Below are 142272 nucleotides of genomic sequence, written 5' to 3'. Positions count from 1 at the left end.
CTGCTTCCCTGTATTGTGTGTTCCCCTCTGACCCCTGCTTCCATACTGGAAGCGAGGCTTGCCCACCCCAGAGCTGATCTGACAACACTTGCTCACTGCCAGCAGGATGCTCCCTTCATTGGGGCTGGTGGAACATTTGCGGTTGTAAATGTCCCCTTTCAAGAGGATTTGTCAGCCTTTTGCAAATGCGTTGTTAAGAAGCCTCTGAGAATTTGAGTGTGGTTTGTTCTGGGATTCTGCAAACAAATCAATCCACAAGCGTTTGGTACCAGCCCTGTGAATGGTTTGAAGTTCTCTGGTTCTGCGGTGGTGGGCGAGAGGGGCCATGGGCTGGGACTGGGCACCTGCCAGCCCCAAGAAAGGCTGTAAAATAAAGCTGCTTATTTTCTAACTGCGATGGTCTGACAATATTCATTTCAGCAGCCCAGAGTTAAAGCATTAAGTGCCAAATCTGCCATTTAAAACGATCTATTATGGTTTATTTGCCAGCTCCACAAAAAAAATACCATGGAGGGAGCTACGCCTTATTTCCAGCTGGTTCCATATAAATTAATGCATATTACAGAGAAGATGGAATAGAAGAGCATTCTGATCACTTCGCAAAAAGTGACTTTTCCTGGCCCTTACAGAATTCTGACAGAGATCACTATTATCTTACATGCAACTTCAAGGGTTTGTTACTCTGTTTAAAAACCCAAACCCACCAGAACACATCCAGCAGGGAGCCCAAACAAATCCAGTGTGTGTGGCAGAAGAACGATCTGCTCCCACACATAACTGATTCCTTCTTAAAACAATAGAAAAGCGCAGCCATGGTTGCCTTCAATACCATGGTAACTGCAGTTTTCTTTCCATTCCTTAACGACAAGATGACTGGAGCGCTGTGCTTTGCCGCCAGGGTTTGTAATCCCTGCCCCTCCTGCCACAGCAGAAAGAATGAGCCGCAACTGCTGGGGAGCAGGTGGAAAACCCTGCTGTAGCTCCTCGAGGAGGGTGGTCAGTGTCCCCTGGCCCAGCGAGAGGGACACTGGCCTCAGCACGTGCTCTTCCCGTTGCTCTGCTCATGTAATGTGGAGAGAAAACCAAGCCGGTTCGAGCCCAGCTGAGCTGGACACGTTTTCTGATGTGTGAGAGGGACAGCACATCCCACATCCCTACACTTTGAATTCAGACTCTTCATTGGAGCATGAGCTCCCAAACCCAAGACAATCACAGATATTTTTTCTTAAACTACAAACCAAAAGTCTTTTGGAGCTCTTCATTTTTCCACCAGGCTTTTTAAAGGAGCAGGCACGCGTGGTAGGCAGACACCTGCCTGCCTGACCTAGCAGGGCATGGGGCTGGCATATCTGTTTTTTTGGTTTTTTCTGTTTCTTTCTCCTTGTGTTTTTAATGTGTGGTTATAGCCCTAAAATGGAAGACGCATCATCTGATTGCAGTGCATTAGAGACATTACAGAGCACAGAGTGACTTCTGTTCAAGCAGACTGACTCTGTATAGATTGTCGATAGGTGTGTCACAATCCTCTAGCTCTGTGAATCAATAACTGGATGTATCGGCTTACCCAGAAACTAGGGGGTTCCTCAGAGTTATATAATCGCCCTGCAGTCCTTCCTGAAGGGTCACAATGTCAGGATATTTGCCCTGTGAACAAACAGGTTCCAAAGGGTGCAAATTAGGTCAGAAAGATCACAGCAGCCAAGGCGGTTTCTAGCCCATGCTTTCCACCGCAGTGGGGTTCAGTTCACTGCCACGTTTAGCCCACGCTTCTAATAGTTAAGAGTAATGATACCAATGTTTTCAATTCTGAGGTGCCACTCGAGTTGTGACTGTTCGGGGATTTTAGTGCCATTTATGTGCTCTCAAGGGATACATAGATGCGTCACTTCAGACAGGCCAGGATCGCACACCTGTACAGAGGCCGTAGAAGCCCTTACACAGGAAATCATGAAAGAGTATTTTTTAGTCGTGTTATGTTTGTTTGTTTGATCCAAGGCCGCTTCGCAGGAACAACCCAGTCCCCCTATCAGCACTGTCTGCTGCTGCCTTTGAGACGGGGTCACCGAGGTCCTTACAGCACTTCGAAGGCACAAAGAAACACAGGCAGTGAGATACAGATAAACCCCCTGTGACCAGAACATGACAGGACAACAGAAAATGATAAACCAGAAACAACCACTACCTACTCTCAACTGTCCCTGTTACTGGGCATGAGAGCCACTTCCAGTCACTCTGCTGCACAAAGCCTGAGCCTCATCCCATCACTGACTGCTGGCGTTTCGCAGCCTCCGGCGCTAGTCCTCAACTACCCAGCACACAACCTTTGCTCTAACTGTGGTAAATCATGTGACAGAACAGCACAGTCGCCGTGTGGAAGGCGAGCGGGTGCTCGGAGTATGAGGAGCTGTGTACACATCAAAACACCGGGAAAGAACACAATTCCTGACCCTGCAGGGACGTGTGATTGCAGAAGAGGATGGAACCCAGATGCTGCCTATTGGCGTGAGAACTGTGATGCTGTAATTGCTCGTACTGCCTTACATACGGCATACAAAGCTGTACTCCGCAAACTGCAGTTTGTAAGGTGTGAAAAACCTGTCAGCCTAAATTGCTGTGTGGTGCTCAGCGGGCATGCGGCACGTCCTGCAGAAAGAAACCTGGGGAGTGCAGCTTTGAAAAGCACACAGGAGAAGGAGTTGGGTTTTATAGGGCTGCTCCTCATCTGGCAGCCTGAGATTGCGGCCAGATGTGACCTTGCTCCAGTTTAGGAATTTATGACAGACTGAAGGGGGGGTGCAGAATGCCAAATGATATCAAACACTTGGAATTTGCTAGTGCTAATTTCTATGAAGTCCTCAGTGCTGTATTTCTCATGGGGAAGCAGACCAGGATCTGTCCTGGGAACAAAGACACACGAGGGACCACAAAATGCCTGGCAGTTACAACACGAAAACGTGGCTGATCACAGGCCACTACGGAACGATGCCCATCCGATGGGCCAGGTCTTTGATATTCCTTACATGCCTTCATGCGCCTGGTATCTTGGGGCTCAGGGAATCCAGCTTCTCTACAGCTCCAGGCAGCAAACTCCAGGCATTCAGATCAGCCTGCAGCTGGGGAACCCCGGTGCCTCTCTCACAGGAGCTCCTGAGTTTAAAACAGCTGAACACTGACTCATGTTTTATCCTCATCTGCCCATACTGGGAATCACAAAGGAAAACGATGAGAAGCACTAGACAAGCGCTCCAGTTCTCAAAGCCCTGCAGAACGTGCCAAGGACTTGTTTAAGAACCCCTGTGCAGCCACAGCCAACTCCTTCATGGGGCTCGTGGGGGTATTTCATGTGGGACAGAAAGCGGTGGTATCTCTAGGAGGCCTCCAAGGCTGTGATTCTCTCCTGTCTGAAAGCTCCCTCTTACCTGGTAGCAGCCGCTTTGCTGGGTTCTGTGCAGAGGAAGCAGCTTTTCTGTGCCTTAAGTAGAGGCTGAGTTTGGCGATTCATCTGAACGCAGAGAGAATCTGATCTGGTGTGAAATTCACAGGACTGGGATGAAAGCCACCTTCTTAGCAGGAAAGGCCACATCTTAGCAATCCACAAAACACACAAACACCTACCTCTCCCTTCAGGCAGATCGGACATGGGAGCTGAAGCCCTGACAGCCCCGGACGCGGGCTGCCCCTCTCCCCTCAGGTGGCTCCTTGGATCAACCGTGGGGAAAAGGTGGGAGGCAAAGCTACGGCACCCGGGGTCAAGAGAGAACTGACAATTCAGGGTAATGGGTGGTCCTGACACTGGAAGGTCCCTCAGGAACATTGGTAACTCCTGCGGGACCTCGTGAAGTCGCTGGGTGCCTCAGACGCCACGTCCAGCAGCACGATGCCAGATGGGAAGGATCAGCCACAGCTGCACTAAGCACAAACTGACTTTAATCAAGAAATATCTTTCCTCAGATGACTTTTAAATGTCAGTTTATGATTAAAACCAAAAGCTCATGCTATTATTACTTCTGGATGGAAATGGGTTTTCCAGCTCCTTTAGGAGTCCAAACAGGATATCTTAGGGGAACTAGAACAGAACTGGTCTCAAATCACACAGGAAGAGCATCACGATGGCATGCACAGTCTTCCCGTTCTCCCACGACCGATCTTACGCGCACACACACACACAGAGTGCTGTCTGAATGAACACACTCGTAGTGTCTATTTTTACACAAATACCTTCTTCTTCAGCTGTTCCGCATTGCAGAGCAGCATCCTGCAGGCTACAGCTCTTGCAAGGAACGTGGTTTCAGTCACTCAGCCTCAGAGCCACAACCTGGAATGCAGAGCCAAACAGGCAAGGCAGGGGCAATGCTAAAAGCAGACAAACTTGCTTCTAAGCCACGTACAAGAAAACATGCTGCTCCCCTCCCAGAGGAACAGCAGCTCCCACTGGACACCAACCCTGCCCTCGCCGGTCCTTCAGGAAGACGCGATACAATGCGCACTGCGCCAGCTGCGCTGCCAGGAGCCGCTCTACAGCAGGGAACAGCTGCTACATTTGCCACAGCTGCTCCACAGAGGCTCTGGTTTGGGGTGATTTATGGTTGTGCTCTGCTTAGCTCAGGCTGTGCTGTCACCCACTGGAGCCCTACACACAATGGGAGCACCAAGGCCTTAAATAACAACATCAACCTAACTTCAGGAATTCAAATACAAATTAGCTGCAGAAATGATGACAATTTGTGATGCAGTAGTACACCAGCAATAACACGAGTAAGCTCCAAGAGGCATTAAACAATCAGCATAATCCTCAACAATCTCCAACATAAGAAGGATATGGAACCATCGGAGGAGTCCAGAGGAGGCCATGGAGATGATCTGAGGGCTGAAGCACCTCTGCTATGAGGACAGGCTGAGAGAGTTGGGGTAGTTCAGCCTGGAGAAGAGAAGGCTCCGTTACAACCTTAGAGCAGCTTTCAGTGCTGAAAGGGGCTCCAGGAAAGCTGGGGAGGGGCTTTTTCCAAGGGCATGGAGTGATAGGAGAAGGCGGAATGGCTTTAAATTGGAGGGAGGAAGATTTAGATTAGATATGAGGAAGAAATTCTTCACAATGAGGGTGGGGAGGCCCTGGCCCAGGTTGCCCAGAGCAGTGGTGGCTGCCCCATCCCTGGAGGGGTTCCAGGCCAGGTTGGATGGGGCTCAGAGCCCCTGATCCAGGGGGAGGTGTCGCTGCCCATAGCAGGGGGTGGAACTGGATGGGCTTTGAGGTCCCTTCCAACCCAACCCAATCCATGATTCTATGATTTATGAGAACTGGTCTTGCAATTTATGTGTCCTTAATGCACATTGCTAAAATGCAGTGCTGACTTCTCCAAGAATTTCCTCTGATTTTTCCAAAGTGTCTGTTGCACAGGTGAGAGAGACTTATAAAATATCTAAATCCAATGAACCTGGAACACAACAGAACTGACTTGGAGAGAACTACTCACAACTTACTCTCATGTGACTCACCTCAGAATCTAACCAAGTATGTTTGTCTTACAGGCTGAAATGTTTAAAGCTTTGTTTCCTCAGCAGCTTAATACTAGAAACAAAAGTCACTTGGAGCTACTGGGGCTTTGTAAGGCTTAAACACTTACATTTTGAAGGAAAAACCACTGTATCTCATGCCACATACAAAGTATTCTTTATATGCCAGTTCATATTCTGTTTGTTATATTCCACTGGAAAAACCTTCCTCCCTTCCTCGTGTTATCCCAGACCTGCATTTGGGAAATGGTGTATCGGTTACATCACATTTCTGCTTTCAAGTCTGGGAGCCTATGGGACAAGAATTAGAAGATGCAGCGAATCCTCAATCTGCTTTTCCCTCGTACAGCCACTTCCTGTAGGCACGTACATGTACGAGTTACAGCTGTAAACTTTGCATACAGGTTGGGTTTATCGAAATCGATGCCACTGCAGCAGCAGCAGAACACACAGAGTTACAGCAGTACCGCCTGCTGACACCGCGAGCAATGGTGCGGCTCTTCCCTGCCTCGCAGCAGCACACGACTGAGAGCTCACTGAAAACCAGCAGTGTTTGTATTTTAGTTTCTGGAGCAAGGAAGTTTATCAGCACCCAGTTCTGGCAGTATCTCGTTACAGTGCACTGGCACCCCATGTCCCACTCGGTCTTTGATCTGTCTCTGTTCAGCATAGGAGTTTGTGATGGACTTCATAGAATTATAGAATTGTTTAGGTTGGAAAAGCCTTTTAAGACGATCTGAACCCAAGAGAAAGCCTAACGCTGCCAACTCCACCACTAAAGCACGGCCCCAAGCGCCGCAAAACTGCAATTAGATTAAGAAATGCCATACAGAATTGCTGAGGCAGCGCTCTACAAATACTTTGGATAGCTAGGTTCGAGAAAAAATCTTTCACTCTAATTTCTCTTTACACTAAACTGTATGGAGCATTAGAAACACTGAAGGTACCACAAATGCTTCTGTATTTCTCAAACAGCAGCTAGCACTACACAAACCCCACTTGATCAACGGCACTCTGGGGTAGCCTCACAGAACTCCACAGGACCTGAATCTCCATGGGTTGCCTCTCCCACAGAGATCCGGTCACACTGAAAATGTTAAACAACTAGTAACAATGTACAAATCCTATTTGCATTTATACCTGTCTTTAAAGCATGGCTGAGCCTCACAGCCATTGGATCACCAACAGCGATGTTTTGGGGCTGCATGTTCTTAAAGAATATTTTCCTATGGGCCATTTGGTCCCAATGAGATTCAGGCTTGAGTAACGAACATGGAAACATGAGCAAAACCTGGCCTCAACACAGCTCCGCTTGAGCAGGCTTCACTGTTTTTTAGAACTAACCCCAAATACCCATGCTAGGAATGGAGTTCTGTGCCCAGAACCCCGCGCTGGAGGGGCAGGATGCGCAAGGAGAGTGCCCTGTTAGCTTCTGCATCCCCACTTCACGTGGCTTTGCGAGGACACATTAGAGGTTAACTTCCATCAGATAGTTATCTCATGCTTTGGAAGATGGCAGCACACTTTTCTATTCTGAGAAACATAAATATCAGCTTAAAGCAACTGGGATATGTAATAAATTAGAGCTGTGAAAAGAAGCTGTTGTATCTATTATTGCATGAGAAACACTGACAAAACCTGGTTTGAAACAATAAAGTATGAATTATAGAATTATAAAAGAGAAATAGTGTATAAAAGTGTTCTTGCGAGTTATACTTTAATGTCTAGACTGAAAACTGCTTAAATTGCTTCAAATCTTTGAGCAAAGACCGGCACATGGAAAGGTCAAAGCACAATGGATGCCGAAAGTCACCATGAGGTTTCTCATTCTGTGCAATTAGGGGAAGTGAAACCAAGAACAGACAATGCTCCTTCCTCCTTCAACTAAATTACACAGCAGAAAAACACTGTATTCGAAATGGGATTTATGAAGCCTCACCACGCATAATTACCTCTCAGAATAAACCCATCTTCCACCTTCCCCTCTGAGCAAACATGTCACTGGAGGAACGCAGTCCTGCTGGGGTCTGTGTTATGTGAATCCCACCAGACTCCACGGGCCTGCAGAACCACATTCACCAAAAGAAGCATGCAATAAGAAAGCAGAGTTGTCTACACAGCAGTTGTACAATGTCTTATGCCCTGCTCTGTTCCCGTTTCTCAAAATTAAAGGCACAAGTGAGATACCAACTATACTGTTTCTATAGCAAACAGGCACTCTGGAAATGAGGATACCCTTCTCCAGAGGAGAAGGCTTGCAGGCTGCTGGCGCTGCCTCCAGAAACTTCACCTCTCCCCATGGGACACTGCACCAGCCTTGGGCTCCAGAGTCATCTCCACCTTCTACAGCTGCTCTCTTGGGCACAGACCTGAAGGTCAGAGTGGCCATGGGCAAGAGGGTAGAAAGGATATTGCTCCGAACAAGGGTAATTCTGACTCAAATATTTGTACACTGCCAAGTACAGAAGAATTCCGGGCACTGAATTCCTCGGTGCATCCATTAGGAGCATTGACATGCAGTTGCCAAGCAAAGCCATCTTCCTGTGCCCCACCTTGTTCGCTTTCAAAGGCCAAAGCTGCAGGCATCAGGAACCTTCTGGGATGTGCTGTGTAAATATTTGGTTCATTGCTAGGTGCTGCTACAACACAAAGCAGTAACAGCAGCACTGACGCCAGCTGCTGGGGGAATCCACGCACTGTCAGTGCAACACCCAGGTGGCTTTTATTTGAATTTAACCACTTGGCCCATTGCAAACAGCTGCTGGGAACAACAGATTTTGTGTCCAGTTGAAAGAAGATTAGCTACTATTGCAGCAGAGCTTTACTGATGGGAGGAAAAAAAAGAAGGAATTAAAATAGGGAGAGAAAGGTGGCAAGAGGAGCACAAGTGAGCAAAGAGAAGGATCAGAAAGTTTGGAAGTGATGGACAGATGAGTAAAGACAGTTCAAGAAAAAGGCAATTAAAGCAACAAACAAAAAAAAAGATTTTGCATTCGCAGCATTTAAACATGTAGTTATCCTCAGCTCCTACATAAAGACGAGGATGTGACTCTCAACAGGTCCATTCCCAGCCCCAAGCTGAGTCACAGCAGGGACTGTCCAGGCACACATATACTTCAGGCGTTAGGCAGGAAAAGTGAGAAGAAAGTCAAGCACTCTAATGTTATTTAAAAAGTAGTTCTGAATTACTTCAGTATTCATTTTTTCCCCTGAAGAAAGACCTCTGGATGACTCTTCCCAAACACCCTGCGTGCTAACACTTGAGGCCTTCAGCATGTTCTCCATCTCTGGCTTTTCTGTTTTTCCCCTCATTAGCGTCCACTTGCCGCTGCCCCTGCCAGCAGAAGACGCGCTGTCTAGACTGCGTACAAGCTTATTCCTCTCAAAAATAACCCAAGTGCCAGCTCTTACAACCCCAGAAATCCCACTGCTCATTTCTAACGTATCCTGTTGCCCTATGGATTTAGAACTACTCTCTCTCCAACAGTTCAATCCTTGTTAGCTCCTAGGAGCTTTCCTGCAAATTTCTACGAGGCAAGGATGTTGTGACATCCAATGACCAAAGCCCTCCCTGGAATGTACTCTATAAAAACAATTAAAACATTTAATGAAATGAAATTAAAGCATATCAGACACTGAGGCAGTTAAAACGGCACGAGTTACCTTGCAGCCTATGTGCTTGTAAATGGATTATGTACAAAGCAATACAGAAGCACAAAAAGGTTTAAAGTAGAAAATGAACAACTAGTAAAGAGGAAATACAAGTTAATCAATCACACTCAGAGATGCTGCAAACATCTCGGGGCGTACCTAAATCTGCCACTGAAATAATACAGAAATGTCACTGCAAACAACCATTATGCATATGTGTGTTACTCCCTAAATACGGTGTGTGTCATCGCCAATTCTTGTTATTCGACTTCTACATCCTAGCATTTTCTTACTCGACAAGTAACAAACTTCAGCACGACCTCGCCCAGCTTTCAGTGGAACAGCTGCAGAGCACGGCGTTTACCAGTGCCTCACTCCCCAAGCTCATTTCTGACATCCGTCCTTTCTGCCCACTTCACTCATTCCAGCAGGCCTTATGGATGCTCAGCTGCAAGATGTGGGAGCTGCTCTTCTGAACTGACTCTGTGCTGAAAATGTTGGGTGAAAACCAGTGGACATAAGACTGCCCCAGTAATGGGTTTTCTTTTGTTCTCAAATCATTTGCCCCACCAGCACTAGGTCCATCAACAACTGCAGACGAACCAGCCTTTGTGGAGCCAAGGCGGTGGTGATGCTGCAGCAGCGCACTCTCCCTCCCAGCCTGCTCCCTGCATAGCTCAGTGGGCTGTAGTGGTCCCCACTGAGGTTCCAGCTCCCGGCTGGAGTGAACACAGACGCGTCAGCGTGCTCTGCAGTGACATCTCTGCATCTTCTGCACAGCCACAACCGTAAACTCAGTTTGATGCCATTTAAGCGAAGCTCACACAATAGAAATATTTTCATGAGAAACTGCAAAATCATTTTCCTTTCATGCAATCATCCCAAAAGGCAGGAATGCCACACTCTCCACATCTACACATGACTTTTATCAAAAAACCAAAAATGCCAGAACCCGGACCCAATCTGAAACTAAACTGGCCAGGTTCAAATGCATCTAAACAAAGGGGTACCAGAAAGATCCCTAATCTCACTGACAAAAATCACATAGAATTTCTGAGTGTTACTCTGAACTGTTGCCTTAAAATGATGGTAAATCCCTTTACACATCACTCTTTCCACTGAAATAAAACTGCGGACTCATTAAAAGCTATTTCATAGCACACAGGGCAATTCAAACCAAATTCCCTTCAGCTGCACCTGGAGACGGTATCCCATTGCCTGGTTAGGGTGAAAGGCAGCAGCCCATTTCAGCTGGTTTCTGGCAGAACAGAGAACTCCCTCTCAGATTATTTCCATATGGGAATGCACTGTTTTGAAATAGGTTTTCATAAAACAAGCATCCAGGGATAGTACAGCTATTCCCACTCTCCCTAAGCTCCTCTGCTTTCCTCATCCCTGCCAGCAGAACCTCTTGGGTGGCCGTGCCTGTGTCCAGACAGAGAGTAAAGCCTAGGAAATATCGGCATTAGCTCTCTCAAAATGACTAATAGCCTTGCCACACGACCAGTAGCCGGAAAGGGCCTGGAGACAGTGCTCCGGCTGGAATGACTAATGCTGCCGCTGCAGATCCCATCTCCTCCAACTGCTTTGGCTGTTTCCCTTCGACGGCTGAAGTGCCAAAAGGCAAAATACCTTTATGAAGAAAGGAGCGCTGGACAAGAACAGCTCTTGTCTGAGCCTCCACCGAGACACGGTGAGCTTTGGATACGACATTAACACAGAGCTTGTTGTGTTCCTGCTACTGCAATTAAACAGCATCCCAGTTCTGAAGGGGGTGATTTTAACCAAACTGCCGTTGCCCAAAAGAAATAACTGTTGATTTTGAAACAGGACAGTGCAGGAGCTGAACTCCTTCTCATCCTGCATGACACGAGGAGAGAAAAGAGACATGAGAACAATGAGAGAACCTGGTGCTTCAGAAAGAACTCTACTTGTTCTTCAGCCACTCGATGAGTCCTGCAGCAGGCAAAGGAATGGGAACGCAAAGGATTTACTGCGGAGAACAGGTAGAAATTACAGTACGAAGTAAAACTCAACCACCACTGATGTTCTCCTTGGACGAGATGTGGTTATACACACACAGACACAGGGTCCCAGGACAACACAGCCGGTTGAGATGGATGCTTTGTTGTTCTCAGCATTGCCCTCTCCCAGATGGCACAGGGGAAATGGTGCTGGGGTTTCAGGAGATAGCAACTCCCGTTCGGCACAAGTGCTGGTCAGATCGTGAAGGAAGCCTAACAGTCACTTTGTAAGGTGTTTGCAGCTTGTACTCAATCCTGACCTTTGTGCACGCTGGAAATATAAACCTCTAGAAATGTCATAATCATAAAAATATCCATTATTAAGAATTCAACTTGGACACCGGATAGGTGCACACGTCTCCCTGCCATTTCCTTACATTCCCTGTGGTAGCACACTGTAGAGTTGCTGAACAAGTCCTTTTTGCTGTAGTCCACCAAATCACCCAAACAAACTATCTGGTGCCACTGTTTGCAACGGGGAAAGCAGTAACCAGCAGGCAAAGACAAATGATTTTTAGCTTGAAAAGGAAACAGGAAGCAAACTTTGCTATTTCCCTCAAAGTGTCTTCTTGCACCAGCTGCCAACAAATCCTTCTTCTTGACTAAAGAGCTTCAAAATATTTGTGTCCTCTGTTTATATCCCCTTCCTGAGACACTCTCCCACTGCAGAGGCATCTCGTCACTACTTTCTACCTCATGTTAAACCAACAAATGTGAAAACCTTGCAGGCCACAAACAGAAGAGATACAGAGCAGCCACAGGAACCCACTGACGTCTGCCAGATGAAACCTCAAACCAACATTTTTATCTGTAAGATCAAGTATTAATTTTCTTATTTCACTTCTGGTAGAACTGAAGATGACAACAGCACACAAAAGAGGTTTATTAAAAATGGTACTAACTTCTTAGAGAGACTACAGGGTAGGCTGTCTGTACAGACACTTTTTTGCCATTTTGCCTACAAATAGAAAGAGCAATCAAGCACAAGCACATGCATGGAAGGAACTCATTGCTTTGAAAGGGCAAACAAATAGGCAAAAACCATTAGAATAATGATCTATTCTTATTTCTAATGAATTCTAAACAATCTATGCTTACAAGCATAGATCTAAACAATCTGTGCTTACCCCCAGATAAATTCACACTAATTTTCTATATTTAAAATACAGATTTTTTTTCTACAGCTTCATTTTAGTCCTCTCTTCTTTATTTAAGTGGTTTAAGAGAACCACTGTCTCTCTGCTCTGGGTACAACATTGGTGCCTACTGAAGAAAATGGAACTGCTTGTAAGGAGCAGTGGCCCATGCTGAATGAAAGCTGACAGCAGGTTTATGCCTGCACAAGTACTCAATGCTTTTTGCAATGTATTGTTAATATTTTTAAATAGGTGAGGAAAACCTGTGTTTATTTCCTCTTAAGGTTTCCCAGCAACATTTTTTCCTTATCCTTAAGGAAAAAAACTTAAGTGACTGCTGATTACACAAAGGAATGCAGTAACTGCTATAGGGTTCTGAAATGCAGGGTGCTGTCAACCCCAAATTCCCCATCTTGTGTTTTGTCTGACTTAAACAGTTGTAAATTTATTTTTTTCCAACAATAAACTTTACTTAATTAAAAAAAACACATCAGTAATTCCAAAATTTGGGATTCCATCTTCGCCTCTGATCAAAAACAGATCAAAAAAAGCTTCACCAAGACATCTAAGAGTAAAGTAACTTAAAAAATTCATTATAGTCTTCTATTTCATAGAAAAGTTAAAAAAACCGCTGGGGTAATTTTAGGGACTGTGCCATTTTTTTCGGAATTCCTAAACAAAACAGAGCACTTTCCATTCCTGAACACACATGTGATTTTTGACTCACAGAAAGAATATTTTCACTAGTGTTTGAGGAATGAATTAAATAATGAATCAAACTTCAACACAGCCTCTCCTTTAAATAACACAAAACTGAAGACATAAGGCAATGTGTGTTAACGATAATGTGAGAAAAAGCTATGAAGGATATGGAAGGCTGTTTCAGCTGCAGAACAGCCTCTTCCCTTGGCCCAGGTCAGACGTGCTAACAGGCGATAGTGCACGGGGTCCCTGAGGTAATGGGACGCTGAGATGTGCGCGTATGGCTGCTGCTCACCTGAGGCACCATTTGGAGGAGAACAGGATGGATTTCAGGAGGCCAGAAGTAATAAAGGAGAGTACAGTGTATGCAGGTGGCCCACCCTGACCTGGGGTGCCACTGATCGGACTGGAAGATGAAAAGGCAGGATATGGCAGAACTACGAAGGGAGAGTAGTGCCAAGTGTTCCCTGGATGCTCAAGGGAAAAATGACAGGACAACCAGGTTATGATAACCAAACAAGGGAATAAAGTCTGCACATCCGGATCAGTAGGGAAGATGTAAACCTTGGCAGGCCGTGTATTTTGAAGGGGCTGAGAAAAGAACCTGTGAGGGGAAAAGAGGTGGAAAGGAAATAAAGGAATATAAGGCAAAGCAAATAACTTGATCGATGCTGTTCGGGGGCACCCTAGGACACAGCCCAGCCCAGGGAAGGGGACTAAATCTGTCTGTGTTCTGATCATTCTGCCTGGCTGCACTGCGGACAGAACAGACTGGGGTGCTCTCTCTAGCAGTGAGGAACTACAGGAACAGGTGGACTGGGTATCCTCAAATCATAACACTGTCTAAAGGTGGAGGACATAGAGATGAAACACGGCATGCAGATCATCTTAGATTTGAGTGTCTAAACGTGCCATAATAATGCTTTCAGTTTTGCTTTCTAGTGTTTTCCTAGCAATTACTGATGCTGTATTCGCTGCTGGTGCTGAGCACTGAGTTGGTGTTTTCATTTGCAAGCCCCGTTTGAAGACCATGGTGGAAGACAGTACTACCTAGGCAGTCACATCAGCTTTGGAGGTGCTTCACATGACACCCTGGCAGTGACAGCAAGGAGAGGATTTTCTAAGGCTGAAAGGACCAGGGCCGCTTGCCTTATACTTTAATGTCACTGTGTGTAACAGGAATGCGAGAGGGCACCATGTACTGTCGGCCTGTCAACAAATACAGAGATGACATAGAATAAAGAGCCCAGCAGGAGGATTTCCTAGAATTCAGCAATCAGAGGCATCACATCCAAGGCAGATGCGTTAACCCCGAGCTTTACATGAGTTGAAGGCTGGCCAGATCCGCTGTATCAGCAGGCAATCTCACGTCCCGGCAGGGCAGGCTTCTGGAGATGCGCGTGCCTGAGCACTAACAGAAGACGAGCCTGAGACGGCAATCGAAGCTTAAGTAGCCACATTTAAAGAGATAATAAAGTGAACGCTGTTGCTTTTGTCTCTAATAAATACACCATCATTTAACACCTAAAGACTTTTAGCTGACATGCATAACCATTAGAAGATCCAGTTTGCTCTTCTTCTCTGCCCTTGTGCTGGTGGAACAACTGCTGTCGTATTGCCCCACTCACTCTTTGCAAACCAAGGCTCTTGGCACAGGGACTGAGCCGTGCTCTCTCCACTCAGACTCTAGCTCCATGTGTTGACTATCTCTGTTACTCAAGTGTGATATTTCTTCTACTCTCGACTTCACAAAGAAAAGCACAGCAGAAACTGAACAACTATGTTAGGAGACAAAGTGTTTCCCAGTATCTCTCCACCACACACCAGTTAACAATTATGGTTAACTCAATGGTTATACCATTCCACGACTTTCTGTCTAAGCATTCCTCAGAGTATGAACTCAAGCAACCAACACATTTTTAATGTCTGAAGAACTCAGACAACTCCATCTACCAGGTAACCCTGTAGCTTCGGAAGCTTAGCAGACTCATCCTCTCACCAAACACTGGCAGCAGCTCCACCTGGGGAAGGAGGAGAAGGCTCTGCGGGCACACAGACGACTTGTGGTAAGGTACCATCCTTCCCTCCCTCCCCCCACACTCAGTTCTGTTTGGATTTTGAACTTCCCTGCAGCTTAGCCGAGCTGTGCCTCAGGATCATGTTTCAGGATGTAATTAGCCTTCCAAAAAAGTGAAGGGAAAATGCTTCAGTGATTTTATTTTCCATTCTTAAGCTTATGGTGAAATCCTTGCTATAAGTGGACAAAATTAAAATTTTCCATGCCAAGACAGAGACAAAGAGGTTTGCTGCCTATAGACTGGAGGCTATGCAGGAGGGGAGGAAGAAAACATGATCCAAAGAAAGAAGTTCTAATTTTCATATATGTTTTTAAGTTAAGGTTACACTTGCAAAAATGTGCTATGTCTGTAAAATAAGAAATCTACATTAAAATCATGCCACTTGGAAACTGAATTTCTGAATACAGAAAGAATTGAGTAAAACACACAATTTTGTGTCTTTTGAACCCCCTCCATTTTCCTGTTTCTTGTGCAGCTCTAAGTGCCGTGAGTTTCCAGCTGTGCCTTGTCAGCCTCCGGACCGAATACTTTGTGCTGCTCCTCATTTTCTTTGAGAGAGCGTTGAGTTCTCCAAGAACAGAGCCGAGCCTGTTGCTCGAGACGAGCATAGTGCTCTGTCCCCAGGGAAAGGAGATGTTGCAGCCTAAGGAACCGGCTAACGTGTTTCAGCAATCTCCTCGTACCTCTGGTAGGTGTAAGATAGCATCTGATTTTGTTTCAGTTGCAACTGGGGACTAAATGACACCAAGCAGAGCTGCTGTTAGGTTAGATTGCAAGGTAAAATTATTTCCATTTTCAATTACTACTTAAAGCATGACATTGAATGGCTTAAACTACATATTAACTTTGCAAGTATGTGTCAATTAAAGTGAGCTGTATTTAGCAGAACTGAACATGAATGCATTTCTAAAGTATGCGATGCCAGCTGCTCTGCTTTTTGTTTGGGCGAGTGTTTGCATGCACTTTGAGCTCTCACTGACTGGAAGTGCAATTAATTTTGCTGCTGTGGCTCAACGTAAGTAATTTCTGTGCAATGAATGTAAAGAAGAGTACGTGAAAAACTTTTGTTATCACATTACCACCTGTCTATCATGAGAAATAACCATGACAGCTTAGAAACATGTTTGAATTTAGACCGAATAGCTAAAGAGAGTACTGAATCAATTCTGATGCTCTGGTGCTTCTAGGGGTTCACTATAAAAATTAACTATTGCCATCAATGTAATAGTGAAACGACCCATGCTGCGCTTAGTGAAGATCAGCATTTTGAAAGCTACAAACTACTGAAAACGTTACATGTTAAAAATACGGGTAATAAATATGTTTACACATCCTATGCACTCTCTAAACATTTATGGGTAAAGATATGGCCATGACAACAAGCCAAGACCATGACAACGCATTAATAACGCTGGATGTGCACAGACTGATTTCCACACTAGTATAGCCATTGCTTGGTCTGCTCTCCATGCACGCTGCAAACTGCTCAGTTTCGGAATGCCACCTGTTGGTGACAGCAAACAGTACTTTTCTGTCCCAAGCATAAGAAGCCTCAAGAAATACATAGTTGTTTTGAATTGCTGAGAATGTAAAAGCTGAACACAAGACGTTATAGACTGAAATTTTTAGCCTACCTATGCTTAATAAAACCTTTGCCTAGAAAAGCAGATGCACAACTAATTTGGATTGGAAAAGATACTTCCAAACACGGTTTGCTTCTTTCAGTGCTCAGCAGATACAATAAACTACCCTTCTATCCAGCAGAGTATTTGAACGTGGCTGCTGCCCGCAAGGGCAGGCACCCACAACATAAAATTTAATTTAAAGGGGCAATTTCCTCCCAGGAGGACGCTTGGTTCCATTGAGCTGCTGTACAACAGTCCACCTGCTTTGAAAAGCACACCATTTGACTGAAACAATCCTAAAAGCTCTCTAGGTACCTAAATCTCTTTTTTTTTTTTTTTTTTTCCCCCCCATTCCAGGGCACTTTGAGACACAGAAAATGATGCAGGCAACATCATTAGTCTCCTGTTTCCTGCTTGTCTCTCTGTGCATTGAGTTCTCCCACAGTGACACCGTCGCCCTTCTCGGGAGGCAGAGGAGAAGGATGCGCTCCAGAGGGCTGCCAAGGAGCTCCTCAGCAGGGCACAGGGCCCCAGCCCAGCCAGGGATGGAGCTGCCAGCTCCCATCGTGGCCGCGGCCAGCGTACTGCTCATTAACATTGAGGACGGGGTGATGGGAATCTTTGACTCTCTTATAGGTTTGGCTGGACAGGAATCCAGTTACAACGTCTTGCCAGGTAAGGGCAAAGCCCCTCTGCTACTCAGAGCTGAGCCTTTTCTCTTGACTGCAAATGAAATATAGAAACTCAGGACAGCTTTATTGCAGCTCCACTATCAACACAGATGGAAAGAAACCCCAATCACCTTTTTGCTACCCTACTTTTGTTGCCTTTCATAGCAGTGTTGTGGTAGCATAGGAAGCATTTTAATTGTCCGAGCTTAAGCCGTATGGACAATCCAGCCTTGCTGGGTAACAGAAGTATTTTCTGCAATTTCTCCACATTCTCAAATTGAATAAAAACGCTGTTGGGAGATGTAACTTCAAACACGTACCAAGTTTGAAGGCCATTCTGAGGCATTTCCTGCCCAATAGATCTCCTAGTGACCTAAGGTTTTGCTGAGGCAATAACAGCAATAGCACCAGTGTAATTTAAAATGGATTTAAGTTCTCATTTTTGTTTATATTTCTTAAAAAGCATGTACATGCAATATTTGGGGGAAAATACTTTATTTTGTAAATAAATTGGTAACACAGTAATAGCTGCAACACGAAACTTGCATTACAAGCAAAATCCCTAAGATGGAAAAGAAAACTGAAGGAGAGGGAAAAAAAAAAAGACACATTCAACACAAGATCCCGCTGTTCTCCATCTGTATTGACAACCTGGAGACGGTTAAAAGAAGTTCAATAGTATGATTTATATAAAACTCCCTTGCCAGGTGCTCTAGAGGTTTCCATGTTGCTGTGCTGATATATTTTATGGTTTCTGGAGGAGACTTGGGGAAGACGACTGGATGTATTAAGAGATACAAACAAAGAAAGCATAATTGCACTGACCTTGACTGAAATCTGTTTTGGTAGTGGGAGCAAGCTCTGCAGCCTTCCCAAAGAGCGCAAGTCTGGGCAGAGGCTGAACCAAGCATTAAGGCTCTCTTTGGTCCTTAGTGCCATAAAGGAAGAGAGAGCTCTTGCTTTAGGATGCTTGGGAGTTTCTGATCAGCCTCGCAAACGGGAAATAATGACCCACAAACCAGGAAATTTAGATTCACAGGGGTCTAAAAACCAGGGTCATTCTCAAGATGAGAACTTCTGAATACCACTGTCTTTGCTTTTCAACTACAAAACCCTAGTTATTGACCAATTACAACACTTCATTGCTTTTCATAGAAAGAGGAGTAAAGCTCTGTTGTGAAGAACCAGCACAGGGTCATATTCACGCTACAGCTAATAAATACAAAGACATTGACACTTCCATTCCAGCATGAAGAGATCACACACGGAGGAAATCATCCTACGAATTTCATGAGTTTTATGAGAAAAGTAAGAAGGCCCCGATTACGACTGCTCTTAATGATAATACAAGGATACAATGATAATATTCTGTGTTTGTAAGCAAGGAGTTAAGCCTTGTAGTGTGTCACACAGGAGGCACAACCACTGGCTTAACAGGTCTCCACTTAAAGGGCAAAACGTATTTCAGCCAAATTTTCCTAACGTTAGTGTTTGTAGGCAGCCCTTACTTACAAAAAGGCTGAACCACTTCAAATCAAATGTATTTAAGTAAGGAGTTTCTAATCGGAAAGCTAGCAAAACTCTTGACTGCAGCACTTCTAGTATGCAATGCAGGATTACCCTTGTAATAGATGCTACCGATGTCAAACCTTTAATTTAAAAATACTTGTTAAATTAAAGAGCGGAAAATACCACATAACTAGCACATGCTTCATGTAAGATATTCCAGCCTCACTGTCAGAGGCCATCGCTCACGCTGAAATAATACAGTATCCTTCCCCACTCCCCACCCTGTTTGCTTCTATCTGAGCTTGCATCCAAAAGCTGAGCTAAAGCCACTGAACTCATTTCATTTGGAACTCCATGCTGAATTTACACCATATTTCCAAAGGTTAAACGTCCCGTGCTCCTCTGCCAAAGGCTTCAGCCACAAGGTATTTTTTAGTCTAGCTTTTAAAGTTCAAAATTTTTTCAAGTTAATGTCAGACTTGGAAAAAACAGTCTATTAAATAATAGAACACTACTATTAATCATACTCCAGAACAGAAGAAAATCAACCAAAACTTGACTTTCATTTTCCTTGCTACTTATTTTGCTCTTAGTAGCCTAAAGAATGGTTTACAGGTGTCATGTGTATGGTGAAGAATAACAGTTTAAATAGACATGTAATGGTAACCAGATATGTCTTCTTCCTCCATATAAAAAACATGTGAACCATTTAAATTAACTGAAATAGTTGAGCATAATGTAAGAGAACTTGCAGTTGTCCTTTACAGACTCACATCAGCCCATGGGTGGTATAGAACCACTGGAGTACTTCTAGCTCTCAGTCTTTGCTTCCCCCTGTGACACCAGCATGCTGAGGTTCCCCAGCGGACAGAAGGGTAGGGAGCATGTGAGCACACTCCTTGGTCGTGAGCTCCAGCAGAATGCTGAACAATGGCTCTGCCAGGCGATAAAAGGCACATCTCTGCCTTTAAGTATACACAATGGCCCCAGCTTTTTAAGGAACGCTCGTGCACGAGATCACTCATTAGAGTCTGCAGGGGCCACCCCAGCCCAACTACCCATCTCATTCCGCTTGTTCCCACACCAACTGCAGATGCAGCCTAGTAGCTCAAACAAAACAAAGAATTTAAGGAAGCATGGAAGAATTTCCATCACAAGCCAGATATGTTCCTCTGGCACCACTGACGTTTTATTGTTTAACATGAGAAAGTGCACTGTTCCCTTTGTGTTTCCTTTGGAGATTACTTAAAAGAAATATTGTGTCTTCCTGGCATGCACATAAAAACCCAAAGTCAGCATCCAGCAAACAGCTGGATCACAGACACCTGGGAGGAATGAGAAGGGATCCGCAGCCAGCGAATGCTTGGCCTGGGCCAGCTGCTCTCCTCCTTCTGTTAAGATGGCTTGAGTTGATTAGAGCACAACTTCGCCCAGCTGCAATTATGCACACATATACTGGATCTTGGAAAAAACCAAGAGTCAACCGTTCAAAAATTTCATTTCTCCCTCTTTCCATCCCCAGTGTAAGTTAAATCAAAAGGATAACTTTTAAAATACAAGGAATATAGAGAAACATCCAAACAGGATGATTCTGATAATTAAATTTTATGCTAGAAAACAGGTTCTTATCCAATGGCCTTAATGCAGAGGGGCAAAGGAGCTGCGAGGCCATGAGCAGTGATGGCTCAAACATGTGAATTGTGTGCCCACCCCTCAGCTGCCTGCACGGCTGAGTGGCCAAGACCAAACATGGATGAAGACTGCTAATAAGCTGAAGAAAATACAGCCACAAAAAATAAGGAATAAGGATAAGATACTTAGAATAGGGTGTATTTGACATGGTTTCAAAATGAGGACAAAATGGTTGTGCATCTTTCCAAAATCTGAAATGAACACTGGGTGGTTTATTTCCATTTAAGTCATTTCACTCCAATTTTCTTTTCCTTGGAAAGCAGGGACACTGCACAGCCAGCAGGATGATTCTGTACGACAAAGCTGTCGGGTCTCCCAAGCCCTGCGTTACCTCTCTGTGTTCGAAAGAAGTGATCTGTGACACAGCCGTGTGCCACCCTCTACGATGTCCCAGCACTATCCTACCCGCAGGAGAATGCTGCCCGATCTGCTCTGATGCTGGTACTGTATACCACCACACTGGTACTGTTTTAAACCTACCTCATGCAAAACCTAACATAGATGCCATATTTAATGATATCGAGGAGCACAAGGTACATGTTATCTTTCTACAGAGAAAACAAGTCCCGAATTTCATGATAAGAACAGGGCTTCATAATTTCTATTCAGGCTGAGTTCAGTTCCATAGAGTACAGTGGCTATTAGAGGAGTCTGACAGAAGAGTTCAAGGTGTTAAACATGCAATAAAAGGATAATTATATCACTTTGTTTAGTTCCCCTTTTCTGCTTCTGCCCTCCTACCTTTACAAAAGTAAGAGCCATACAGAATAAATATACAGCTTACAGGCTGGTAAATCTCTGCTACGGGTGTTAGACATGCAGCGGTTTGATAGAGATCAAGAGAAGGAAGTTAACTCATGCAAGGAAGACCAGAACTACAAGCTTGCTGCTTCTTCATAGAAACGTAAGCAAAATCAGTATCTTTAAAAAGAAAAGGAATGCAGGACATAAAGATGCAATGTGATTTCCTTCACTCATTCCCAATGCCCTGTCTGCAAAGTGCTGAACTTAACCTCTTACTGTAAAACTAGCACCTTGCCTCCCGTATGCGCACACGTAGCAAAGAGAAACGCTCTGAGACAGCAAAGAAATTAACTGTAGAGTTCAACGTCACGTTGGTAGAAATGACCGAGTTCCTTTGATTTGAATTGCCCTGATACACAAGTAAAAACTGCACTTTGGTGAAGGAGTTGACGCAGACCCCTGGTGCACTCCCCGCCTGCAGCCAGCTCTACATCTGACAGCCCTTGTGTTGGAGAGCAAGTCCTAACCTTTGTGAATTGGATTCAGATTACCTTCCTCCTTTCTCATTTGTGGCCCTTTTCCTCTTCAGACACCCCCAACAACACAAAAACCTAATTAAAACAGTAGTTTGAAAATTATGAAGGCTATATTAATTTCCCTGTCTTCCGGAGGTGCAATGAATTATACACGTCTCCGCCCTGCTCTGTAGGCTTGGCTTAGTTCTTTCTCAGCCCAAGTACGCCTCTGCTGTCAAGTAGGAATGTAAGACCATATTTTCATCCTTTGAAATCATATTCTAAGGGGAATACTAGTCTTCTCTAGTTACCATATTTTTACTATACAAGGGGAACAATGCTTACTGAAACCTTAGTTTCATATCCTCTTATCAGACAACTGTTGTGTTATTCTTGCTGACCCTGGTTAGCCTCCCCTTCTGACTCAAGCATCATTTCACTGGATGACACGAGTGAATTGTCTGGTGATGTTCCAGAACCCACTGAGCTGGACAATGCCAATGTGTTGCCATCAGAGCGTTCTCACACTGAAGAGGATGAACTGCTCAGGACAGAAGTGGTAGAGTTTAAAGAGAAAGAAGGTCATAAGAAGGATGAAAAGAAAAAGAAAAGGTACAAAACATCGCCAGAAGCATAAAGCCCACCGCAGAGAAAAGCAGCCTATCGCAAGACAGGGACCTGCAGAAGAAGAGACACCATATGACATCCATGAAGATGATGGTACTTTAAGAATGCCACCTCATTCCCCAATTCCTGTTCCACCCATAGAAGCTCCTCCTTTGCCAGCTGGATGCTCCACCTTGGACACCACAGTAAGCTGCATTAATGCCAAACTGACACAAATACCACCCATCTCAGACCCAGATCTGACAAGTCCGGACCTTACAGGTAATAAACGGATCTGCTTTGCACGGCTTTTCTCATGAAAGTAGCATTATCCATTCTCAATGCACTCGACAGTAGCATTAACATTTTGTCATTCCTTGTCATAGAAATGTGTTTGAATGAATTTCACAGCTATACCTCCAAGACAGTAAATTAAATATGTTAGATTTGCTGAATAGTGTTTAAATACCACACGAATCTATCTACACACAATTACTGTAGGTAATACAGCTATTTTTGTAATATATTTTTTTTGTGTACAATGCTACACAGCTCAAACACACACTGTAATCCATAACTGAAACTATTGTCTGGAATTCCATCCTAGGCAACGGTATCTACGCTATCTCAGATGAAGCATTCAACGGGATACCTAACTTGGAGTGGATTGATCTGAGTAAAAACAATATTACCTCTCCTGGCATAGGTCCAAGCGCATTCAAAGTAAGAGAGCCTAACTTTACTACAGGCAGTAATTAAAGTGTGGAAGTAAGGCATCAAGGTCTCTCTCCGTCAGGCAAGATGAATACAAAAAGCACATGAATAACAAACTGACTTATCCCAGTATGCTTTAATTCTGTTTCCTGCCATATGTAGTCAGGCTTCTTGCAGGACTCCCTGTACACCACCTCCCTCCATGACATGAACAGCTTCAGTTCCCACAGCTCCTATGAGATCAAAGCAGACGGAAAAGACAGGGAGGTGCTTCCATTGTGAAATAAATTTTGGTGAGGCTTACATTGCACCAGGCAGTTGAGACAAAACCAGAGGAAAGAAGGATTCAGTGGAACCACTGCTACAACTCCGCCTGTTTAAGAAATGCTAACTTCTGCACGGTGACTGATGTGCACTGACCAAAATCAAGCAATAATAATTTTCATACCAATTTTCAAGCCGACTGAAGTAATAAAACCCCTCAGTCACAGAAAAAGTTACTGTTGTTACGCTTGAGTAAAGTTAAATTTGCTGACCCACAGAAACCTGCCCATTAGCTCACACCCAAAGAGCATGAACACATAGTCTACAGATGTCCATCCTGTGACCTCCTAAACACTGCAGCAGTTCTGTAAGGCAACACCTACACGACTCAGACAGCAGTGATAGAACAGCTATGGCTGAGAGCTGCAGGGCGGCCACGGGAAAAGCTGATGTGCTCAGTCAAGCTCTCCTGGTTACGTTACATTAACTGGCACCTTTGTTAGCAGCTAGCACAAAGAAAACAATTATCTAGACCAACGGGAGAAAAACACCTTTTATTCAAAACACTTGACACTGGCACTGCTGCTGAAAATCTTCAAAACACGGAGGTTTAAGAAAATGTTTGCTGTGATCACATTGTATGCTTAACCATATAGTTTACACCTATATGTTCTCTTCTTTATTCCTGTGATTAAGGTCCTGAAAAAGCTGAAAAGTTTGTATTTGGATGGGAATCTGCTGGTACATGTTCCCTCTGAATTGCCATCAACTTTGGAAGAAATAAAAATAAATGATAACCACCTCCGTGCCATTGATGAAGACGGCTTAAAAGGCATGTGGAAAATTAGTATCAATCACACGAAGAGATCACAATAAATTTGAAAAGCAGAATGTTAAGCCAAACTCATCGGGCTTGCTACAACCAGTAAGATAATCACTAGCTTCTGAGGGCCACGTTTGCTAAAGGCACCAAAAGGGGAAAGACTTGCACAGAGATTTTTTAAAATTACACGTTCTCTTCTTATGCAACTGCTCCTCTTCCAGAGCAGCTGATCCCTAAGGTTACATGCTGAGCTGGATTTGAAGTGTGCTGGAGATGCCTACTGCACTGACCCCTAACCTGATTCCTTTATGAGTGGTGAAACTCTGAATGTCTTACACACTTAATACCTTTCCACAACCAAACCATTAATGCCCTCATGTCAATCTCCTCCTCTTGCCTAGCTCTGCGCCCTACGCTGCCCCACGTAAGGCAAGCTGCGAGATACAACCGGGTTTTGATGTGATGTTTCAAAGCAAGTTGTATTCTCACAAATCAATTGCTTTGAAAAAATGCATTTCTGAAGGCGACGCTGCAGCTACAAACAGACTCCAGTTCCCACTGATATTTCTCTATCCAGAAAGACACAGAATCTTTCCCTGTAGCAGACAGGGAACAGTGAGGGCGGGTAACAGCTACACTTTGAATTCGCAATGGGAAAGAGCAGCGTATTTTGTTCTCACAAGGTTTCTTTCCAAATGCACCTACAGGAGTTAAAACTTGAGAATAATCAAATTGAAGAAGTGTCAGAAATTTGCTTTAACCACACAAGAAACATAAATATCATTGTGCTAAAGCACAACAAATTAGAAGAGCACAGAATAGCACTTTTGGCTTGGATAAATCAAGGGTAAATATGAATCATTTAAAATATAATTATTTTCTTTGTCATGAGTCAGATGAAATATTCATTATGTTTCACTGTAAATTGGAGTGCTCTCTTGATTTGCTAGTTTTCCTTACCTCATTTGTCTTAATTTACTCTGCTTAAATGGTATGACCTACAAAGGGTTCGGAAACAACTTTAAAACAAAAAGGTCTTGTACTTCAAACCTGGGTCATATTAACGTTAAAGTGTCCATGTTTCTTCTGACCATCCAATCAAAAAAATGAACATTAATTATCAATACATTTATATGATAATTTGGTATTAACAGATGCTTACCACACTGTTGGTCTCTGGATTTGCGAACTGCTGAGTCTGAAATCACCACGCTGTTCCTAGCAGCTCCCTCAGCTCGGGAAGCAAGGCACAGGGTGATTCTAAAGGAGCCCCTCACAAACCAGATCCCTTTTAAATGGGCTCTAGAATGAAAGTTAAAAATCCAAGGCAGTGGAATAACCACTGAGTCCCCAGGTTATCATCTATTTTCTGGTGTGACTCACTATTGCAGTTCAGCCACACTGATCAATCACTAATGAGTCCCTGGGCTTTCCTCTACCCAGCCTCCTCTCTGCTCATTCCTGGAGACTCCTTCCCATCAGAATCACTGTGCTTGATTGATAATTGGTGACTTTCATTCATCCTGTTCCCAGAGTGATCATGCACGACCATGTTCCATCAAAAGCATTCTGTTCCAACAACAGTAACAGCTTTCCCTTTGTGATGTGGTTTCCCTGTAATCCCATTAAGACTGATTTGTACAGAACGTAGCATTAACAATGCTGCATGCTGTAACGTTTCCATCCAATTTATTTTTTCTCTTTCAATGCAGGAACTTGGAGTCAATCGATCTCTCTTATAACAAGTTATATCATGTTCCTTCCTACCTGCCAAAATCTTTACTACAGCTGGTACTCATCGGCAATCAGATTGACAGGATTCCAGGGTATGTCTTTGGTCACATGAAGCCAGGGATGGAGTACCTGTACCTGTCCTTTAACAAACTGACTGATGATGGAATCGACCTGGTGTCGTTTTTTTGGAGCATATCACTCTCTGAGAGAGCTGTTTTTGGATCACAATGAATTGAAGTCTGTGCCATTCGGAATTGATGAGATGAGAAAATTACGTTTTCTAAAACTGAACAACAATAAAATAAGGTAATTTCTCCACTCTTTGCTACGTTACTGCCATTCCAATAGCCAATGCGAGACAGCCTTTAAAGACTTCTAACTTTTAGGTAAATCTTTTAAGTAGATTCTGCAGGAGACACAAACTCCTGTGTTCCCCACTGCAGTGTTTCTGCACATAAGAGAAAAGCGAGACCTCATCCCTCCTCATAGCTCTCAAAGATGCTGACAGAGGTGCTGAGCACCAGTTCTCTCCAGGAACCAAACCTTCGGCACTGCCAGGGCCACATGTCTGCAGGGCAGCTCGGGAGGTAGGGCACAGCATCTGCCTCTCCTGCTCCTGGGCCACAGCCCAGGCTGGCTATGCAGGAATGGAACAGAGTCCTCGGCTGCTGCTGACTGCAGAAAGTGGCCTCTGGCAGTGTTCAGCCAGCCCCGGTGCTGCCTTAGGTGCTCTCTGGTTCCTTTGCACAAAACAAAGGAATGACATATGAGGATCTTAGTGCAACACACAGAAAGCTTTCCCTCAGCCGCCCTCAGCAACACTTCCCTCAGGAAGACTGAGATTATGACACACATGGGAAAACAATGCAAACAGAACCCTAAAAAGAATGACTGGTGAAGGTCTTCAATCCATACTGTTGAGGAAATTTAATGTACTGATTAACATTTCCAAAGCTCTAAATGAACATAATTGATGAAATTATGAGTGATCTTGACTAATTAAAATGTCATTCTGTCCCCAATGTCACAGGACGGTCCCTCCGGAATGCATCTGCAGGACTCAGTTTGGTGACGATGACGTTCGCGAGAGCAGTGAAGAGGAGGAGACTGTAGAGTCGCGTTCGGAACACGTTCACCTTGAGCACAACTATATCAACACCAGACAGCTATCGCCGCGTGCCTTTTCATGCAGACGGTCCTACTGCAGCGTTGTTCTTAAACCACAGAAGATCAAATGAGCATCCAGCTCTTGTGCTGCAATCCCAGTTTCTAGGAACACAGCTTTATTTATTCTCTGCTACTAACAGGTCTGCTTACTTCTGATTTAATCCCTTCTTTTTTATCTTCAATATGCATTTTTCTGTTTTTAAGATACCATAAAAGTGAATTTTATGCAAGTCATTTGGCTAAGATTTTACCAAAAACTTCCTGGACTTGGGACACAACAGTAGCAGAGGCCAAAGACCAAGAAGGAGAAAGAAGCCAAGGGATGAAGATTATGCAACGAGCGGGTGCTTACTCACTTAAGGAATACGTGGGCAATTAGACTTGGGTAACATTTCCATATGGCAAATGTAAACAGTGCAATTCTTCTGTTCGCTCTTCAAAATTACCAACTACATTGGAGGTAAAATGGGCTTTATTATAGAAAACCCCCACTACCATTTAACAATGAGCCTCAAAGACTTTGTGAACAAAGTAGATGGGATTATCACCATTTTACAGCTTCTGACAGTGAGATACAGTGAAGTGAGCTGATTGTTCCTGGTCAAAAAATATATGGGAACAAATTCAGAATTTTTGGTGACTAGCAGGACAAACCGAGGCAAGAACAGCTCAACACACCCCCCGCCCCAACTTGTTTACTCTCAAAATTATATTTGAGCAAATGATTAGTTTTTGCAGGCTTGCACTGGAAATGAACATACTCCAAGAGGGCAGTTAGCTGGAGAACGGAATATAGATCTGCTAAAGAACTATCAGACCCACAAGTCTCATTCAGTAGCACAGCCCACACCCTGTATCAGCTAGGAGATGTTTTGTGGATCCAAAACAACTTGCCTGGACCTCAGACATACCAGTCCTCTGAAAATTTCCCAAGTCTGACAAAAGCAGGCACCGCGTGAACTTTTAGTCTGGGCAGAAGCTCACTTGAGATCCTCTGGGAGGGTCTTCATGTTATTCTGAGATGGCTGGAAGAATGACTGCCTGCAGAAAGTCCTCGTTCACACACAGGCAAGTCCCTGACGAGAACGTGCTTTGAGGAAGAAAGCTGCTAAGCCCATCTTGGAAAAATTTTGAGAGTGGGATTTGGGTAGATGCACAGAATACTCTTGTTTTTCCTGCTCTCCACAAGCAGATGAAGCTGTGATTCGTATTCACAGAAATTCAAGAGAGAACAAGTTGCTAAGGCTGCAGAGAAGTCCTATCAGAATTTTGTAACCATTTCAAAGAGGAAACTACTCAGAGTAAGGCAAAAATCTGAATACGATGTTTTTAGTAACCCAGCCAGTGATTGACTTTAACACTGGGTTTGCATGCAGGAAGCATTTAAAGATCTCGTGGGCCAGAACTGGCAGCCAACTGTGTAACCTATACTTGTCGGGAAGAAGCCCTGCACAGCAGGCTCACTGTCTTCTTGAGAAGTGAAAAAGGCAAAAGCATCCACCTAAAAATACCAGTTCATAAAACATTTGACTTGTCCAGTAGACAGATTCCTGTTTCCCAAAGAACGAAACGGAGAGATCTCTGCTGCTGTTGCTTATTCAGTAATATTAGCTTTGGTTACTGCCAGTCACCATGAAATCCCAAACTCTCCATTTCAGGGGGAAAGGCTTTAGTTTTACTTCTCTTGGCACACTGAAAACCACTTTAAATGGGGGGAAAAAACAGTGGGCATGTGAAATAAGAGCTCCTATTGAATGTTGTCAACAACTTCTGTACAGTCACAAGGCCCAAAATCTTGTGGAAAAATGTTGGAACACTTTTTCCATCTAAAAGTAGGGAATACGTCACTCACAAAACTCTAAAATGTATTAAACAGATCTCCTTTTCCACATTAAGAAATGGTCACATGACCAAATTGAGTTTAGCCTTTTATTTTCCTAAGAAATTAACATCTTACTCAGAAGTTTTATCCCGACTTGGCCATTGAGCAGCTATACCCAAATGCTAGCAAGCACAACTTTAACAATTTTGTAATGACTGCTGCAATGAAATTCAGTGGAAGTGCATGGCTTTACTATTCCCAAGAGACACGGCCTTGTTCCACATGTAATGCTCCTTCCTTACGGCCACCGTGTGCCATAGTAAAATCTCATCAGGATAGAGCCATAAAGACTTAGCACTGTTTTCTCCTCTTCAGTTTAAGAAGCAAACAGAGAATATCAAACAGAAGTTTTCATAAACACCTTCCATCATATGTGATCCAAGATGAATGAGCTGCAGCAGTTACCTCACTGTGAAATTTCCTCTGGGAAACATCCGGGCACCGCTGTGCACCCGTGCAAGAGCATACACAGTCCAATACTGCAGAAAACGTTTTTGATCACACCAAAACTCAGTTCATGATAAATTACCATCCATTTTATCCTACTGAAATGCTCCAGTCACTAAAGCAAAACTAAAACAACAGATTTGCTAGCAATGTGGTGTCAGCTTTTCCCAGACTCTGCTGGGTGTGAGGACCGAGGCAGTGGAAGCAATGACTGAACATTGCTTATTTACTCATCACAGGGCCCAGTAACTGCTGGGCTGGGCTGAGAAAACGAGCTGATGTTTGTGAGCTGTGAGGGCATGGCTGCTTGCTCCTCTTGGTAAAGCTACAAGCCAGTGATGTTCTTGACCAGTGCTTCAAATCCAGCCTACAAGCGGACCAGCCACCACGGAAGCCATAAAGGACACAAACACTCTCCGTCCTCTCTACAAGTGAGCAAACACTCACTTGTGAATCTGAGTGAATTCCCCAGAAAAAAACTCCTTCAGTCCTCTTGAGCCATCCGGACTCTATTCATTAAATGAATGGAGAATTTAAGAATTAAATTAAGTAAATTAAAGCATTAGCAGTTGCAGTATTTAAAATGTTTATCTTAAAAATATTGACTTTCTAATTTCTTCTTGAGTAGTCTGTCATGTAAAGAATTTCTACAGCTGCTGAGTAAATGATTGGTGTGGTCTGGTAGAGCTCCCAGATGGTTTGTGTTTCATCCTTTGCATAGCACACAGATTCTCCAGTTCTTGAATGCAAACATTCGTGTAATTCATAGCTTCTGGTTTTGGCTGTTGTTTACACTAACAGAGCCCTGATAGAGTTAGGAATACCAGCTACCAATGCGCTGTTTTCTACAAAGCCCTTTGAAGCAGTTCTCTTAATTCCAAGAAAAGACCTGCCATTCCAAGTGTGAGTATTGTGAGCCCATGTACAGAAACCTGCAGGCTTTGCATGCAGCACTGACCAAACAAATTTGTTGCTCTGTGGGAACTTCTCATATGACAGCAGTTCCTAGGAAAATTATATAAAAGCTGACTTATTTTTTCTACATACAGTTCATTTTCTCAAAGGAGTAATACTGAACACAGCTTTGGAAATACTGGGTATTCAACAACACTCTTACCCAGGGCAAGAATCTTCCGAGTGGATTGTGTGATGGTATTTTTAAAGGATTAAAATTAGGAAAAAGGATTAACATGGACTATATTTTTTCTCACAGCAGCTTCTCCAAAATCCTGAAGGCTGTCTACCCCTTTACATTTTACCCTCTGGCCTCTGTTCCTTAAAAACCTTCACAGTTAGGGAATGGCTGTCCTCATGAATATTTCATGGTTCATGTCCCCTTTTAAATGGCTGTTCCTTAGAAATCTATAGGACTTACTTTCTTCTAATGGCACCTGGTTCTGAATTTCAGCAGAACTTTCTCACCACCATCCTTCCAGGGAAAACTCTTCTTCCATTTTTCTAGCACAGTTTGGCTCTTGTAACAAGGAACTTGGGAAACAAGACTTTTCCTCTTTCAATTAGACCAATTACTCTTTGGGTGTATATAAAACATTAAAGTCTATGATACGTCTAGCACATTTCCACAGCTGAACTACAAATGTTCCATGAATGTATCCTTTTGGTTTGAACCCTCCACTCACTCATTTCCTTTGTGTTAACCCAGTTTTTGCATTGGAAAAGGCAAAACAATTATTCTCTCTTTCTCCCATGATGCCATAGGGTTTCAAACAGATTTCCATTACCTACATTATGTATTTATTTTGAAGGATATTTTGAAAGCCTCTGGTAAAATCTTAAGTGAAATAAGCATTGGTTAGTTCTCTGGTTAACTGAAGTAAATTTCTGTCCGACCTCCTGAGCAAAGAGCAGCGCATGGTCTCATGTGAGGAGACATACATAGAAATTACCCTGAAACAAAACCCTCTTTGCAGTACGACTCTGATGTGACAAATTACAAAGACGTCATTTGCTTGTTTAAAAAAGAAAAGCTATATGTTGGCTGGGCAGGCTTCCTTTGTGCAGTCAGAGCTACTTCGCTCAGCTGCGGGCAAGCCAAGTGGAAATTGCCCTTTGTGGGATAGTGTAGACAACGCACAAAAGGAAACTCATTCAGGCAGTCTTGGTAGGACCATAAAGAGGATCTATATTGTGGAAGAATGGCTCATGATTTAATAGCAGTGAACAATCCAGGGTTTGCTGTCTGTAGCTAGTGTCACGGTCCACTCGTAAGTAGACGCGTGCTGGTTCTTTTTAGCTATGATCTCGGAGTGCAAAAAGAAAGCAAAGCAACAATTCAAGGGAGTTAAATTCCAATCCAAACAGGAACTTTATTATTTGTGCCCGTGAAGCGGCTTGCGATAAAAGAGAGTAAGAGAAAGGATGGAGAGGAAAAGAAGAAAGAAAAAAAGGAAGGAAAAAGGGGGTTATAGCTACCACCACGGGTCCACAGACGTCCGGCGTCTTGGGGGTCCCGGTCCAGAAGAGGTTCCTCTGCTTCTGTCTTCGATCGATGTGATCTCACGGTGGGGAAGATCTTCCAAGTTCAGCTGCTCCGGAGCTGTCTTTTATGCTAGTTCGTACACCTGATTACTCCTGATGACCCGCCTTTGTCCCACCAAACTCCACCTGGCAGGCCACACGTGCCAGGATAGGAGTGTCTGAGGCGTGGTCAGTGTTGAAGGCAGGTATTCTCCCCTTGCACATGCGCTTCTCCTGGCGGCGGTGGTCGTTTTTGGGGTCCCCGATGAAGGCTAGTAGTCATCTTCACCTTGCACTTTAAATGAACTCGTCCTTACGCATGTTATGTTGGGGTATAAGTCTGTGGTAAGTTCCAGCGTTAATTTTCTTGCTTCGCTTCGTGGATCTTTCACAATAGTAGTTAATGAGGAGTCTTTGGGTCTGTAGCTTGCCTTGCTTCATGGATCTTTTACAATAGTAAGTTTTAGGGACAGGTACAAAGCATTTGTCCTGTACTAATCTTGATAGGTACAAGGCATACCAGCTTCGGCTATTACTGCAAGGCCTGTGCCTGTGGTTTAGCACTTGATGAGAAATGTTGAGACAAAAATTGATCCTTTGATCGACCCTCACACCACCCGGTGGCTCAACATTTGTCCTCAGGATTAGTTATCTTCGGGACCGCAAGGTGGTAGCACCAAGAGAGAGAGAGAAGAGGGAAAAAAGGGGGAGAAAGAGGGAGGACAGGGAAGGAAAGATTTTTTTTACATTACTTTTTGCCACACGGCCTGCTCAATATCAATAGATTTTGGAATGTCAATATTGGATATGACATTCAAGGATTTGCGAGTATTGAGTGTCGATGACAAAATTCTCATTCGTTTTATCATTCGCCAATTAAAAATATACAATGTTACAGATAGAATGATACTGACTAGGGAGAGGATTAGGAGAACAACAATAGGGTGACACAGCTTATTTAGGATGCCTGTAGCAGTAGGCGACCACCCAAAAAGCGTATCCCACCAATTATGTTCTCCATCACTCTTCACCTTTTTCATGATTCGTTGTAATTTGTCCACACTATGGTGAACGGTTATCAGAGTTTTCTGTCCATTTTTCTTAATTTCCTCTAATATTTGAATATAATCTTGATGTTGTACTAATTCCTTAGTATGATTTGTGTTCATTCCAATAGATACAGGTATTATCTCATGAATCAATGTGAGGTTAGATTTCAAAATTTGGTGGGAAGTGACTGGAGCTGAGTAAGAGAAGTCACATCCGATGATTTCAGTAAAATTACAAACACAAAAATTCGTGTGATTATTAGTATAAACTATTACATTTCCTACTGTGATATTATTGCAAATAGTTCTCAAGCATACACAACCATTGCCAATATAGATTATTACAGTTCTAGTGTTAGCCTCGGGGCGAACTTCAAAATGGCAAACCTTTTGGTCGGTATCTAGGCAAAAATCTTGTGTTCGGATGGCATTATTTTCGCAGATAACTCCTAGTTGTTCCCGCACAATGCAAGATTCCAGGTCTACTGTCTGCCATTTATCATTCACCCTTTGAGCCCATGCTCTATGCTCGAAAGGATAAAGTATAGTTCCATTATGATTTAAGCCTAATGCATAAACAGGATAAATCAAAAATACAGAAGCATTGTGAATGGTTAGTACATAGGCCGTTACAACATTGTTAACAGGATCATAGGTAAAATTTACCAATTTCCACCAAGACTGGAGGTTTTGTTCAAAATTGTTGGCATTGTCCCAAATTATTTTCCGGATTTCTGTAGGAAAAATGCCTTCTTCACCTTCTCTAATGATTGATGCTGCCACTGTTTGCATCCACAATTGAGCCTGGATGCAACTGAGAGCCAAAGAGATATTGCTTTGGGCTACACCGAGTGTGTCTAGAATTAGTTTGTGATCTTTTACATTCATCTTTTCCCATTTTGGTAATATATTGGATAAGAGCCACTGATGCGTTCCCAAAGCCAAAAGGGAAGATCGTAAAGGCTGTTGCATTTTTGCCAAATCATAAGTTGTGGTAGCCAATTTGTTCATTAATACCTCTGAATCAATGCTATTCAGAACCCCCAATCTGGTTCCTAAAACACCAGTCAGGTCTCTCGTTATTCGTCTCTGAGAAGACCTACGCAACCATGTAGTCCATCCCTCATAAGAAGTGTGTAAAAAGGGAGTACAGGCAGGTTGAATTTCTGAGACATTATTTTGCATCAGCAGTTCAACCCGTTTGAGAGACCATTCTGGTTTAAATAGCATTTGTTGTTGACCGGTATTTCCAACTACAAATGGTCCAATCTCATAAATCTTTGGTTGAAGTGTGACTTTGGGAGGAGTTGTGGGTGTTAAAACTTTTATTATTAACTCACCCCAATGTCTAGTGTTATTTTTTCCACACACAACCTTGTAAGAAGTTTTTACTGCGGTGAAATTTAACCAACAGTTCATACCTTGGGTTCTACATGATAAAATAAAGTCACGCGGTCCAATACCATAGCTGTTTACTGGCTCAACTAGTGATTCAGCCATCAACTGACATCTTACAGAAATGTCCTCACCTGGGGCAACAGTGAAGAAAGAGATTGCTTCCTTACTGTTTAAAACAAAGGAAATATCTCTGTCTTGGTGTATGAGTATTGCAACGAGTTTTGGTTTAGTTACAGCAACCACTCTGAATTTCTGAGTTAGACCTAATAGTGTTGGTCGAGTTTTTGGGTCGGGTTTCCAATTACACACCACAGAGATAGGATTGACCATAGTGAAGTTGAGCCAGCAATCGCCTTGTTCTTTTTTACAAGATTTAGTAACCTCCACATTAATGTCATTCGGGTCCCAAGAAGTGTTGTTGCCAGTAAATTTCTGGCGACAACATAAGATAAAAGTATCTTGTCTGGTACATTTCCAGTCCTCAGTGGGGCACAATTTTTCTGAAATGCCGGGGTGGATTTTGGATGTTATATTAAGATTTAAAAAATTACCACGAACCGAAATAGAAGAGGCTCTCTCATTTTGAAAACCAGATTCTACTTTTCTGCATCCCACCTGGATTTTTTCATCAATGATTCCGGATAGGGTTCTGATCCGCTCAGTCCCATCCCAAACCCACTCAGGCGCAAGGTAAGCTTCATCGTCATGCATTACGATTACGGCCAAATTTGGATGTCTATCTTTGGGATAGTTTCCAAGAAAGCTGGAATGTTCTATGAAAGCTTGAGACCAAGGCCATCCTGTATTATGTTGGTTACAGGTAGGAGGTGTAATGCAGAAAAGTAAGAATGACCCAATCAAAATTTTGTGAGCCATTTTCAGGTTTAGGTCTTCAATTTTTATTCATGTTCCTTCTATGGAAATTCTTAAAGTCCCACGGGGTTCTTCTGCAAAACAAAAAATAAAAACTTGCCCTTTTCAGGCAAATAGGAATTAAAATGATGGAACGATCCAGCGGGTATTGATCCTATGTTCCTTTCCCAGGGCATTTGTAGCTATCCATGTAAATTTATTTAAAGGAGTCTTCAGCACCAATGGTACACTCCCCACAGTAGGGAGCTCTACCAGAACTGGTTGTCCTGAGAAATAGGATGCTTCCTTAGTATCACTAGGCTCTTTCACAGAAGGTGTTAGGATGGGAGCCTTTGGGCAAAAAGCAGTGATTTTTGGGCATCCATTTACCCCCCAGCGGTCGTTCACACCTTTGACAGCTTCCCACAGTCGGGCATCCCAATTTCCCTCATGAGGTTTTAGGAGTCGTTTTAAAAGACCATTGGTCCTCTCTACTATTCCATTGGCTTGAGGGTAATAGGGGGTATGGAAAACCCACTTAATCCCTTCAGCCTTTGCCCATTCTTGCACTACTTTAGCAGAGAAGTGAGAGCCGTTGTCAGACTGTATCTCTTGAGGTTTTGGAAACGTCCCAAACCATTCCTTCAGTGCTTTCACCGTGTTGTCTCCTGTAGCCCTCTTAAAAGCTTCAGCCTGTACTAAACCTGATGTTATTTCTACGCCAACTAGCACAAAGTGCTTCCCCCCTGATCTTTTAAGGGGGCCTATATAATCCACCTGCCAAGCATCCCATAAGCCTTTACCCTCTCTCAGATGTAAAGGATCGTCTTCTAGAGGGTGTCTTTCGAGCCGTATACGACATTGTTCGCAGGCTGATATACAGGTCTTACACATCTCTCGGGTAACAGGCCAGCCACGAGCGAGGGCTTCTCGATATAGGTCTTTAGCACCGGTGTGCTTACGCTTGACATGCAACCACTCGAGCAAGCGTTCCCAATTCTCTGAAGTTTGATCCTTTTGTATAGGAGCAAGCCTAGCCAGTTCGTCAGCTCTATTATTCCACTCCCCTGCTGTGCCCCCATCTGTCTGGTGTGAAGCGACCCATCCCACAGCAAAGTTGCCTTGGCGTGCAATTTTCAAAATCTCTTGCCATTTTTCCTTTTGCCATACTGGTACTCTATTTACTTCCCATTCATTTTGCTCCCAGAAAGGGAGCCATTCTGTACATCCTTTAAACACAGCATAGGAGTCTGTATATATATGAACGGGAGAAGTAGTTTGGGCTTCCCGTTGGAAAACACTCCACACTGCAATTAATTCACCTACTTGTGCACTGCCCAATCCTTCGGTGATAATCTGTTCGTCAGAGGAAGTGTGAAGAGCAGCTGCTCGATATTTCCACACCTTCCCTTCTCTTTTGGCAGAAGCGTCAGTGAACCAAGCATTAACTGTCTGGTCTTGGGAGAAAGGAGGGGCCACCCGGATGACTGAGGCAGGTTTATCTGGGCTATTTTCCAAACTCTCTGTTTCTTGGATAGAAAGGTTCTTTGATGCTCCTTCTGTTACAGAAAAAACATTACAATAATGTTCAATTTGTGCATACCATTTTCGTACGGAGGCTTTCTGTGCAACTCCATCAGGGGGAGGAGTCCCAGCAGTGATGGGTCTTATTACTTTGAATGGGCCTCTTAACACAATTGATTGATTACGTGTTATTTTTTCTACTTCAATGAGGGCCAGGCTTACCACAAACAAACCCTTCTCCCAAGCAGTATACCTTTTCTCAGCATCCTTAAAGCTGCGAGAATAAAATCCCACAGGTCGGGTTGGACCATCGGGACCCCGTTGCCACAAGTGTACCGACAACCCTGACGAGGAAAAACCCCATTCCACCTGGAAAGGGTCCGTGGGATGAATGGGACCTAAGGCCTGATGTGCAGTAGCTTCAAAAACCAACAATTGTAGTGCTTCATCTTGGACAGAGGTCCATTCCCATTTGGCACCTTTCCTGAGCAAATCATAAAGAGGTCTAGCGACTATGGAGAAGTCCGGTATGTGTTTCCTCCAAAACACCAAGAGACCTAAAGCGTGTTGTAATTCTTTTTTAGACTCTGGCATTTTAATTTGATCTAAGGAGGTGAGAGTGTCAGGTGGGATACAGGTCATTCCTCCTTTCCACCATATACCCAGAAACTTTACCTCTTGGGAGGGTTTTTGGACCTTTTCTGGGGGAATTTGCAAACCCAGATTTTCTAAATGGGAAATTATATTTTGCTGGACTTCCCCCACTCTTTCTATCTGCTCTCCCCCCTACCAATATATCGTCAATGTACTGGTAGATAGTGATATCCTCTGGTTTTGGTATCTGCTCTAGCTCCAAGGCTAAAGCATGATGGGCCAATGTAGGGGAATGTTTATATCCCTGGGGGAGTCGTGTGAAAGTGTATTGTTGTCCTTCCCAGGTAAAAGCAAAACGCTCTCTATCTTCTGGTCGCAATGGTACCATAAAAAACATGTCTTTGACATCTATTGTTGCCATAATTGGATGAGCCTTTTCTTGAATAGATGTTACTAGTTCTGCTATATTTGGGACTGCAGCAGTCAAAGGGTCAGTATTAGCATTTAGCCTTCGAAAATCAACGGTAAGTCGCCACTTTCCGTTAGGCTTTTTTACTGGCCACACAGGGGAGTTGAAAGGAGAATGAGTATTTATCACAACTCCCTGTTCTTTCATTTCCTGCATAACTGGTTTAATACCCTCCTTAGCTCCCAAAGGAAGGGGATACTGCTTGACATTAGTGACCTTGCTAAATGGTAGCGGTGGAGCTTCTTGCAACAATCTGATGTGTAATTGGGGTACCCCGAAAGACCAGAGTAGTCCTTCAGTATCCTCCCACTGTTTTCCCTTGAGGACATCTATCCCTAACAAGTTAAAAGGAATATCACCAATCACCATTATTATAGTAATCGAATTGTCTTCTCCTGGTAGAGTTAATTTTACTGGAGCGACGTTCATAATTTCTGTCGATCCTAAAGCATTTAGAACGGATAGTTTTCGCTTTAAGGGAGAAATCCCACACCTCTTAGCATCCTCCTTAGTCAAGGCAGAAATCTGTGCACCGGTATCAATTAAAAAAGTCACTGGTGCACGCTTAGGTCCCACAAAAGCTGTGATTAACATATCTCCCTTTTCTGTTTTAGTGAGCTGCCGAATATAAATCCATTCTCCATTTCCCCGCTCACTACAAGGAAATGGAGATTCTAGTTTCCCTGCTCTGGGGAGAAAGTTTGCCTTAATGCCTTATCTGTACTGTCAGCAATGGGGGGGGCTGAAGCCATGACGGGTGCATTTTCTTTCACAGAAGGAAAGGAATGTGGTCTCGACACACGCCATTGGGTTACCAGTGAGCTCAATTTTTCTAATGGTAAACCATTCATCAAATCCTTGGGAATTCCCTTTTTAAGGCCCAATCGCCACCAATGAAGTCGGGCTGAAACGGGTTTAGACTGTGACTGATCAACATCTGTGATTTTGCTGGGATGAGGGAATGCATTTTTAACTCCTACATTTCGAATGCCCTTTGGCCTCTCTTCCAAAGGCTTCACAAGACAGTATTTTCTACTGTAATCAATTAACTCTTGTGCTACCTCCCCCCATGTCCAGACTTTAGGTCTAGAGTGTAGTCTGTTCCCTAAAGGGCCTGGTGCTGGTGTCGAAAAGTCGGAGGAGTTTGCGTAAGAGTCTGTAATGGTACTGCCTGTGTTTCTGCTATTATCACCTCTGCGCATAAACCCTTCCAACCTCTCCACAGGACCCATCGATGCTATGGTCCTCTGGAGACTTATCCCTGTGGACTTAAGTGTCTCAGGAAGTCCTCTTATCAATGGAGTCATAATTTCAGGATTAACAGGCAACATCATTGGTGATTCACATCCAGGAATCAATTTTCTCTCATGTATCATTTGTAGGCAAGCAGCTTTGTGTACGCTTTCCAGTAGTTGGTCAGCTGTGCCAATTATTGCCAAGGGGTCTCCCCTGTCCAGAGGGTTTAAGCCTCCAGCCCAGTAAGCAGCACGCTGAGTTAGAGACCATGGGGCCCGGCGATCGCCTGTTGTTAAGAAAACTCCGTGGCCCCAATAACCCTCAGCTTCCTTTTCACTTAATTGAATTTGGTCACCCCCAGTTAAAGACACACGCCACACATATTCTGTTTCAGATTCTTTGATAAGGCGCCCATATTCCTTTTTCAACTTTGCCAGTTCAGTGGCAGAATAGGGCGTTTCCTTGGTTGTTATATGTGGGTCTGTATCTTCATCATTAAGATAAGAATATTCAGTTTTGATTAAGGGTCTTAAGTGTGGGGGATTTTTATCAAGTTTTCCCATTTCTTCCAATTCCTTTTGTGGGTATATTGGGCTAGTTTGATGGATAACTTTTTCCTCAGATCCCGATGATATCGTATCCTTTGAGTTACTGCTCTGTAAATTAGTGACACCAATAGCACGATTTATTTCAAGGGCAACCCTTAATGAATGGTTTTCCCTTTCCTGGCGTTCTAATTCCCTTTCTAAATTGGAAATTGTTATTTGGTGACAATGTACCAAGGCTTCTAAGGATTCTATGATTTGTTCATCCTCATTACGCTGTCTAAGACAATCTCCAATGGCTGCGACCAAGCTGGCACCCAAACCAGAGCAGACTATCGCCCTGTTTTTAGCTGGTAGAAAAAACTTAACCTTTGTCTCATTCTGCAATAAAGAGATTCGGTCCATTATGCTCTGCAAATTTTTCCAGTTTTCTCGAGCCCAATCTTCCCCTATAGGAGATGGTCTAGCGCCAAATTTGGCCAAAAATGCAAAAAATGAGTCTTTATCACAAATCAGTGGAGAGTCTCTATTCTCCTGTTCCTCAGTCATCATTTATCCTATCTTGACTAAGCAACAAAACAATCTCAGGAACAACAACAAAAAACACCTCAAATCCACTTGAGAAAGTTAGATACTTGCCAACTCTTCTCAACTGTCACAAAAATAAAAATTCAACTCCCCTTTTTTGCACTCCAAGTTCTGATAGCCGTAATCCCAACAGAGTCCTCTAAAAATTAAGTTTGGAGGGCTTTCAACCACTCTGACTCTAACAGGATCCTGTCCGTGACGCCAAATATGTCACGGTCCACTCGTAAGTAGACGCGTGCTGGTTCTTTTTAGCTATGATCTCGGAGTGCAAAAAGAAAGCAAAGCAACAATTCAAGGGAGTTAAATTCCAATCCAAACAGGAACTTTATTATTTGTGCCCGTGAAGCGGCTTGTGATAAAAGAGAGTAAGAGAAAGGATGGAGAGGAAAAGAAGAAAGAAAAAAAGGAAGGAAAAAGGGGGTTATAGCTACCACCACGGGTCCACAGACGTCCGGCGTCTTGGGGGTCCCGGTCCAGAAGAGGTTCCTCTGCTTCTGTCTTCGATCGATGTGATCTCACGGTGGGGAAGATCTTCCAAGTTCAGCTGCTCCGGAGCTGTCTTTTATGCTAGTTCGTACACCTGATTACTCCTGATGACCCGCCTTTGTCCCACCAAACTCCACCTGGCAGGCCACACGTGCCAGGATAGGAGTGTCTGAGGCGTGGTCAGTGTTGAAGGCAGGTATTCTCCCCTTGCACATGCGCTTCTCCTGGCGGCGGTGGTCGTTTTTGGGGTCCCCGATGAAGGCTAGTAGTCATCTTCACCTTGCACTTTAAATGAACTCGTCCTTACGCATGTTATGTTGGGGTATAAGTCTGTGGTAAGTTCCAGCGTTAATTTTCTTGCTTCGCTTCGTGGATCTTTCACAATAGTAGTTAATGAGGAGTCTTTGGGTCTGTAGCTTGCCTTGCTTCATGGATCTTTTACAATAGTAAGTTTTAGGGACAGGTACAAAGCATTTGTCCTGTACTAATCTTGATAAGTACAAGGCATACCAGCTTCGGCTATTACTGCAAGGCCTGTGCCTGTGGTTTAGCACTTGATGAGAAATGTTGAGACAAAAATTGATCCTTTGATCGACCCTCACACCTAGGCCTTGAGATAAGATAAAAGGGAGCAGAATACAAGAATGTGGAATCCAGCGCGGGAAAGTCCCAATGAGAACTTTGTATCTGCCCCTTTCGCGTGCTCAAGAGCGTCTGGCCAGTTGCGTGACAGCATAAGGCACGTGAACAGCGGGACATAACCAATTAGGATTTTGTTTTGTTAGCGCGTGCATTATTAGGATAAGTATATAAGAAGTGTAAGGTGTATGAATAAATGAGAACAATCATACTCATATTGAGACTCCATCATTACTCCGGGTCCACCTCCCACTCCGACACTATATCACCTTAATCTTTAAGAACAGAAAACATCTCCAAATGAGGCATTTTTCAGTCTCATACAGAATGATAGGTAACTTGGCTGCAGGGTCGATTTCCTGGGTTTTGAGGAGTGTAAGAAAATCTCTTTACTCTTGGAGTTTGAGAAACAAGGAGATAGGTTGGCTGCTGTCCCAGTGGCTCCGGCTGCCTGAGGTTTACGGTGTACACTTCCAAATTGTTTTGTGGAACTTTGAAAATGAAATTGGCCTAATTTAAAGTGGAGAAATGGATATTAAGAGAGAAGTTTTTTGCCTTCCTGCTGTTTGGCTGTCTCAAGTAACCTCTAGCAATGCTAGCACTAACCATGTCCCTTTTTCTTGTTTGTAGCTGTTGTGACCACCACTACTTCCACGACAGTGGTCATGCTCCCTATTCCCAACCTCAGGGAAGTGCCGTCCAACTAGCCGGTAGCCCCGTATCAAGGATATGAGGCTGTGGCTATCAGCCACAACCGGGAATGCCGGTAGCACACCTACCCTGTACAGTATCCTCCCCATTACCCCATGCAGGCCATCGGACCCCAAGCTTACCATGAACCATGGCAGGTAAGATGGTGCCTGGAATGTGTTCTTCATCTCCTAAATAGCCAAAGAGTAGCATTGGAGCCAATTTTGTCATTTACATTTATCCTTTTCTATGACAATATAATGTAAGTGTAAACGATGCAAAACTTGAGTGACAGTGGATGCTGTGATTCACCTTGCTGAAGTTTCCTGTCACCATTTCTGTTAAGCATTGCGAGAGAATGCAGCCGGAGCTTGTACGGGCAAAGTCTGGTGGTATGGGGGCGCGCCAGCGTGGATCAGTAGAATGTTTTACTAATTCAATTGAAATTGCACAATTAAAATTCCAGTCCGTTAACATATTTATAGTAGCTGGGGTGTTTCTACATACTCTTTCTAAACTCATATTTGCTAGGTGTTTATATCGTACACAGATGGACTTTTTTCCGGTGGTTCCTTGCTGTGTTTATGGAGCAACAAGTTTCTGTTGAACTTCAGACAAGTGCCAGTGAGTAGCAGTTAGAATTAATAGCCTCAAGGGGCACAGGGGAGATTTAGATAGGATATTGGGAGGAATTTCTTTACTGAAGGGTTGTCAAGCGAGTCGCCATCCCTGGAGGTATTTAAAAGATGAGTAGATGTTGTACTTGGGACACGGTCTGGTGGTGGACTTAGCAGGGCTGGATCACTGGTTGGACTCGACGATCTTAAAGGTCTTTTCCAACCAAAACCATTAATGATTCTGAGAATACAAGAACCACTTGTCTTCTGCCTTCCTTCTTTCACCAAGCTGTTTCACACAGCTCTGTCATTGCCATTACTGATTCCCTCTTCTGCTGTAATGTCTGTTCTCTAACAATTGGCTCCCGGCTGTTCAGAGAGATCAGAACTAGGCTGTTGTCTGTCCCAGGTATACTACAAACCCTCCTACAAACCCACGGTGTTCCTCCTTCTAAGTAACAAGTACAGTCCTGAACAGTAGATAGTGCCCTTAGAAAGTAGCTCTTCCAGGATGATATCAAAGATAAAATGTTTACTGGTCTGAAGAGTTTGCAAAACAGTTAGCAATTGTACATTAACAGCATGCGACCAGCCCCACATTGTGAAACCACTGACCTGGCAGGCTGTTGACTTCATCTTTCTGTTGGAAACAATGAAGAAGCTGCAGGTTTTATGGGATTACCCCCAGGTGCCTTGCCTTCATCTTTATCATGCAAGGGAGCAATAAACCTGGTGGTTTGCTTCTCTTTACTCTCTGCTTATGCATTAGCACAAACTGTTCTGAAGTCCAGCTCAGATGGTGGATGAGCCAAACCTCTTAACTGTGTGCTTGAACAGAAGTTGCTGTTATGGATGTGGAAACTTGGAATGTTTACGGGTCTGTTTTTTCTTGTGCTTTCCTTTTGCAGCTGCGTCTTACTCCATCAGCCAGCTTCCCTACAACCCCCTGCCTACATGTACCCTCAGAAGCCCACCTATTGAAGAGAATCTTCTACTACATGTCTGCAGACAGAACTGTTTACAGTATTGCTTGTGGCTGTCACACCATGCAGCTGCAGTATATTTTTCTGGAAGACTGCAATCCTTTGTCTAAGTAAAGTGGAAGTTAATCCAATATCTTTTTTTTTTTTTTTTTTTTTTTAAATGCTTCAAGAGGAAGGGTTATTTTTGTTTTTTTTTAGAAGTTGTGAATTTATACCTCATACAAAGAGATGTTGTTCTGTCTACAGTGTGAAAAGCATGACAAAGGAATACTTCAGAAATAAGAACCACAATAATGTTTGCTGGCAATACTTTTGCAGAGGCATGGTCCAATGCAAGCATTCAGCAAACACCCCAAGCAGTATCCATCTTTTTCACAGTGCTGAAACATAAAAACTTAACCTCTAAGGAACTACCTGATATATGTTACGTACGTTCTTCCTGGTTTGAAGCTACTATTGTTAGGTAAGCTACAACAGAATAGTTCATTTACCATTGAAAAGGAATTTTCCTTTTTTTAAACACATTTGTTTTCAGTTGGGTAGCAAACCATGTGTAATTGTCTGTGGACTCGTTGCATTTTTCTGTGCCTAAATACAATGAGCTGATAATTTCCTTGTATTCCTTCCCAGTTTTAAGGCTTAAAACCTGTGCCTTCATTGGGTGTCTCCTCAGGCTGTTTTAATTTAGAGCTAGAAATCAATTACCAAACCAAACTCCATCACTTAGTAGAACAAGTAGATCAAAAGCTGAAAACCTGAGAATTCTCCATATGAAACTATTGGACAAGTATCTGTGGTCCAAAAATTATTGGATAGGGCTTGTTGAGGTCAGATATTGTTGATGAGTTTTGGAAGGAGAATTGTCACCATAATCATAGCCACACAGAAGTACCTGCCAGTGTGCAGTTCCTGCTTCTTCATAGGGGAGGAGTTCATTTTACAGGGAGATGGGACGTCAGCGTAGCTTGGGATTTTGAAATGCTGTGGGTTGTCACTGTCTGTAGTGGGAACTGCATAGAGCAGGAAACCTAGGAACGATAGATTCTTACAGACTCAGTCTGCAATTTGAATAATTGTATGCAGGGAGGATAAGAAATCGCAGTGCAGCACACCAGAGAGATTAAACGTCCCTCTTGTCTTCAGCATTCTTGTGATGCTGAGCAGAGAATGGGAAGTCAGTGAAAGGAAAAGTGCAGGATTTGGTCACAGTGACCAAATGTCAGGGCTGTAGGGCTTGGAGTCATGAAATGTCTTGAGAATCGTCGTGACTTTTACCAGTGTCTGCAAGGCTTTTTGCTCTGCACACCCTGTATTGATCAAACAAATCAGGAATTTTGTAGTGTCCTCTAACAATTCTGCCTTTTCTAACACTGAAATACCGTTTGTTATTGCACAGTAGAGCGATTTAATCTGTATGTATCACTGTGACATAATTGGAGAAAGAATTTTGGCATATCTTATACACTGATTTCACTTTCTTAGAGGCCACCAAAGACATTTGTCCAGTGATTGTATGTTAGGGGTACATTACTGTTTGAAAAAATGCTGGTGGTGGTGTTTTACCTCACGGTGAGTGGAAAGTGCTGCCGGTCAAAGGCAGCCTTGTTTTCTCTTTCTGATTTCTCAGTCTATTTCTAGGTTATCCAGTTCTTTTTTCAAGAAAGTCTTCAGGGCATTTCAGAAGAAACTCATGAGAAGTTTTTAGCATTGGGATTCATGACAACCTCTGCCTCTGTTACAGCTCTAAAGGCACTGAAGTTAATAGTGTGAAATGGGGCCAAGAGGCACTCAGAGCACACGCATGCCCTGATCCACAGATCCTCCTGTTTCCTACCTTGTAAGCTGAGAAATTGGTCCATGCTTCATTTCACTTAAGGACAGAAATTGGAAGAAATGGCCAGTCTCCTTCATCATCCGTAGTGTTTCCTAGAAATCTGGATTTGTAATGTGTGGGAGGGCACTGGATAACTGCAGAGATGATGCCCCTCACTGTAGATCTCTACCCCTGTGTGTTTACTTATGCAGAAGGAGAGTGGACACTATGGCAGCATCTCGTTAGGCAGCTGCCTGTATGGAGTCTGGCCAGCGAGATGCAAGCCAATGAGCACAGCTGCCGTGCAGCACTTGGAGCACGGGTTGTGGTGCTAGGCTTCATGAGGTGTAGGTTACTCTGCACGTCTCTGTTTCCTCCCTCTCATGTGATCAAGTGTACAGTTTTGTGGCAGTGTTAGCAGGGTTTGTGTTTTTGGTTTGAAAGGAAAATCTGCAGTTCCATGAGGAGTCAACTCAATCATACTGCTGTCATCCCCGAGGAAAAGATAGAAAGCAAAGTGTCAACAACAGAGGTCACCGAGTCTGAAGTATTTGTTTGCAGATGTTTTTTCAGGGCAGTTTGGTCTGTACAGCACTGTGTGTGCTGCAGTACTAGGGGACAAGGGAGAGTGTTAATTTATACCCTTTCCTTCAGTGAACTTTTGTGCTGATGCAACACAAGTGAAGAGACAAATTGCTAATATACAAGGACTGCATTGGTGGTAGTGTTAGTTGCTTCAGTGACAAACCGCCACTTCCCCTCACTTTCTAATTGGAGTGCCCGAGACCAGAACCTTCCTCATTTTTTAACTGTTTAACGATGGTAAATGCACTACGGAACAGGACCAGATTTGTTCAGTTGTTGCCATCTCAGCCCATTGAGACTTGTTTGTGTATAGTTAAGAGAAGGAATGGTTATGGAAAAGGTGGAGGAGTTGACTCTAAACTTTCACGCCCTACTGACCTGTTGGTCCAACCCACTCTTGCCTTCACATCGAACTAGTACCTACAATGCACAGGGAGGGTAGTTTGCCATTTTAAATGCTGAAAGAGAGTATGTTCATTTGCTAATTCTGTAAGTGCCTTGTTTCAGAAACATTTTGTGAGATTGCATAACAGTAGAACTGTTGAATTTACTAGATAATCATTGATTTTATTACATCTCTGTAACCGAGCTTTGATGTTGTTTGTAGTTTAAATGTAAGTATTCAAAGAAATGGCATAAACTCTATGCACCTTTGTGATAAATTGCAGTGTTTGAAGTATCTTCTATCAATTTAGTATTCTTAGCCTCACTTTGAATTTTATTTAGGAGCATACCTGCAAATGCTGTAATGGATGTGCTGTTGTAAAATCATTTCCTTAGGTTTGAGACCCAACTGACTGCAGCTGTCAGTGCTGGATGGTGAGGAGGCTCTGCCTGGCGCAGCAGGAACAGACCCTCATTGTTTGACCTTCTCTCTGTACGTAGCTTTAGTAGAAATAAACCAGTGTTATTTGTGTACCTTGGGTCCTGGATCACCACAGGAAGGTGCTTAGCAGCGCTAAGCTAACTCCTGCGGCTGCTCAAGTAGTGTCACCAGATCTGTCAAGTAGCAAGGCTGTTGTCCTCCTTGATGCATAAAGTTGCCCCGAGTGCTGGGTAAGTGAGTATAGGCGCTGTGTTTCATCCTGCCCAGCTTTAGCCCTGCCTGCTCAGTACAGTTCACCAGGGAGGAAGAAGCTGGCTCTACTTCACTCAGCATTCAGCAAAAGGGGGGCTCGAGTTGCCATCCCCACAGCAAGGAGGCCGCTTGGGCACCTGAGGAACGTGATAAACACATATAGGAGCATGACTCGTGGGTTTTGTTGTTGCTCAATACTTTGTTGCTCAGTCCTGTGACTATGTGCGATGTCAGAGTAAATTCCCTCTCTTGGTTTAGCAGAGGCACAGCTCATCGATAACATGTTGGGAGAACACACACTGGCTTTGGAAAAATCTGCTGTGCTGTGTGTTCTTCAGAAGTGTCTGCTGAGAGCAGGCTGCCTTCTGGTGTTCATAGCGCTGGGAGAAGTAAACCAGTAGTCCCATTAACCTGTACAAAAAGCTTCAAGTGTTTTCAAGGGATGCTCAGCTCTTGCAGATGTGATCGGATCTTTTTAATCCCAAGAGTGTAAAAAAGGGAAGAATTACTGAAGGCCAGTACAGCCCTGTAATCATCCTGACCAGACTGGCCCCTATGAATTACTCAATAATGATTGTGCAGTTCTGTACATCCCCCTCTGTCTGCTTTTTTCCCCAGGAGTGCAGCCTCATTTTCCCTTGGGTAGTGTGGACTCTTCAGTTACAAGAAAATGCCTTTATTTTTAAAAGCTATGATTTGATTCATACTACCATGATGTTTGGATTGCTTTACTGGTGAGGGACAGGGTTTGGGTTGGTTTGATTGTAAATAGCCTGGGCTTACAGTACTTAGAAGTCACAAAGTGGGAAGAAATCAGAGCGTAGAGTACCCATTAGGGCGGTGTCTGTTAGAGGGGGTGGATGGGAGGGATCGAGGCCAGAAGGAACGGTTTGCGGATTTCTTGGCAGATTTTTTCCACAGATACCACTTCTTTTTACAGAAAATTCAGCACTAATGTGCTTCTCCCTCCTCCCAAAGCTGCCATACACGCGCCCTTCAGCTGAGGCCAGGAATTTTTTAGACCCATTTATATAACTATGGATTGCCTCAACAACTTGGGATTCCTTAAGTAGTTTTTTTGCCCAGGCTCAATAGTTCATTTGGTTGATTACAAAGAAGGGGTTTAAATGCATCTTATCTCTCTAAGCTCAAATTGATTGGAGAAACGAGGTGGCAAGAACACCACAAAGCAATGGAAAAACAGTGCCAGGCCCCTGCATTTTGGGATATCACAGACCCTGCCATCTTTAGGCCAGCCCTGTTTGCCACTCACAGCAGGGCTGATGCCGGGTGCTGCTTTACTGCTGTTCATAGGGCTATTTTTATAAGACTTAACTTCATGCCTTATTTGGTTTTGAGTAAAGATGGCGCTTTTAAGTGACATTCTTGAGTTCTTAGGGCCAGGAAGTGCAGCGGTAGGGGGTTTGTGTCTGGTTTTTATTTTTGCTTTTATTTGTTTTTCAAGTGGCTAAGTCAAGCAGTTCCATCACGTCATCTCTGCCTGGTGTGGCTTTGGAAGGAGCTACCACACAAGCACGGGTGGCTTTGCTGTGCCCGTGCCTCCTTCCTTGCTGCAAACAAGCAGGAACAGGGCAGTTGTCCAGATGCTACAGGGGACTTGAAACCCATTCCTGAGGGGAGTAGGTGGCAGCTTGTGCTGTCACAGGACGATCAGACCGTGCCTGGTGGAGCTCTGCTGGCTGCTGCTCAGAGGAGGATGATCCCTATGCTGTGGGAGGAAGATGTGAAGTTTTGCATCTAGGAGCTTTGGCCCTAGGGAGACGCTGGGTTGACACTAGTTATTCCTACAGAGCAGTTTCTGGGAAAGCTCTCTTCAGAAGTGAAAGCCAAGTCAAGAGCTTGCCTATGACCAGAGCGGGGCTCTTTGCCACAGCACACCAGGGCAGGACACGGCCACTTTGGGTCATGACCAGAAGAACTGGATGTTTCCCAATTTTCTAAGGGCTTCCTTCCCACTGCAGTACTGTATCCTCGTGCTCCCTGGAGCCAGGCATGTTCTGGATTGAGTATCTGTCGCAGTTGGAAAAGCTTTCCAAATTATTTAAAGTATACAAACCTGTAGGCCCACTTGCAGCAGCACTCATCGCTTCCCTTTCTCAGGGTCCAAGGCCGAGCTGACACCTGCAGCGAGCGTGGCAGCTGATAATTGTACAGCAACAGTTCTTCCTCCTCATCAGTGCTGCGTCCAGTAAACGAGACACTCACTCATCTTCAGTGCAACACCTATCCGGGTACTGCACCCGGAACACCAGTCGTTCTGTGCACAGGCCAGTACCGTGCTCTGCCCAGGTAAGAACAGAAAGCTCTCTCCCACATCACCACCTTATTTGTGTAAGGTCACTTTTTAAACAAGAAGCTGTAGCATTTTGGTTTGGCATCTCAGGGAGTTCATAGATTCATAGATAGTTTGGGTTGGAAGGGACCTTAAACATCATCCAGTTCCAATCCCCTGCCATGGGCAGGGACAACCCACTGGATCAGGCTGCCCAGGTTCACTTCCAGAAGATTCATGACAGAGAAAAACGAGTGAACTGTGATCATTACAGGACGTGAATTTCTTGCTCGGAACTGAACCCCCAACTGCAAGTTATTTCTAGAAAGGCTTTTAAAGTCACAGGAAACTCTTTAGTAGTAGAACATGAAAAATTTGGAAGTCAAGCAAGAAAAGTGTTACAGCTGCAAAAGACCACAAATATAAAAGATTTTCCTATCACGCAGTGATCCAAACACCTCAGCACATTCAGCATCAACTCAGCTGCAGTCACAGCTAATAGTGACATTTTCACATTTCATTCAAAGCAGTTTCACAGAGGATGAAATTCATGAAACTGAACCAGTCACAAGCCACTGAGTGGTTTTGCACAGCAAAACAGTACCTTGCAGGATCATTCTTACATCAAAATATCTTGCTTTCAGCCACACTTAGACAGCACCTAAACCACCACAAAGGAATGTGAATTAGTTATGCTGCATCCGAGTGCAACCTTTACACTATCGATTAATATTAGACCATTTAGATCTCAGATTTACACTGACAGTAATTCTTATGATTGAGAGGAGGAAAGGACAGAGATCTTTGCTGGATGTTAGCTAGCTGGAGTCCATTTCTTGCTCTTCTGCCTCGGGAGGATACAATTCATCCAAAATCATCTCTGGAACAAGAAGAAAATCTTATTTCAGAGGGTCACTTTCTAATTGATAGAGTAGAGTTATAGCTGGTGTCTTTGCATTGTGAAACATGACTGTGGAAGGCTACGGCAAACAGCCTTTGTCAAGGTTCAGTGGCAAACAGGCCTTTAGAGATGAGTTTTGTCATACAAGCTTCTCCCTCTCTTCTTGAAAGCCTTTTCTTTTTAGGCACTGAAGGAGAGGATGATGTCAGACAGTCAGTTAATTTAGCTATTAATGGAAAAACAGTAGAAAGCACTTTGTTCTTTTCCAGCTGGTTCTGACTAACGGCATCAAGGGACAAGGAGGAGAGGCAATTCCTTGAGATCTGTGCTCTCTAGGAAACAGGATGCTGAAAGCACAGGGCAAGGCCTGACAGACATAGGCTGGAGGAGCTTTTGGGGTAATGGAGGAAGGTTGGGGGAAAAGAGGATGTAAAAAGATGTTAAGGAGGCAACAGGGAAAACAACTGCAGAAAGCAGGCTTAATGCTAGCTGGAGACCTGGTATAATGAGGGAGCTTTTAAATGTGGTCACATATAGTGCAGATTGTTCTGCTGCAGAGAGGTAGAGATCTTGTCTGATCAGATAATAGAGATGTTTTTAGGGGGAGAAGACAAGGTAAAAACTATTAAAGAAGAAAAGTACAGGAGTGAATCAGTCTAATGAAGCCTGAGAAAGTGTAGTATAGACTGTCATCTTCAGAGGGGTCAGCAACAACCATCCACGGCTTTTGGTATGTGGTACTTGTTAAATGAGATAAATTTCTATTTCCACAAAATGGAAAAAAAACCAACATCATCTAACTGGTTTTACCTTCACAGGCATTCAGCTTTTGAGTCTTCCTGAGAATGACCCTTATGCTCGGCATGGCTTGCTCGTACTGATGGAGAACCCCCAAACGGTGTTCGTGAAACAGTTTATCTTTCTGAGACAGGCTGTGCAAGAGGAGAACTGCATCCCATAAGAACTGAATGATCTTGTTCCTTGTGTGCACACACACTGTTCTCAGAGATCTTCTGATCTTCATCCACTGCCTGTGTAACATTATATCAGTGCCTTAACCACCTGCAGGAGGAGGAAAAAAGGCACCTCAAATGCACTAAGTAAAATTACAGTGGTGGAAAACTTATTTCATTCTGAACTTTCCTGATTAATCTCCTCAAACGTCCTGATTTCAGAATATTTTCTAGCAAGCAACAGCCAGCTTCCTAGAAAGTGGCATCCTTGGAAGTAGCAGAACACTTCTGTTTCCTTGCAGCTAAAAAAAAAAGGCGTAAAAAGCTATTTTGGCATTGTTAGGGGTACCTTGAATTTCTCAGCTGATTAAGCTCAGATGCTGCAGCGACATACCTCGAAGCTACACTGGCAGTCCGTGCCAGGTAACAAAGCTGCAGGACCGGAACACCATGTGTACTCTTGTCAGGAGTCGAACTGTCTATGGCAAAGACACAGACTGCCTTATCAGGGGAACTAGGGCTCGGCAGAACTATCAGACAATCCAGCTGCAAATAAAGGAGGGTAGAATTGATATTTCATTACTCGTTCCACCACATTACTGGTTTTTTTCTTGAGTTGATCATTTTACCCCCAAAAACTGTTAACAGTTTTCCCATATGTGGAATTTGCCTGGCACAGAAACCTTTTCAGCTGTCTGATGGGAAAGGCTAGCGAGCGGCAGTGGCCATAAGTCACTGCCTACAAATAATACCATTTACACTTAATATCACAAGTGTAGGTAGGGCGATAGTGAAATGGTTCAGAATTCTTTCAAATGAGAGCAGACGTGGAGCAAGTGGTAGAGCCTTGAATGAGTTGCCTCTGTCAGTACAAACAATAGCAATTAAATGAAAAGCTGTTCTTTATAGATCTGATTACTACTCTAGTGCAGCAAGCTAGACCGAATACCACAGATATGACCCTACACTGCTACAGACTGCCTTGCCATTTACATGTAAAAACTCGTACGAATTCAGCTCAGAAGTTACCAATACAATCAAGCAAATCGTGGAGTTCGCTTCTTTTACTCACTCTTTGATCTAAAGCCTAGTGTCAAACATTTACAGCCATCCTAGGACCCTTCCTGCTCTTCAAGCAAGACTGATGTCATCTTTAAGACCAGACACTGATTCAAGGCAGCTGCTCTTCAAAATCATCACAAGCCCTTCCTTGGCAGTGCTCTCTTTCAGCTGAGGGAAGAACTTGCTAGTCAGACAGTTTGGGCTTGGCTCTGCTCCTCCCAACTCCCCCAACTGGAAGCGGCAGGAAAAAGACATGTGAACAAACAGCTGGGTTACCTCTTGCTCCAGCTGCAGCCAAAGCATTTCAGATGCCGATTTATCTGAGCCTCGATGTGATGTACACTGTACAGTGCTAGGAGAGGCAGGGTCTGAAACAGAGAAAGCTTTGGTCTTCTGCCACCTAGTCAGTTGTTTAGGACAAAAATTAACTGTCACACACAAAGGCATTTCAGAAAGTATGTAATGTGCTATCCCGGGACTCAGGCTGAACTTTTTGCTTCATTCAGACACCTTAAGCAGGTGCTGAAGAAAACTGACCTGTCCCTTAAACTTTATAGGGGCATTTGTGGCGAACGCTGTCCTTCTCCATTCCTAAGGAACTGGACATAGACTATATTTGTCACACAGAGCACTGGAATCCCTAAACTCAGTGTCATGAGTGCTGATAATTTACACTTCTAAAGTCTTCAAAAGTATGGATAAGGCTCTGAGCAGCCTGCTCAAGGGAAGGTGTCCCTGGCAGGGGATTGGAATTGGATGAGCTTTAAGGTCGCTTCCAACACAAACCCTTCTATGATTCGATTAATCTGGAAAGCAGTTGTAAAAATCCACACGGATACCAAGAGTGCTGCATGTAGACAGCACCACAGACAAAATACTCCTCAAACAATACCTGACACTGCACCAGAAAACAAGTTTTCAGGTAACACATTTTTGCTTTTTGGGGATTTAACATCTCGGAGCAAGGCCTGTTTGTGTTACTGTTGGTCTTGCTAACTGACATTCAGCCAATAACCGTTCTGTGTTATGCAGTCGTCTTACCTGAACGAGAACAAAGCTGAGCGACCAGCATGTGGTGCTGAGCAAGAACGGAGAGCAGCCTCACGGTCAGAAGGGCAGCGGGCAGAGGGGTCTCGGGACACAGGCACCGGAGCAGTGTCTGACTGCTCAGGAAGTGCTGAAAACTTGAAGAGACAACTCACACTTAGAAACGGGAAATGTACTGACAAGTTGAAAATACACTATTTCTTGTACACGGCATTGTAATTTATGCCTTTTTAGCCATTCAGAACATACTCGATCTCAACTTTTGGGTTATAAATAAAAAGTACGCTGAAAGATGTACTGTTACGCTTGCAGTCAGTCTGCAATTCATCCTATCGTGTCTATTCAAACATGAGCAGGTGAAACATCTCACTTTGAAGGGAGCCTGTTTACCCACCAGGATGAGAATCTGTGCTTTCGCTCCACAAAACCCCCCAACGTGAACATTAGACACTGTGAGCAACTGCATATGGCCTCAAGAAATTGTCTCACTTCCAAGTGACAGCGATGCAATGAGGGAACAACATCTGCTTTGTTTAAACACTGTAACATCTCATTACTGATTGGGGGCAATTATCATACTCAGTATCAGCACAGGCAACAGAAAGATTCTCAACTGCTTCTCAGCAGCGATCTGAGCAATGGGATATTCTCCCACGTGTCAACACTCCTACTGCCACCTGCACAAACAATTCCAGAGAACGGAAACTGCTAAACAACAGAGCCTCAAATAATCCCAAAGCTGTTACCAACTTACTTTATTAGCAACTCCAGTGTTGTATTTTCAGCTAGTTTCACCAGAGCCTTGAGGCTTTGGTTCAATACGCTACAGGTCTGGGAGCCTCTGGCAGCAGCAAAATCTACAACCTGCAGCAGCTTCTTAAACAAAGAATGCTGAGCTCGATCGTTACTAGAGCATCCTTCGGAACGACAGGCAGCCCTCCTTGCATCCTGGTATCTTCTTTAGTATCACACTGATCATCACACAGCATATTCTTCTCTGTCTTGGAAACCTGTTCATCTCCAGCAGCAGAAATTTTTTCTACTCCAGTGGACAGCAACGCGTTGACAACATCACAGCTATAAAATGCCAAATAATAAAGAATACCCAGTGACAGAACTGTAGTTTCTTCAAGAGACAGCTTCAAGTCCTCCTTATTTGACACCACATTTGTGTTGGTTCTGGAAGAAACAGCTGAATGGTTTCCACAAGAACTATTTATGGACTTGTCCACCGACTGTACCGCTTGACAGTACACGCTGATGTGGTGTTCGACCAAGGGCAAGAGATGCACAGCACCTCGGATCTTGCAGCGTGCGAGGGCAAGAACTCTCTCTGGCTTTCTGCTGGGCTTCCTTCAGATAATCCTTCGTCCATTGCAATCAAGTTCAAGCCTGTTATTGCAAGTTTCTGAGCTTCTCGCAGGGATACAGGAGAAGCAATTTCTTCTCGAGTTGTCCTGCTGCTGGGCAGTTACGTGGACTTCCTGTCCAAAGAAAATTAAAAGAAGGGAAATACTTCAAAAGAAAAGGCAGAGAATATGGTGGAAATGTGAGTTATCCATATTCTGAATCAAATAACGGAAAGCCTAGAGTACGAAGAGATGTCCGTTTCCAAAATAAAATATAGATTGGGGAAAACCAGAAAGCCCTACTCCTTGATTCCTATATGGAGGGAGCAATTTCAAAGCTTTCCTAGGTCTTGCAAAAGTATTCAGAGCTTACAGCTGAGTAACTTCAACAGCTCACTATAAGCCGTTATCTGAAACTGCATTTCAAGCACTGGCTTCACAGTTTAAAGCTTTTAATTAATGATCAAAGATGCAGAATGACGTTCCAAGTTTTGTATTAAATGACCCAAGCAAAACAGCACTGAACAGCCAGAATGAGCCATCCTATGTGAGCAAGCATTCCTTAGCGTGGAGAATGCCACTGCTCTAAGAACACATCAGAGACAGTTTAAGAAAATTTACAATAGATCTTACATATCAAAATAGTTTGGCTGCAGGACAGCTCCCAGGAGAGGCTCGGTGTTACTGCTGAGAAGGTGGCAGAGTCCTAGTGACAACCCCGGGACAATGGGCTGCTTCATCAGGCATTCAGCAAGAGAGAACCTAGAAGGGTACAGAAAAAAATTAATTTAAAACATGATTTAAACATTAACCAAATTCTATTTAGTGATTTTTGAATTACAATCTGATACTAGCAAAGTCTCTTGAGCCAAGTGATCACACATCCCAACCATCCTGATGACTTGCCCTCCATGTTCCAGTCCAGACTTTAAATTATGTGATGCCATTCTATTCTGAATTGAGTTTTTAAGTCGTCCTGGTGTTGGCTGTTGCAAATGCGGGTCTATTGGGTTTTATCTTCATTTACACTAAAGTACATTTTCCCTGGTTTTATATGTTTAGAATAAAAAACATAAAACTTGTTGATACTGGGAGAGCCAGACTTGTAGCAAGATGCCTTTTGATCCTTAACATTCCATAAAGCAAAAACACAGGCAAACTATTTTCTTAAACAGAACAACAAAGAATGTTGTTAGGATACAAGACAATGAATAGAATCTGAAATGTTTTACTGCAAAAATCAATATTCAAAGCCAAGAGCAACCAGAGCTGTTCTGCGCCGCAGCACTGTTCAAACAGGCTGCCCAGCAGGACACTGCTTGGCAACGGCATTGTGCTGCTCCATGGAAACACTCACTGTCACCACATGGACAGAATTCAGTTACCTTGGGTGTTTCGTCTATGTGCAGAGTTGTAGGAACCATTTTTTCCCATTGCTACCTGCTTCACAGACGACACTTCAGGATGGGCGACCTTAGTGTCTAGACCAAACAGTGTAATTGTGATTCTAATACAGAACTGCATCATTCATGTATGTTCCACAGGTTTCTCAATGCTATTACTCTCTACTTTTCTTTTAGAAACAACCTCAATGCCTAATGCTGAATTCCCACCCTGGCAGATTTATGTGACTGTGTCAGGTAAAACTCATCGTACAATTCCAAAAAACATGGAGCGTGTCAGAATCCTCCCATCAGCGACACACACCACAGTTCCTGACCAAATGGAAGCCAAGAGCCTTGCAGGTTCAGCAGGCAAACTACCAAGTGTGTTGACAAGCCAACAGTCATATCGAGTGTGGTTACCAACACTGACAGAGGCTGGAGAAATAGCAATGCTTAAAGGCTCCTGGATTTTTCTTTTGGATGGTGTTCCTACTGCCCAGACAGTTTCAGACCGAATGCTGTAACTGGCAGGAACAGCTCAGAATTTTCATGACTTCATGTAAGGATTAGTTGATGATATCTAAACTTCTTCCAGGTTCTCGCCATGGAAACATGGCAGTCGGCTGCTATAAAAACCCCACTGTTTTGTTTTGTGTTACAGTAATCTTTAAATCCATGCATGTATTCTTTCCCTAAGCCCAACTCAATGAATTTCAAGATACAATTATGTCAGGATTACTGCTCTGTGTATGAAAGAGGAAATGATTAAACTGTTTCAGTTGTTTCTTTCAATGTGGCTAAATATGTACCATTTATAATAAGATCTCCAAAAGGTCAGCTTTAAAGCCAAAGCCACTAGAACATAAAAAACACATTGGCTGACCACAGACTGAATTAATAAATGGTCAAACAATTTCCTGTTCTTCTTCCTTCCATAAGAAAGGTAGAGAACAATTTGGATATTTTAGTTCATCACATAATAAATTATAGTTTTTCATTCCGCCAACAGCCACTTCATCATTGACACCCTGGCATCTGGCAAACGGGCATTACCACAGCGTAAATTAACGTGACCTTGATGTAAATGTCAGTCCTGGCTGTTTAACACAAATCACTATAAAATAGCAAGAAATTTAAGCAAAAGATGAAACACACACTTGTTTTTTCTCTGCAGTGAACCTGCTGACACTGTTTAGTCACATCATACAAAAATCCTTATTCAAGGTAGAATGCTCGTTCGCTTGTACTCTAAAAATGCTGCCAGTTAGAGATGGCTTTACCTTCTTTGATCAAAGTAGTTACTGAAGAAGACGATGGTCTAGTGGACATTTCAGCACTAAAGGATTCCTTTGTAGGAAAGGCTATTCTTCCAGGCTGTGGAGAACACCCTTCTGATTCCCCTTGTATTGCAAAGTTCTTTTTAGGGCTAAAATAAGAATCAAACACTTAGATTAATCAAGGTTTCTTTTGTCTTTGTTTTATTAAACAAGGATCTATTTGAAAGCTTTTGTGATAGTTATGTTCTAAAGGAACATCACCATAAAACACATTTCTGTCACAGAGAAAAAGAAGGCTCCTGTTGAGCCAATTCCACAGAGGCCAGCAGACTTTCTTTGGATCTATATTTTCAAGAAAACAGAGCTCAGAGTTCTACAAAGAAAACCTCCTCGATCATTTAAGCACACACATTGTAACTCAGATTCCTTTTTCAAACCTCATACCTGGGCGTTAAAACTGTCTGAGGAACACGTTTATTTCTTTCACAGTTCTGAATTCACGTTCTTAATTCATTCATTTCCGCATCTTTGAACTGCAACTCGGACCGCAAGGACAGTAACTGAAAGAGGAATTAAAAAGACAGTTTTGCTGTTACCAGAGAACTTAGCGGTTACAACTGCAGAGCCACTGGAATTGCCACAGGACTTCCAGGTGACCACCTACTGACTGTGACCTCTGCCTGAGGTCCCAGTTTTCATGCACACCAGTCCGTTAACACTACCTTAGAAGCACATGCCACAAGTTCTGGCCAGAAGCTCAGGGCTCCTCACGACAGAGCAAGTGTCCCGCAGAACACGAGCACAGGGAGGCTGCAAACAGCAGAGTCAGCAGCGCAAAGGCAGCCTCTGCCCTAGGAGTTTTGGAAGGGGACTGCAACAGGAGCAGCAAGCTGCTCAGGATTGTAAAGCACCTTTGGTCCCATTTGCCCACTTTAAAATACATTCCAATGTTCATTTCTGGACACTGCTTAAAAAAAATAGCAACAAGTGAACAGAAACCTCAATGCTTTGAATTTTACTCTTTTCTTTTGGCAGAATAAAACTGAGCGAGTTCTTACAAATGCTTTATTCGAAGTAAGAGAATAAAAGCACACACCGTTTGGAAATTTCACACGTTCTCCATAGGCTAAATGGTTTGTGACATCATTAAGCCATAAAATTGGCTTCTGCATGGAACAGGTAACGGATGTAGTTACAAACCTTTTTGGAGAACTCTTTTTCACTTAAGGTCTGAGCTTTCTGCCATTCTAACAGCATATATGATCTCTTCTGCTCATCCATCACTTGCTCCATCTGCTGCATTGAGTCACGCAGAATTTTAATCTCGTCCATTTTCAATAAGATTTCATCTTGCATTTCCTTCAGCTGCAAACAGATGAATTCTATTATATGGACGTACATAAACCAACACTATGTATTTACACCATTAGTGGTTGAAAATCAGGTAGATCTGTACAATCTAGGGAGAAAAATGCTCCTGTAACTCAGTTCAAAAATCTGTAACATTGCTTCTAATCTTTTTCTGATTACATCAGGCTCAGCTACTGCTTCCTCTAACAGATCTGTAAAATGGCAGCAAAGGCACATTTTCACATACCGCCCCGGTATCTGCCAGAGACCATTCTCCTCCTTCCCCTGCCCTGTGATCATGTTCATTCTTTGAAAAGTATTCTGGTCACAAACATCAATAATTCATCCATTGTTTGGATGATAACAATGATCATTTAATTAAAAACACTCATCAGAATCACCAGCCAACAGGCACGCTGCCCTATGGCAAGCTACGCCCCCACACAGCATCTTCTTGTCTCTAGCATTCTGAACAGCCACCACCACTGGGACGAGGCTGCTGAGAGAGGATGGAACAGGTTATTCAGAACAGCGTGGAGGAAAAAGCAGACACCTCTGTATCACTATTTAAAATTATCTTCTACCCTGAAGTCGAACATGGTGCACAGGCAGGAGCTTCCCCAATATAGAAAGATATAACAGGGCTGGGAAGGATTCAGAGAGCAGAGGTAATGGTGACAAGAGGAAGGAAAATGGAGCAGGTCCCTTCCATCCAGGTGGAAGCACAACAATGGGGAGACCAAGGTCTACAGAGGCGCGAGGGTTGTGCATGAGTTATTCCTTGTTTACTGCCTCTCATACAGCCACGATCCATCCTGAGAACACATTGTTATGCTGCAGATCTCTTCCACACTAACAGGTATCCAACTCCCCCGCAGCATCTTCAAACACACTACAGAACACTGAATACAGGGATCATATTTCTGGATTACGAAGGACCAATGTGAAATTTCACCAGAGGTCAAAGGACTATTCTGGTTACACATCACCATAAACCTGCTTGGCTCTCATCCTTCCCAAGCTGTCTGCAAAGAACAGGCAGCCCTGGTACCGGCATTCCCACCTCCTCACTTTTCCACACCTATTTCTTTCCATAAAGGATCATTAGAAGGTAAAGTAACACAACACAACTTAAGAGTGACTTTCTCAAACGTTTATGTTGCACAAACTCACTCTTCCTAAAGGATAGAGAAGGGACTTGTTAGGAAACAAGGAAAACTGACAAACTAGCATTTGCTAATCTGGAATGACCAGGAAATAAGATTGCTCTTGCTCTTAACACTACTAGAGCTTCTTTCTACTATGCCGCTTTTAATAGATCCATGGATTTCAAAGATTGCTAATCAACTAGATTGGAATGAAATGCTTGGAATGGAACTCATTCCACCTTTCAATTAACTCTACTGAAAAACTAGACATTACAGGGAAGGGGAGGACATCACTAACCTTCTGTTTGATTTCTTCGTGCTGTGTTTGCAGGACTTCAAACTGGAACACATCCCGCAGACTATCTGCTGCACCGCTTCCTGCTGCGGAAAGGAGCCGAGAGCTGTTCTGAAGCACGTGTGATGCATATGCATCACTGATAACATCAAGACTTCGACGCCATGAAATACATCTGAATATCTCAATATTTCTATCATTGCTGCGAGCAGGTACACTGCGCACAGCTCACCACCGCTGTCAAATTTTTAGAGCTTGTCCAAGCTTAAAACAGAGAAGAAACCCTCCCCTCAAGTGCTTGTACCTCAAACAGCGAGATGACCCACAGTAAGCACAAGCACTGCCCTCCCAGGTAACTTTAGTTTACAGACCCTGCACAGATAAGGGTGTAACAACGCCTGACCTGGAGGATTACAGATGTTAGCATGGCTGAACCACACAGCCCTCCGTGCTTCATTAGGAACAAAACCCTGTACCCTACATGCTCTTCAATGTAAAGCTGACAACCGACTGCTAACAGAAGACATGTTATGCAGGTTGATGGTCTGTGAGCATTATGCTAAAAATGAGACTTAAGCACACTGGAAGTTCATGAAACCTAGTTGGTGCATTTTAGCAGGTTGGATACAAAACCGGCTTGGTTGATTTGGCAGGTGAACACCACTGTGCCAGGACAAGAGCTGTGCTCTGGGCCCCTAACACTGTCAGTTTGATGCCTGCATGTCATTTCTTTGATCCTTAGGAGCTCCCTGGCCAGCGGGGATGGCCAGAACAATTCCTAAATGGAGGAACTACCCTCTCCCCAGGCTGGTTAACAGCACAGACGGGTGCAGGACCTCAGGGGCAGAAAAACTGGCACAGCCTTTGACCCACACAGGCCGTGTCAGCACACAGGGGGAGAGGGAAGTCTGTTACCCCTTACCCCAACCCTTGTACGGCCCACCTGGGCACACTGACCTCCCGCTGCGGTTTCCCCAGCCTCCCTGCCACACTGAACCCTCCCTCCAGTTCCCTCTGCACCGCCGGTGCTACACCGACTCTGTTCAACAGCCCCCTCGGCGGCTTGTCCCGGTTTCTACGAAGCACACCAACATTCTTCCCTCCGTCCTCCCAGCCCTGGCAATGTCAAAGCCCACCTGTGCAGCAAGGATGAGTAGGGGAGAATGAGCCATTCTGTCTCTGCCACTCGTTTGCCTATCAGGATGACTAAACTGGCACCTGGCCACCCCCTCCCTTATCAGATTTACACCACAGATTTCAGAACAAAGACTCAGAGGTGATCCTCAAAACAAAAGGATTCATAAGACTTGTGAATAGGAATCTACATATGTTGCACTTGGGTGATTTAGACTATGAGTTTTTGTGACGGAAACATCCTGATCTACGACCCTGGATTTTCGGGATTCCTACACGTTGGTGGAGATTGCACTGGCAGAAAGCAATCCCCTGTGTCCCATACCATCGGGCGCCACTGACCAAAGTAAAGGAGATGGGCCGAGTGGTACCGGAGATGTTATCACACCAGAAGGGACTATAAGAGAATGAGAGGAGCAAGCCTTAATCAGAGCTCCCTCTCTGCTGGTCTGAGATCCCCCACCGATGTCAACAATCTACGAACACTAAACACCGGTCTCCCCCTGGTCGGTCACTCCGGTGTCCCTCCGGTCGGTCACTCCAGTCTCCCTCCTGGTCAGTCACTCCGGTCCCTACTCCGGTCGGTCACTCCCGTCTCCCCCCTGGTCAGTCACTCCGGTCCCTACTCCGGTCGGTCACTCCGGTCTCCCCCTGGTCGGTCACTCCTGTCTCCTCCCCGGATATTCACTCTGGCCTCCCCCCGGTCGGTCACACCGGTCTTCCCCTGGTCGGTCACTCCGGTCCCCCCCCCAGTTGGTCACTCCAGTTTCCCTCCCGGTCCCTGCTCCGGTCGGTCACTCTGGTCCCCCCCCGGTCTATCACTCCAGTCTCCCTTCCAGTCCGTCACTCCGGTCCCCGCTCCAGTCGGTCACTCTGGTCCCGCCCCGGTCTATCACTCCGGTCTCCCTCCCGGTCCATCACTCCGGTCCCCGCTCCGGTTGGTCACTCTGGTCCCCGCCGCGTTCGGTCACTCCGGTCTCCCCTTGGTCCGTCACTCGGGTCCCGGCTCCGGTCGGTCACTCCCCGGGGTCCCCCCCCGGGTGCTTGTGTGAATATCTGGAATTTAGGTATTTTGAAGTATTTGATAGCTGTGGCAGGGAACATAAATTTATCAGTGTATCTCAATTTATCAGTGCGTGTATGACAGGAACTCCTCCTCAGTCCTTCTGCGCCGTCAGACACTTACACCGTTTGGTGTTTCGTGCTATATGCTGAAACGTAACGTGTGACGCCTTGATATGAATTTGTAATTTCTGTTCTGGAGACTTTGTACTCTGTGAACTAAAAGTTTTAACAGGAAAAGTCCCGAGGTTTTTCCAGAAGTGCCTTGCCAAACGATGGCAGTTTAGCTGAAGGCTAGGTGACTGGACCTGTTCTCTTCCCTCTTTACAGATGGTCACACAGCGCCTGTGCCAGAAAGCTGTTTAGGACGTGTCCTCCTTTACCCATTAACAGCTCCAAGGACCAGACACCACGTTAGGGTATGTCTGTGATCCCGGACAATACGGTGTTTTCCCAGGGCCGGTTGTGTGTCGCAGGACGGTGTTTGACTGTGGACAAACAGCATAACGTTAACAGCAAAGGATCTGCAGTAAAGCGTTAGCCTGTCCTGAGAACATGGAAAGTATCACGTCTGTGTAACTCCTGCCCAGGCTGCTGAGTCTGCTCTGTCGGCCTGCTTTCACCTCTTGAAGCAAAGAGCTTTTTGTTTTCCAGTCATTGGAATGTCACTCAATACAAGGCAACCAAAAAGCTCTTCATCCCTGCATCTTTCCTTCCTTGCCCACAGGATTAAAGGCTGTAAGAACAGGCTTCAAGGAGGAGTTTAGAGGGCTCGGTCTTGTTCCATTCTTTTTTAGTACCTTCTTAAAGCTATTAGGATTTCACCATCATGTTCTGCTTTTAAGACCTCCAGCAATTTCTAACGACGTCTTCTTTTCCATATTTATTCTCTTATTGATCCCGATAATTCATCACCACGCTGGGGTTGCTCGGCTGGGTTTTGGCTTGCACCCCATCCCCCCCCGATAATTCTTCGTACTTTTCCCCTCCATAGATATTCAGGACTCCTGTGCGTGGAAAGCCAGTATTTAATGCTCTTGTTGATGTGCAAAAAATATTGTTTGTCTTGGCAGTTCCTTGGAGTTACGTATGCTGCGCAGTGAAGTTATTTATGCTCTGTGCCTGTAACATCTGTTCTGTTTACTCCATGGCCTCTTCAGGACTCGCTCCAACGGCTCCATGTCCTTCCTGTGCTGAGGACTCCAGAACTGGATGCAGGGCTCCAGGTGAGGTCTCACCAGAGCGGAGCAGAGGGGCAGAATCCCCTCCCTCACCCTGCCGGTCCCACTGCCTTGGATCCAGCCCAGGACACGGTTGGCTTTCTGGGCGGCAAGAGCACATTGCCAGCTCCTGTCCAGCTTCTCGTCCATCAGCACCCCAAGTCCTTCTCCACAGGGCTGCTCTCTATCCGTCCTCCACCCAGCCTGTACCGAAACCACGGATTGCCCTTCAGGAGTGTCAACTGCACCGCTCAGCTTGGTGTCATCTGCAAACTTGCTGAGGGTGCACTCGATCTCGCTGCCTCTATCGCTGATGAATAAAACGGCACTGGTCCCAGTAGGGACTCCTAAAGGGGCACCACTTGTCACGAGCCGCCACTTGGAATCTGAGCTGTTGAGCACTACCATTTGCATGCAACCATTCAACCCATTCCTTATCCACCAAAGAGTCCACCCATCAAATCCACCTCTCTCCGATTTAGAGAGTAGTCAAAGACTGTGTCAGAGGCTGTACAGACATGCAGGTAGGTTATATCCAGTGCTTTCCCCTTGTCCGCTGATAGGTCACTCCGACATAGAAAGCCAGCGGGTTGGTCAGGGAGGACTTGCCCTTGGTGTAAAGCCGTGTTGGCCATCTCGAATCAGCACCTTGCCCCCCTCGTTCTTTAGCAGAGCTTCTAGGAGGATCTGTTCCATGGTCTTTGTAGGTCAGCAGTTCCTAGAGTCCTCCTTGCTACCCCTTCTAAAGTCGGGCACAATGTTCCCCTTCTTCCAGCCACCAGGGACTTCCCCTGACTGTAGCTGAGGGCTTTTTAGCCTGGAGGAGGCTGAGGGGAGACCTCATCCCTCTCCGCAGCTCCTGGAAAGGAGGCTGGAACCAGGTGGGCACTGGGCTCTTCTCCCAGGTAACAAGTGACAGGACGAGAGGAAATGGCCTCGAGTTGCACTGGGGGGGTTCAGATTGGATGTTAGGAAAAAATTCTTTACTTGAAGAGTGGTGAAGCCCTGGCAGAGGCTGCCCAGGGCAGAGGTGGAGTCTCCCTCCATGGAGGGGTTCACAAACCGTGTGGCCATGGCACTTGGGGACTTGGTGAGCGGGCGCGGTGGGACTGGGCTGACGGTTGCACTGGATGAGCCGAGAGGGCTTTTCCAGCCTCAGTGATTCTGTGATTCTATGACGCCAATGCTGCCCGGCTGCTGGTGTTGGGGCTCCTGGTCTCCACTACCCTTGAGCAATTGTGCGGCTCCAGCGCTGCCTGGCTGGCGATGCTGCTCTCAGCACTCGGTGCTGGCACCCGGCTGCTCTGACACCACCTCCTTGTCCGGGTGTAGGGAGTCTGGGCCCGACGTCGCATCCGGGTGTGCTCTCGCAGGCGGTCGGGCCCAGAGGGACTGGAGCAGCTGCTGCCTTCAAGCGCTGGGGAGCCACGGGACAGCCCTGATCCCTCAGTGTTGGCACTGCTGGTCTGCGGTGCCAGGGAGCCGTGGGATGGTCCTGAAGCTGCGTGGCTTTCGGTGCCAGAGTTGCTGGTCTCCAGTGTTGGTGTGGGGGACTGTCCTGATGCCTCCTCGCTTTCTGTCCTGGGGTTGGTGGTCTCTGGTAGCTGTGGAGCTGTTGGGCGGCCCCAGCGCTGCCTGGCTGGAGGTGCTGCTCTCGGCGCTCGGTGCTGGCACCCGGCTGCTCTCCCGGCATCTTCTTGTCCGGGTGTAGGGTGTCTGGGCCCGACGTCGCATGCGGGTGCGCTCTCGCAGGCGGTCGGGCCCAGAGGGGCCGGAGCGGTTGCTGCCCTCAAGTAATGGGGAGCCATGGGACAGCCCCGTACCCTCAGTGCCGGGGCTGTAGGTCTGCGGTGCCAGGGGACCGTGGGATGGTCCCGATGCCTCCTGGTTTTCGGTGCCGGTCTGAGGTGCCGGAGAGCCATGGGAAGGCCCCAATCCCGCCTGGCTGTCAGTCCTGGCGCCCGTGATCTCCGAGCTGGCGCTGGAGGCTGTTTGTGGAAGCAGGACGGTGAAGGACGCAGCCCCCCAGGCCCGGGGCAGGTTAGGCCAGAGCGGTGCCCCAGCCCTTCTGGAGCTGAGAGGCTCTGTCGTGGCCACCCTGGGCACCCGCCGCCAGCCCTTGCCTGCCCGCCGGCTTGGGGACAACCGGGTGCTTGGTCTCTTACCAGTGCCCAGGCCTGCACAGCCGTCGCACTCCCAGTGGGTCGTGGTGTTCCGCAAGAAGGAGCAGCGCCGGTGGGTGCCCTCAGCAGCACAGGAGCTGCACAGGAGCAGCTCCCAGGGCCTGTGGAAGCAAATGGGTTCATGGCTCTGGGAACAAAGTGACCGCGGCATGGGATTGTCTGAGAGCTTTGTTCTTAGTCCTTCTGCCTCGAGGTCTTGGCAAGAGAGAGATCCCGTGCAGACCCCGGGGTGCAGCATTGGCCACTTACCCCTCTTCCTCCACCTGCTCCCTGCCTTCTGGAAAAAGGCACTCCCTGGCATCACAGCGGCTGTGCCTCTCATATAACTGCTCATAGTTATCGTCATCCTCCCATGATGGACCTCTTTTGGCAAAGGAAGGGAATATTGATGAGCCCCTGCTGCCTTGGCATGAGGCAGATGCAGGGCGTCCCCTCTCTTCCCACCCTGCGCCGTTTCCACCTCCTCCGTGAAGCTGAAGCCCAGACCCACGGGACAGCAGAGCACCAGGGCAGCTGGGGCAGGCCCTGGCACAGCACAGGGCTTGCAGCTTCCTGTCTTGTGAGTTGGGAAACTAAAAAAACCAACCTCTTGGGGATTTGGATCCCCATGGTCAGCATTTCCATCCGAAATCGATATTCATTGCGGCACTGTGGGCAGCAGAAGCCGTGGGTGCCAGCGTGGATAGCATGCTTCTGGATGCAGCCCCGGTGGAACCAGGCGTGTTTGCATGCTGGGCACACCATGGTCATGTACGACTTTGTGTCCTCCACGGGGTCCAGGCAGATGACGCAGGTGGTGTTCTTCTCCGGGGCCACCTTCACTAACTGTTCTGGCCGATGCTCCCAGCAGAAGGACCTGGGGGAAGAGGAAAGGGATGGGCGAGGTGACAAGTGCCGGATCCTTCCCTGGTGGCAGTGAGGAGGGCAGAGGTGTGGCCGTCTCAGGTTGGACTCGATGACCTCGAAGGTCTATTTCAACTTAAATGATTCTGTGTGAAGGAGCCCCAGACCCTGCCTGGCTCTCACTCTCCCTCTGACGGGCTGCTAGGAGGTGTCACTAGGGCTCCTTTCTTATTTGACTGATACCGGTAGGAAGGGGACTCAAGGTGAGGGACCTCCCCCAGGGGAGCCAGCTGCTCTTACCTGTAGAGCCCAAAGAACTGGCTGACACATCCACCCTCCATGGCACAGGGGAGATGGAAGCTGCGGTCACAGTCTGGCTCTCGGCAGGTGATGGTGGCCCCGTTCTCACCACAGACGAAGCAGCTCTGGAAAGAGCAGAGCAGCCCTTTCAGCAGCAGCCTCGGGGCCTCCACAGGCAGCCCCACGGCCCCAGGCAGGACGCAGGATGTGGCTGCTGTTGGGTCACAGCCTCAAGATCCACCTGGCAGAAGAGGCTCCGGTGCCGGCGCCCCTGTGGAGCTGCTGGGCCCAAGGCTTTTGTCTCAGAGCTGCTTGGAAAGGCCGGCATTTCTTTCCAGGGATCTGGGCTAATCTACTGCCAGCCTCTCCTGGCAAAAATCTCCCTGTTCTTGTCAGGTCCTCACCTTCTTTGCTGCCCGCTTGATCGTGTGTCGAATATCCTTAAGGGGAACCCCATCCCTGGACCCTTGATGAAAGAGCCCGTTGGCAAAAAACTGCAGGAGAGACAAGAGGAGGAGCTGGTGAGGAGAGCGTGGCAGGGACTGCCTGTTGGAACTATGGAAAGATCTGCCGAGGAACTCACCAGGCAAAAGACGTGGGCACAGAGCCCTTCTTTCTCCACTTTGCGCCCGCAGATATCCGGGTCAGCCTCTACCCGGCGACACAGCATGCAGGCTGAAGGAGAGAGAGCAAATGGCAGTGGGAACGAGCACCTCCGCGGGGCCGGGGAAAACGTCCCTGAAGGGAACAGCCCAGCCTGGGCCCCGGTCCGGGGCGCTTGGGGAGCTCGTGGCTCCTCCTGCCACCGCTCCAGGCCCCACCCTGACGGCCCAGACAACCCCTCTGCAAGGTGTGGGACGAGGATGTTGCTCTCACCCTTCTCCATCAAGCTAGACTCCTTCTTCTTCCTTGCAAACATGGCCGACGCCAGAGGTGAGCCTATGGAGAGTCCCTGTCCCAGCGGCGCTGGGCTGTCTCCTCCAAACGATCCTCCGCGACTCTGAGGGAGTAACAGGAGGCGGGTGAGGGAGAAACGAGATGAGGGTGAGCTTGCAGCACCGTCCCACAGCCCCGAGGCCTGGGCCCCCTACTCCCTTGGCAGCCCCTCACGAGCCCCGTCCCTCCCGTGCTCTCTCCTCACCTCACCAGGTCGCACTGATGCACGGCCTCTGCCCGGCGTTGAAGTACCTTGGCTTGGCCTCGCGGGTCACAATGGCCGTGGCGACACCAGCACTGCTGGCCACTGTGACATCAGCACTGCTGCCCGTGTCTAGGGAGCACGTAGGCCAGTGGTGCCCAGGCCTCGGGGCTCTGAGACGGTGCTGCAAGCTCACCCTCATCTCGTTTCTCCCTCACCCACCTCCTGTTACTCCCTCAGAGTCGCAGAGGAGCGTTTGGAGGAGACAGCCCAGCGCCGCTGGGACAGGGACTCTCCATAGGCTCACCGCTGGCGTCGGCCATGTCTGCAACGAACGAGGAGGGCTCCAGCTCAATGGAGCAGGGTGAGCGCAAAGTCCTTGTCCCTCACCTGGTAGAGGGGTTGTCGGGGCTGTCAGGGTGGGGCCCGGAGCGGTGGCAGGGGGAGCCATGAGTACTCCAAGCACCCCAGGGCAGGGCCCAGGCTGGGCAGTCCCCCTCAGAGATGCTTAACCCCGGCCCCGCAGAGGTGCTCATTCCCACTGGCATTTGCTCTCTCCCCTCCAGCCTGCGTGCTGTGTCGCTGGGCAGAGGCTGACCCAGATATCTGCGGGCCCAAAGAGGAGAAGGAAGGGTTCTGTGCCCATGTCTTTTGCCTGGTGAGTTCCTCGGCACCTCCCTCCAGCTTTCTAACAGGCGGTCCCTGCCACGCTCTCCTCACCCGCTTTTCCTCTTGTCTCTCCTGCAGCATTTTGCCAATGACCTCTTTATCCATGAGACCAACCAAAGGGCATTACTGGCGGGATATCTCCCTCAGGATATTCTACGTACAGTCGAGCGGGCAGCAGGGCAGGTGAGGGCCTGACAGGAACAGGGAGATGTGTGCAGCGGCCACATCCTGCGCCCTGCCTGGGGCTGTGGGACTGCCTGTGGAGGCCCTGAGGCTGCCGCTGAAGGGGTTACTCTGCTCTTTCCAGAGATGCTTTGTCTGTAGCGAGAGCAGGGCCGCCATCACCTGCCAAGAGCCAGGCTGTGATTTGCAGCTTCCATCTCCCCTGTGCCATGGAGGGTGGATGCATCAACCAGTACCCTCCTGAGTACAGGTATTTCCTCTCCCTCCCTCCTCACTGCCACCAGGGAAGGACCCAGCACTTGTCACTTCACCCACCCTTTCCTCTTCCCCCAGGTCCTTCTGCTGGGAGCATTGCCAGAACAGTTAGCGAGGGTGGCTCCGGAGAAGAACACCACCTGCGTCATCTGCCTGGACCCCATGGAGGGACACAATGTCCTACATGACCATGGTGCCCAGCATGCAAACACGCCTGGTTCCACCAGGGCTGCATCCAGGTACGAGCTGTTCTTTCGCTCTCAGGGCATGACAGTTGCTCAGCGCCACCGCGGCCTCACTCATGCTCCTTACGATTCTCCTGCAGGGACAGGCTGTGTGGGATGACACTTACTCTTCTGCTGCCCCCTGTGTAGAGACAAGGAGTCATTTCTCGCTGAAATGCTCGTCATGGGGATCTGAGTCCCTTGAGGTTGGTTGTCCTTCTGTCCGGCTGACAGGACAGGAGACAGCAAGTGCTGTTCCGTGGGTCTGGGCTTCTTCTTCACAGAGGAGGTGGAAACGGTGCAGGGCAGGAGGAGCAGGGACGCCCTGCATCTGCCTCATGCCAGGGCAGCGGGGGCTCATCGATTTTCCTTTCTCCATCAGGCGTCCATCAGCAGAGAGCAGCGAGGAAATCAAGGCTCTAATTGCGAGGCACAGCCGCTGTGATGCCAGGGAGTGCCTTTGTCCAGGAGGCAGGGAACAGGCGGCGGAACACGGGTAAGTGGCCAAAGCTGCATGCCGGAGGTCTGCACAGGATCTCTCTCTCGCCAAGATCTTGAGGCAGAAGGACTAAGAACAAAGCTCTGTCAGACAATCCCATGCCGCAGTCACTTTGTTCCCAGAGGCATGAACCCATTTGCTTCCACAGGCCCTGGGAGCTGCTCCTGTGCAGCTCCTGTGCTGCTGAGGGCACCCACTGACGCTGCTCCTTCTTGCCACACAGCAGAACCCACTGGGAATGCGACGACTGTGCAGGCCTGGGCACTGGTGAGAGACCAAGCACCCGGTTGTCCCCAGGCCGGCGGGCAGGCAAGGGCTGGCGGCGGGTGCCCAGGGTGGCCACGGCAGAGCCTCTCAGCTCCAGAAGGGCTGGGGGCACCTCTCCGGCCTAACCTGCCCCAGGCCTGGGGGGCCGCACCCTTGACAGCCCTGCTTCCACAAACAGCCTCCAGCACCAGCTTGGAGATCACGGGCGCCAGGACTGACAGCCAGGCGGGATTGGGGCCTTCCCATGGCTCTCCGGCACCCGAGACCAGCACCGAAAGCCAGGAGGCATCGGGATCATCCCACTGACCCCTGGCACTGCAGACTGACAGCCCCAGCACTGAGGGTACAGGGCTGTCCCATGGCTCCCCATTACTTGAGGGCAGCAACCGCTCCGGACCCCCTGGGCCCGACCGCCTGCGAGAGCACACCCGCATGCGACGTCAGGCCCAGACACCCTACACCCAGACAAGAAGATGCCGGGAGAGCAGCCGGGTGCCAGCACCGAGTGCTGAGAGCAGCACCTCCAGCCAGGCAGCGCTGGGGCCATCCAACAGCTCCACAGTACCAGAGACGACCAACCCCAGGACTGAAAGCCAGGAAGTATCGGGACAGTCTCCGACATCACCAGTGGAGACCAGCAACCCCAGCACCAAAAGCCAGGAGGCATCGGGACCATCCCAGGGCTCCCAGGCACCGCAGACCAGCAGTGCCAACACTGAGGGATCAGGGCTGTCCCGTGGCTCCCCAGCGCTTGAGGGCAGCAGCCGTTCCAGCCCCTCTGGGCCCAACTGCCTGCGAGAGCGCACCCGGATGCGACGTCAGGCCCAGACACCCTACACCCAGACAAGGAAGTGCCGGGAGAGCAGCCGGGTGCCAGCACCGAGTGCTGAGAGCAGCACCGCCAGCCAGGCAGCGCTGGAGCCGCCCAACTCTTCCACAGCACCAGACACCACCAACCCCAGGACGGAAAGCCAGTAAGTATCGGGACAGTCTCCAACATCACCACTGGAGACCAGCAACCCCAGCACCGAAAGCCAGGAGGCATCGGGACCATCTCAGGGCTCCCAGGATCCGCAGACCAGCAGTTCCAAGACTGGGGGATCAGGGCTGTCTCCCTCTGGGCCCGACCGCCTGCGAGAGCGCACCCGCAGGCGACGTCGTGCCCAGACTCCCTACACTCAGACGAGGAGGTGATGTGAGAGCAGCCAGGTGCCAGCACCAAGTGCTGAGAGCAGCACCACCAGCCAGGCAGCGCTGGGGCCATCCCACACTTCTGCAGCACCAGAAACCAGTGGTGTTTTATTCATCAGTGATAGAGCCAGCAAGATTGAGTGCACCCACAGCAAGTTTGCAGATGACACCAAGCTGAGTGGTGCAGTTGACACTCCTGAAGGAGGGGATGTCATTCATAGGGACCTGGACAAGTTGGAGAAGTGGGCCCACACAAACTTCATGAGGTTCAACAAGGCCAAGAGCAAGATCCTACACCCGGGTCAGGGCAATTCGCAGTTTCGGTACAGGCTGGGTGGAGGACGGATTGAGAGCCCTGTGGAGAAGGACTTGGGGTGCTGATGGACGAGAAGCTGGACAGGAGCTGGCAATGTGCTCTTGCCGCCCAGAAAGCCAACCATGTCCTGGGCTGGATCCAAGGCAGTGGGACCAGCAGGGTGAGGGAGGGGATTCTGCCCCTCTGCTCCACTCTGGTGAGACCTCACCTGGAGCCCTGCATCCAGTTGTGGAGTCCTCAGCACAGGAAGGACATGGAGCTGTTGGAGCGCGTCCTGAAGAGGCCACGGAGTAAACAGAACCGACAGCAACACTGAGCCCCGGGGAACATCGCTTGTGACCGGCTGCTAGCTGGAGTCCTCCTGTGGCTGCCCAGCGCTCGAGAGCAGCAGAAGCTCCAGCCCCCCTGGGCCTGTGCGGATGCAAGATGCCTGCTTGCAACATGGAGCCACAAATCCCTACAGCTGGCCTGGGCGCCAACGTGGCACCAGCCGTGCCCTCGTCCCCCACCGGTGCCCCCATCACCCTGCAGCCGCACAATAAAGCTGTCCGCTCTTCTCTGCCCCAGAAGGTTCCATGCTGGTTTGTCAGCTCCATCCTCATCTCCCGGACGTGGGGTCGGACACGGCATGAGCGGGCAACGCTCTTCGGTGCGACTGCTGCCTGAGCTCCCAGGCGCTGCCGAGCTACAGCGCTGGGCTGGAGCTAGCCGAGGAGCCTGGCTCTGAACCGCAGCGCTCGGTCCCCGGCACCGTTCCCCTCTGCCAGCACCCGGCTAACAGAGCCGTGCCGGGCCCTGGCGCTGGAAAGCCGTGAGAAATCTCGGGGTGCCCAGTGAGAAGGAGACCCTGAGCACAAGAGTCGGGCCAGGAAGGCGGCTGGTAGCAGAGAGTGGCTGGGGGCACTCCAAACACAGGAGCTGGAGCCTAAACTCCCTCCAGCCAGCACAGACGTGGATGCGGGGCCGGCCACGCACCCGTCCACAGCTGCTGGCCTGGCACATGGGGGGCTCTGCCCCGGCGCACCTCTCCCTGGTCACACTGATCTTTCCCCGCTGCCCGGTCACTCCGATCTGCTCCTACTCCCCAGTCACACCGATCATCTCTCCCCAGTCACACCGATTTCCCCCCGCTGCCCGGTGACATATCCCTCCCTGTCTTGGAGCTGCTGTAGAGGGCTGCTGTCTTTTCGAGTCAAGGGGTGGGGAGGGGCCAGATAGAGGTCTGGTGGCCACTCCACATCAGCGTCCATATCAAAGCCCACCTGTGCAGCAAGGATGAGTAGGGGAGAATGAGCCATTCTGTCTCTGCCACTCGTTTGCCTATCAGGATGACTAAACTGGCACCTGGCCACCGCCTCCCTTATCAGATTTACACCACAGATTTCAGAACAAAGACTCAGAGGTGATCCTCAAAACAAAAGGATTAATAAGTTTTGTGAATAGAAATCTACATATGTTGCACTTGGGTGATTTAGACTATGAGTTTTGGTGACGGAAACATCCTGATCTACGACCCTGGATTTTCTGGATTCCTACACGTTGCTGGGGATTGCACTGACAGGAAGCAATCCCCTGTGTCCCATACCATCGGGCGCCACTGACCAAAGTAAAGGAGATGGGCCGAGTGGTACTGGAGATGTTATCACACCAGAAGGGACTATAAGAGAATGAGAGGAGCAAGCCTTAATCAGAGCTCCCTCTCCGCTGGTCTGAGACCCCCCACCGACTTCAACAATCTACGAACACTAAACACCGGTTCCCCCTTGGTCGATCACTCTGGTCCCCCGCCCCGGTCGGTCACTCCCGTTCCCCCCCGGTCGGTCACTCTGGTCCCCACCCCGGTTGGCCACTACAGTCTCCCTCCCGGTCAGTCACTCCGGTCCCCGCTCTGGTCGGTCACTCCGGTCTCCCCCCTGTTGGTAACTCTGGTCTTCCCCGGGTCGGTCACTCCAGTCTCCCCCCTGGTCGGTCACTCCGGTCCCCCCTCGGTCAGTCACTCCTCTCCCCGTCCCGGTCGGTCACTCCGGTGTCCTCCCAGTCGGTCACTACGGTGTCCCCCCCCAGTCGGTCACTCCTGTCTCCCCCCCGTCAGTCACTCTGTTTCCCCCCTGGTCGGTCACTCCGGTCCCCTGCCTCGGGTTCTTGTGCTTGTGTGAATATCAGGAATTTAGGTATTTTGAAGTATTTGATAGCCATGGCAGGGAACATAAATCTGAATTTATCAGTGCGTGTATGACAGGAACTCCTCCTCAGTCCTTCTGCGCCGTCAGACACTTACACCGTTTGATGTTTCGTGCTATATACTGAAACATAACGTGTGATGCATTGAAGTGAATTTGTAATTTCTGTTCTGGAGACTTTGTGAACTAAAAGTTTTAACAGGAAAAGTCCCGAGGTTTTTCCAGAAGTGCCTTGCCAAACGATGGCAGTTTAGCTGAAGGCTAGGTGACTAGACCTGTTCTCTTCCCTCTTTACAGATGGTCACACAGCGCCTGTGCCAGAAAGCTGTTTAGGACGTGTCCTCCTTTACCCATTAACAGCTCCAAGGACCAGACACCACGTTAGGGTATGTCTGTGATCCCAGACAATATGGTGTTTTCCCAGGGCCGGTTGTGTGTCGCAGGACGGTGTTTGACTGTGGACAAACAGCATAACGTTAACAGCAAAGGATCTGCAGTAAAGCGTTAGCCTGTCCTGAGAACACAGAAAGTATCACGTTTGTGTAACTCCTGCCTAGGCTGCTGAGTCTGCTCTGTCCGCCTGCTTTCACCTCTTGAAGCAAAGAGCTTTTTGTTTTCCAGTCATTGGAATGTCACTCAATACAAGGCAACCAAAAAGCTCTTCATCCCTGCATCTTTCCTTCCTTGCCCACAGGATTAAAGGCTGTAAGAACAGGTTTCAAGGAGGAGTTTAGAGGGCTCGGTCTTGTTCCATTCCTTTTTAATACCTTCTTAAAGCTATTAGGATTTCACCATCATGTTCTGCTTTTAAGACCTCCAGCAATTTCTAACGACGTCTTCTTTTCCATATTTATTCTCTTATTGATCCCAATAATTCATCACCATGCTGGTGTTGCTCGGCTGGGTTTTGACTTGCACCCCATCCCCCCCGATAATTCTTTGTACTTTCCCCGTCCATAGATATTCCGGACTCCTGTGCGTTGAATCACAGAATCACAGAATCACAAGGTTGGAAAGGACCCATTGGATCATCGAGTCCAACCATTCCTAACACTCCCTAAACCATGTCCCTAAGTACTTCATCCACCCGTTCCTTAAACACCTCCAGGGAAGGCGACTCGACCACCTCCCTGGGCAGCTGTTCCAGTACCCAATGACTCTTACTGTGAAGAATTTTTTTCTGATATCCAGTATTTAATGCTCTTGTTGATGTGCAAAAAATATTGTTTGTTTTGGCAGTTCCTTGGACTTACATATGCTGCGCAGTGAAGTTATTTATGCTCTGTGCCTGTAACATCTGTTCTGTTTACTCCGTGGCCTCTTCAGGACTCGCTCCAACAGCTCCATGTCCTTCCTGTGCTGAGGACTCCAGAACTGGACGCAGGGCTCCAGCGGAGGTCTCACCAGGGCGGAGCAGAGGGGCATCAACAATTTGACTGTTATACATACACAGTTTCTTTACTCAAGCTTATTCTTTACTGCTTATTTGTAGCGACAGTTTTTTCCACTGGTCAGGTTTCATACTATGAGCTCTCTCTCTGGCATCCCCTGCTACTCCAGCCTAGAAAAATACATTTCACCAAAAGCTCTGCTTTCGGAGTAAAATTAATGCTTTCAATGTAACTGAACACAATCCACAACACAAACAGTGAGTGAAAACAGATACAAGGGAGTAATTTCCAGCCCCTACCTCCTCCCTCCACCACCAAGTACAGCTAATGTAAGCTGGTTTCTATCTGCAAAATCTTGCAGACTAACCCATAGCTGCACATCTGGGTGCCTTCACGCGTTTCAGCCTTCTAGTTCTGTAAATATAACTTCGTTAAATTATTGGTTAGAATGAACAACAAAGATTGATTCACATGCTGGGTCTAACAACGTCAACAGCAAAACTGCCACAAACTTTCACTGAAAATTCTGAGGGTTCAGATTAGCAGTAACTTTACCGATTTCCAATCAACTTTCCTAACAAAGTTCTAAAGAAAAACACTGTCAAGACAAATCCCTTAAACATTCTGTTTGAATAAATATATATTCAGTAATACATGCTAAAATCTTCAGCTCTTTGATACAAAGCTGTACAGAATGCATTCTGAAATGGTAACAAAAAATCACGCTTCTTATTATTGAAACCTCACTTCTCATAGAATTAGAAAAAAAAATACCTTATTGAACTTGCATCCTCTTTCTAATGGGCTTGGTAATAAATAATTCTTCATAAGTTTTCAAGGACAGAACCTAATTCAAGCAGGTAAAGGAACAAGTGCTAATGTATCTAACTCTTCTAGAATATTAAAATAATTTACATACATTGCTCTTTCAAAGTACAAACTCATTTGCTGGTGTGAACCCAGAGATCTAGGATACAATGGTTTTGTTGCTGTCAAAACAGGATAAATAAATTCTTATTTCACAGCGGAAAGTGGAGACATCGTGCATAGCTCAAGTCCGCGCTACTGCTACCCAGTGATTCATTTCTATATAACAAGACTATAAAAGAAAATTACACCAGGTCTTAATCGTGTAGCTGGACATCCCGACTGATCAGCTAGTTGGTGTGCAGCAGGCATAGCAATAAAATTGTCCTGGAAAGCTGAATGTCTGGTCTAAACAATGTGCTTTTGCAACTAAAAAGCCATTTTTCCAGTGAATGTTTGACATTTTTACTGCAAGTATCCCAACCAATTAAATTCTTTCTGTCCACATTTCACACCGCACAGTTTCCCTTCACCTCTTTTTATGACACGGGTCATGAGTACAACTGCAGTTAAATAACAAAAGTTGCTGGTTTGGACACATTGATATCACGCTCATCTCTGCTCAAATTGGAAAACAGCAAAGGCGCACTAGTCCGGTGTGGGAGAGAACTTCAGTTTTGCTTTACTTCATTTCTTATATTAAGAAAAAGTGTGGGAAAATGCACTGATGGCTGTTTTTCTTTAAAAATTTGCTGTAATCAATCACAGAAATGTTCAACCAGTCAAATTAACTTCTCAATCAGGGATGAGTTCAACTATAAAAAGTAAGCTAAAATCCATGGAAATAATGGAAACATAAATACAAATTACTTGGAAGAAATAAAGCTTCAAGTTACTTATTACATCCCTGAAACAGGGGCCTCAACTCATTGCTCGCAGGTGCTGATTCAGATTGCGTTGGCTCTGCATCTGCAATAAAAAAGATATTAAAGTTCTTAGCATTACTTAAATCATGACAATAAAAAGGTCAACTACAATTTCCAGCTTCTGCCTCGCATCAACAAGCATACGAAGTCATGGACATTTAACTAACAAGATAGATAAGCTACCTATAAAGTCTGCAGTATGATGCGAATCTAGAGCTCAACACAAACGGGCTACAGATTTACATATGAAAGGGGTGGTCTCCTGTCTGATGTCTCTTGGAATTATCCTCTACCAGAGACAACAGAGAAAGCTCTATCTCGAAAGGGAGCTGCAAGGTGCTCGTGCTGCCACTTGCTTTGGAGGAACAGACAAATGCACCCAAGTGAGAAGAAAACACAAGCACTACTTCCAGGACATACTTAAAAGAATGGAAAGGACAAAGTCAAAACAGAATCAAGGTACATCTCTAGATAAAACCATACTGTTAAGAGCATTAAAAAGACATTCTCCTTTTACACAGAGGTACAGATTCAACTGGAATAGTTAAGACTGACAAAGGAGGGCAATACAAGCACAGCAGGTGTCACGTTATCTAAGAATTTGTGAAAGAAAATAATCTCAAAAATAAAATGTATCTATACATCAAACTACGCAGCACGCTGACTTTTCAGCAGTCTTTAGAGTATATCCATCACTTTGTTCTCTATGCCTAAGAAGTCTAAGCAAACCAATATCATGATTACTCTGAAAAATCTTCAGCTTTATATCCCTAATGTCCCATTCAAGGCACGCTTCACATTAAAGACACCAACTTCTACCTAGGAACATACCTGGGAAGCCAGTGAAATGACATCACGAACACTAGAACTGAAAGTTGTAAAACTGAATGTAATGGAGAAACATTACTGACACGTAGTCAAAGCTGTTGATTTTAACTTTGATCAAAATTAACAGCTGCTGAATGGTCAACTTACTTCCCTCTAAAACAAAAGCATTAATTTAAATATCCGAAGCAATTCCCAGATATCTTTCACTAGTAGCTGCTAAGAAATTCTGAGGCTAAAGAAAAAACAAAAAAGAAAAAAAGAAAAAAAAGACTATTTACAGCTTACTTCATTGCATGAAATGTGGAAAAGAAAGCACAGACTTTGCAAAGCTTATTAACCAGCTTTTATGTTTTATACTAAAACATCCTTTTAATTAGAACCTCCATACTATTTGGCCATTTTCTCTCTTAAACATCAGCCTGGGCTAGCAGTCCATCGCTTTGCCATGAGCACAAAGACTAAATCCCTCATGCACTAACACATCTTTGCTGCTTTGCAAAATTCCCAGGAGAACAAGAATTATCCCTGTGATTAAGGCATTAGGGAGCAACTACAGTATATATCCCAAGGCATGGAGAACCATGCAGTGGTTCCCTGATCTCCACTCCTCTGTGCAGTGACAAATATAATATAAGGAACAGTGGAGACTCTAATGCTTCAAAGGAAACTGGCATAAAGCTAAAGAGCAAGGGCCCACTCAGGAACATTGTATTCCAAACTAAGTACAAGAGGCACCCTTAGAGGTTGAAATGTTCTTGCACTTGTCCCTAAAGGATGCTCTTTGGGCTCTGTCTCCACAGCTGCATCACACATCTCTCCTCAGCAACTGCTTAGTCAGTCTGGAGTGAAAAACATTTTCAATACATTCAGTCTCAATACTTGAGGTACTTTGCTGCTGCTGCAGTATCATCACTTAGTCAAACAAATATATTGAATATTCCTTGGAAATTTGCTTATGGTATATTGCAATACATCTCTTAACATTTCAACATACACGAGGTAAGGAGAGTAAACTAAAATCAAGACTGCAAGGGCTAGATCCATCATCTCCCTTGAAGACTCTTCAGAAACGTACTCTTAAAGTACAGGACAGAAACTTACTATAAAAGGAGATATAAGAAATACTCGTGAAAGAAGTGACGTGATGTTTCAAGATACACCAGATGATCTTCAGGGAACAAGAAAGGTACCACGTAGGGCAACCATTTCAGGGTTGGTTGTGTGGAGGTAAAGCTAAAGCTAGAGGCACGGAATCTGCCTTCTCAGGCACCTGATCTGAAAGAGACAGTTTTGGTAGATTTAGTACCATAGACAAAGTTCAACTTCACCATTTAGAAGACAAGTACAAATTAAATAATAGGCTTTGGCAGATTTGGTATCTGATCTGAGTATATCCCATACAGACATGAGAACTTCCATTCAAGTGACTGTATGAAACTGCATCTTGATCAAACTCCAGCCAAAGAGAAATGGACTTCAGCCTCACTTTACCAGCCACCCCACGTGGACTTCAATTACACAGTTCTTAAAGTTCAATTTGACTCTTGGAGTGCTTCTTACTTGCTAACTGAAACACAAAAATTGCTTCTGGAATATGGAAACTTGAGTGGACTGCTCCACTAGTCCAGCTAGAAGTGTCTGCCCAAGCTCTACAAAGCATCGTCACAAAACTACACATATTGCTGAGTTGTACATACACACGACAGACTGCAAGGGTGTCTTGACAAAGTGACCTCTTCCATCACATTTTCAATGGCTCATTTTTTTCCCATGGGTTAATTTCAAAACTCCTCAGGAGTTTTTTTGTAGTATCTATAAGCACTTTATACCACCACACTCAAGCAAAGCCAAAGAAAACAAAGGAAAAACAAACAAGCGAGGCATACACTCACCAGGTCTGCCTCCTCGTCTTGCCAGCCTGACAGAAGCTGAATCAGCCTCTGACCCTGCAGCACCAGATGGCACTTTGTGGGAAGGTTTTGCAGGGTTGATGAGACCTGGTATCGGTTGGAGGAATTGTGCTTTTCGAGGTTATCAGCTTCTATTGTTGTTTCAGTGGCCTGTGGCATTACCCTCCTAAAAGAATGGAAAAGAAAATGGTTATGGTAACAGTTAACTGCCAGCATCCTTCTTTCAGGCAACAAATCAAACCCACATGAAACTCGAGCAAGACAGTGGATTTCAGCCTGGGGACAGAAGGCCAGGCTTGCTTCTTTGGGGGGATACGGTGCACACAGCTCCCAGAGGATCAGGTACAATGAGGGAACACCTTGGTTTCAGTTCTGAAACAGCATTCAAGTTTTTAGGTAAAGTCTTCAATCCAGGGGATTGTATACCTTCACGCAGAAAATGACTTCCAAAGGCACCAAGAGCAGCAAGAGGCACAGAAGAGAGCAGGAAACACTTCAGCCTTTCGTTTCCTTTCCTCCTCACCCATTAACAAAAGCAAAGACAGTGCCTGTCAGGGTGCAGGTGCCCCTTTTGTGCAGGTCTTGATTCGTAAAGCAAATAAACCGAATCCCCAAACCACCCACATCTCCAGGGAAAAAACGCCCAACACCTCACATCCCGATCCATTCCTTTCTCAGTTGCTACTGAGCAAAACCAAATCCTTGTTAATGGGAAGATGGAGTGGCAAAGAAACCAACCAAACAAAACAGAGTGAAAAATGACTACAGGGAAGGAGCACAGGACACTCACTGCAGTGACTGCAGGCGCAGCAAATGCTGTTCCGTAGGTGAAAGCGAAGCACTCTGCGGCAGCGCAGCCTCTGGAGAGAGGGCGTGGTCTCTGGGAAGAGTGGGAGGCCTCCAGGGATGGGGCCTGGCCTTCAGCCTCAGGGGGCGTGGCTTCCTGTACCCCGGAGGGGAGGCTTCCACTACATGGGGGCGTGACTTCCAGTCAGGGAGGGGCTTCCAGTCCTGCAGGGGCGTGGCTACTGCTCCCAGAAGGCGTGGCTTCCTGCACCAGGGGCAGTTACTTCCTGTCTCAGGGGCTCGGCCTTGTGGCACATGGGGCGTGGCTGCTGCACCTGGGAGGCCGTGGCTTCATGCTACAATGGGCGGGGCCTCCCTTTCCTGAGGGTGTGGCCTCCTTGGCCCTGTCGTGTGGGGGTGCGGCTGCCCAGCTCTTCCCTGCCATGGGCGTGGCTTCCCAACAGTGGGGGCATGGCCTCCAGACTCCAAGGGCGTCTCTCTCACCCTGGGGGGGGCGTCTTCCCAGATGGGGCGATGCAACCAGACTCGGGCAATGTGGCTTCTTGTCTGGGGGCGTGGCCTAGCTTCACCTTGGGGCGTGGATCGCAACACCCAAGGGGTGTGGCTTACTACACCAAAGGGCAGGGCCTCATTACACTCGGGGGCGTGGTCCCTTAACTGCTGTCTCTGGGGGGTGTGGCCTCTCATCAGGGGGCGTGGTCTCTCAGCAGTGAGGGCGTGGTTTCTCAGCTCTGGGGGGTGATCTGGTGGGGGCGGGGCAGTGGGTTCTGCTGGCCCCGCCCCCACTGACTGTTGGGCGCAGCATCATTCCAACGCAGTGACCTCCAGCCCCAACCGCCCCGCACAGCCCGAGCAGAGCTCCTCGGCCCCGGACGGCCTCGGCGCGCTCGCTCCTTGCCACACACGCAGGATTGCAGGTTTGTAGCCCAGCAGGGAAGCCAGACACTGCCTCCCCAGCCTGGCAGGAACCCAAGGATGAACCCGCAGCTCGCTCTGCGCCAGGGTGTGCCTGGGCTGGGGCTGCGCGGTCCCCCACTGGGTTGTGTTGGGGTGCCAGGAGCAGGGAGGAGTGGGAAGAGCCGAGAATAGAGGGAAGCTGGAAGCATAGAGGAACTTTAAGACATTTTGTCCAGATCTTTGATCTTGAGATTTTGTCCTGCTTGGCAACGTGTGGGAGAAACACTCCCGCTGTTTGGGATGGCAGGGCTGGATTTTGGTTGCATAAGGGTGGGTTTTTGTTGTTGTTTTATGGATTAATTTCTTTGTCCAAGCCTTGCTGGGCCCACGAGGGTTTGGGTGACGCTGGAATGTGTGGGTTTGAGTGAATTTTCCCAAGATTTAGGGCTGCTAAAGCCCCCAGGGGAGGTGTCACAGCTCTGGGGCGCAGCAGCCCAGGGATGGATCTCACTCAGCGGCACGGGGAGCACCCAGTCCCAGCCGAGCTCGCGTGCCAGAGAGCGGCTGCCCCTCAGGGAGCCTCATCCCTCTCCTTGTTGTCATTGCAGGATCTGCCCCATCCCTTCTCTCTGATTCACATACACCATCTCAAAAGCTGTCGGTGAGGCATGGCTGAAGGGCGGCTGAGCCACGAGCAGGCAGGGAAGGACAGAGGGCAGGAGGGCATCGTGAGGGAATCGCCCCACAAGCACGACAGCCTGCCCAACCTGACGTGGCTGCTGGGCTTCTCCATCACCAGCACCAGCATGGGCAACTCCTCCTGCTGCCCCAGCGGCCCGGACCTTCACAACTAATATGAAGGCATACCCAGCTTTGCCGTGCCGTGCTCACCCCTGGGCACTGACCCAGCATGCGTGGGAACACCCCACACTCCCTGCGTGCCCGTCTCCTCCTCTACCTCCAAGACAGAGCACCACATTGGGTCCATGCACACTCAGTTGGTGGAGGGCATTGACTACAAGAGCAACCCTTATGTCAAGCCACCCTACTCCTACACCACCCTCATCTGCATGGCGATGGAAGCCAGCGAGGAGCCCCACATCACCCTCTCCGCCATCTACAAGTGGATTTCTGACAACTTCGGCTACTTCCGTCAAGCTGATCCTGCGTGGAAGGTAATACATTTGGAGACCTCTTGCCCTGTCCCCTCTCCCCTTCTTGTTGGGAAGGGCCTTTCACAGCCTCCATCATGTAAGAGAGGGCCCAGGGTCATTTCTGGAGCTGGAGGGTCCCACTGGGCTGTTGGTCCCTGTGTCTCCTCTTGGCTCTGGGGTGGAGGTGTCTCTGTCTCCCACTTCATCTTTCTGGAGTTCTCGTGGGGTCCTGAGTCCCTCAGGGCTGAGCACAGACAAAATCATCAGGTTGAGCAACTGTGGGTGCTGAGGACCAGGTGTAGGAGAGGGATGGAGAGGGTCTGCAGGGAGATGCTACTTGTTGGACATATCTCTCGTTGGGGAGGTTCAGAGCAGGGACGCTGCTGCATTTCCCACCCCTGTGCTGGGAAACTTCTGGGAGGGACTCTATGGGAGAAGCTGTGTGCCGGTGTGTTGACTTTCTCTTGCAAACTCATGGCTGGATAATCACCACACTTTGAATTCAATGTGTTTATTAAAGAAAGAAAGAAAGTTTTCCGTCCCTCTCTGCAGAGATGCTGGAATAATGTGAGGTTGTTGCAGGGAGGAATGATTAATACTTTAACCCGCCAGGAAATGTAAGTGAATAAGCACTTTTCTTTCTTTTCCTTCCCCCACCGTCTTCCCTCCGCCTTATTGCAGCAGTGGCTGATGAGGATGCAGTGATTTTACAGCAAGTTTCTCTTGGCCAGAAGGCACCTCTGGGGATACACAGGGCAGGGATGGGACAGCCCCTGTGTCTCTGCAGTTTTGCCCATCGGGTTTGTATCAGCCTGGCTGCAGGGAGACACGGTGCCTGTATTTTAGCAAACTATTTTCCCCTCAACAATAACAGTGGGCACAGATGAAGTGGGGGAAGCAAGAGGGCCCCGATGATGCTGTCCACCATGGTGCTGCCACGTGTTGCCACTGTAAATGGGGCCGTGGCCACATGGGTGTAAAGACCCTCCTCTTCCTTCTTGCTGCAAATGTTCTTTTCCACCAGCCTCCTCATGCAGACAGGTGCTATGCCAGCAGACAAGTTTTACACCTTGTTTTTTTCTCTTTTTGGTCTAGAACTCCATCCGGCACAACCTCTCCTCAAACAAGTGCTTCATCAAGGTGCCTCAGGAGAAAGGCAAGCCAGGGAGAGGTGGCTTTTGAAGCTTGACCTGCAATACGCTGACCGGCTCAAGAGCGGTGCCTTCAAAAAGCAGAGGATGCGCCCAGTGCAGATCCACCCAGCCTCCACCGAGAAAGCCCAGCAAGAAGCACAGCGTGACTCCTCCCCGGCCACTTCAGGCTGTGCCTCCAAAAAAGTCTTCTCTGTCAGCATGGAGTCACAGCAGCTGCTGGAAGAGTTTGAAGAATTTATCAAGAACCAGAACCGGAAGGCAGTGGATGTCAAAGCAGGGCTCAAGCGCAAACAGCCCTTGCCCAAGCAAATGGCCAAGGTGTGTCGGCTCTCCAGCTGTGCCTTGCTGACCCAGGAGGAGCAGACCCAGCTGGGATCCCTGAAAGGGGACTTGGACACGGACCTAAACAGGGACTTCTCCACTTCTGGGGATCTGGAGGTCACACCTTCTGTCAGCCCCAAAAAGCACAACCCTGAAGTGATGGTACATGGGCAACACGTTGACTGTCCCCAGGGGCTGGAGCAGGTCCTCGCTGAGTCCAACCAGAACAACCTGAGCTTGGACGAAAGCTGCATGGCCGCTTCCTTCCTGCAGCATCTCTTTGATGAAGGGACAAGCGATTGCCTTACCAATGCTTTCAATGTGGAGCAGTTCTTTGACATCAACGATATATCTGTACCAGCAGATGGAAGTGACTGGAGCAGCCTTGCATCCCTCTTGTAAGAGGTCAGTCACCCCTCAGAACCCACACATGCTTTGACAGGATGCTTCCCCGACGCTGCTGGGACTTACAAGAGCTGGATTCTTGCACCTTTTAGGACCTTTACCGTGATAAGTAGTATTTATGGAGAGCAGTTGTAGTGTATGAATCAGTAAAGAAGTGTTAAAACAATCCCATTACTCTTGGTGTAATTTGCACTCCAATGTGGGGAGATGTTGGGGTGTGGAGGTGGGAGCCCAAGTTCTGCGTTCCCCTCCCCCCGCCCAGTAAAGCACGGTGTGAGCCCTGAACCGACACCTTCAGCTCCTGCGAGCAACAGAGCGGGGCCTGGAGCTGCTGCTTTATCCGTGTGCGGCAACTGAAGTCCCCTGGGATGGCAGCGTACGGCTGGGGACATTGTCCCAGGGCGAGGGAATGAGGGGAAAACTGATGCACAAAGCACCACCTGCATGACAACGGTCAGACGCTCTCTGTGGCACAAGGGTGGCTGTGCCCCGAGGCCTGGGAGCTGCTCCCAGCCCCTGGAGCATCCTTCCCTGTCCCTGCGGGCAGCTCTGGGGGTGACACGGTGTGAGTGCCCGACTCTGTCCCTCTGCTGATGTCACGCACCCACCCATCCTTGTACAAGCCCTTAGAAACACAAAGCGGCTTCAGAGCCCTCCAGGCTACAGGACAGCGAGTGGAGCTGTGCATAAGCTGCAGGAATAGCTGTAGCCTCATGGGTCCAATGGCACTGAGGAGCCGCTGGGCTCTGCCAAGGCCGGGAAGAAAAGCAGCGGACGCTCGGCTGCCCGTGCATTCAGGGAGGAGGTGGTGGGTCAGGGCACAGCAGGCTTGGGAATCCCCCCAGGGAGGGCAGGTTGGCTCAGGATGCAGGGATGTGTGCGAGGCTGGCTGGGGCCAGGCTGTGCATTCTTCTCTAGGTGGGCCGAGAGCAATGGGGAGAGACCAAAGAGAGCAGTGATGGGCAACTCCCCTTCATCTGAGCCCTGCCCGGGAACTGCATTACCAGGAGCCTCCAGAATGTACTGCCAAAAAAGCCCTGTCCTGGGCAATCCTAGAGCCGTTGCAGTCACTAAAGCTTGCTTGGGAACTCTCCAAGGGCTCTACCTTGTCTGCTGTCCAGGGCAGGGCTTCTCCAGCATCTGGAGCAGATGTTTGTCCTGAGAGTTTGACTGTTTCCCCAGAAGTGGCTCTACAGGGACAGCAGAATCCTACAGCTCCTGAAAAGGCTCACATTGGCTTTTAACTTTGCCCAAAGCTTTTGTGCTTCATCCGTAAGGGTGTGAGGGGCTGTAAAACCCACGTCCCCTTTAAGAAGATCAAATAACGGACTTAGTTCTGCATTAGTGATACCCAAATAAGATTTAACCCAATTGATTGTTCCTAGGAGTTTTTGCAAATCATTTAAAGTTTTGACTACTGTCTGCAATTTAATTTTCTGAGGCTCAATTGGGGCATCTAAAATTTTCCAGTTCGGATATTTCCGTAGTGGACAAGTTTGGATTTTTTCAGGTGTGACTTGAAGGCCAACTTTCTCTGATTCAATCTTTGAAATGGTATTTATTGAGCAATACAACTGTCTTGTGAAATATCCACAGGTGGAAAAGGATTATGAACCGTAAGTTGTATTTGTCCGGTAAAATCAGAATTAATAACATCAGGCCACAAAAAAAGACCTTGAAAAGTAGTTCTCGAATGACCCACTAACCAAGCACTCAAACCATCACCAACAGTGCTGAAAGCTTGAGGCTATACCTTATGAATGCGTTAATCCCTTATTGTGATCAAGGAGGCTGTGGAGAAGATCCGAATGGGGGCATTTACTGTTGTCAAACATCTCCTCTGTGCACTGGGTTGCTGGTTTCCTTGTTTCCTTGATGTTATCGGTTTACCCCCAATATTCAAGTTGTAAAGTGACAGTCTTCTCGAGATTTATGGCAACGGTCCAGGCGTTGCCAAACTCCTGACCCCTTTCTTCTGTTTATACCTGTATGGGAATTCTCAAGGCTGCAAATGCATTAACTTTTCTAATCCTTTGCAGTGCTTTAATCTCAGAGGGTATTCCTTTTGGGCTCTTAAAATCCCAGCTTGGGCTCCTGGGGCATTCCTGGCTCCGTCCCAGGGCCAGATCCAGCTCGCTGGCAGTGATGCTGGTGCTGGGCAATGATGGTGATGCCGGTAGTGGAGGCCCCCATCCTGCTGGCGCTGATGCAAATCAAGGTGGTTTCACCCACAGGCGCCTACAGCCTGGAGTGATGCCCCATCTCCCCATCCTCTTGGTGGCCATCGCCAGCCCAGCTAAGCTCCCCGCTGGGTGGGCAGACCCTGCGTGAATACCCGCCCCCTCCCGCTGTGCAAATGACCACAGGCAGAGAGAGGCGCCAGCAAGCAAAAACTGCACTCATTTAATGAATTAAGAAAGAAATGGGGATTTGGGGGAGGGTTGGGCTGGAGTGGGAGGGTGCAGGTCCCTGCCTCTGTGCGTGGTGCTGCAGGAGACAGTGCTTGACCATCGGGTTATTCCACGCCGTACATGTTGTCAGTCTCGGTGTCAAGCTCAGACCTTCCACCCATCCCAGTCAATATCGTCCTGTGTCCATCAGGTCCCAGTGATCAGGGCTGCCCGCTGCCTCTCCTGCTGTGCCAGACCCTTCCCGTGCTCCTGCTCGGGCCGCTGCTCAGCTGTGATGGGCACCGACTCCTCCTGCTCCTCCAGCAGGGTGGGCTTTGCCCGTTCCCAGCGGGGCGTGACGTGTGGCACGGAGTCTTCGGGACGGCAAGGCAGCCACGGCTCCATGCGCGCCGGCTGTGGCAGCCTGTTCTGTGGGCTTCTGCCCCCCGTGGGTGACCGGCGCCTCCAGCTCGGCTGCTGGGGCTGGGCGGCAGCCTCTGTGAGCACCTCGCCGCTCAATGTCCCTGCAAGGGCCACATCCTTGTGTCCATCGGCCGGGGGCTTGGAGGCAGCCGGCCTGGCGCTGGGCCTCGGGGCAGCCGGCGGGGGCCGGGACAGTCTGGGGGGCGCTCTGGGGCCCGGCTGGGGCTGCAGGGGGGGCACTTGGCGCACCGGCCCCACCACCTTCATTCTTTGCCCCAGCTGGTGGAAGCTCTGGATGGAGCTGAGCAAGAGCGCCTTTTAGCTCTTGTCGTGGGCACCGTTGGTCCCTGCACTATTTTTCTCCAGTGTTTTTTGCTCAGCAGCTGGTCCTGGGGCCACAGTTTACACGTATCCGTGCTCTGTGCCTTCGGGATGAGCAGAGTGTGAGGCGGGCACGCGGGTATGGATTGCAGGGTGTTTTGTCCCCCGTTGTCCTCTGAGCTTCTGGCTCACTTGAGGGCCACGTGGGGCACATTGGTGTCCTCAGATGCCCTGCGCTTGCTGCCACTGGCTTGTTGCTTTCTGCTGCCCATAGGCTGCCCACTGCCGCCCAGTGCTGCCCTGTCCCTGCCTGCCTTCCCCTCCTGCAGGGTCTGGGGGTGCTTTGCCACCTGGCACACGACCCTCCTCCTTTTGGACGGGGTGTTTTCCTCTGGAGACACCTCCTGCATCTGATGGCTGATGGCTGGCGCGGGACGCTTGCCCTGTTTGCCACCCGCCTTGCCCAATCTGGGGTCCTCTCGGCTGGAGGCGACAGCTGGAGGCAGTGGCAAGCAGGTCAAACCCACCCGGGGCTGCCTCCACAGCAACTCCTCACCTGGTTGGTCCATGCATGGTGGAAGAGGCTGAGGGGCAGCTGGGGGGCTGGCCAGGGGACTCAGCAGTGGGACGCGCAGGGGGCTCAGCCAGGGCCACTGCAGGAGAGCCTCCAGGGGATCCTCCCGGGGTCTCTCTGCACGAATCTCCTTTGCAGTCTCCACAGGACTCTCCTGAGAAGGCTCCACGGGACCCCCTGGCAGTAGGGAGGGAAGGACCGCCGCTGCTCCGCCCTGCTTCCACTCCGTGTCCAGCAAGGGGGACATGGGCCCCACTCCCCAGAAGGGGTTGACGTCTCCCAGTATCGATACTATCGCTCCTGCCACGGTACAGCCACTATCTGCCCTGGACTCAGAGAGGTGATGGAGCTTGTTGAGGGAGGTGGTTCCGTTGGGGACATCAGGGACATCAGGGATGGTGCCCTCGCTGTCCCCCAGTCCCACAACCACCGCTCCCTCCTTGAGGCAGTTGTTCTTCAGTATGTACTCAGAGAGGTTGGGGAATTGGTTTGCAGAGGTGAACAAGCTGGGGCTGCCGAGAACATCGAGGACAGAGTCTATGCCATCCACGGTGTGGAGCCCGGAGAGCACAGTGTTGACATTGGTGTCACTGTCCTGCTGCGCAAAGGCGTTGGCGAGGGTGCCTGGCCCCTGCTGGAGCATGGCTGTGGGACAGAGTGCCTCTCCCTTGACCACGGCTGATGGCCCCAGCCCCATCAGCTTGGGGGGCACTGATGTCCCCACCAACTCCTGCTGTCCCCAGCCAGAGGCAGGGAGCTGCTCCCCACAGAGGACCTGGTTCATGGTCAGGAGATGCCTCAGCTGTCCCGGGAACCCCACGGGCCCTGGCTGCCCCTGCTTGGTGCTGGCTGGGTCCAGCTGGTAGCTGCCAGGGTGGAGATGGACAGGCTCACAGGACAGTGGCAGCCCCGGGACAGAGGGCAGCACCCACGCAGTGACCGCTGGTGGCAGAGCTGGGGCAGTGAAGCTCACGCTGGGCACTTCTGACGCCATCAGAAGCTGCAGAGGGAACCTTTCTGTCGGGGGAAGCAAAGAGGTGTGATGGGGTGAAATCTCAGCGGGCAGAGTGGGCTGGGGTTTTACCCAGAGGACAGGAGCACCATGAGGAGCTGCTGTACCTGCCATGGCTGATGGTCAGAGTAGGGGTGTCTGAGGCATCAAAGCCTCTGTCCTCACGGCGACAACTCTGCCAGCCCCTGCTTCCAGCAGCCTGGTGACGGTTCCATTGTTATGTCACAACTGGTACCTTAGATGACTAAATCCAGCTGATCTTCCAGCTCTCACTGGTGAAGCCCCCGAGTTGTTCCTATTCCTTAAGCACCTGACTAGAATTGACCTGAAGGGTTTGACAATGCCCTCGCGCCTGTGGGGCTCTTGCAGGGCTCCCATAGGACTCAGGGGCCTTCTCTTCTCCAGGCTGAACAAGCCCAGCTCTCTCAGCCTGTCCTCGTATGGAAGGTGCTCCAGTCCTCAGACATCATCCCTTCTCCGCACCTCTCAATTCCCCATCTCCATCCCATCTCTGCAATGGCTCTAATCCCACCCTGCAACCTCTGTGCTGCTTCCTGGAGCCCTGTGGTTGCTGAGTGACATTTGCAATGGGCTCCTCTCCCTCTTTGCCCTCAGCTTCTCAGCACCTACAGAGGAAATTCTACAGATTTTCCTTCTTTATTTTCACTCACACTGCTGCTTTCTTGGTACCACCCTTACACGCCACTGTCACAGATAGGGGTGACTGCATAAAGGACAGAGTTTGGGCTCCTTTTGAGCTGAACAAAGAGCAATTGAGTGTTACTGGAAGGGTGTAAAGCAGAAGCCTGCAAAGACTGTCAGACCATTTACTTGATCATCCATGCTGACACCCCTTGCAAACTGGGCATCAATTCCTGTTTGAATGAGGCTCTGATGGCATATAATTCCGTGTTGATCTCCAACACTCTTTATGTTTACTTGTACACAGACAACCAGGAATTCCCAGTTTATTGTTTTTCACTGCTTTAATTGAATAAATTAGTTACCGGTGGGACTTTCTTCTATGGGCACTCAAAAATGTCTTTAAATGTGTTTCTGAGCCTCTTTCCTTCTCCTTTAACTGACAGCAGTTCTTTCCTGTCTCACCAGTTCTACGCAAATCCATGCAGACACTGAATTGGTTGGATCCTGCAATGCAGAGACACACAAATATCAGAAAGCACTATGTGAGATTGCTGCCCCATTCCAACATTGCTTGACAGAAGGGTTAAAATACATCATATTGCTGTAACATCCCATAACTTGAAAGAAATTCTTACTGGGAATATACAATCATAGAGTAGTTAGGGTTGGAAGGGACCTTAAAGATCATCTAGTTCCACGTCCCCCTGGCATGGGCAGGGACATCCCACTAGATCAGGATGCCCAAGGCCCATCCAATTTGGCCTTGAACACCTCCAGGGATGGGGCAGCCACCACTTCTGTTCCAGTGTCTCACCACTCTTATGGTAAAGAATCCTTCCTTATGTCTGGTCTAAATCTGCCCCTCTCTAGTTTATAGCCATTGCCCTTTGTCCTGTCACTACAAACCCTTGTAAATACTCCCCCACCTGATTTCTTGTAGCCCCTTCAGGTAGTGGAAGGTCACTATAAAGTCTCCTCAGAGCCTTCTCTTCTCCAGGCTCAACAAGCCCAAGTCTCTCAGCCTGTCCTCATATGGAAGGTGCTCCAGCCCTCTGATCATCTTTACAGCCTCCTCTGGACCCGTTCCAACAGCTCCATCTTCTTCTTACATTGAGGATTCCAGAACTGGACACAGGACTCCAGATGAGTTCTCCCAAGAGAGGAACAGAGGGGCAGCATCCCCTCCCTCGCCCTGCTGGCCACGCTTTTCTGGATGCAGCCCAGGATATGTTTGGCCTTCTGGGCTGCGAGTGCACACTGCCGGCTCATGTCAAGCTTCTCACCGACCAGTACCCAGGGTCCTTCTCCGCAGGGCTGCTTTCAATCACGTCATCTCCCATCATGCACTGATTGGATTGCCCTGACCCAGGTGTAGGACCTTGCCCTTCGCCTTGTTAAACTTCATGAGGTTCTCACAGCCCCACTTCTCCAGCCTGTTCCCGTCCTGTGGATGACATCCCATCCTTCCAGTAAAAGTTTCTTGGCAACAATATATTTCAACAATGTATTGTTTCTGGGTAACCATATATCTCCTATGGCCTCGTATCTATTATGTTTAAAAACTCCATCTATTATTGTTTTATAGACCAATGTTCTTTATCAACGTGATGTTTGGCTCCCCTTGAGCTTCACTTTTTCCCATAGATCTTCATCCAGCGATAATCACCAGTGGGGTTTTTGATGGCTGGTGATTGTCATGAGGGCTGCATCCACCTCATGGTGATTTTGGGGGAGACAGATAACACAACAGCGAAGGGCTGATCCATGGTAATGCACCCACCTGGCAAATCTGCAAGAACCTGGCCCCTGTGATCAGTGTGGAAATGTGACTGTGAGTCAATTATCTCACTGCATAAGGAGCGAGCAGCCCAAGAGCCCTTTGAGCTCTCCTGAAACAAAAGGAAGCTGCACATCAGGAGGTCCCCTGGAAAAGGACACCTCTCACAATTACTCCTCGAGGGTGAGAGAATCCTTGCCTCAACAAACCTCAGAGAGGGACTTAGGGGAATTTGTGATCTTGGCTTAGAGGTACAAAGGATAGATGGCTTGGATATGACTGCATGGATGTGATCCTTTACACATAAACTGTTGACCAACTCTTTGGCTAAGTCTCAATCCAGTCGCCCCTCCCTGGAGTCTCTCTGAGGAGGGGTTTAGAACACAAGGGCGTCCTCTCTGAACATTATGGCTCAACGGGAGGGAGTCTGACCCTGTCCTCTGTGCAGTACATAAGCAAACGTACCTTGCCAGCAAACCTTGAAAATCATGGTTGCATTTGTTATCAAACTTTGTAAAAACTCTGCTTTATATCACTTAACATTTCGCTGCTTCTCTGCAGCATGAAGCACAGCCCTCTGTCTCTCCACTTTGCTGCAGCCGGTGGCCTTGATATTCAAGGATAGGGTCTGGCTCTTCCTGTTGACACCACAGTTGAGGTTGAAGATTGCCTCTCCTTCTCGTGTTGGTGTGAGGACAACCGTAATGGGAAGCCTGGGGAGAGAAGACTCTTTTTGCTCTGTTCACTGTCTCTCAGCTATTGTGGCCCCACATCGCCCACCCTACGGGATAGAAGCTGTGCAATGGCTGTGGTGAGACTCAAGGCTTGGGAGAGCACTCCACCCTGCCTCCCTCTATGGAGCAAAGCTTGGTGAGAACTGTTTAGGGTATGATGATGTGTGCAATGAAATGGCAGAGGATGCAGCAAAAAGGCAGCAAACGCTGAACTAACACCGACCTTACTACTCTGCCCACGTGCCACAAGATCCCACTTCTGTCCCAAACACAGAGAAGGGCACTCACAGATCTCTAGTGTCTCCCATCTATATGGCAACAGTGATATCCTCTTTGAAAAGAGGAATCATCCAGCTCCCATGACAAATGTGCAATGCAGGAGCCACCAAACTGGAATTTCTGTGAGTAATTACAACGTAATTTCTGGATGTGGGATCAAACACAACCAAACACAGGGGCTTAAGGAATTAACACTTCTCAGGTAAGCCACAGTAATTGATGCAGGTTGCTCTCTTATCTCACACCCAGTGGCAAGCTAAAATGTAGCATCTTTAAAGCCACAGCAAAGCTGCCTGGTGCTACACCCAGGCAGGCTCTGAGTGGGCACAGGGACAGCCATAGTGGGTGAAGAGATGAGCTGGTGACCTGTGACACTGCTTGAACTTGTAGCCATGTCTGATCACTACTTACAGCTGCAGTTTGCAAGAAAAGAGTATCCATTTTCAGACAGGCAAATCTGGAAAACATCTACTTCCGTAAGGCTGTTGCTATCCCTCATGATGGGCTTAAATGCTGCATGTGTGCTTTGTGCTCTTGGTGACTAAAGGAACACAGAGAAGAGAGGAGACTTGCATACTTAAGGTCGCTGGCTCAGCAGGGTCACAGGCGTCAAACCCCAAAACACGTCTTGGTCATGAAATCTAGAAGATCAAATGCCTGAATTGCTCCAGGAAGGCTGTCTAGAAGACCAGGGTAACTCAGACACAGACACTCGATGGAGAAACCTGCACTTTCAGCCTGTTTCCAGTGGGAAGGAACAGAACAAGGCACATGCACGCTATAGCTGAGAGTCACCTGGTGACTGCAGAGGGGAGAGAGCCTCAAAAGCAAAATGACAGTGTTGTGTTTGGCACGTGGGAGAGGAAATCTGGATGGTGAGCCCTGTTACCTTGAAAGAGGAGCGATGGAGCCTTTCAGGGGTTCTATTTGCACTTTGCAGCCCTCTGAGAAGAGAGAGCTTTTTCTGAAAGCAAAGCTGAAGGCTTCCTTCTCGCTGTTGATCATGCAGATAGTCTGCTGTACCTCATGCCCTGCAGAGAGGACAAGGCAGCTGCTGAAAAACTTTTGTTTCTCTGGCCAATGGACTACCACTGCCCTCTGCGCTCCTGCCTGAGCCCAGCAGACAGTTTTGCAGCAACGACCATTGCCTGCAGCATGGCACACTCAGGATGCCGACATGGAAACACACTTCTGATCCCCCGGGCTCCCCTGCACCATCCTCCAATTCCCTCTTGGAAACAGCCCCAACTACATGCCCTGTTCCTGACACAGACCTTCTTCACCTTCCTCTCCCTTGTACACTTGGGTGCCAGGAGCTGGATGCTCTGCTCGCAAGAGCCCACTTCCATTTCCAGCTTTCTCATGGAGAAGGAAGAGCCTGCTGGAATAATGGGACTGCTGAGCCCCTGGAGAGGTGTAAAGGGTAACCAGGGTGATCTCCAATCAACAGCAAGTGGAAGTTCAGGTGGGGTCTGTACAGAGTCACTCTGGCATTTCACACCAACAGGAGTGGGACTGAAACACTTTTCTCGGGGACTGTAAAGACCTAGGATGATTCTGTGATGTCCGGGTGCTGGGGCACAAACTCAGATTTCATCTGTGGGACAAAGAGACAAATGAAGGAAAGCTGCTGCCTGGCAGGGTAAGGAAAGGGGGGTGCAGCCTATACCACCGAGAAACACACGAAACCTCTACCTTATGCTGCCGGGAGGTCAGAGCTGCTCTGCCATGTACAGCCCAGGAGCACAGCAGATGTGGTGTACAGAGTGAGAACAGGTTTATCTGTCAGGTCATTTACACTGCAGTAAAAGGCTTCTACATGGTCTTGGCAAGCTTACAGTGGGTGGAGGTGTAGCTGGCATTAAACTGGCACACATGTGTGCTGGATCTACCTTCTTAATATCCTGCACCCACCTCTGCTTTCTTCCCGGGCTGGATCTGACCTCTCTGGAGAAGAGCAAGTGCTCTGCAGCCTGGCACAGCCTCGCACACCAAAACTCTTCAGCTGAACACTGGTGTTTTCATCTCTGAGTCACTTCCTTGGCATGTTCTTAAGAGAAACTTAAGCAGAAGCCCTAAGCCTTCAGGCACTGCCCTGAGGACATTCCCTTGCTCTATGGAAAGGCTGTTGTGGAGGCAGCTCTGTCCCACAAGTGCCAACTGCCTGTCCCTGCCTGCGGGCACAGCACTGCCACGCAACACCGCTGTGACCAAGCTCAGAACCCTCAGGCCTTCCAGCAAGGCAAGGGGTGAGGAGGAGAGTGTGGAAGTGGAGAGAAAACAATTTGGGGAGATCAAGCACTGGTGCCTGGCAGGGCTGCCGTGCTGGGACTCTTTTGCCCTCCACTCAAGCCCAGAGGAACTGTCCCTGCAGCTCCTGAAAGGCCTTGAGGAAAGATATCAGGAAAGAAAAGACCTTGAATATGCCTTTATTTTGTTGAAACACACTTTATTGGAAGAACATCTCCTCATTTACACAGCCAATCAGTAAGAAAAGAGAATAAGACAGTGAATTAAAAACAGAATGACAAGTTTAAACCAACTGAAAAAAAACACCAAGACCAATACAGAAGTCAGTCTGGGCCTGCCATGAGTTGCAGGATAACTGCTAGGCAGAAAGTGATGAGAAGCTCATTGCTTCAGAGAACCCTCCAGATACCAGTTTCCACACTGAATCCTTGAGCTGCTGGTTCCTCAAGCTGTAGATGAGAGGGTTCTATGCTGGAGGCACCACTGAGTACAGAACTGACACCACAAGGTCCAGGGATAGAAAGGAGATGGAGGGGTGCTTCAGGTAAGCAAATGCTCCAGTGCTGACAAAGAGGGAGACCACGGCCAGGTGAGGGAGGCACGTGGAAAAGGCTTTGTGCCGTCCCTGCTCAGAGGGGATCCTCAGTACTGCCCTGAAGATCTGCACATAAGACACCACAATGAAAACAAAACATGCAAAAAATAAACAGACACTAACATCAATAAATCCAACCTCCCTGATGTAGAAGTGTGAGCAGGAGAGCTTGATAAATTAGGGGATTTCACAGAAGAATTGGTCCACAGCATTGCCCTGGCAGAAGGGCAGAGAAAATGTATTGGCCGTGTGCAGCAGAGCAGTGAGAATCCCAGTGCCCAGGCAGCTACTGCCATGTGGACACAAGCTCTGCTGCCCAGGAGGGTCCCATAGCGCAGGGGTTTGCAGATGGCAACTTAGCGGTTGTAGGACATGATGGTCAGAATAGAATACTCTGCTGAAAGCAAGAAGATAAATAGAAAGAATTGTGCAATACATCCTGAGTAGGAAATGGCCCTGGTGTCCCAGAGGGAATTTGCCAGGAATTTGGGGAGAGTGGTGGAGATGGATCCGAGGTCAAGAATAGAGAGGTTGAGGAGGAGGAAGTACATGGGGGTGTGGAGGTGGTGGTCACAGGTGATGGTGGTGATGGTGGTGATGATGAAGCTGTTGCCCAGGAGGGCAGCCAGGTAGATGCCCAGGAAGAGCCAGAAGTGCAAGAGCTGCAGCTCCTGTGAGTCTGTGAATGTCAGGAGGAGGAACTGGGTGATGGAGCTACTGTTGGACATCTGCTGCCTCTGGATGCGAAGCACCGAACAAGAAGAAAAAGACAGTGACAGCTTAGAGGAGATGTCTCTGAGCAAAATCAAAGCCATTTCTCACAAAGCACATTCTCCACTGCTTTTCCCTTCCCAGGAGATCATCATTGAGCCATTTCTCCTTCTCCTCTCCCTGCTGCTCACACCCTGTCCCTTTTATCACAGCCCTTCCTTCAGCTCCGTGCCTGGAGCCCTGCTTGGTGCCAGCTGAATGTGCTGGGAGGAGCAGGGCCTCTGCCCGCTGGCTGTGAGGGGTCAGCCCTGCTCTGCAGGGCCTGTCAGCATCTGCACTGGGCAGTGCTCTTGGCTGTCAGAACCACTCAGCATCTCTGCTGCACTCTGGGAGAAGAGAGGGAATCCTGCAAGGTGAGAGCATTGCCTGTGGCTCAGTGCAGAGGGAGGGGAGCTGCTCTGTCCCTTGTTCTTAGTCTCAGCTGCCCTGGGATTACATCCTTCTGACATGGAGGCAGATCACACTCCCATGTTCTTCTGAAAAAAACACCAGGCCCAGCTGAGAGCAGAAGGATCTACTTTACACCACTCAATGCCGCACCCTTTCCTAAGGTCTGAGCACCCCACTTCCAGCCCAGGACACACCCGACTCCTTTCACCCACCCAACAACAGTTTCTCTCTTGCAGCAACTCTGCATTTCTCCATGAGGCTTTCAGGTCACACCAAGATGCTGTGGTACAGGTTTGCATAACGGAGGGAAGCTCAGAGCTTGGAAGGAAATCTCAAGGAGAGCCAAGTGTCCTCAGGATGGCATTTTATTAGAGGAGATTCAGCTCCTTCCCCAGCCCCACTGACTGCATTGCCCACAGCCTCACAACTCAAAGCAAAGCTGGGACACGGGTTCACATGGACACAATGTGAGGAAAGGAGCCACCCAGGGCTGTGGGTGAATGTACAGCTGCAACTTCCATCCCTAGGGAGCCTGGCAGGGAGAACGAGACAACAACAGCAAGAACGGAGACAAGGGGAGAAATGGAGCAAGAGAGTGAGGGTCTGGCTGAGAGAGGCCAGGGCAGAGGCAGCCAGGCACACAGACAGCATTCCCCTTCCCCAGCTGTGCTCGCCCCCTCCCAGATACCAACCTTGCCGGGCAGGTGGTCTCAGTCCCTGGGCTCTGGAGAGGGCACTGGAGCTGTGGCTGCAGAGGAGGGGGTTCAGCCCTGGAGCCCAGAGCCCTGAGGGCAGAGGCTTTGCTGGGTGGGAGAGGAGGCCAGGGCGCTTGCTCAGAGGAAGGGGCTGCTCTGGAGGGGATCACACAGACCTCTCTGAATTCTCCCTCCCAGAACATCTCTGTATGAATTCTCCTCTCATTCCGTGATCTAATGCCTTCCGCTGGAGATTTTCCTCCTGGGAGGTGTTTCACTGTCCCATGTCTTTTCCCTGTGAGTGCTCACAGACCCTATCTGACCCTCTCTGCTCTCCCCTGGCCCTACACAAACCTGCCTGTTTGCCGGGCAAAGCTGGGCACAGGGTCTTGTTTATAAGCAGAAAAGGACAGGACAGACTGAGCCTGGTGGGTCCAGCAGAGCTGATGCTGGTGGTGTCCGTGGGCAAAGGAGGAACTGGAGACACTTTTGGAGGCTCCTATCAGACCTACTGACCACTCAAGGACACAGCTCAGGAGTCTCGGTGATGTCTTCAATCATGACAGCCTTTTCTTCTATTTTTCCACTGAAATTCCCCAAGGGCAGGAAAGTGAAAAGGCAAACTCAGTGAAGTTCCTGATCTTTAATGTAATCTCTGCTCTGCTCTCCCCTTTAGAATGTCCTCTTAGAAATATCCTGAAGGCATTTGGAGCTGTGGGTAGCCCTGACTCACACAGAACCCTCCTGAAAGACCCTCTCCTGCCAGGAGGTGCTTCTTCCCCCCCATACCTTCTCTCTGTGCCTCCATGGGGAACTCCCCAGGCAGGCTGAGCACTGACTCTATTTTTTTCTCTGCTGGAGAAACAGCAACAGCCCTCCTGACAGATCCCACAGGCTGTGGCTGTGCCAGATTTAGGAGATCCCTCCAGGAACTGCACCTGCACTGTCCTGCACCCAGAGACTCACCTTGAGAAGGGCTGTGAAGATTTTCTCCAAATGAAGCCTCCTCTTTCCTCCCACCCCACCCTGCCTTTCCCTTCTCTGTGCCTCCCTCCTCTCCTCTCACTGCCTGCACACAGTGCCCTCAGCCCTGCTGGGCTTTGCAGAGGAGCTGCTCCTGCCCAGAGATGGCTCTTTGTAGCACTGCCCACTTGCCACCAGCTCCCTCTGTGCCAGGAGCCCAGCCCAGCTCAGCAGCAGAGGAGCAGCCCAAGGCAGCCCTTTCTCTGCCCCCTGGGGCTCCAGGGAACCTGCTGAGAAACAGGCTGAAGCCATCCCTGATGTTCCCTCTCTCAGCTGGCAGAGACACTTCTGTCCTGCTGTGTCATTGCTCCTCTTACAAAAATAACTGGGCACAAGAATCACTTTTCTTCTCCCACCAGTAGCAGGACAGCAGGAAGGCGACAGGGAATGATCTCACTTCTCCAAGCTGGGAGGATGTGTTCCATGGAGTGAATTCAGGAATTTCATCCTGGGTCTTTAGACCTGGGGTTTGAAAGACGGTCACTTCTCTTGTGTCCCAGCCTGTCTCTGCTCTGAGCAAAGCCTTTGCACACACGCAGTGCTGCATGCCTGGTCCCAGGTTTCCTGATGGCAGGGATGAGCTTGCCTGGTGCAACAGTTGCAGGAATTCAGCCCCAATGGGCAGTAATTCCTTCAACCAGGGGCACAGGCAGGTGGAGCTGGAGCCTTTCCCATGGGAGACAGAGCTGTGACATGGTCATAGAGCTCAGGACAGATGGTCTTCAAGGACAGCATTCTTCAAGCACTGCGAGTGTCCAGACCAAAACCAGTCTCAGCTTGAAAGGCAATTCAAGGGCCCCACGATGAGTGTTTGCTGCTTCAGGAACAGTTAAAGAAGAAAGACCAACCCTGTGTGGGCACTGCTGTGTTTAGGAAGTAAGGTGTAGACAGATCTGAGATTCCCTCTCTCCTCTTTGTGCCTGTCTTCCCCTTCAGGGTCTCCCAGGCCACTGTGACTCAGGGCAGGACTCTGGAGGAGATGTGGGTAAGGTAAGCAGTAGGTGAGGATCAAGTCAGGGATCACTTGAGCAAACGCAGTACTTTCCCGTCTGTGGGACAGGAAGGGCAGCATCCCAGGGAGCTGAGTGAGCAGACTGGGAAGCTCCCTGAGCACTGGCACCACTCACACATTGCCTGCCCTTTCAGAAATGGCCAATGAGATTGAGTCTTCAACAGTTATCGGAATCCTAGAATCACAGAATCACAGAATCACAGAATCACAAGGTTGGAAAGGACCCATTGGATCATCGAGTCCAACCATTCCTAACACTCCCTAAACCATGTCCCTAAGCACTTCATCCACCCGTTCCTTAAACACCTCCAGGGAAGGCGACTCGACCACCTCCCTGGGCAGCTGTTCCAGTGCCCAATGACTCTTACTGTGAAGAATTTTTTTCTGATATCCAACCTGAACCTCCCCTGACGGAGCTTCAGGCCATTCCCTCTTGTCCTGTCCCCTGTCACTTGGGAGAAGAGGCCAGCTCCCTCCTCTCCACAACCTCCTTTCAGGTAGTTGTAGAGAGTAATAAGGTCTCCCCTCAGCCTCCTCTTCTCCAGGCTAAACAATCCCAGCTCTCTCAGCCGCTCCTCGTAAGACTTGTTCTCCAGCCCCCTCACCAGCTTCGTTGCTCTTCTCTGGACACGCTCCAGAGCCTCAACATCCTTCTTGTGGTGAGGGGTCCAGAACTGAACACAGTACTCGAGGTGCGGTCTCACCAGTGCTGAGTACAGAGGGAGAATAACCTCCCTGGACCTGCTGGTGACCCCATTTCTGATACAAGCCAAGATGCCGTTGGCCTTCTTGGCCACCTGGGCACACTGCTGGCTCATGTTCAGTCGGCTGTCAACCAGCACCCCCAGGTCCTTCTCTTCCGTGCAGCTCTCCAGCCATTCTTCCCCCAGTCTGTAGCGCTGCACAGGGTTGTTGTGCCCCAAGTGCAGGACCCGGCATTTGGCCTTGTTAAACCTCATCCCATTGGTCTCGGCCCAGCGGTCCAGCCTGTTCAGATCCCTTTGCAGAGCCTCCCTACCCTCCAGCAGATCGACACTTCCTCCCAGCTTAGTGTCATCTGCAAACTTGCTGAGGGTGCACTCAATGCCTTCATCCAGGTCATTGATAAAGACATTGAACAGAGCTGGACCCAGTACTGAGCCCTGAGGAACCCCACTTGTGACTGGCCTCCAGCTGGAGTTAACTCCATTGACCACCACTCTCTGGGCCCGGCCATCCAACCAGTTTTCAACCCAGGAGAGTGCACACCTGTCCAGTACGGAGGCAGACAGCTTCTGAAGCAGAATGCTGTGAGAAACTGTGTCAAAGGCTTTACTGAAGTCCAAGAAGACTACATCCACAGCCTTTCCCCCATCCAGTAGTCGAGTAATTTTGTCATAGAAGGTGATCAGGTTAGTTTGGCAAGATCTGCCTTTTGTAAACCCATGTTGACTGGGCCTGATCACCCGGTTCTCTTGCATGTGCTTCATGATAGCACTCAAGATTACCTGTTCCATGACTTTCCCTGGCACTGAGGTGAGACTGACAGGCCTGTAGTTCCCCGGATCCTCTCTGCAACCCTTCTTTGATGGGCACAACATCAGCCAGCCTCCAGTCTAGTGGAACTTCCCCAGTCAGCCAGGACCTCTGGAAGATGATGGATAGGGGTTTGGAAAGGACATCCGCCAGCTCCTTCAATACTCTTGGGTGGATCCCATCCGGCCCCATAGACTTGTGGGCATCTAGCTGGGCAAGCAAGTCTCTAACCGCCTCCTCTTGGATCATGGGATCCTCAATCTGCCCTTCTAACTCTTGGATTTGTAAACAGAAGGAACAACTTTCTTTGCTATTAAAGACTGAGGCGAAGAAGGCATTAAGTACCTCAGCCTTGTCCTTATCCCCTGTCACTGTTATTCCTTCTGCATCCAATAGAGACTGGATATTCTCCCTCGTCCTCCTTTTCCTGTTAATGTACTTGTAGAAAGACTTTTTGTTGTCTTTCACAGACTTAGTTAGTTTTATTTCTAGTTGGGCCTTGGCCCTCCTGATTTTTTCCCTGCGCGATCTCACTTCGTCCCTGTAGTCCACCCAAGATGCCTGTCCTTTCCTCCAAAGCACATAGAGCTTCTTCTTATTATTGATGCATCTTGAGATCTCCCTGCTCCACCAAGCTGGCTTTTCCCCCCGCCGTCTCCTTTTCCGGAACACAGGGATGGCCTGCTCTTGAGCTGCTAGGATTTCATTTTTCAAGAGCGCCCAGTCGTCGTGGGCTCCCTTGCCCTGAAGGACTGTTTCCCACGGGACTTTGCTAATCAACCTTCTGAACAGGCCAAAGTCTGCCCTCTGGAAGTTTAATGTGACTGTTTCGCTAACCCCCTTCTTAATCCCACCTAGAACTGAAAACCCTATCATCTCATGATCGCTTAATCCCAGGCGTCCTCCAACTGTCAAATCCCCAACAAGACCTTCTCTATTCACAAACAGCAGGTCAAGGAAGGCACCCTCCCTTGTTGGTTCGCTAACCAGTTGTGCAAGGAAGTTGTCTTCGATGCACTCCAGGAACCTCCTAGACTGTTTCCTTTCTGCTGTATTGTACTCCCAGCAGACATCCGGAAAGTTAAAGTCTCCCACAAGGACAAGAGGCAGAGATTTAGAGACTGTCCCCAGCTGTTTATAGAAGAGCTCATCAGCTGCTTCTTCTTGGCTGGGTGGTCTGTAACAGACTCCTATCACAAAGTCCCCCTTCTTGTGGGCTCCTCTGATTTTAACCCATAGGCACTCGATCCCATCCTCACCGTAATCCAGTTCAAGAGTATCAAAGCACTCTTTAACATAGAGGGCTACCCCGCCTCCTTTCCTACCCTTCCTGTCCCGCCTGAAGAGTTTATATCCCAACATAGCTGTAGTCCAGTTAAGTGAGTCATCCCACCACGTTTCTGTGATGGCAATGACATCATAGTCACCTTGCCCTACCATAGCTTCCAGCTCATCCTTCTTATTGCCCATGCTGCGTGCATTGGTGTAAATGCACTTCAGCTGGGCTGATGAACCTTCAGCCCTCATAAAGGGAAGAGAGTTTATTCTTGATTGACTGGTCTTTGGAATAACTAATTCCACAGACCCAGTTTCATCCTTACTGTCCCCACTTGTACTCGCCCTCACTTGCCCTGTTGTGAGGGACTTGCCCATTTCTCAGCCGCCGGTTTCCCACTTCCAGGCTCATTCCCAACTAGCCTGGTCTCCTCCCCTTCCCCCTTCACATCTAGTTTAAAGCTTTATTTAAGAGCCTAACTAGATTTTTAGAGATAACTTTAGTCCCCCTTGGAGACAAGTATGACCCATCCCTAGTAAGAAAACCTGGGGGTGGGTGGGTCACCCCATGAGCAAAGAAGCCAAAGCCTCTCTCCTCACACCAGGCTCGGAGCCAGGCATTAATCATCTGTATGTTCCTGACCTCCTGTTCCATATTCCTTAGTATTGGGATAGAACTAAACACCACTTGTGCTCCAGAGCCCTCCATCATCTTCCCTAAAGCCCTGAAGTCTCTTTTGATGGCTTTCAGCTTTCTGCGCTGTAAGTCATCATTACCTATTTGAAATACTAACAGGGGATAGTAATCCGTTTCCTTCACCAAGGAAGGGAGTTTTCTATTGATATCCCTTACTGATGCCCCCGGTAAGCAGCAGACCTCCCTGTGGAGCAGGTCCGGTCTGCAGATGGGACCCTCCATTCCTTTTAGAAGGGAATCCCCTAAGATGATCACTCTCCTCTTTTTCTTGACAGAGGATGTCTTTAGGGCCCTCTGAGGATGCTGGAGCCTAGGGAATGTTTCCAGGCTGTGGGGAACATCTTCTTCTTCCTCTGCTTCTTCCTGGGGGATAGGTTCCACCTGCAGTGTTTCATATTTATTTCTGAGGGCTATCTGGGGGTTAGTTGTCCGGGTGGGGGGAGCAGGTTTCCTGCGCCGGACAGGAACTTGCTGCCATCCCCCATCTCTTGTTCCCCCTGCCTCACAGATTATAGGATCGAGCTGCTCCGCTGCATTGGCTCCAGCAGCCTGCTGGGTTTGTGCGAGGGCACTGCTCCAAAGATCTATGTCCCTCTCACATTCCCTGATAGTCCTTAATCTGTTCACCTCCTCCCTCAGCTCTGCCACCATGTGAAGGAATTCTGCGACTTGTGCACAGCTCCCACAAGCGTAGCCGGTAGCAGAGGCACGGGCTGGTGTGGGAGGGGGGCACTGCCTACAGCCCAGGGTCTGCGTAGCTGCATGGACCCACTGAGGCTCTGTCTGGGTGGCAGTATCCATCCTGCTCGCTGCAGCACCCGGAGCAGTTTTAATCTTCTGCCTGGTAGCCACCATGGTCAGCCACCAGCCTCTCCCTGAGCCCTTCCTGCTCTCCCTGTCCGCTCGAACTGCTGCTCAAACTGCCCCTTTGTAATAACGTGCCCCGCACCTCTTTGCCTCGCTCCTCTCCACCGCGCTCCCAGTCGCCGTGCTCCCAAGAGACCGTTTAGATCTCCTGCGGTGACCGGGAATAGTTTGGGTTGAAGGGACATCAAAGTCCATCCCGTTCCACCCCCTTGCCATGGGCAGGGACACCTTGCAGTGGACCAGGTCACTCAAGGCCCCATCTGACCTGACCTTGGACACCTCCAAGGAGGGGCATCCACGGCTCCCCTGGGAAACCTGGGCTACTGCCTCACCACCTTCTTTGTGAAAAATCTCTTCCTAATGTCTAATCTAAAAACCGACATAAACCAAAATCAAAACCAGTGCAAATGCCACCACTTGACACCTCCCTCAAGCAGACTGACACCCCACCAGTCTACTACCATCACCTTGAACAATAAAAATCTCACTTCTCCTGCCATAGGTTTTATCACTGACCATGGCATCGATGTTATGGAATCTCCCTCTGACCAGTCGGGGTCAGCTGTCCTGGCTGTGTCCCCCTGACAACTTCTTGCCCACCCACAGCCACTCACTGGAAGGGAGCAGAGGGAGCAACTCTTGATGCTGTGCAAAGGAGACAATCACTGCCCTCACTCTTCTGGCACCAGGACAATGCCACAGGACCCAAAGAGTCTCACAGTTCAAAAGGAAAGTGGAGAAACGAAAGGATCTGGAGGAGGTCTGCCAGGATGGAGTTAGGGGCCCACAGCATGAGGTATGAGGGCACACTTTGGCCTGCGGGGGGAGGCTCGGGGCAACCTGCTAAGTGGGTCTCTATATCTTGTGTTCAAAGGAAAACCAAGGGAATAAGATTGCTCAGGTGACCTCCAGTCCAATTCCCAGCTCCAAGCAGGGCAACATCTGCACAGAGACTTTAGACATCAACAAGACACCGAGGCCACAATTAAAAGAGAGGATTTGGGCATTTGACCTGCTCCATGAACACAGCTATCGGTCTTCCACACCTTCTATGATACCTGGGAACGTCCACCAGACGTCCACCTGTCCAGAGCAGCAGGATCCTTCTGCCAATCTCCTGGCCCATCTCCAGCCCTTGGGGTTCTTTAGGCTGGAAACAGAATTCAAACAAAATGACTTGGAAACTGTCAGCTTAAAAACTATAAGAGTGGGAGGTGAAGGCATCTTAGAGCTTCCAGGTTCTTGTGGAAGACTTAAGAGTTCTGTGAAAGGAAGAGAATGGGTTTGAATAAACTGATTTTAGATAATTTCATGTGATGTCTCTGCTCCCCCCTTTCCATCATCTGCACCCTGAAACCTCACCTGCTTTTCTATATTGCCTCTCAGACCTGACCAGCTGATGAATAGAAAGGCAGAAGAATGGCCCTAGGCCTCTGTGAATCTCCTGGGTTCTGGCACTGGGATGGCTATGATGTCATTCCATTTTTAACCCCATAAAGAACCAACCTGGGAAGTGACTCTGCAAGTCTGACTCAACAAGGCCCATGGACAGGACAGGCTGTGTCTCTGTCTGCAGACCCACACACATAAAGATTATCTCAAGCTGGGGATGTAGGTCAAATCTGGTCTCCTGGGCCATGGACAGAGGGGTGGGTGGAGGTCCAGGTGATGCTGGTCAGGGCCACGAAGGCCCATGGATGCTCTCAGGGTCCTGACACTGCCCCACGGGTAGAGAGAAAGGAATGAACCACACTGAGCCTTGACCTGTAATGAGATAGATCCCATGGAGAGGAGCCACACTGGAGCAGGGGAGAAGTGTGAGGAGGAAGGAGCAGCAGAGATGTTCTTCACTGTCTGCTAATCCCGTCTTCACCACCCTCCATGCTCCTCCTGGGGATGGGGTGGGCAGAGGAACTGGGAGCAAAGGAGTCATTTGAGTGTGGGAGAAAGAAGGAGAGGAATGGGCTTTAATGTTTTGTTCTTGTTTCTCATAATCCAAACCTTTCTTAACTGGCAATAAATTAAACAGACCTTCAGCAAGTCCACGTGTCTTTGCCAGCGACAGTCATTGGTCCCTCTGTCCTGTTGGTTCCGGGCAGGGAGAGAGCAGCTGGGGGGGGAACCGGCTGCTGGACAAAGTTAACCCACCACAGGACACATCAGGGCTGCTGTGTCCAGGACGGGGCTCCCAGCACGAGGAAGACCCCGCCCAGCCTGGAGCGAGTCCTGCCCAGCCCAGAAGGATGGTTGAGCCTGGAGCACATTATGGACAAGGAGAGGCTGAGAGAGCTGGGCTTTGAGAAACCTTTCAGGGTGAAACACTGAGCAAGGCCCCAGGGCAGCTGGGGGATCCCAATCCATGGACGTTCTCAGTGTCTGATGAGACAAGGCCATGAGCCCCTGATGTGTTTGGGGCTGTGTGAGAAAGGGTTTGGCTGAGAGACCAGCAGTGGCGAGAGCTGTGGGACTGGGGTGCAAGAATTGTCAGTAGGAAATGGGTTCCCTTTTTATTAATAATGCTGGTGGAGTTGGGTATCAGTGAGCAAAGGAGGAGGACAGAGGTGGGGGTTTTGGGGTCCCCAGGGTCTGTGGGGGAGATTTGGGGAGGAGTTTATGGGGGGATAGGGCTGAGTTTTGGGGTCCTCAGGGGCTTTGGAGGTGCTGAGGTGGGGCTTTGGGGATCCCCTGAGGGTTTGAGGGGGATTTGGGGGGGGCTGTGGGAAGGGGTGAGATGGGTTTTGGGCTTTGTGGGGGGCTTTGGGGAGCTGGGATGGGGTTTGGGGGCTCCTTGGGGCTTGGAAGGGAACACTGCTCCCCAGAATGCACCCAGGAACCTCCAGTCTGGGGCACGCCCCCATCTTCCGGGTGCCCCGACCCCCCCTTCCTTTTTGGGGTGCCCCCTCCATCCTTGCCCCAGGGAATGGGAGGGGCCGTCCCCACTTCAGCCAATGAGAGGCGCGACCGTGCGGGTCCAACGCTGGCGTGGGGATGGGCGAGCCTTAACCACAGCACGGAGGTGAGGGCGGCAGCGTGGCTGAGGGGCTGCGGGGTAGGAACCGACCAGCGGGGCTGGGGGCGGCGGGGAGGGGTGAGAGTGCCGGGGGGAAAGGGGAGAGGAGGGCAGGGAGGGGAAGGAGAGGGCAGGGAGAGGGGAGAAAGGGCTGGGAGAGAGGGAGGGGAGAGGGAAGGGGAGAGGAGGAGAGCTGAGGGGGGGAAAGGGGGGAGAGAGGGAGGGGCTGAGAGAGAGGAGAAGGGGTAGAAGGGAGAGCTGAGGGGGGAAGGGAGGGGAAAGGAGCTGGGGAGAGGGAGGAAAGGGAGATGGAGAGGGAAGAGAGGGAGAAGCGTGTGGGAGAGAGAGAGGGGAGGGGAGAGAGGGATAGAAGGGGAGGGAGAGAGAGAGAAAGAGGGGAGAAGGAGGGGTCAGGAGATGGGGGGAGAGGCTTCAGTGCCGAGGGTGCTGAGGATCAGCCCAGGGGCCGTGGTGGCCAGGCTGCAGCCCTAGTCCCGGTGCTGTCCCCACTGACACCCTCGCCTGCAGCCCACGTGCAGTTTCTGCTCGAGGCGACCCTTCCGCTGTTGGAGCCGTACGCGGCATTTCTCGAGGTGATTCTCCAGGCGATTCCCAAAGCGATTCCCAAGGCGATTCCCGAGGTGATCCCTGCAGCGATCCCCGTGGCACTGCCTCAGCCGCTCCTGGTAATCCCCGAGGCCAAGCAGTGCTCAGCCCTGGGCTCAGCCCCATCAGCCACACGGGCAGCGGCTCCCGCAGCTCCAGCGGGATGTGGTGCGGCACAGCCAGTGAGCGGTGGCAAAGAGGGGTGCGGGGGGCCGAGGGGCAGAGACCTCTGCAGTTGCTGTCTGTTGGCAGCCCCTAACTCACATGTTAGACAGGGGCAGAGATCTGAGCGAGTGGGGCTTTGGATGGCACGAGCTCTGTGAGTGCCTCTTGTCTGCGAGGGGGGATGTGGCAAAGCGCTGGCTTTGCTGTCTCAGGAAGGCTCTGGTCTGGGCTCTTGCATAGCCGTAAGACAACAGCGATGTGTGTGAATGCAGGTAAACAAGGATCCAGAATGCAGAGGACACAAAGGATCGTTGGGCCAGATCGCTACATTCCCAGCCATAGTGCTCTGGACATGGATGTGGCCAAGTTCCTCCTGACCAGACAGAAGGACGCTGCTGAGGTGTCACCTGCCAAGAAGGTGAGTGTGTTGCTGAGTTCTGTTGAGTGCACTGGTCCCTCCCAAACCCCTTCCTGGCCTTTCCCAGAGAAGCAACCTGGGAGTTCTCTTGCATGGGTGCGTGAGGCTGACAGACCCGAGCAGCGCTGGCTCCAGCTCTGCCCTTCAGGAGCTGGGGATGAGGTTGGAGCTGTAGGGCCTGAGAAGGGAACGAAGACAGGGGAGCCTGAGCAAAGCTGTTCTGTAGGAACATTGCCCTGGGGGCAGGGAAGAGCTTCTGCTGCTTCCTTTGCTCTATTTGAAAGCCTCATCAGCCCCAGGGACAGAGCTCCAAAGCTGTGAGCCTGTGCCCAGTGACGCTGCTGGCAGGAGCTGTTCCAGGACAATGTCTGCATGGGGAGCTGCTCTGGAATGCGTCTGCTGGGTTCTGACATCTGTTTAGGAAGGGTTTGGTTCCTTGTGGCTGTGGCTTTCTCCGCTGGCGATGAGACACTGACCTGTCCACTCTTCTGTGCGACAATGGGAGCAGGACAGTGTGCTGGAGTCTGAGGAAAAACCATTTGGAGCTGTGTCACGGTTTAGACCGAGCCCAGCTGATTTTGGCAGCTAAAACCATGTAGCTGTACTCCTCAATCCCTCCCCTCCCCACCACCAGGGAAAGAGGGAAAGGGAGATGAGAGGAAAGAGACTTGTGAGTTGGAAACTAAAACTGCAGCTTTAATGAAATTATAATAATAATAATAATGGTAGTGATTATTAAACTAATTAGAAAGTAATAAAAAATATATGCAAATATCTGAGATCATGCCCCCTCCCCATCCCTCAGTGACAGAATGTCACCACAGATCCTGCAGAGCAGACACGAGGGAATGGCTCCACGGCCAGGAGGGAGCTGATGTCAGGAACCGGATTGAGGAACACATGGGTCCAGGGTCAGGAGCAAACAGAGAGACGAGGTCCTCACCAGCCATTGCAGAAGAGGTGGCCAATCCTCGTGGTCTCTCAGTTTTATACCGAGGGTGACGTAGATGGGCTGAAATCCTCTGTTGGTCGCTTTAGGGTCACCTGTCCTGTCTGCCCCACCTTGACAGCACAGCCTTTTTCTGCTGTGTCGAGGATGGCCTTGGTTCCTGAGGGATAAGTGTGAGCATTGGTCTTGTTGCGTACCAATGCCGTGTGGGATGCTGTCTAGTGAGGAACACTGTCTCAAAACCATGCAGTAGCTTTCAGAGAATGAAGTTAGTGAGAGCAGCTGAGTCAGGCCCCAAACTGACTGTTATCGAGCTCCAAGCCCTTGGAGCTGGCTGGGTGCTGCTGATGCCCACCCCATGGCTGGGCACCTCCTGATCCTAGGAGAAGGCGCCTGAGGTGTGTGCTCTGCCAGCTGCAGTTTGAAGTGGAGCACGGGCTTTGTGTTTCCAATGCATGTCGCTGAGGGCGGATTGTCTCTGTAGGAGTGCCAGAGAGCCCGGGCAGTGATTCTGAATGGCTTTGATCTGGAAAAGCCAAACATCCTGGGTCTCAGTGGAAAGGCTTAGAGCACTGTGGCAGGTGAGGGACGGGGTCTGGGTGAGTTGGCTCAGCTGGAGACCCCTGAGCAGGGGAACAGCAGCCCAGAGGCTCCACACTTGGAGGGATCAGCTGGCTTCTCGGAGCTGCTGTGCACGTTGGAGCCTCCCTAATCCTTAGGTTTCCAGTGGCTGAGGGGCTGTGTGGCAACTCCAGTGAATTGATTTACAAAAGCTGCTGGGTGCTTCCTGGAGCTGCAGGTGGCAAACCTTCCCGATGGCTGCACGAGCTTCCAACTCCCTCGCTGAGCAGTTCACCCAGTCAGTGCTGTTAGCACCCTGCACCCTTCTGAGCGTGGCTCTGCTCTCAGGGCTGCATTTTCCCTGGAAGGGATTTCTCCTTGGGTGAGCAGGGCTTAGCTGGGAGGAAACGGGAACTCAGGCTAACCAAAGTGTTTCTCTGCACACAGGCTTTCAGAACAACCTCAAAGCTCTCTACAGGCTTTGAGTGATGCAGGTGATGCCTGGATCCATCAGGAGGAAGGGCTGATGCATTTCGTCCGCAGCAGACCGGATCCTGGATGCCCCAGACATCCGCGATGACTATTGTAAGTGGGCTGTGATGTCGAGTGCTGGGCATTGAGATCATTGTGTAGTGCAGTGCAGTTCCCAGGACAGTGTGGTCTGAGGAACTGGAGCTGTGCCTGGGCTGTTTCAGTCTCTTATGGCCCCGGGCTGGCACGGACCACTTTTGGGGTGAAGCCTTCCAGGAACAGTGGTCCCAAGAGCTGTGCAGGTGACTTGGAGTGAGGCTATGGGGCCCCCAGCTGGGCATGGTGACAGCCAGAAGGTGCAGCATCAGCCCTGGTGAAGGGCTCTCCAGGGCAGCACAGTGTGACCTGCATTGCATTGCTCATCCAAACTGTAGATCTGACTCTCCTTGACTGGAGCACTCAAAACCTCCTGGCGCTGGCTCTGGACACCACTGTCTACCTGTTGGACCACACCTCTGGGGAGACCATCAACCTCATGGAGACAGAGTATGCAGATGGTTATGTTTCCTCTGTGTCCTGGGGTAACGGAGGAGACTGTCTTGCTGTTGACACGAGCAATGATGAGGTGCAGGTGAGTGCAGGAGTCAACCTGGAACTGTCTAGGGATTGCTGGAGCTGTGGGGCCTTGGGACAAAGGCTTGGCCGGCACAAGAAGGGTGCAACACGTTCTGACTTGCCTGGTGTGGTCTGGAGATGTCCACAGCCAGTGAAGAGCTGCAGCAGCGAGGCAGAGCTTGGGTTTGGGGTTTCTGAGCCCTTGAGTTCTCCTCTGTTCTGTGGGCATGAGATACAAATTGATTGCTGCTCCCAAAGTGACCAGGCTGAATGCCAGAAACAGTGGCGTTTGTAGGGCAAAGCAACGGGGCTGGCATTTCCTGATAGTCTGGAGAACTTCTTGATCTGCTTCTCTAGCTGTGGGACATCAAGCGTCAGAAACGTCTCCGCACTCTGACCAGCCACCTGTGTAGGGTGTCTCAGCTGGAACAGCTACATCCTGTCCAGGTAAAGCAGTGGGTGGGGGTGGGAAGAGTGGTGTAGAGCTGGTGCAGATTCTTCTGGATCTGCTTCACTCAGCCCAGCAGGCCAACGCTGCTGGTAGCACTGGTGTGAAACTGGTGCGGCAGGTCCAGCAGTCCTGCCCCAGCACCAGGAGGGCGTTTCATGCCGATGTGTGCAGCCTGACCCTGAGCACCTTCCCTCTGCAGCGGGTCACGCAGTGGCCTTTTCCACCACCACGATGTCCGAGTCGCTCAGCATCACGTGGCCACACTCACTGGTCATACGCGGGAGGTGTGTGGACTGAAGTGGTCTCTAGATGGCCACTACATTGCCAGTGGTGGTGATGACCCCGTGGTGAACATCTGGCCAAGCATCCAGGGGGGCCATGGAGGATTTGCTCCAGTCCAGACCTTCCGTCAGCACCAGGGTGCTGTCAAGGTGAGCGCGGGGCAGCTGTGGGCATGTGTTTGTGTGCAGGGCAGCTGTGGGCACGCGTTTTTATGCAGGGCAGATGTGCAGCACTGCCTGCGCACAGGTTGCTTCTGGAATCCTTAGGACGAGCCCTCTTCTCACAGGCTGTGGCATGGTATCCGTGGCAGTCCAGCATTTTGGCTACAGGAGGCAAGGACATTGAAGTGATAATTGTGATGTCATAGAAGAGCCAGGTGATAGCAGGGCAAATTTTAATGTCGTGATAAGGCTGGGTAGTAGAAGGGCCAACAGTGAAGCCAACGAAGTTCATGGACATTTAATTGAGAATTCTGACTTCATAGAAGGGCCAGGTGATAGCAGGGCAAATTGTTAATTCCTAATAAGACTCGGTAGTAGAAGGTCCAACTTATAAGTCATCGAAATCCAGGGATATTGAAGAGTGGATTGTGTTGTCCTAGAAGTGAAAGGTGACAGCAGGACACATTTTGAAGTCGTAAAAAGAATGGATAATAGAAGGGCCAATTGTGAAGTCATGGAAGTGGAGGGACACTGAAGAGAGAATTGTGATGTCATAGAAGAGCTAGGTCATAAGAGGGCAAATTGTTAAGTCCTCGTAAGACTGGGTAGTAGAAAGACCAATTGTGAAGTCACCGAAGTGCAGGGACAATGAAAAGAGGATTGTGATGTCATAGAAGAGCCAGGTGATAGCAGGGCAAATTGTTAAGTATTACTAAGACTTGGTTATATAAGGGCGAATTGTGAAGTCATCAAAACGCAAGGAAATTGAAGTGATAATTGTGATGTCATAGAATAGCCAGGTGATAGCAGGGCAAATTGTTAAGTCCTAGTAAGACTGGGTAGTATAAGGGCCAATTGTGAAGTCATCGAATTGCAGGGAAACTGAAGAAAGAACTGTGATGTCATAGAAGAGCCAGGTCATGGGAGGGCAAATCGTTAAGTGGTAAGAAGCCTGGGCAGTAGGATTGTCAATTGTGAAGTCATCAAAAGGCAGGAACTTTGAAGAGCAGACTGTAATGTCATAGAAGGGCCCAGGTGACAGCAGGGCATATAGTTAAGTCATAAGAAGACTGGGTATTAGAAGGGCCAAATGTGAAGTCATGGAACTGTAGGGACACTGAAGAGAGAGTTGTGACATCCTAGAAGAGCTAGGTCATAGCAGGGCAAATTATTAAGTCCTCTTAAGACTGAGTAGTGGAAAGACCAATTGTGAAGTCACCGAAGTGCAGGGACAATGAAAAGAGGATTGTGATGTCATAGAAGGGCCAGGTCATAGTAGGGCAAATTTTAACATCGTACTAAAACGTGGTTATATAAGGGCCAATTGTGAAGTCATTGAAATGCAAGGACATGGAAGTGATAATTGTGATGTCATGGAAGTGCTAGGTGATAGCAGGGCAAGTTGTTATGTCCTAATAAAAGTGGGGAGTAGAATGGCCAACTGTGAAGTCATCAAGGTGCAGGGATACTGAAGAGAGAATTGTGATTTCCTAGAAGAGCCAGGACATAGCAAGGCAAATTTTTCACTGGTAATAGTCTGGGTAGTACAAGGGCCAATTTCTAAGTCGTCGAAATGCAGGGAAACTGGATGGTGAATGTTGATGTCACAGAAGGGAAAGGTGACAACGGGGCATATTTTTAAGTCCTCATAAGATTAGGTAGTAGAAGGGCCTATTCTGAAGCCATTGAAATACAGGGACATTGAAAAGCTAATTGTGCTGTCACAGAAGGGAAAGGTGACAGCAGGGCAATTTGTTAAGTCCTAATAAGACTGGGTAGTAAAACGCCAATTGTGAAGTCCTGGAAATGCAGGAACACCGAAGAGAGAATTGTGATGTCATAGAAGAGCCAGGTCATAGCAGGGCGAATTTTCACCGCGTGATAAGGCTGGGTAGTAGAAGGGCCAACAGTGAAGCCAACGAAGTTCATGGACATTTAATTGAGAATTCTGACTTCATAGAAGGGCCAGGTGACAGCAGAGCAAATTGTTAATTCCTAATAAGACTCGGTAGTAGAAGGTCCAACTTATAAGTCATCGAAATCCAGGGATATTGAAGAGCGGATTGTGTTGTCCTAGAAGTGAAAGGTGACAGCAAGGGCACATTTTGAAGTCGTAAAAAGAATGGATAATAGAAGGGCCAATTGTGAAGTCACGGAAGAACAGGAACACTGAAGAAAGAATTGTGATGTCATAGTAGAGCTAGGTGGCAGCAGTGCAAATTGTTAATTCCTAGTTAGACTAGGTAGTAGAAAGAGAAACTCTGAAGTCACCTAAGTGCAGGGACTTTGAAAAGAGGATTGTGATGTCATAGAATAATCGGGTGATAGCAGGGCAAATTATTAAGTCGTACTATGACTTGGTTATATAAGGGCCAATTTTGAAGTCATCGTAATGCAAAGAACATTGAAGTGATAATTGTGATGTCATAGAACAGCCAGGTGACAGCAGGGCAAATTGTTAAGTCCCAGGAATACTGGGAAGTATAAACAATTATTTTGAAGTGAGGTGATAGCAAGGCAAATTGTTAAGTCGTAGAAAGACTTGTTTATATAATGGCCAATTTTGAAGTCATCGAAATGCAAGGACGTTGAAGTGATAATTGTGATGTCATAGAAGAGCCAGGTGACAGCAGGGCAAATTGTTAAGTCCTAGTAAGACTAGGTAGTAGAAAGACAATTTGTGAAGTCACCTATTTGCAGGGACATTAAAAAGGGGATTGTGATGTCAGAGAAGAGCCAGGTGATAGCAGGGCAAATTGTTAAGTCGTACAAAGACTTAGTTATATAAGGGCCAATTGTGAAGTCATCGTAATGCAAAGAACATTGAAGTGATAATTGTGATGTCATAGAAGAGCCAGGTGACAGCAGGGCAAATTTTTTGCTGGATGTCTACTTTTTTGGTGACATCCAGTGGCAGGACGTTGAGTACTGCGGTGGGGTGGCCATCTGAGGCAGGAAAAGCCTAGGAAAACCTAAGCGGGAGCAGGGCCGGTGGCGCTCGGCTCCTGACACGCGGCAGCGGACGGTCCCAGCGCGTTGCGTGATGGGAAGGGTTGGTCCTGGCGGATACCGCAGGAGATTTAGATGGTCTCTTGGGAGCACGGCGACTGGGAGCGCGGTGGAGAGGAGCGAGGCAAAGAGGTGCGGGGCACGTTATTACAAAGGGGCAGTTTGAGCAGCAGTTCGAGCGGACAGGGAGAGCAGGAAGGGCTCAGGGAGAGGCTGGTGGTGGATCAGACGGGGCAGCTGACCATGGTGGCTACCAGGCAGAAGATTAAAACTGCTCCGGGAGCAGCAGTGAACAGGATGGATGTTGCCACCCAGACAGAGCCTCAGTGGGTCCATGCAGCCACGCAGACCCTGGGCTGTAGGCAGTGCCCCCCTCCCACACCAGCCCGTGCCTCTGGTACTGGCTACACTTGTGGGAGTTGTGCGCGAGTCAGAGAACTCCTTCACATGGTGGCAGAGCTGAGGGAGGAGGTGAACAGATTAAGGACTATCAGGGAATGTGAGAGGGACATAGATCTTTGGAGCAGTGCCCTCGCACAAACCCAGCAGGCTGCTGGAGCCAATGCGGCGGAGCAGCTTGATCCAACAATCTGTGAGGCAGGGGGAACAGGAGATGGGGGATGGCAGCAAGTTCCTGTCCGGCGCAGGAAACCTGCTCCCCCCACCCGGACAACTAACCCCCAGATAGCCCTCAGAAATAAATATGAAACACTGCAGGAGGAACCTATTCCCCAGGAAGAAGAAGATGTTCCCCACAGCCTAGAAACATTCCCTAGGCTCCAGCATCCTCAGAAGGCCCTAAAGTCATCCTCTGTCAAGAAAAAGAGGAGAGTGATCATCTTAGGGGATTCCCTTCTAAAAGGAGTGGAGGGACCCATCTGCAGACCGGACCCGCTCCACAGGGAGGTCTGCTGCTTACCGGGGGCATCAGTGAGGGACATCAATAGAAAACTCCCTTCCTTGGTGAAGGAAAAGGGGCTAGTATTTCAAATAGGCAATGATGACTTACAGCGCAGAAAGCTGAAAGCCATCAAAAGAGACTTCAGGGCTTTAGGGAGGATGATGGAGGGCTCTGGAGCACAAGTGGTGTTTAGTTCTATCCCAGTACTAAAGAATATGGAACAGGAGGTCAGGAACATACAGATGATTAATGCCTGGCTCCGAGCCTGGTGTGAGGAGAGAGGCTTTGGCTTCTTTGATCATGGGGTGACCCACCCACCCCCAGGTTTTCTTACAAGGGATGGGTCATGCTTATCTTCAAGGGGGACTAAAGTAATCTCTAAAAATCTAGTTAGGCTCTTAAATAAAGCTTTAAACTAGATGTGAAGGGGGAAGGGGAGGAGACCAGGCTAGTTGGGAATGAGCCTGGAAGTGGGAAACCGGCGGCTGAGAAATGGTGTGCTGGAGAGGACCACCAGCACACCACAACAGGGCAAGTGAGGGCGAGTACAACTGGGGACAGCAAGGATGAAACTGGGTCTGTGGAATTAGTTATTCCAAGGACCAGTCAATCGAGAATAAACTCTCTTCCCTTTATGAGGGCTGAAGGTTCATCAGCCCAGCTGAAGTGCATATACACCAATGCACGCAGCATGGGCAATAAGAAGGAGGAGCTGGAAGCTATGGTAGGGCAAGGTGACTATGATGTCATTGCCATCACAGAAACGTGGTGGGATGACTCACATAACTGGAGTACAGCTATGTTGGGATATAAACTCTTCAGGCGGGACAGGAAGGGTAGGAAAGGAGGCGGGGTAGCACTCTATGTTAAAGATTGTTTTGATACTCTTGAATTGGATTACGGTGAGAATGGGACCGAACGCCTATGGATTAAAATCAGAGGAGCCCACAAGAAGGCGGACTTTGTCACAGAAGTCTGTTACAGACCACCCAGCCAAGAAGAAGCAACTGATGAGCTCTTCTATAAAGAGCTGGGGATAGTCTCTAAATCTCTGCCTCTTGTCCTTGTGGGAGACTTTAATTTTCTGGATGTCTGCTGGGATTACAATACAGCAGAAAGGAAACAGTCTAGGAGGTTCCTGGAGTGCATGGAAGACAACTTCCTTGCACAACTGGTTAGTGAACCAACAAGGGAGGGTGCCTTCCTTGACCTGCTGTTTGCGAATAGAGAAGGTCTTGTTGAGGATTTGACGGTTGGAGGACTCCTGGGACTAAGCGATCATGAGATGATAGGGTTTTCAGTTCTAGGTGAGATAAAGAAGGGGACTAGCAAAACTACCACATTAAACTTCCAGAGGGCAGACTTTGGCCTGTTCAGAAGGTTGATTAGCAAAGTCCCATGGGAAACAGTCCTTCAGGGCAAGGGAGCCCACGACGACTGGGCGCTCTTGAAAAATGAAATCCTAGCAGCTCAAGAGCAAGCCATCCCTGTGTTCCGGAAAAGGAGACGGCGGGGGGAAAAGCCAGCTTGGTGGAGCAGGGAGATCTCAAGTGCCAGGGAAAGTCATGGAACAGGTAATCTTGAGTCCTATCATGAAGCACATGCAAGAGAACCGGGTGATCAGGCCCAGTCAACATGGGTTTACAAAAGGCAGATCTTGCCAAACTAACCTGATCACCTTCTATGACAAAATTACTCGACTACTGGATGGGGGAAAGGCTGTGGATGTAGTCTTCTTGGACTTCAGTAAAGCCTTTGACACAGTTTCTCACAGCATTCTGCTTCAGAAACTGTCACCCTCTGGCCTGGACAGGCGCACACTCTTCTGGGTTGAAAACTGGTTGGATGGCCGGGCCCAGAGAGTGGTGGTCAGCTGGAGTTAACTCCAGCTGGAGGCCAGTCACAAGTGGGGTTCCTCAGGGCTCAGTACTGGGTCCAGCTCTGTTCAATGTCTTTATCAATGACCTGGATGAAGGCATTGAGTGCACCCTCAGCAAGTTTGCAGATGACACTAAGCTGGGAGGAAGTGTCTACCTGCTGGAGGGTAGGGAGGCTCTGCAAAGGGATCTGAACAGGCTGGACTGCTGGGCCAAGACCAATGGCATGAGGTTTAACAAGGCCAAATGCCGGGTCCTGCACTTGGGGCACAACAACCCTGTGCAGCGCTACAGACTGGGGGAAGAATGGCTGGAGAGCTGCACGGAAGAGAAGGACCTGGGGGTGCTGGTTGACAGCCGACTGAACATGAGCCAGCAGTGTGCCCAGGTGGCCAAGAAGGCCAACGGCATCTTGGCTTGTATCAGAAATGGGGTCACCAGCAGGTCCAGGGAGGTTATTCTCCCTCTGTACTCGACACTGGTGAGACCGCACCTTGAATACTGTGTTCAGTTCTGGACCTCTCACCACAAGAAGGATGTTGAGGCTCTGGAGCGTGTCCAGAGAAGAGCCACGAAGCTGGTGAAGAGGCTGGAGAACAAGTCGTACGAGGAGCAGCTGAGAGAGCTGGGATTGTTTAGCCTGGAGAAGAGGAGGCTGAGGGGAGACTTTATTACTCTCTACAACTACCTAAAAGGAAGTTGTGGAGAGGAGGGAGCTGGCCTCTTCTCCCAAGTGACAGGGGACAGGACAAGAGGGAATGGCCTGAAGCTCCGTCAGGGGAAGTTCAGGTTGGATATCAGAAAAAAATTCTTCACAGTAAGAGTCATTGGGCACTGGAACAGCTGCCCAGGGAGGTGGTCGAGTCGCCTTCCCTGGAGGTGTTTAAGGAACGGGTGGATGAAGTGCTTAGGGACATGGTTTAGGGAGTGTTAGGAATGGTTGGACTCGATGATCCAGTGGGTCCTTTCCAACCTGGAGATTCTGTGTGATTCTGTGTGTGAAATTGTTAAAACCTAGTAATACTGGGAAGTATAAAGATTTATTTTGAAATCACCTAAGAGCAGGGACAATGAAAAGAGGATTGTGATGTCATATAAGGACAGGTGAGAGCAGGGAAATTGATAAGTCTTACTAAGACTTGGTTATATAGGGGCCGATTGTGAAGTAATCGAAATGCAAGGATATTGAAGTGATAATTGTGACATCGTAGAAGAGGCAGGTGATACTAGGGCAAATAGTTAAGTCGTACTAAGAATTGGTTATATAAGGTCCAACTGTGAAGTCATCAATATGCAATGACATTGTGTTATAATTATGAAGTCATAGAAGAGCCAGGAGATCACAGGGCAAATTATCAAGTCGTACTAAGACTTGAGTATATAAGGCCCAATTATGAAGTCATCGAAATGCAATAATATTATGTTCTAATTGTGACATCCTAGAAGAGCCAGGTGGTTGTAGGGAAACTAAGCCATACTAAGACTTGTTTATAGAAAGCCCACCTACGAAGTCATCGAAATGCAATGATATTGTGTTATAATTGTGATGTCATAGAAGAGCCAGGTGACAGCAGGGCAAATTTTTAAGTCGTACTAAGACTTGGTTATATAAGGCCCAAATATGAAGTCATCGACATGCAATGACATTGTGCCATAATTATGATGTCATAGAAGGGCAAGGGTATAGCAGGTCAAATTTTTAAGTCGTACAAAGACTTGGTTATATAAGGCCCAATTGTGAAGTTATCGAAATGCAAGAACATTGAATTATTAATTCTGATTTCATAGAAAAGCCAGGTGATAGTAGGGCAAATTGTTAAGTTGTACTAAGACTTGGTTATATAAGGCCCAACTATGAAGAGATCGAAATGCAATGAAATTGTGTTCTAATTGTGATGTAATGGAAGAGCCAGGTGATTGCAGGGAAATTGTTAAGTCGTACTAAGACTTGGTTACATAAGGCCCAACTATGAAGTCATCGATATGCAATGACATTGTGTTATAATTGTGATGTCATAGAAGAGAAAGGTGACAGCAGGGCAAATTATTAAGTCCTATTAAGACTTGATTATATAAGGCCCAACTATGAACTCATCGAAATGCAATGGTTTGTTCTATAATTGTGATGTCATAGAAGGGCCAGTTGAAAGCAGGGCAAATTGTAAAGTCGTACTAAGACTTGGATATATAAGGACCAAATGTGAAGTCATCGAAATGCAAGGACATTGAAGTGATAATTCTGATGTCATAGGAGGTCCAGGTGATAGCAGGGCAAATTGTTAAGTTGCACTAAGACTTGTTTATGTAAGGCCCAAATTTGAAGTCATTAAAATGCAAGGACATTATTCTATAATTGTGATGTCATAGAAGGGCCAGGTGATAACAAGGCAAATTTTTAAGCCGTACTAAGACTTGGTTGTATAAAGCCCAACTATGAAGTCATCCAAATGCAAGGACATTGAAGTGATAATTGGGAAGTCATCGAAATGCAATGATATTGTGCTATGATTGTGATGTCATAGAAGAGCCAGGTGATAGCAGGGCAAATTGTTAAGTCGTACTAAGACTTGTTTATATAAGGGCCAATTGTGAAGTCATCGAAATGCAAGGACATTGAAGTTATTATTGTGATGTCATAGAATGGCCAGGTGACAGCAGGGCAAATTTTCAAATCCTAGTAAGACTGGGAAGTAGAAAGACAAATTGTGAAGTCACCTAATTGCAGGGACAATGAAAAGAGAATTGTAATGTCATAGAAGGGCCAGGTGATAGCATGGCAGATTGTGAAGTCGTACTAAGACTTGTTTATATAAGGGCCAATTGTAAAGTCATCAAAATGCAAGGACATTGAAGTGATAATTGTGATGTCACACAAGGGCCAGGTGATAGCAGGGCAAAATGTAAAGTCGTGCTAAGACTTGGAGATATAAGGGCCAATTATGAAGTCATCGGAATGCAAGGACATAGTGTTATAATTATGATGTTATAGAGGAGCCAGGTGATAGCAGGGGAAATAGTTAAGTCGTACTAGGACTTGATTATATAAGGCCCAACTATGAAGTCATCGAAATGCACTGACATTGCCTTATAATTGTGATGTCATAGAAGGGCCAGGAGATAGCAGGGCAAATTGTTAAGGCGTACTAAGACTTGGTTATATAAGGCCCGACTATGAAGTCATCAAAATGCAAAGACATTGCGTTATAATTGTGATATCATAGAAAAGCCAGTTGATAGCAAGGCAAATTGTTAAGTTGTACTAAGACTTGGTTATATGAGGTCCAATTGTGAAGTCACTGAAATGCAAGGACATTGAAGTGATAATTGTGATGTCGTAGAAGGTCCAGGTGATAGCAGGGCAAATTGTTAAGTCGCACTAAGACTTGGTTATATAAGGCCCAATAATGAAGTCATCGAAATGCAATGATATTGTGCTATAATTGTGATGTCATAGAAGAGCCAGGTGATTGCTTGGAAAATTGTTACCTCATAGTAAGATTTGGTTATATAAGGTCCAATTGTGAAGTCATCAAAATGCAAAGATATTGAAGTGATAATTGTGATGTCATAGAAGGTCCAGGTGATAGCAGGGCAAATTGTTAAGTCGCACTAAGACTAGGTTATATAAGGCCCAACTGTTAAGTCATCGAAATGCAATGACATTGTGTTATAATTCGGATGTCATAGAAGAGGCAGGTGATAACAGGGGAAATTGTTAAGGCGTACTAAGCCTTGGTTATATAAGGCCCAACTATGAAGTCATCGAAATGCAGTGATATTGTGCTATGATTGTGATGTCATAGAAGAGCCAGGGGATTGCTTGGAAAATTGTTAACTCTTAGTAAGATTTGGTTATATAAGGTCCAATTGTGAAGTCACCAAAATGCAAGGACATTGTGTTATAATAGTGATGTAATACAAGGGCCAGATGATAGCATGGCAAATTGTTAAATCGTACTAAGACTTAGTTATATAAGGCCGAACTATGAAGTCATCGAAATGCAATGACATTGTGTTACAATTGGGATGTCATAGAAGAGGCAGGTGATAACAAGGGAAATTGTTAAGGCGTACTAAGCCTTGGTTATATAAGGGCCAAATGTGAAGTCATCGAATAGCAAGGACATTGTGTTATAATTGTGATGTCATAGAAGAGCCAGGTCATAGCAGGGCAAATTGTTAATTTGTACTAAGACTTGTTTATATAAGGCCCAAATTTGAAGTCATTAAAATGCAAGGACATTATTCTATAATTGTGATGTCATAGAAGGGCCAGGTGATAACAAGGCAAATTTTTAAGTCGTACTAAGGCTTGGTTATTTAAGGGCCAATTCTGAAGTCACTGAAATGCAAGGACATTGAAGTGATAATTGTGATGTCATAGAAGAGAACGGCGAACAGGGGAATACCAGATGAAGAATCTATAGTACAGGCTTCTTCTCTTGGCATTTTGCAGTTGGCAATGAAAGCGCTCCCGGGAGAAAGAGCTAACGAGCAGCAGCATTCTGAGCTAGCGCGCTCCCCTTAGCTGTTATCGGTCAATGTTTCTGATTCATCAGCAAACATTTCTGAGCAGAGTCCTGTCGCAGCAGCCCAATCTATACTTAAGCAGACTCCTAAACATAGAGTGCAGTGACAGTTCAGCAAGAGTTGTGATTCTCAGGCAGCTTTCTAGGAAACAAGCAACTTCCCACCGTTGGTTAGGCAGAAAGGTTTTGCAGTGAACAGGGGAATCACAGATGAAAAATCTATAGTACTGTCTTCTTCTCTTGGCGATTTGCAGTTTGCAATGAAAGCGCTCCCGGGAGAAAGAGCTAACGAGCAGCAGCATTCTGGGCTAGTGCGTTCCCCCCTGCTGTTATCTGTGAACGTTTCCAGTTTCCTGTATCTGTGAACGGTTTCTTTGCAGCACCTTTTTGTGTCCCAACACAGCCCAAGAGCATTGAGATGAATGCCAGGAGCTGCTGCAGGGATCCCAGGGTCCAAGCCTGCTCTCCTGGCCCCTGACAAGATTCTTCCCTGGCTTGCAGTGGTACTTGTCACTCCTTCCATCAGCCCAGCTCCAAGCTGGTGCGAAGAATGGGCGAAGAAACCCTGTTGCTCTTCAGCTTTACATGAGAAAATCACTGAGAGCCTGACAATTACAGGAGTCCTCTAGTGTGAGGTTTAAGAACCACCACACCTTCAGAAATGGAGCACTTGCTTCCCAGAAGGTAGAGCTGTCTCAGCTTTATCGCTAGCAGGCATTTAAAAGCTGGCGAACACGTTTATCTGAAAGCATTGATTTGCAATAATGGAGCCAAGTTACAGAAACATAAAACAATAAAACAAATTATTATGTTTGCATATAAAATTAAGGAGTTTCCTTAACAACTTTTGTATCTCAGCCAGTCTATAAGAGTGGTTGAAGACTCTGCCACGCGTTTGTGGGCTGGCAAGGCCTGGAGAGCTCTTACTGCAAAGCTGGTGACGAGTATCACTCAGAGCTGTCACACTGGGCAGCCCAGCTCTGTCTCCAGAGGCAATACTTGCTTCTTAAAGTCTTCCATTTGAATTTCACCCCAGTTATTGCACCAAAGCACTGGAAACCCTGCAGTACTGTGGGCAAACCCTCCCCAGACATATTTTGATCAACATAGTCAGCTCCTTTTTATAGAATCATATAATGGTGTGGGTTGGAAGGGGCCTTAAAGCCTATCCAGTTCCACCCCCTGCCATGGGCAGGGACACCTCCCACTGGATCAGGGGCTCTAAGCCCCATCCAACCTGGCCTTGAACACCCCCAGGGATGGGGCAGCCACCACTGCTCTGGGCAACCTGGGCCAGGGCCTCCCCACCCTCACAGCGAAACATTTCTTCCTAAAATCTCATCTCCATAGTTTTCAAGAACCACAGTGTTTTAACAGTGGTTTAGTTGAAACGAAAGGGATGGAGGAACTGACTCTAAACAGCTGTTACCAGAGGAGTGCTAGCATTGCAAAGCCTCTGATAAAATGCTCCGGCTTTAGCAAGAGCCGGAACAAATGCAAACCCATATTCAATTCAACAAAGACTCATTTCAGGGAGAAATATTATCTGAGCACATATTGTCTATATTATTATATATTACCTATACTTAAGTAGACTCCTAAACATATTGTGCATTTTACCGTAACAGTTCTGCAAGAGAATGCCCTTTCCGCTGCATTTACTTCACAAAATTCGAGCCATCGGTCCCACCACAACAATTTTTGTGTAGGCGTTAGGAACTTTGAAGCTAATTGTGCGGCAGCCTCGCTGTTGGGAGTAGCTGATCGCATGTTTGAGCTTGTCTCCTTTTCTTTCCTTGCTCTTTATGCTCCAACAATGATATTTGGTCCTTAAAAACCTCCTCACCACCGGGTTCGCTCTCGCTTTTGCAGGCACGTCCGTACAGATCGGTTCCTTAATCTGGTCACTAGATGGCGGTACCGCTCCACCACCCGCACTTGGTGTCCGATTCACCAGCAGAGCTTTCCTGAGCACAGCCCTGTGGCAGCTGCCCAATCTATACTGAAGCAGACTCCTAAACAGAGAGTGCAGTGACAGTTCAGCAAGAGTTGTGATTCTCAGGCAGCTTTCTAGGAAACGAGCAACTTCCCACCGTTGGTTAGGCAGAAAGGTTTTGCAGTGAACAGGGGAATCACAGATGAAGAATCTATAGTACAGTGTTCTTGTCATCGCGATTTGCAGTTTGCAATGAAAGCGCTCCCGGGAGAAAGAGCTAACGAGCAGCAGCATTCTGGGCTGCTGCTCTTATCTATTCTGCAATCTTTCTTGTCCGCTTGTGGTACTACATAATGAGGATTTTAACATTAATGTTCAATTTGTTACCGTAGAAGTCTTACTCTAAGTTATAGCAAGAACACAGCTGATGAGACAGGGGACAATTGCGCAGTGTGTTTTGGGTACTTAAATTTAAGCTAAAAGAATTCCTGACCTGGTACAGCACTTGGGACATTACATGACCCTGGGGTTCCTGAAAAAAATTACTTTCATTGGTATCTAATGCAATCTGACACCGTGGTCAGTGCTCAGTTTGGGTTCCTGCAGCCCAACATCAAAGGGAGCAGCTGGGTTACAGGCTCCCAGCAGCCTCAGGGTGTGTGGACTCTCATCCACGCTGTGATCCTGCCATGGGCTTCATATCAGGTCATTCACAGAGCCTGGTCTGCTCAGCAGCTTGTCAGACCTTTGCAACAGAATTGCTGGAGGTCACAGCCTCAGCAGAAACCTCAAGCCAGCAGAAGTTGTTCCCATTCTCACATGCTGTGGACCAAACTCTCTGCTACCAAGACATGGGCCTGATTTCCCCATGCCAGTAGGTGGGTGACAGTAAATAACTGGGACGTCTCCAAAGAAGTAGCAAGGTGTCAAAGCTGGGTTGGATGAGGCTTTGAGCAACCTCATCCAGCAGGAGGTGTCCCTGCCCTTGTCGGGGGGTTGGAACTGCATGACCTTTAAGGTACCTTCCAACTCAAACCACTCTACGATTCAATGACTCTGAGTATTTATTCTTCTACGCTGCTGTGCACAAATCAGATTCTTGATCTCCACCGTGAATGAAGCACGTTCCTCTGGTCTGTCTTTCATCTTTTTCTCCTCACACAAACTTCCTACGGCACATTTATGAATGAGTCACTTCTAAATCCCACTGAAACGATGGAGCAGCATGTCTGCAGAACTGTTTTCTCGTGTTCTTACATAATGTAATTGCTGATTAAACTGCAGTGAGTTGTGAGCTGGAGAAGAGATGGCACCACCTCGGTGAGTGTGGGAGCACACAATTATTTCCAGACCCACAGAGCACCCTCAGTGGTCACTCAGATACAGTTTTCTTGAAACTAAGGAAAAATGCTGAAAAAATACAGTGAATTAGTAATGGACGGGGGAAAGGGGAAGCAACTTCCAAGTGGAGACTTTCCACTCTCAGATGATAAAGCTGTGGCTTTGCAGCACCTTTTTGTGTCCCAACACAGCCCAAGAGCATTGAGATGAATGCCAGGAGCTGCTGCAGGGATCCCAGGGTCCAAGCCTGCTCTCCTGGCCCCTGACAAGATTCTTCCCTGGCTTGCAGTGGTACTTGTCACTCCTTCCATCAGCCCAGCTCCAAGCTGGTGCGAAGAATGGGCGAAGAAACCCTGTTGCTCTTCAGCTTTACATGAGAAAATCACTGAGAGCCTGACAATTACAGGAGTCCTCTAGTGTGAGGTTTAAGAACCACCACACCTTCAGAAATGGAGCACTTGCTTCCCAGAAGGTAGAGCTGTGTCAGCTTTATCGCTAGCAGGCATTTAAAAGCTGGCGAACATGTTTATCTGAAAGCATTGATTTGCAATAATGGAGCAAAGTTACAGAAACATAAAACAATAAAACAAATTATTATGTTTGCATATAAAATTAAGGAGTTTCCTTAACAACTTTTGTATCTCAGCCAGTCTATAAGAGTGGTTGAAGACTCTGCCACGCGTTTGTGGGCTGGCAAGGCCTGGAGAGCTCTTACTGCAAAGCTGGTGACGAGTATCACTCAGAGCTGTCACACTGGGCAGCCCAGCTCTGTCTCCAGAGGCAATACTTGCTTCTTAAAGTCTTCCATTTGAATTTCACCCCAGTTATTGCACCAAAGCACTGGAAACCCTGCAGTACTGTGGGCAAACCCTCCCCAGACATATTTTGATCAACATAGTCAGCTCCTTTTTATAGAATCATATAATGGTTTGGGTTGGAAGGGGCCTTAAAGCCTATCCAGTTCCACCCCCTGCCATGGGCAGGGACACCTCCCACTGGATCAGGGGCTCTAAGCCCCATCCAACCTGGCCTTGAACACCCCCAGGGATGGGGCAGCCACCACTGCTCTGGGCAACCTGGGCCAGGGCCTCCCCACCCTCACAGCAAAACATTTCTTCCTAAAATCTCATCTCCATAGTTTTCAAGAACCACAGTGTTTTAACAGTGGTTTAGTTGAAACGAAAGGGATGGAGGAACTGAGTCTAAACAGCTGTTACCAGAGGAGTGCTAGCATTGCAAAGCCTCTGATAAAATGCTCCGGCTTTAGCAAGAGCAGACAAATGCAAACCCCATATTCAATTCAACAAAGACTCATTTCAGGGAGAAATATTATCTGAGCACATATTGTCTATATTATTATATATTACCTATACTTAAGTAGACTCCTAAACATATTGTGCATTTTACCGTAACAGTTCTGCAAGAGAATGCCCTTTCCACTGCATTTACTTCACAAAATTCGAGCCATCGGTCCCACCACAACAATTTTTGTGTAGGCGTTAGGAACTTTGAAGCTAATTGTGTGGCAGCCTCGCTGTTGGGGGTAGCTGATCGCATGTTTGAGCTTGTCTCCTTTTCTTTCCTTGCTCTTTATGCTCCAACAATGATATTTGGTCCTTAAAATCCTCCTCACCACCGGGTTCGCTCTCGCTTTTGCAGACACGTCCGTACAGATCGGTTCCTTAATCTGGTCACTGGATGGCGGTACCGCTCCACCACCCGCACTTGGTGTCCGATTCACCAGCAGAGCTTTCCTGAGCACAGTCCTGTCGCAGCTGCCCAATCTATACTTAAGCAGACTCCTAAACAGAGAGTGCAGTGACAGTTCAGCAAGAGATCTGATTCTCATGCAGCTTTCTAGGAAACAAGCAACTTCCCACGGTTGGTTAGGCAGAAAGGTTTTGCAGTGAACAGGGGAATCACAGATGAAGAATCTATAGTACAGTGTTCTTGTAATCGCGATTTGCAGTTTGCAATGAAAGCGCTCCCGGGAGAAAGAGCTAACGAGCAGCAGCATTCTGGGCTAGCACGTTCCCCCTTAGCTGTTATCGGTGAACGTTTCCAATTCACCAGCGAGCTTTCCTGAGCACAGTCCTGTCGCAGCTGCCCAATCTATACTTAAGCAGACTCCTAAACAGAAAGTGCAGTGTCAGTTCAGCAAGAGATCTGATTCTCATGCAGCTTTCTAGGAAACAAGCAACCTCCTATATTGGGTTAGGTGAAAACGTTTTGCAGTGAACAGGGGAATCACAGATGAAGAATCTATAGTACAGTGTTCTTGTAATCGCGATTTGCAGTTTGCAATGAAAGCGCTCCCGGGAGAAAGAGCTAACGAGCAGCAGCATTCTGGGCTAGCACGTTCCCCTTAGCTGTTAACGGTCAAGGTTTCCAATTCACCAGCGAGCTTTCCTGAGCACAGTCCTGTCGCAGCTGCCCAATCTATACTTAAGCAGACTCCTAAACAGAAAGTGCAGTGTCAGTTCAGCAAGAGATCTGATTCTAATGCAGCTTTCTAGGAAAAAAGCAACCTCCTATATTGGGTTAGGCAGAAAGGTTTTGCAGTGAACAGGGGAATCACAGATGAAGAATCTATAGTACAGTGTTCTTGTAATCGCGATTTGCAGTTTGCAATGAAAGCGCTCCCGGGAGAAAGAGCTAACGAGCAGCAGCATTCTGGGCTAGCACGTTCCCCTTAGCTGTTAACGGTCAACGTTTCCAATTCACCAGCGAGCTTTCCTGAGCACAGTCCTGTCGCAGCTGCCCTATCTATACTTAAGCAGACTCCTAAACAGAAAGTGCAGTGTCAGTTCAGCAAGAGATCTGATTCTCATGCAGCTTTCTAGGAAACAAGCAACTTCCCATGGTTGGTTAGGCAGAAAGGTTTTGCAGTGAACAGGGGAATCACAGATGAAGAATCTATAGTACAGTGTTCTTGTAATCGCGATTTGCAGTTTGCAATGAAAGCGCTCCCGGGAGAAAGAGCTAACGAGCAGCAGCATTCTGGGCTAGCACGTTCCCCTTAGCTGTTAACGGTCAAGGTTTCCAATTCACCAGCGAGCTTTCCTGAGCACAGTCCTGTCGCAGCTGCCCTATCTATACTTAAGCAGACTCCTAAACAGAAAGTGCAGTGTCAGTTCAGCAAGAGATCTGATTCTCATGCAGCTCTCTAGGAAAGAAGCCACTTCCGATGGTTGGTTAGGCAGAAAGGTTTTGCAGTGAACAGGGGAATCACAGATGAAGAATCTATAGTACAGTGTTCTTGTAATCGCGATTTGCAGTTTGCAATGAAAGCGCTCCCGGGAGAAAGAGCTAACGAGCAGCAGCATTCTGGGCTAGCACGTTCCCCTTAGCTGTTAACGGTCAAGGTTTCCAATTCACCAGCGAGCTTTCCTGAGCACAGTCCTGTCGCAGCTGCCCTATCTATACTTAAGCAGACTCCTAAACAGAAAGTGCAGTGTCAGTTCAGCAAGAGATCTGATTCTAATGCAGCTTTCTAGGAAACAAGCAACTTCCCTATATTGGGTTAGGCAGAAAAGTTTTGCAGTGAACAGGGGAATCACAGATGAAGAATCTATAGTACAGTGTTCTTGTAATCGCGATTTGCAGTTTGCAATGAAAGCGCTCCCGGGAGAAAGAGCTAACGAGCAGCAGCATTCTGGGCTAGCACGTTCCCCTTAGCTGTTAACGGTCAAGGTTTCCAATTCACCAGCGAGCTTTCCTGAGCACAGTCCTGTCGCAGCTGCCCTATCTATACTTAAGCAGACTCCTAAACAGAAAGTGCAGTGTCAGTTCAGCAAGAGATCTGATTCTAATGCAGCTTTCTAGGAAACAAGCAACTTCCCATGGTTGGTTAGGCAGAAAAGTTTTGCAGTGAACAGGGGAATCACAGATGAAGAATCTATAGTACAGTGTTCTTGTAATCGCGATTTGCAGTTTGCAATGAAAGCGCTCCCGGGAGAAAGAGCTAACGAGCAGCAGCATTCTGGGCTAGCACGTTCCCCTTAGCTGTTAACGGTCAAGGTTTCCAATTCACCAGCGAGCTTTCCTGAGCACAGTCCTGTCGCAGCTGCCCAATCTATACTTAAGCAGACTCCTAAACAGAAAGTGCAGTGTCAGTTCAGCAAGAGATCTGATTCTAATGCAGCTTTCTAGGAAACAAGCAACCTCCTATATTGGGTTAGGAGAAAACGTTTTGCAGTGAACAGGGGAATCACAGATGAAGAATCTATAGTACAGTGTTCTTGTAATCGCGATTTGCAGTTTGCAATGAAAGCGCTCCCGGGAGAAAGAGCTAACGAGCAGCAGCATTCTGGGCTAGCACGTTCCCCTTAGCTGTTAACGGTCAAGGTTTCCAATTCACCAGCGAGCTTTCCTGAGCACAGTCCTGTCGCAGCTGCCCTATCTATACTTAAGCAGACTCCTAAATAGAGAGAGTGCAGTGTCAGTTCAGCAAGAGATCTGATTCTCATGCAGCTTTCTAGGAAACAAGCAACTTCCCATGGTTGGTTAGGCAGAAAGGTTTTGCAGTGAACAGGGGAATCACAGATGAAGAATCTATAGTACAGTGTTCTTGTAATCGCGATTTGCAGTTTGCAATGAAAGCGCTCCCGGGAGAAAGAGCTAACGAGCAGCAGCATTCTGGGCTAGCACGTTCCCCTTAGCTGTTAACGGTCAAGGTTTCCAATTCACCAGCGAGCTTTCCTGAGCACAGTCCTGTCGCAGCTGCCCTATCTATACTTAAGCAGACTCCTAAACAGAAACTGCAGTGTCAGTTCAGCAAGAGATCTGATTCTCATGCAGCTTTCTAGGAAAAAAATTAACCTCCTATATTGGGTTAGGAGAAAAGGTTTTGCAGTGAACAGGGGAATCACAGATGAAGAATCTATAGTACAGTGTTCTTGTAATCGCGATTTGCAGTTTGCAATGAAAGCGCTCCCGGGAGAAAGAGCTAACGAGCAGCAGCATTCTGGGCTAGCACGTTCCCCTTAGCTGTTAACGGTCAAGGTTTCCAATTCACCAGCGAGCTTTCCTGAGCACAGTCCTGTCGCAGCTGCCCTATCTATACTTAAGCAGACTCCTAAACAGGAGTGCAGTTACAGTTCAGCAAGAGATCTGATTCTAATGCAGCTTTCTAGGAAACAAGCAACTTCCCATGGTTGGTTAGGCAGAAAGGTTTTGCAGTGAACAGGGGAATCACAGATGAAGAATCTATAGTACAGTGTTCTTGTAATCGCGATTTGCAGTTTGCAATGAAAGCGCTCCCGGGAGAAAGAGCTAACGAGCAGCAGCATTCTGGGCTAGCACGTTCCCCTTAGCTGTTAACGGTCAAGGTTTCCAATTCACCAGCGAGCTTTCCTGAGCACAGTCCTGTCGCAGCTGCCCAATCTATACTTAAGCAGACTCCTAAACAGAAAGTGCAGTGTCAGTTCAGCAAGAGATCTGATTCTAATGCAGCTTTCTAGGAAACAAGCTACCTCCTATATTGGGTTAGGAGAAAACATTTTGCAGTGAACAGGGGAATCACAGATGAAGAATCTATAGTACAGTGTTCTTGTAATCGCGATTTGCAGTTTGCAATGAAAGCGCTCCCGGGAGAAAGAGCTAACGAGCAGCAGCATTCTGGGCTAGCACGTTCCCCTTAGCTGTTAACGGTCAAGGTTTCCAATTCACCAGCGAGCTTTCCTGAGCACAGTCCTGTCGCAGCTGCCCTATCTATACTTAAGCAGACTCCTAAACAGAAAGTGCAGTGTCAGTTCAGCAAGAGATCTGATTCTCATGCAGCTTTCTAGGAAACAAGCAACTTCCCATGGTTGGTTAGGCAGAAAGGTTTTGCAGTGAACAGGGGAATCACAGATGAAGAATCTATAGTACAGTGTTCTTGTAATCGCGATTTGCAGTTTGCAATGAAAGCGCTCCCGGGAGAAAGAGCTAACGAGCAGCAGCATTCTGGGCTAGCACGTTCCCCTTAGCTGTTAACGGTCAAGGTTTCCAATTCACCAGCGAGCTTTCCTGAGCACAGTCCTGTCGCAGCTGCCCTATCTATACTTAAGCAGACTCCTAAACAGAAAGTGCAGTGTCAGTTCAGCAAGAGATCTGATTCTAATGCAGCTTTCTAGGAAACAAGCAACTTCCCTATATTGGGTTAGGCAGAAAAGTTTTGCAGTGAACAGGGGAATCACAGATGAAGAATCTATAGTACAGTGTTCTTGTAATCGCGATTTGCAGTTTGCAATGAAAGCGCTCCCGGGAGAAAGAGCTAACGAGCAGCAGCATTCTGGGCTAGCACGTTCCCCTTAGCTGTTAACGGTCAAGGTTTCCAATTCACCAGCGAGCTTTCCTGAGCACAGTCCTGTCGCAGCACGCCCATCTATACTTAAGCAGACTCCTAAACAGAAAGTGCAGTGTCAGTTCAGCAAGAGATCTGATTCTAATGCAGCTTTCTAGGAAACAAGCAACCTCCTATATTGGGTTAGGTGAAAACATTTTGCAGTGAACAGGGGAATCACAGATGAAGAATCTATAGTACAGTGTTCTTGTAATCGCGATTTGCAGTTTGCAATGAAAGCGCTCCCGGGAGAAAGAGCTAACGAGCAGCAGCATTCTGGGCTAGCACGTTCCCCTTAGCTGTTAACGGTCAAGGTTTCCAATTCACCAGCGAGCTTTCCTGAGCACAGTCCTGTCGCAGCTGCCCTATCTATACTTAAGCAGACTCCTAAACAGAAAGTGCAGTGTCAGTTCAGCAAGAGATCTGATTCTAATGCAGCTTTCTAGGAAACAAGCAACTTCCCAATGTTGGTTAGGAAAAACAATTTTGCAGTGAACAGGGGAATCACAGATGAAGAATCTATAGTACAGTGTTCTTGTAATCGCGATTTGCAGTTTGCAATGAAAGCGCTCCCGGGAGAAAGAGCTAACGAGCAGCAGCATTCTGGGCTAGCACGTTCCCCTTAGCTGTTAACGGTCAAGGTTTCCAATTCACCAGCGAGCTTTCCTGAGCACAGTCCTGTCGCAGCTGCCCTATCTATACTTAAGCAGACTCCTAAACAGAAAGTGCAGTGTCAGTTCAGCAAGAGATCTGATTCTCATGCAGCTTTCTAGGAAACAAGCAACTTCCCATGGCTGGTTAGGCAGAAAGGTTTTGCAGTGAACAGGGGAATCACAGATGAAGAATCTATAGTACAGTGTTCTTGTAATCGCGATTTGCAGTTTGCAATGAAAGCGCTCCCGGGAGAAAGAGCTAACGAGCAGCAGCATTCTGGGCTAGCACGTTCCCCTTAGCTGTTAACGGTCAAGGTTTCCAATTCACCAGCGAGCTTTCCTGAGCACAGTCCTGTCGCAGCTGCCCAATCTATACTTAAGCAGACTCCTAAACAGAAAGTGCAGTGTCAGTTCAGCAAGAGATCTGATTCTAATGCAGCTTTCTAGGAAACAAGCAACTTCCCAATGTTTGGTTAGGCAGAAAAGTTTTGCAGTGAACAGGGGAATCACAGATGAAGAATCTATAGTACAGTGTTCTTGTAATCGCGATTTGCAGTTTGCAATGAAAGCGCTCCCGGGAGAAAGAGCTAACGAGCAGCAGCATTCTGGGCTAGCACGTTCCCCTTAGCTGTTAACGGTCAAGGTTTCCAATTCACCAGCGAGCTTTCCTGAGCACAGTCCTGTCGCAGCTGCCCAATCTATACTTAAGCAGACTCCTAAACAGAAAGTGCAGTGTCAGTTCAGCAAGAGATCTGATTCTCAGGCAGCTTTCTAGGAAACAAGCAACTTCCCGATGGTTGGTTAGGCAGAAAGGTTTTGCAGTGAACAGGGGAATCACAGATGAAGAATCTATAGTACAGTGTTCTTGTAATCGCGATTTGCAGTTTGCAATGAAAGCGCTCCCGGGAGAAAGAGCTAACGAGCAGCAGCATTCTGGGCTAGCACGTTCCCCTTAGCTGTTAACGGTCAAGGTTTCCAATTCACCAGCGAGCTTTCCTGAGCACAGTCCTGTCGCAGCTGCCCTAATCTATACTTAAGCAGACTCCTAAACAGAGAGTGCAGTGTCAGTTCAGCAAGAGATCTGATTCTCATGCAGCTTTCTAGGAAACAAGCAACCTTCCTATATTGGGTTAGGAGAAAAGGTTTTGCAGTGAACAGGGGAATCACAGATGAAGAATCTATAGTACAGTGTTCTTGTAATCGCGATTTGCAGTTTGCAATGAAAGCGCTCCCGGGAGAAAGAGCTAACGAGCAGCAGCATTCTGGGCTAGCACGTTCCCCTTAGCTGTTAACGGTCAAGGTTTCCAATTCACCAGCGAGCTTTCCTGAGCACAGTCCTGTCGCAGCTGCCCTATCTATACTTAAGCAGACTCCTAAACAGAAAGTGCAGTGTCAGTTCAGCAAGAGATCTGATTCTAATGCAGCTTTCTAGGAAACAAGCAACTTCCCATGGTTGGTTAGGCAGAAAGGTTTTGCAGTGAACAGGGGAATCACAGATGAAGAATCTATAGTACAGTGTTCTTGTAATCGCGATTTGCAGTTTGCAATGAAAGCGCTCCCGGGAGAAAGAGCTAACGAGCAGCAGCATTCTGGGCTAGCACGTTCCCCTTAGCTGTTAACGGTCAAGGTTTCCAATTCACCAGCGAGCTTTCCTGAGCACAGTCCTGTCGCAGCAGCCCTATCTATACTTAAGCAGACTCCTAAACAGAAAGTGCAGTGTCAGTTCAGCAAGAGATCTGATTCTAATGCAGCTTTCTAGGAAACAAGCAACCTCCTATATTGGGTTAGGTGAAAACATTTTTGCAGTGAACAGGGGAATCACAGATGAAGAATCTATAGTACAGTGTTCTTGTAATCGCGATTTGCAGTTTGCAATGAAAGCGCTCCCGGGAGAAAGAGCTAACGAGCAGCAGCATTCTGGGCTAGCACGTTCCCCTTAGCTGTTAACGGTCAAGGTTTCCAATTCACCAGCGAGCTTTCCTGAGCACAGTCCTGTCGCAGCTGCCCTATCTATACTTAAGCAGACTCCTAAACAGAAAGTGCAGTGTCAGTTCAGCAAGAGATCTGATTCTAATGCAGCTTTCTAGGAAACAAGCAACTTCCCATGGTTGGTTAGGCAGAAAGGTTTTGCAGTGAACAGGGGAATCACAGATGAAGAATCTATAGTACAGTGTTCTTGTAATCGCGATTTGCAGTTTGCAATGAAAGCGCTCCCGGGAGAAAGAGCTAACGAGCAGCAGCATTCTGGGCTAGCACGTTCCCCTTAGCTGTTAACGGTCAAGGTTTCCAATTCACCAGCGAGCTTTCCTGAGCACAGTCCTGTCGCAGCTGCCCTATCTATACTTAAGCAGACTCCTAAACAGAAAGTGCAGTGTCAGTTCAGCAAGAGATCTGATTCTAATGCAGCTTTCTAGGAAACAAGCAACTTCCCATGCTTGGTTAGGCAGAAAGGTTTTGCAGTGAACAGGGGAATCACAGATGAAGAATCTATAGTACAGTGTTCTTGTAATCGCGATTTGCAGTTTGCAATGAAAGCGCTCCCGGGAGAAAGAGCTAACGAGCAGCAGCATTCTGGGCTAGCACGTTCCCCTTAGCTGTTAACGGTCAAGGTTTCCAATTCACCAGCGAGCTTTCCTGAGCACAGTCCTGTCGCAGCTGCCCTATCTATACTTAAGCAGACTCCTAAACAGAAAGTGCAGTGTCAGTTCAGCAAGAGATCTGATTCTAATGCAGCTTTCTAGGAAACAAGCAACCTCCTATATTGGGTTAGGCAGAAATGTTTTGCAGTGAACAGGGGAATCACAGATGAAGAATCTATAGTACAGTGTTCTTGTAATCGCGATTTGCAGTTTGCAATGAAAGCGCTCCCGGGAGAAAGAGCTAACGAGCAGCAGCATTCTGGGCTAGCACGTTCCCCTTAGCTGTTAACGGTCAAGGTTTCCAATTCACCAGCGAGCTTTCCTGAGCACAGTCCTGTCGCAGCTGCCCATATCTATACTTAAGCAGACTCCTAAACAGAAGTGCAGTGTCAGTTCAGCAAGAGATCTGATTCTAATGCAGCTTTCTAGGAAACAAGCAACTTCCCATGGTTGGTTAGGCAGAAAGGTTTTGCAGTGAACAGGGGAATCACAGATGAAGAATCTATAGTACAGTGTTCTTGTAATCGCGATTTGCAGTTTGCAATGAAAGCGCTCCCGGGAGAAAGAGCTAACGAGCAGCAGCATTCTGGGCTAGCACGTTCCCCTTAGCTGTTAACGGTCAAGGTTTCCAATTCACCAGCGAGCTTTCCTGAGCACAGTCCTGTCGCAGCTGCCCTATCTATACTTAAGCAGACTCCTAAACAGAAAGTGCAGTGTCAGTTCAGCAAGAGATCTGATTCTCATGCAGCTTTCTAGGAAACAAGCAACCTCCTATATTGGGTTAGGAGAAAACATTTTGCAGTGAACAGGGGAATCACAGATGAAGAATCTATAGTACAGTGTTCTTGTAATCGCGATTTGCAGTTTGCAATGAAAGCGCTCCCGGGAGAAAGAGCTAACGAGCAGCAGCATTCTGGGCTAGCACGTTCCCCTTAGCTGTTAACGGTCAAGGTTTCCAATTCACCAGCGAGCTTTCCTGAGCACAGTCCTGTCGCAGCTGCCCTAATCTATACTTAAGCAGACTCCTAAACAGAAGTACAGTGTCAGTTCAGCAAGAGATCTGATTCTAATGCAGCTTTCTAGGAAACAAGCAACTTCACATGGTTGGTTAGGCAGAAAGGTTTTGCAGTGAACAGGGGAATCACAGATGAAGAATCTATAGTACAGTGTTCTTGTAATCGCGATTTGCAGTTTGCAATGAAAGCGCTCCCGGGAGAAAGAGCTAACGAGCAGCAGCATTCTGGGCTAGCACGTTCCCCTTAGCTGTTAACGGTCAAGGTTTCCAATTCACCAGCGAGCTTTCCTGAGCACAGTCCTGTCGCAGCTGCCCTATCTATACTTAAGCAGACTCCTAAACAGAAAGTGCAGTGTCAGTTCAGCAAGAGATCTGATTCTCATGCAGCTTTCTAGGAAACAAGCAACTTCTCACGGTTCCTCAGGCAGAAAAGTTTTGCAGTGAACAGGGGAATCACAGATGAAGAATCTATAGTACAGTGTTCTTGTAATCGCGATTTGCAGTTTGCAATGAAAGCGCTCCCGGGAGAAAGAGCTAACGAGCAGCAGCATTCTGGGCTAGCACGTTCCCCTTAGCTGTTAACGGTCAAGGTTTCCAATTCACCAGCGAGCTTTCCTGAGCACAGTCCTGTCGCAGCTGCCCTATCTATACTTAAGCAGACTCCTAAACAGAAGTGCAGTGTCAGTTCAGCAAGAGATCTGATTCTAATGCAGCTTTCTAGGAAACAAGCAACTTCCCTCTGTTGGTTAGGCAGAAATGTTTTGCAGTGAACAGGGGAATCACAGATGAAGAATCTATAGTACAGTGTTCTTGTAATCGCGATTTGCAGTTTGCAATGAAAGCGCTCCCGGGAGAAAGAGCTAACGAGCAGCAGCATTCTGGGCTAGCACGTTCCCCTTAGCTGTTAACGGTCAAGGTTTCCAATTCACCAGCGAGCTTTCCTGAGCACAGTCCTGTCGCAGCTGCCCTAACTATACTTAAGCAGACTCCTAAACAGAAAGAGCAGTGTCAGTTCAGCAAGAGATCTGATTCTAATGCAGCATTCTAGGAAACAAGCAACTTCCCATGGTTGGTTAGGCAGAAATGTTTTGCAGTGAACAGGGGAATCACAGATGAAGAATCTATAGTACAGTGTTCTTGTAATCGCGATTTGCAGTTTGCAATGAAAGCGCTCCCGGGAGAAAGAGCTAACGAGCAGCAGCATTCTGGGCTAGCACGTTCCCCTTAGCTGTTAACGGTCAAGGTTTCCAATTCACCAGCGAGCTTTCCTGAGCACAGTCCTGTCGCAGCTGCCCTATCTATACTTAAGCAGACTCCTAAACAGAAAGTGCAGTGTCAGTTCAGCAAGAGATCTGATTCTCATGCAGCTTTCTAGGAAACAAGCAACTTCCCTATGTTGGTTAGGCAGAAAGGTTTTGCAGTGAACAGGGGAATCACAGATGAAGAATCTATAGTACAGTGTTCTTGTAATCGCGATTTGCAGTTTGCAATGAAAGCGCTCCCGGGAGAAAGAGCTAACGAGCAGCAGCATTCTGGGCTAGCACGTTCCCCTTAGCTGTTAACGGTCAAGGTTTCCAATTCACCAGCGAGCTTTCCTGAGCACAGTCCTGTCGCAGCTGCCCTATCTATACTTAAGCAGACTCCTAAACAGAAAGTGCAGTGTCAGTTCAGCAAGAGATCTGATTCTAATGCAGCTTTCTAGGAAACAAGCAACTTCCCTATATTGGGTTAGGCAGAAAAGTTTTGCAGTGAACAGGGGAATCACAGATGAAGAATCTATAGTACAGTGTTCTTGTAATCGCGATTTGCAGTTTGCAATGAAAGCGCTCCCGGGAGAAAGAGCTAACGAGCAGGAGCATTCTGGGCTAGCACGTTCCCCTTAGCTGTTAACGGTCAAGGTTTCCAATTCACCAGCGAGCTTTCCTGAGCACAGTCCTGTCGCAGCTGCCCTATCTATACTTAAGCAGACTCCTAAACAGAAAGTGCAGTGTCAGTTCAGCAAGAGATCTGATTCTAATGCAGCTTTCTAGGAAACAAGCAACCTTCCCACGGTTGGTTCAGCAGAAAAGTTTTGCAGTGAACAGGGGAATCACAGATGAAGAATCTATAGTACAGTGTTCTTGTAATCGCGATTTGCAGTTTGCAATGAAAGCGCTCCCGGGAGAAAGAGCTAACGAGCAGCAGCATTCTGGGCTAGCACGTTCCCCTTAGCTGTTAACGGTCAAGGTTTCCAATTCACCAGCGAGCTTTCCTGAGCACAGTCCTGTCGCAGCTGCCCTATCTATACTTAAGCAGACTCCTAAACAGAAAGTGCAGTGTCAGTTCAGCAAGAGATCTGATTCTAATGCAGCTTTCTAGGAAACAAGCAATTTACCTATATTGGGTTAGGCAGAAAAGTTTTGCAGTGAACAGGGGAATCACAGATGAAGAATCTATAGTACAGTGTTCTTGTAATCGCGATTTGCAGTTTGCAATGAAAGCGCTCCCGGGAGAAAGAGCTAACGAGCAGCAGCATTCTGGGCTAGCACGTTCCCCTTAGCTGTTAACGGTCAAGGTTTCCAATTCACCAGCGAGCTTTCCTGAGCACAGTCCTGTCGCAGCTGCCCTAATCTATACTTAAGCAGACTCCTAAACAGAAAGTGCAGTGTCAGTTCAGCAAGAGATCTGATTCTAATGCAGCTTTCTAGGAAACAAGCAACTTCCCATGGTTGGTTAGGCAGAAATGTTTTGCAGTGAACAGGGGAATCACAGATGAAGAATCTATAGTACAGTGTTCTTGTAATCGCGATTTGCAGTTTGCAATGAAAGCGCTCCCGGGAGAAAGAGCTAACGAGCAGCAGCATTCTGGGCTAGCACGTTCCCCTTAGCTGTTAACGGTCAAGGTTTCCAATTCACCAGCGAGCTTTCCTGAGCACAGTCCTGTCGCAGCTGCCCTATCTATACTTAAGCAGACTCCTAAACAGAAAGTGCAGTGTCAGTTCAGCAAGAGATCTGATTCTCATGCAGCTTTCTAGGAAACAAGCAACTTCCTTTATTGGGTTAGGCAGAAAGGTTTTGCAGTGAACAGGGGAATCACAGATGAAGAATCTATAGTACAGTGTTCTTGTAATCGCGATTTGCAGTTTGCAATGAAAGCGCTCCCGGGAGAAAGAGCTAACGAGCAGCAGCATTCTGGGCTAGCACGTTCCCCTTAGCTGTTAACGGTCAAGGTTTCCAATTCACCAGCGAGCTTTCCTGAGCACAGTCCTGTCGCAGCTGCCATATCTATACTTAAGCAGACTCCTAAACAGAAAGTGCAGTGTCAGTTCAGCAAGAGATCTGATTCTAATGCAGCTTTCTAGGAAACAAGCAACTTCCCATGGTTGGTTAGGCAGAAAGGTTTTGCAGTGAACAGGGGAATCACAGATGAAGAATCTATAGTACAGTGTTCTTGTAATCGCGATTTGCAGTTTGCAATGAAAGCGCTCCCGGGAGAAAGAGCTAACGAGCAGCAGCATTCTGGGCTAGCACGTTCCCCTTAGCTGTTAACGGTCAAGGTTTCCAATTCACCAGCGAGCTTTCCTGAGCACAGTCCTGTCGCAGCTGCCCTATCTATACTTAAGCAGACTCCTAAACAGAAAGTGCAGTGTCAGTTCAGCAAGAGATCTGATTCTCAGGCATGTTTCTAGGAAACAAGCAACTTCCCAATGTTGGTTTAGGCAGAAAGGTTTTGCAGTGAACAGGGGAATCACAGATGAAGAATCTATAGTACAGTGTTCTTGTAATCGCGATTTGCAGTTTGCAATGAAAGCGCTCCCGGGAGAAAGAGCTAACGAGCAGCAGCATTCTGGGCTAGCACGTTCCCCTTAGCTGTTAACGGTCAAGGTTTCCAATTCACCAGCGAGCTTTCCTGAGCACAGTCCTGTCGCAGCTGCCCTATCTATACATAAGCAGACTCCTAAACAGACAGTGCAGTGTCAGTTCAGCAAGAGATCTAATTCTAATGCAGCTTTCTAGGAAACAAGCATAGTGACAATGGTTGGTTAGGCAGAAATGTTTTGCAGTGAACAGGGGAATCACAGATGAAGAATCTATAGTACAGTGTTCTTGTAATCGCGATTTGCAGTTTGCAATGAAAGCGCTCCCGGGAGAAAGAGCTAACGAGCAGCAGCATTCTGGGCTAGCACGTTCCCCTTAGCTGTTAACGGTCAAGGTTTCCAATTCACCAGCGAGCTTTCCTGAGCACAGTCCTGTCGCAGCTGCCCTAACTATACTTAAGCAGACTCCTAAACAGAAAATGCAATGTCAGTTCAGCAAGAGATCTGATTCTCAACCAGCTTTCTAGGAAACAAGCAACTTCCTATATTGGGTTAGGCAGAAAAGTTTTGCAGTGAACAGGGGAATCACAGATGAAGAATCTATAGTACAGTGTTCTTGTAATCGCGATTTGCAGTTTGCAATGAAAGCGCTCCCGGGAGAAAGAGCTAACGAGCAGCAGCATTCTGGGCTAGCACGTTCCCCTTAGCTGTTAACGGTCAAGGTTTCCAATTCACCAGCGAGCTTTCCTGAGCACAGTCCTGTCGCAGCTGCCCTAACTATACTTAAGCAGACTCCTAAACAGAAAGTGCAGTGTCAGTTCAGGAAGAGATCTGATTCTAATGCAGCTTTCTAGGAAACAAGCAACTTCCCATGGTTGGTTAGGCAGAAAGGTTTTGCAGTGAACAGGGGAATCACAGATGAAGAATCTATAGTACAGTGTTCTTGTAATCGCGATTTGCAGTTTGCAATGAAAGCGCTCCCGGGAGAAAGAGCTAACGAGCAGCAGCATTCTGGGCTAGCACGTTCCCCTTAGCTGTTAACGGTCAAGGTTTCCAATTCACCAGCGAGCTTTCCTGAGCACAGTCCTGTCGCAGCTGCCCTATCTATACTTAAGCAGACTCCTAAACAGAAAGTGCAGTGTCAGTTCAGCAAGAGATCTGATTCTCATGCAGCTTTCTAGGAAACAAGCAACCTTCCCTATATTGGTTAGGCAGAAAAGTTTTGCAGTGAACAGGGGAATCACAGATGAAGAATCTATAGTACAGTGTTCTTGTAATCGCGATTTGCAGTTTGCAATGAAAGCGCTCCCGGGAGAAAGAGCTAACGAGCAGCAGCATTCTGGGCTAGCACGTTCCCCTTAGCTGTTAACGGTCAAGGTTTCCAATTCACCAGCGAGCTTTCCTGAGCACAGTCCTGTCGCAGCTGCCCTAATCTATACTTAAGCAGACTCCTAAACAGAAAGTGCAGTGTCAGTTCAGCAAGAGATCTGATTCTAATGCAGCTTTCTAGGAAACAAGCAACCTTCCTATAGTTGGTTAGGCAGAAAGGTTTTGCAGTGAACAGGGGAATCACAGATGAAGAATCTATAGTACAGTGTTCTTGTAATCGCGATTTGCAGTTTGCAATGAAAGCGCTCCCGGGAGAAAGAGCTAACGAGCAGCAGCATTCTGGGCTAGCACGTTCCCCTTAGCTGTTAACGGTCAAGGTTTCCAATTCACCAGCGAGCTTTCCTGAGCACAGTCCTGTCGCAGCTGCCCAATCTATACTTAAGCAGACTCCTAAACAGAAAGTGCAGTGTCAGTTCAGCAAGAGATCTGATTCTCATGCAGCTTTCTAGGAAACAAGCAACTTCCTATATTGGGTTAGGCAGAAAGGTTTTGCAGTGAACAGGGGAATCACAGATGAAGAATCTATAGTACAGTGTTCTTGTAATCGCGATTTGCAGTTTGCAATGAAAGCGCTCCCGGGAGAAAGAGCTAACGAGCAGCAGCATTCTGGGCTAGCACGTTCCCCTTAGCTGTTAACGGTCAAGGTTTCCAATTCACCAGCGAGCTTTCCTGAGCACAGTCCTGTCGCAGCTGCCCTATCTATACTTAAGCAGACTCCTAAACAGAAGTGCAGTGTCAGTTCAGCAAGAGATCTGATTCTCATGCAGCTTTCTAGGAAACAAGCAACTTCCCATGGTTGGTTAGGCAGAAATGTTTTGCAGTGAACAGGGGAATCACAGATGAAGAATCTATAGTACAGTGTTCTTGTAATCGCGATTTGCAGTTTGCAATGAAAGCGCTCCCGGGAGAAAGAGCTAACGAGCAGCAGCATTCTGGGCTAGCACGTTCCCCTTAGCTGTTAACGGTCAAGGTTTCCAATTCACCAGCGAGCTTTCCTGAGCACAGTCCTGTCGCAGCTGCCCTAACTATACTTAAGCAGACTCCTAAACAGAAAGTGCAGTGTCAGTTCAGCAAGAGATCTGATTCTCATGCAGCTTTGTAGGAAACAAGTTCCTTCCTATATTGGGTTAGGAGAAAAGTTTTGCAGTGAACAGGGGAATCACAGATGAAGAATCTATAGTACAGTGTTCTTGTAATCGCGATTTGCAGTTTGCAATGAAAGCGCTCCCGGGAGAAAGAGCTAACGAGCAGCAGCATTCTGGGCTAGCACGTTCCCCTTAGCTGTTAACGGTCAAGGTTTCCAATTCACCAGCGAGCTTTCCTGAGCACAGTCCTGTCGCAGCTGCCCATATCTATACTTAAGCAGACTCCTAAACAGAAAGTGCAGTGTCAGTTCAGCAAGAGATCTGATTCTCATGCAGCTTTCTAGGAAACAAGCAACTTCCCATGGTTGGTTAGGCAGAAAGGTTTTGCAGTGAACAGGG

The 142272-nt window shown here is 47.8% G+C and overlaps 5 protein-coding genes and 2 pseudogenes across 7 annotated transcripts in view; 3 read left to right on the top strand and 4 right to left on the bottom strand.

Annotated features, from left to right (window-relative positions):
* The window catches only part of LOC128850695 (centromere protein P-like), a 4882-nt gene extending 628 nt beyond the window's left edge, over positions 1-4254 (bottom strand). The window contains exons 1-2 of the mRNA XM_054055674.1: positions 4219-4254; positions 1565-1644 (exon numbers count right to left, since the gene is read on the bottom strand). Coding sequence (XP_053911649.1) covers positions 1565-1644; positions 4219-4254 — 116 coding nt within the window. The remainder of the gene's footprint in view (positions 1-1564; positions 1645-4218) is intronic.
* A 12853-nt stretch (positions 4255-17107) lies between these two features.
* On the top strand, positions 17108-27237 carry LOC128850694 (extracellular matrix protein 2-like). Its single transcript, XM_054055673.1, is given in 12 exon segments — positions 17108-17402; positions 18850-18857; positions 20863-21040; positions 22269-22449; positions 22451-22746; positions 23072-23187; positions 24139-24279; positions 24281-24367; positions 24973-25112; positions 25978-26179; positions 26181-26305; positions 27030-27237. Coding segments are annotated over 12 exon segments (1977 nt in total).
* Positions 27238-31838: 4601 nt separating this feature from the next.
* Positions 31839-41200, bottom strand: LOC128850707 (uncharacterized). 3 transcript variants are annotated; one of them, XM_054055689.1, is made up of 2 exons: positions 40660-41200; positions 31839-36831 (listed from the first exon to the last, which is right to left on the bottom strand). In XM_054055689.1, exon 2 carries the CDS (start codon positions 35294-35296, stop codon positions 32717-32719), a length of 2580 nt encoding a protein of 859 aa, XP_053911664.1. In that variant the 5' UTR covers positions 35297-36831; positions 40660-41200; the 3' UTR covers positions 31839-32716. The 3 variants fall into 3 exon arrangements, with proteins under 3 accessions (XP_053911664.1, XP_053911665.1, XP_053911666.1); XM_054055690.1 differs by having other exon boundaries at positions 31839-35367; XM_054055691.1 differs by lacking the exon at positions 40660-41200 and having other exon boundaries at positions 35230-35367; positions 36076-37438.
* A 9030-nt stretch (positions 41201-50230) lies between these two features.
* On the bottom strand, positions 50231-60379 carry LOC128850693 (ATR-interacting protein-like; annotated as a pseudogene).
* A 4662-nt stretch (positions 60380-65041) lies between these two features.
* On the bottom strand, positions 65042-67807 carry LOC104061480 (PHD finger protein 7). Its single transcript, XM_009563427.2, has 8 exons — positions 67798-67807; positions 67505-67596; positions 67326-67415; positions 66922-67046; positions 66365-66634; positions 66028-66141; positions 65761-65879; positions 65042-65583 (listed from the first exon to the last, which is right to left on the bottom strand). The coding sequence occupies exons 1-8, from the start codon at positions 67805-67807 to the stop codon at positions 65042-65044; spliced, it is 1362 nt and encodes a 453-aa protein (XP_009561722.2).
* Positions 67808-82077: 14270 nt separating this feature from the next.
* LOC104063977 (forkhead box protein J1-like) lies at positions 82078-84440 on the top strand. The gene is given in 3 exon segments (XM_054055694.1): positions 82078-82584; positions 83659-83740; positions 83743-84440. Coding segments are annotated over 3 exon segments (1287 nt in total).
* Positions 84441-107725: 23285 nt separating this feature from the next.
* On the top strand, positions 107726-111803 carry LOC128850692 (cell division cycle protein 20 homolog; annotated as a pseudogene).
* The last annotated feature ends 30469 nt before the right edge of the window (positions 111804-142272 follow it).

The sequence above is a fragment of the Cuculus canorus genome, unplaced genomic scaffold (genome assembly GCF_017976375.1).
Source record: "Cuculus canorus isolate bCucCan1 unplaced genomic scaffold, bCucCan1.pri scaffold_54_arrow_ctg1, whole genome shotgun sequence".
NCBI lineage: Eukaryota > Metazoa > Chordata > Aves > Cuculiformes > Cuculidae > Cuculus > Cuculus canorus.
The sequence above is the reverse complement of the archived record's forward strand: the minus strand, read 5'-3'. Positions and strand labels throughout refer to the sequence as shown.

Bases quoted from the DNA above. Each gene is read 5' to 3' on its own strand.
- LOC128850707 (XM_054055689.1), bottom strand. From the start codon at position 35,296: ATGGCTCACAAAATTTTGATTGGGTCATTCTTACTTTTCTGCATTACA.
- LOC104061480 (XM_009563427.2), bottom strand. The intron at 67,416-67,504 runs GTGAGTTCCTCG...TCTCTCCTGCAG, and splicing joins GTGCCCACGTCTTTTGCCTG to TTTTTTGCCAACGGGCTCTT. The intron at 66,635-66,921 runs GTAAGAGCAGCT...CTCTTCCCCCAG, and splicing joins CAGTTCTTTGGGCTCTACAG to GTCCTTCTGCTGGGAGCATC.